Raw genomic sequence first — 108,602 nt, 5'->3', positions numbered from 1 at the left:
TACATGCATGCTCTATCTTATATTCATCATGTGAATTCATCGTTTTTAGTACATTATTTGCATGGGCATGGCAACCCTGATATAAATACTTAAACCACATCAGTGTTTTTGATGTATCCATTTTGTTTAAATGTGTCAAACTCTTGTCTGTTGTAATTTTTGTATGTCCATGTTGTAATATATGTCCCAAAAAATGTTATTAGACATTTATACCTCTGCTCTAATAAAACTTGTTTGAAACAGAAGTTATATGCTAAACTTTCCAAGTTCTCATGGGGATAATTATTATTTGCAGAAGAACCTTGCCTTTTACATTGCCATTTTTCTCTTTGGAACTGAAGCTGGTTTTTAATGATTATACATGGTTGATTCCAGAACCTCTGACAGGCTCAACAACCTCTCCCTCAATGTGAGCAAGACAAAGGACTACAGGACTACCGGAAAAGGCAGGCCGAACAGGCCCCCATTAACACCGACAGGGCTGTAGGGCAGCGGGTCGAGAGTTTAAAGTTCCTTTGTGTCCACATCACCAACAAACTATCATGGTCCAAACAAACCAAGACAGTCGTGAAAAGAGCACGACAACACCCTTTCCCCCTCAGGAGACTGAAAAGATTTGGCATCGGTCCTGTGTAGCTCAGTTGATAGAGCATGGCGCTTGCAACGCCAGGGTTGTGGGTTCGATTCCCACGGGGGGCCAGTATGAAAAATAATAATGTATGCACTCACTAACTGTAAGTCGCTCTGGATAAGAGCGTCTGCTAAATGACTAAAATGTAAAAATGGTCCCCAGGTCCTCAAAAAGTTATACAGCTGCACCATCGAGAGCATCCTGACCGGTTGCATCACCGCCTGGTATGGCAACTGCTTGGCATCTGACCGTAAGGCGCTACAGAAGGTAGTGCATACGGCCCAGTACATCACTGGGGCCAACCTTCCTGCCATCCAGGACCTATAAACTAGGCGTGTCAGAGGAAGGCCCAAAAAGTCACCCAAGTCAAAGACTGTTCTCTCTGCTACCGCACGGCAAGCAGTACCGGAGCACCGAGTCTAGGACCAAAAGGCTCCTTAACAGCTTCTACCCCAAGCCATAAGACTGCTGAACAATTAATGAAATGGCCACCTGGACTATTTACATTGACCCCCCTGCTGCTATTGGCTGTTTATTATCTATGCATAGTCACTTTACCCCTACCTACATGTAGAAATTACCTCGACTAACCTGTACCCCCGCACATTGACTCGGTACCGGTACCCCCGTATATAGCCTCGTTATTGTTATTTTCTTGTGTAACTTTTTTTTTCTATATTATTTTTTGTAACTTTAGTTTATTTAGTAAATATTTTCTTAACTCTATTTCTTGAACTGCATTGTTGGTTAAGGGCTTGTAAGTAAGCATTTCACGGTAAGGTTGTATTCGGCGCCTGTGACAAATAAATGTAATGGAAGGCGAAATCAGCACTAAAGTACTACCAACAAGAATCTCTAGTGAAAATTCAACTGCGCATGCGTAGGAAGTTACCCATCATGCACCTCATATGAAATAATTGTTGATTCTTACTGTAATATTTTATAACAGGAATATATTTATACTATCCTAATATTCTGCAATGCATGCTTATGACTGGACACGTTGAACAGGGCATGAGATCTGGTTATTGGTGCCGAGATTCGTTTTTACCGCTATAGGGAATGTCATGTCCGTGAATCCCTTTCCAATTTTACTTTATACGAATTAGTACACTCTGGTTTCTCTTCAGATCGCATAAATCTTTCGCCTTTTACTAAAGATTTCCGTGGGGAGGAACATTATGAGTATCAACTAATTTTTTGATGCCCTGCTTTACGGCGGGGCTTCCTTTGATTGTGAAAGAGAAATACGACTGAATGCTTCGTTGCTTGTCTGCCTGCTTTGCTCTCACGTCACCCCCCTCCTCCGCACACTCCACTGGCTTCCAGTTGAAGCTCGCATCCGTTACAAGACCATGGTGCTTGCCTATGGAGCAGTGAGGGGAACGGCACCTCTGTACCTTCGGGCTCTGATCAGTCCCTACACCCAAACGAGGGCATTGCGTTCATCCACCTCTGGCCTGCTGGCTCCCCTTCCTCTGCGGAAGCATAGTTCCCGCTCAGCCCAGTCAAAACTGTTCGCTGCTCTGGCACCCCAATGGTGGAACAAGCTCCCTCACGACGCCAGGACAGCGGAGTCACTCACCACCTTCCGGAGACATTTGAAACCCCACCTCTTTAAGGAATACCTGGGATAGGATAAAGTAATCCTTCTACCCCCCCCCCCAAAAAAAAAATTGTCAAGTGGTTATCCCACTGGCTATAGGGTGAATGCACCAATTTGTGAGTCGCTCTGGATAAGAGCGTCTGCTAAATGACGTAAATGTGCCCTTGAGCAAGGCACTTAACCATAATTGCTCCTGTAAGTCGCTCTGGATAAGAGCGTCTGCTAAATGACTAAAATGTAAATGTAAATGTAAATATAGCAAGCCACGGCCCGTTACTCACTGTCTGTAGGAGCGAACCATTTATTTTTAAAGGAACTCAGTCCGGTTTTCAACTTACTCTTGAAAGTTGTAATAGTAGAATGCATTTAGATGCAATTTCTAAATGTGGTAGTGCATCATTGGTTTTCCTCTTGTCATGTCAATCATTGCATACTTTAGAGAGCTATTTATAACTTGTCAGAAATGTCCAGATCAACTAGCCCATGTCAGCTAACACGCGCACGTGACTTTGTTCCCCCTTACTAACTCTGACTTTGCTGATAGCTAACGTTACTTTATTAAGGAAAATGTACTTACTATGACTGTGATATGTGGTTGTCCCACCTAGCTATCTTAAGATGAATGCACTAACTGTAAGTCGCCCTGGATAAGAGCATCTAATAAATGACTAAAATATCATATGTGTGAACAGGAACGATTTACGCTAATAAAAATACAAAAATGGAAAATGCGCCAACTAAACTGTCCCTTAGTGGTAGAGCATGCTCACCCCCTGGACATTGTGTCCTGGAGGTTGTACTTGTTCTCACAACTTTTCTAATCACAACTAACTTTCCTTTCCTGGATGCCGGTACCTGCAGGAAGAGGCGATGGATTTGGTGGTCGGAACAAATGTCTTGGCTGCCTGGGCATGGGGTTTGCCGTGGCTGCCTGCGCCCAACCCGACTCCCGTGCGCGTTGTTTGCCGGTTACGGGAGGCTACTCGAAGAGAGAGGGCGGCCAGGTTCGGTGGGTATCCCCCGCCGCCTGTGTCTGCCTCCGTGAAGCACTGCTTGCCTCTCTTCCCAGACTTGTTGATGAAGGGTATTGTCCCACCTTGGTAATCGGGTCCTACATGGACTTTCGAGACCAGGCTAGCTAAACGAGCGCTAACATGCTTAACTTCTGGTGAGTGAAACGTATTAACTTTCCCCGGCGTTATGGCAACCCCATTCCTATTTTGAGTTCCTGGAGTTGGAGGGAGTGAAGGAAACGGTGTTTGCACATCCGATGAAGAAGCAGCACCCCGAGCACTTGGCTGGGGCAACCCCCGGAGCTAGGGGTCTTGGCAAGGGTCTGAGTGACCAGTACGCCCCTCCACAAAAACATTACTGTGACAACAGTGCCCCCATGTTTGGCAAAAGGGGTACTACGTCAGCCATTTCCAGAGCCCCCTGTGCCCGTAAAGGGGCCGGGCTTCATGCAGGCTATACAGTCTCACGGAAGCACAACGTATGTTGGAAGCTTGTCCATGTTTAATGCTGTTCCCTCTCTTACCCCGTGTTCCACGGTGTTCACAGGGTTCAAAGGTTATAGCAATCTCCCCAGGGTGAGAGTGACAGGTTGGGTCACTGTCCACAAGGCGGCGCCCATCCCCCACAGGTGGCTCATGACTGGGATTCATTGCTGATTCCTGCCTGTAGCTCACTTGTCCCTATACAGGGATTCCCAAAATTGGTCCTTGGGACCCCAAGGAGTGCACGTTTTTGCCCTAGCACTACACAGCTGATTCAAATCATCATCAAGCTTTGAATCAGCTGTGTAGTGATAGGGCAAAAAACAAAACGTGCACCCCTTGGGTCACTGATCACCAGAGCCTGTGTACCCAGAGTGGGCCGGGCTTTAGGCAAACCTAGGCATATAAACATTTTCCAACCGAGTTCCACAGTGTTGACGGGTGTTAAAAGTGTTGTCTCCTGTATGCGAGTTCGATGAAAAGTGTTCCTTCTCCATGTTCAGACACACAACTCAGACACATGGGCTGAGTTATATCCTGCAAGGTGATCACGACAGATCAAATCAAATCAAATCCAATTTTATTTGTCACATACACATGTTTAGCAGATGTTATTGCGGGTGTAGCAAAATGCTTGTGCTTCTAGCTCCACCAGTGCAGTAATATCTAACAAGTAATATCTAACAATTTCACAACATATACCCAATACACACAAATCTAAGTAAGGAATGGAATTTAAGAATATATACATATATGGACAGGCAATGACAGAGCGGCATGGACTAAGATACAGTAGAATATTATAGAGTATATACATATGAGATGGGTAATACAAGATATGTAAACATTATTAGAGACTAGTGTTCCATTTCTTAAAGTGGCCAGTGATTTCAATAGGCAGCAGCAGCCTCTAATGTGCTAGTGATGGCTATTTAACAGTCTGATGGCCTTGAGATAGAAGCTGTTTTTCATTCTCTCGGTCCCAGCTTTGATGCACTTGTTCTGACCTCGCCTTCTGGATGATAGCGGGGTGAACAGGCAGTGGCTCGGGTGGTTGATATCCTTGATGATCTTTTTGGCCTTCCTGTGACATGCTGTAGGTGTCCAGGAGGGCAGGTAGTTCGTTCGGCAGACTGCACAACCCTCTGGAGAGCCCTGCGGTTGCGGGGGGTGCAGTTGCCGTACCAGGCGGTGATACAGCCCGACGAGGGTGGGATGTGCTGTACAAAGGCAACTCGATTCGGGGGGTATGGACACTGCATGTCAATTACCCGGAGTATCTGGTGCTCAGGCTCTTCCCCCTGTTTTTGTCGGGTCAGCTTGTGCTGGTCAGAACCGACAATATGTCAGTGGTGGCGTGCATCAAAAGATGGGGAGAGACTCTGTCTCTCTCCCTCCTAACCTTGGCTCGCTCCCTATTGCTGGGGAGAAGTGGACACATGCTTTCGCTTTGGGTAACCAACTGGGGTACAGACCTTTTATCCAGGTGGGACCCTCTCTCTCAGGAGTGGAGGCGCTTCTAGGTATGGGAAATGTTTGGCAGGGCCAATGTAGATCTTTACGCGTCACAAGAAAACGAGCAGCGTCGTCTATTTTTCTCGATGAGGGACCCGAGTGCCCCCTTTGGGTACGGACGCTCTGGCGCACCAGTGGCCTCGGAACTGCCTTTGCGCATTTCCGCCAGTGGTGCTGATTCATCCCATGTTAGAGTGGGTGCGCCGGGCGAGCTTACCATTGATTCTTGTAGCTCCCCGTTGGCCCAGGCAGCCTTGGTTCGCCGAGATCATTGGCCTTTTATGCGGGGACCCGTGGAAACTCCCGTTGCGCACGGACCTGTTGTCCCAGGCAAACGGGTAGGTTTGGCAAGCAAGGCCAGAGATTTGGTTCCTATAGGCCTGGCCCATAAGAGGGCCAATCTGATGGCTAGAGGTTTACCTCCGAATGTTATTGCTACCATTCAGTCTGCAAGGGCGCCCTCCACGAGAGGGCTGTATGCGAATAAGTGGCAAGCGTTTGAGGTCTGGTGCCAAGATAAAGGACTTGCTCCTTTTCAGTGCTCTGTGAGGGACAACATTATGTTCCTACAGCAGCTTTTGAAGCATTCTCCTCTTTAAAAGTGTACATGGCCGCTGTCTCAGCGTGTCATGTGGGAATTGACAGAACCTCACCGGGGCCTCATGCCCTGATGATGCGGTTCCTGAAAGGTGTACGTCGTCTCAGTCCGGTCTCTGAACCTATTGCACCCACATGGGACTTGGTGCTGGTTTTGGAGGCACTGTGTGAGGCCCCCTTTAAGCCTCTGGAGTCAGTGGATCTGAAGATCCTCTCCTACAAAACCTCCCTGCTCATAGCTTAGGCCTCGGCTAAACGTGTTGGGGACCTCCACGCGTTATCCGTGCACCCTTCCTGTACTCAGTTTGCCCCGGGCAATTCTAAGGTGGCGCTGCGTCCAAATGTGGCCTTCGCCCTGAAAGTCATGGCTATGTCCTACAGGTCCTTAGCTTTTGAGCTATTTCCCTTTTCACCTCTTCCTTTTGCTTCTGAAGCACAACAGAGGTTACATGTCCTGTGTCCGGTCAAGCTTTACCACGTACATTGAATGGACCCGGGATAGATCCGGTTAAGTGACCAACTCTTTGTCTGTTTTGCTAATTCAGCTCGTTCAGGGTGCTCTCTCAGCAGCGTCTCTCCCACTGGATTGTGGAGGTAGCTCCATGGTATATAGCAGCAAGGGGCAAGGGTTACCTAACAGTGTACACGCCCACTCCACCAGGGGTCTGGCAGCGTCTTGGGCATTGTTTAAAGAGTTGACTATAAGAGATATTTGTGCTGCGGCGAGTTGGGCATCACCATACACTTTTGTATCAAGCAGGTCAGTCCGTATTCGTTTGAGGACATTGGAAGATGAAGGCGTTGTGGACAGGGATGGCAGATGGGCGTAAGCATCTGCCTCTGGTTCCCGCGGGCCAGTTGTGTATAGCCGTAGCACAATTTCGGTGACCCTATTTGACCTTTTCTGCCATTTTTTGAGACATGGTTCGATCCCACCCAGGGACACATGATTATTTACAATAGTTGTTACACATTACTTAAAGCATGAATCATACACTATATATACAAAGATATGTGGACAACCCTTCAATTTAGTGGATTCGGCTATTTCAGCCACACCCGTTGCTGACAGGTGTATAAAATCGAGCACACAGCCATGCAATCTCCATAGACAAACATTGGCAGTAGAATGGCCTTACTGAAGAGCTCAGTGACTTTCAACAAGTCAGTTCGTCCAATTTCTGCCCTGGTCAACTGTAAGTGCTGTTTTTGTAAAGTGGAACTGTCTAGGAGCAACAACGGCTCAGCCTCGAAGTGGTAGGCCACACAAGCTCACAGAACGGGACCGCCAAGTGCTGAAGTGCATAGTGCATACAAATCGCCTGTCCTCGGTTGCAACATTCACTACCAAGTTCTAAACTGCCTCTGGAAGCAATGTCAGCACAATAACAGTTTGTCAGGAGCTTCATGAAATGGGTTTCCATGGCCTAGCAGCCCACACACAAGCCTAAGATCACTGTGCGCAATGAAGCGTCGGCTGGAGTGGTGTAAAGCTCGCCGCCATTGGACTCTGGAGCAGTGGAAATGCGTTCTCTGGAGTGATGAATCACGCTTCACAATCTGGCAGTCCGACAGACAAATTTGGGTTTGGCGGATGCCAGGAGAACACTTCCTGCCCCAATGCATAGTGCCAACTGTAAAGTTTTTCATGGTTCCGGCAAGGCCCCTTAGTTCCAGTGAAGGGAAATCTTAACGCTACAGCATACAATGACATTCTAGACGATTCTGTGCTTCCAACTTTGTGTCAACAGTTTGGGGAAGGCCCTTTACACAAAGCGAGGTCCATACAGAAATGGTTTGTCGAGATCGGTGTGGAAGAACTTGCACAGAGCCCTGACCTCAACCCGCATCGAACACCTTTGGGATGAATTGGAACGCCGACTGCGAGCCAGGCCTACTCGCCCAACATCAGTGCCCGACCTCACTAATGCTCTTGTGGCTGAATGGAAGCAAGTCCTTGCAGCAATGTTCCAACATCTAGTGGGAAGCCTTCCCAGAAGAGTGGAGGCTGTTATAGCAGCAAGGGGGGGACCAACTCCACAATAATGCCCATGATTTTGGAATGAGATGTTTGACGAGCAGGTGTCCACATACTTTTGGTCATGTAGTGTATGATAAATGATGTATGTTTATTAAAACATCATAAGAGTTTATTCCCTCAGAAGTTGGTACACTGTACTTAAAACAATAATTGGTGCTTTATTTCTGTGTGTGTGTCTGTAGAGTCACTCCCCCTTCTCCACCATCTATCTCTACTTTTCAGTATCATAAAAGGCAGACTGTTGGAGCTCCTGCCAATGCCCTGTGCCAGGTACATGGAAAACACTTTGGCTAGGCAGTAAATATTTTCTTGCCACACAGTTTGCTCCTTCCTCACTGCCTCCCTCTGCTTCGATGACTCCAGCTCCCATTGAAAGAAGGCAGCGGCAGCAAAATCCTCAAATGGCATCCTTGAATTGGTGAGGCTTTCTTCTGTGTAAGTGCAGGTGGCAAGGGACGTGACTGGGACACTGACCGTTTCACTCTCTGCAGTAACATAATGCCACAACTGTGTGTCTCTAGGAGCTTCTCTGGGCTGGTGTTAAGAGCAAAGCAGATCCACCCACTTCAGGATATCTTCCTCCCCCTGGTGCTTGGCCAGTAGGACATCACTGGCAGCTCTAATGGGCTCTGTCTATTGGCCGTTGTCCAAGATGAAGAGGCAACCTCATCTCTTGATGGGCCCAGTGGAGAAGCTGTCAAGGGCAGTGGTGGTGTGGCTGGCATAGGTGTGCCTAGCAGATCTGAAAGAGAGGCACAATATTATTTTAATGACAAAGCCTTTACTATACACTAACCTAAATCAAGTGTGTGCTTGTGTGTGTGTGTGTGACAGAATTAGTTAGTGCCAGCACACGTAAGTATGTGTGTGATATCATTTGAATTACCTGTATCCAGCAGGAACTCTTCAGAGCAATCCTATTTTCTTGTGGCAGGAGCTGGTGCCAAAGGGGAGTGGAGCAGGATAGCTGGGCCTTCACTGCTGGGGCCAGATCGGTCTCAGCATAGAGGAGAGTGTCACGCCCTGGCTCTGGGGACTCTGTTATGTTGAGCCAGGGTGTGTAGAGTCTATGTTTTGTGTTTCTATGTTCAGGATCTAGTTCATTGTGTTTCTATGTTGGCCGGGGTGGTTCTCAATCAGAGGCAACGAGAATCAGCTGTTGCTTGTTTTCTCTGATTGAGAACCATACTTAGGCAGCCGTTTGGGCATTTGTGTTTGTGGGATCTTGTTCCGTGTATGGTTTGTGTATGTACCCTAGGACTTTACGTATTGTTTTGTTGTTTTTGTTTGTGTGGTGTATATTAAATAAAGATGTTCGCATTCCACGCTGCGCATTGGTCCACTCCTTTTGACGATCGTGACAGAGAGCCAGAAGGTCATGCATGTTGTTCCTCTCCTGAAAGAGACGCCCAGTTACCTTAAATGAGAGTAATCATAAAGCTAAACTATGTGAGTAAGTGAGTGAGCGAGTATGTGATTGAGAGGCGTAAAGTGAACTGTGTGATCATGTCGCTGTGCTGTTTCTTTTTTGTTGCATTCAGTCACTAAAATGCACAATATGAGCTTTTCCCGACTGCTCAGTGTACACGCCCTGGCAATCCCTGGTGTGTGTGTTCATATGACACAGAAGTTTGTCAAGCTGACCGAGTCCTTGTAGTAGGACATTCAACGATTAGCTTTGGCATCAACTACTATCAACAGTGTAGAGTAAAAACAATATCAAACAAACATTCAGATCTGTATTGACATAGGCTTAATCATGTAAAGTTACAAAACCTCTAGGTCTTAGTCATAACTCGAGTTTAACAACGGATATAGGTTACATTGCAAGTGTGTACAGACACATCTTGACCGCTGTGATATGCATTATTTGGCACAACTGTTGTTGACAAACGCATTACATATCCGTTGGTCCATCTGAGTGTAGACTAAGCCTGTTCATGCTCCAATTCATGTCAGTCACTGAATCTAAATATGAACTTGAGTGATCTTAATTTTACTCAATACGAAGTCATACCTTAAGCCAACACTTTTCTCTGGTCCTTCCTGCTAGGGTAAGGCGGCTTCACGTTCGGGAATGGAGGATCTAGGGTAACATCCCCACAGCATGATACTGCCACCACCATGCTTCACCGTAGGGATGGTGCCAGGATTCCTCCAGAGGTGACGCTTGGCATTCAGGCCAAAGAGTTCAATCTTGGTTTCATCCGACCAGAGAATCTTGTTTCCTTTAGGTGCCTTTTGGCAAACCCCAAGCGGGCTGTCATGTTCCTGTTAATGAGGAGTGGCTTCCGTCTGGCCACTCAACCATAAGGCCTGATTGGTGGAGTGCTGCAGAGATGGTTGTCCTTCTGGAAGGTTCTCCCATCTCTACAGAGGAACGCTGGAGCCCTGTCAACGTGACCATCGGGTTCTTGGTCACCTCCCTGACCAAGGCCCTTCTCCCCCCCGATTGCTCAGTTTGGCCGGACAGCCAGCTCTAGAAAGAGTCTTGGTGATTCCAAACTTCTTCCATTTAAGAATGATGGAGGCCACTGTGTTCTTGGGGACCTTAAATTCTGCAGACATTTTTTGGTACCCTTCCCCAGATCTGTGCCTCAACACAATCCTGTCTCGGAGCTCTACGGACAATTCCTTCGATCTCATGGTTTGGTTTTTGCTCTGACATGCACTGTCAACTGTGGGACCTTATATAGACAGGTCTGTGCCTTTCCAAATCATGTCCAATCAATTGAATTTACCACAGGTGGACTCCAATCAAGTTGTAGAAACATCTCAAGGATGATCAATGGAAACAGGATGCACCTGAGATCAATTTTGAGTCTCATAGCAAAGGGTCTGAATACTTATGTAAATAAGGTATTTTTTTAATTAATTTTTTCCATTTGCAAACATTTCTAAAAAATCTGTTTTCACTTTGTCATTATGGGGTATTGTGTGTATATTAATGAGGAGAAAATAATAAGGCTGTAACGTAACAAAATGTGGAAAAAGTGAAAGTGTCTGATTATTTTCCGAATGCACTGTAAATAACTTCTAAAATACAGAATTTCTGTACCAATATGCAAACAATCCAGAAAAATATTTCAGCAGATTTTGTGCGTTTTTGTGAGGTTTTTGTGTGGCTTAATTCGTGTGAAAAGATACACATTTTTGTGCGGCTTAATTCATAGGAAAATACATTTTTTGGGGTTAAACTTCGGAACAACCTTTTGAAAGTTATTAGAGCAATGTATGACGGGAAATTATGTTATACACTGTCTTTTTTGTGTGTCCCATATTTATTTACATAAAAAAACAAACGTGTTAACAACCCAATATTGTTAATCAACCAGGTTGTCACTGAAATAATTATAATATAATAGCTAGTAGCCTTACGTTGTTTTTTTATTTGTTTATTAATGCCAAAACTGTTTTCTATGCTTGTTTTCATTTAATACTTTTAGATACTGGTGCACTTGTAGTCAGAAAGGCCCCTTTTTCCGTGTAGGCAACAGTAGACTACACACGATTTTCTTCATAACACATGTCATATTTCATGGAGCCTACATTACACAATTTTCTTCCTAATGCATTTAATACAAGGCTCCACTTTTTCATGTACATTACACCATTTCTTTCATAATGCATTTTATACAAAGCTACATTTTATGAGGGTTGCCAGATTGGAGAAAAAATACCAGATTTTTGTTTTTGTTTTTGTGGTATCGATAAAGTATTTGATTGGGGAATGGGGATACATTTTTATGATGGGAAATTATAATACACACCATAATACACACACACACACACACACAAACACCTACACACACTCACTTTGTTTGTACTCATGTTATAGCCAATTTTTCACTTTTGTATGAATTGTTTTTAATAAAATACTTGTATCTAGTTGTCATGTATTAATTATCTTTAGCTGGTTAAATGTTTGTAGTTTGCATGTTTCAGTAATGATTAACAATGTTAAATAGCCGCAAATCTCTGCTTGATTTAGCTTTTGGTATATTTGGCATTTTGATACATATTCTGTATTTCCACTGAAGAAAGCAATAATGAATCAACACACTACTGTAAATAAATGGACACTACCTGTTATAAAACAGAAATTGCGCTCTGTAAATAAATGTTGAGAATTGCTCAGTCTGAAGCCATTCGGCTATGGGTTTCACAGCCCTATAATAATAATACAAGTTATATCACCTTAAAAAGGCTTTATTTACAACCTCTGGGGATAACATATTGAGCAAAATGGTATAGGAGAGTCTGACATATAACCCCTAACTTGAGTTCAGTCTTCGCCAATGAGAACCAAGAGAACCCTAGCTTCGTCCTTCATAAGTAGGAAAGGCCTCATTTCTAGGCCGTAGGAAATCCTACATCCATCTCATTAGATCAGAACAGGATGGAGCAACAGTGATTCATTTTACTGGTTCGCATCCTAAAAAAATGATGCATAATACATATGATGTTGATCAATGACAGGTTATTTGATATATAAGCTTCAGTAATAAAATAACACCATGGTTGTATTACAGTGGCTTGCGAAAGTATTCACCCCCCTTGGCATTTTTCCTATTTTGTTGCCTTACAACCTAGAATTAAAATGGATTTTGGGGGGGGGTTGTATAACATGCTTACCACTTTGAAGATGCAAAATATTTTCTATTGTGAAACAAACAAGAAATAAGACAAAACAACAGAAAACTTGAGCGTGCATAACTATTCACCCCCCCCCCATGCTGCCACCACCATGCTTCACTGTGGGGATGGTGTTTTCGGGGTGATGAGAGCTGTTGGGTTTGCGCCAGACATAGTGTTTCCCTTGATGGCCTAAAAGCTCAATTTTAGTCACATCTGACCAGAGTACCTTCTTCCATATGTTTGGGGAGTCTCCCACATGCCTTTTGACGAAAACCAAACGTGTTTGCTTATTTTTTTCTTTAAGCAATGGCTTTTTTCTGGCCACTCTTTTGTAAAGCCCAGCTCTGGGGAGTGTACGGTTTAAAGTGGTCCTATGGACAGATACTCCAATATCCGCTGTGGAGCTTTGCAGCTCCTTCAGGGTTATCTTTGGTCTCTTTGTTGCCTCTCTGATTAATGCCCTCCTTGCCTGGTCCGTGAGTTTTGGTGGGCAGCCCTCTCTTGGCAGGTTTGTTGTGGTGCCATATTCTTTTCCATTTTTTAATAATGGATTCAAATGGTGTTCCGTGGGATGTTCAAAGTTTTGGATATTTTTTTATAACCCAAACCCGATCTGTACTTCTCCACAACTTTGTCCCTGACCTGTTTGGAGAGCTCCTTGGTCTTCATGATGCCGCTTGCTTGGTGGTGCCCCTTGCTTAGTGGTGTTGCAGACTCTTGGACCTTTCAGAACAGGTGTATATATACTGAGATCATGTGACAGATCATGTGACACTTAGATTGCACAAAGGTGGACTTTATTTAACAAATTATGTGACTTCTGAATGTAATTGGTTGCACCAGATCTTATTTAGGGGCTTCATAGCAAAGGGGGTGAAGACATATGCACGCACATCTTTTCCGTTATTATTATTTTTTGAATTTTTTGAAACAAGTTATTTTTTTCATTTCCTTTCACCAATTTGGACTATTTTGTGTATGTCCTTTACATGAAATCCAAATTCAAATCCATTTAAATTACAGGTTGTAATGCAACAAAATAGGAAAAACTCCAAGGGGGATGAATATTTTGCAAGGCACTGTAATTTGGCAACTCTCATAAAATCCGACATAGCTCCAGTATCCCAATGTATTAAGCAAAAACAGCATTGGCATTAATAAAACATTGAAAAAACTTAAGGCTACTATTATATTATAAGTATTTCGGTGATAACCTGATTGATTAACAATAATGGGTTGTTAAGACGTTTTTTTAAAATATATAAATAAATGTGGGACACAAAAAAAAAGGCAGTGTAGAACACCATTGCACAAAATGCATTGCTCCAATAACTTTCAAAAGATTGTTCTGAAATTTGCCTCCAAAAAATGTATTTTCCTATGAATTAAGTTGCACAAAAATGTGTGTATTTTCACACGAATTAAGCCACACAAATAAAAACTCCCAAATACGCACGAAATCTACTGAAATACATTTTGTACATATTTGCACTAATTGAGTGTGAGATTGTGTTGGCTAGTGCCATGTCAGGCTTGGATTCCCCATGCCAAACGGTTTTTCCCCAGGTGCATGAACAATAAGGTTATTTACTGCGATTTTGATGAGAACCCATTGCCAAATGCTCAAGATAGGCTTGATGCAAACTAATGCCTGCTAAACATTATGTTTCTTTCATTTATTTCATTACATCGGGAAGGATGTCTTCAATGATCACACCTTCGATCACACATGGGTATCTTACTTTTTTTGCTATTGAAGTAACTGGATGTTAAAAGATCTAAATTGAGAAGATATATTGTTGTGTTTTGGTGATTAAAGCAATGCACTCATTATATTTCACAGTAAACTTATATTTAGGATCAATGGATGTGTGGTGAAAGATGTCTACAAACAAAACGAATGCACATTGTAAGGTATTGAGTGTAACACTGGCTGCATTACAAGTGTTACCAGTTTGGAGTTTTGTACTGAGTTTAAAAAAATCACAACATACCAAAGTGATTTAAAAACTGTAACATGGCATAAGTCTTTGCAAAATGTATAGAATTGCAGGAAATTAGCTTTAAAACTGCTAAATGTATCCCCACCCAATGGCAAAATGTGTGAAATTGCTGTGTGAAGGAAAACATTAGGTACTCAAAAACTGGTGTATGTGCACATGAGTATAAAATCTAAATCCTGATTTGCATGGAACTTGCTCTTAAAATTACAATTAGTGTTGTGACCATCACCATGCTATTCCCTATCTTTATAAAGTACTTGTAATTCTGATCTGCATGTTAAGCATTTTAAAATGTAAAGCAAACATTTTTCTATTTGTTTTACTGAGACCAGATAGACTACCTTTACTAAAATAACTGGCATCTCCAATATTCAACTCTCATGTGTTTTCTCACGCATTGTTATGACATTTTAAGCTGATACGTGAAATTGCAGTTTCAGCACCATGTGATGTGAGTTGCTTAGCCAGAATGGAAAGCAGAGGTTTGATCTTATAAAACAGCCTTCCAGTATACAGCAGAGATGCCTGTATTTGCCAGTTTTGTTACGGAATACTGTACAATGTTTCTGTCTGGTTGTACCCCTGCTCCCTGTAACATCTTGCATTTTCCGACCATCTTTGTGACTTATTAAACTGATCTCACTACTTGAGAGCTTGTGGAATGTGTCTTGTTGCACACTTTCACAGATGTGTTTTATGCTCCGTTAGGACTCGCAGCCTCACACCAAACCCAGGAGCTCATGTCTGTGTCCGTTCTACCTTCACTTCCTAGACTAGGACAGGTGAAGTGTCTCACTTCAGGCCTCTTAAACCTAATTGAAGACTTGACTAAATTCCAAATAACTCTCATTTTAATTATTTAAGGTCCAATGCAGCCATTTTTATCTCATTATCAAATTACTTCTGGGTAACAATTAAGTACCTTACTGTGATTGTTCCAAATTAAAATGGTCAAAAAGCTTCTTGGCAAAGAGCAATTTCTCAAGCAAGAATTTAGCTAGAACTGTCTGGGAGTGGTCTGAGTAGGGAGGGGAAACTGAAAACTAGCTGTTATTGGCAGAGAGGTTTGGAACTCTTTCTTATTGGTCTATTAACTAATTCACCAGCCAGTCCAAAACTCCATGCCACCAAACAGCACTATCATCATTTTCACAATATTATGCCAACCTCAATGGTGTGGAAATATATAGAAAACACAGGAAAAATCACATTTTTAACTGCATTGGGCCTTTAAATACAGAATGGGACTACATTACATAATACCATTTTTTAACCAGGCAAGAACAGCAGGTTCGATGGGAAGAAGCGGGGTGGGGAGGGGTGGCTTTCAGGGTACCACACTGGGGGTGAGGGGTAACCAGGATTTTTTTTGTTTTGTCACTGTCTCAGATCTGGGGGGTTTCTTTTACTTCTCATACAGTTTTTGGTGTAGGCCATCAACTCTGTAATTTGTGCATGGCCATGTTGTAATTTTAGTTCTCATGGAAATAATTGTTCTTTGCATGAGATTAGAAGAACCTGTTGTTGTTTATTTCTTCTAATTTTTACATTGCCATTTTTCACTTTGGAACTGAAGCTGTTTTTTAATGATTTTTTATTTAACCTTTATTTAACTAGGCAAGTCAGATAAGAACACATTCTTATTTACAATGACGGCCTACACCGGCCAAACCCGGACGACGCTGGGCCAATTGTGCGCCGCCCTATGGGACTCCCAATCACGGCCGGTTGTGATACAGCCTGGAATCGAACCAGGGTGCCTTAGAGTGCTGCGCCACTCAGGATGCATGGTTGATTCCAGAACCTCTGACAGGCTCTAATGTAATGCATGGCGAAATCAGCATAAGAGTGCCACCTGCCGACAAGATTCGCTAGTGCAAATTATTCTGCACATGCGTAAGATGTTACCCATCATGCACCTCACGTGAAATAATGTTATTTCTTTACTGTCACAATTTAAAACAGGAATATATTTATACTATCCTAATATTCTGCAATGTATGGTTATGACCGGACACGTTGAACAGGGCATGAGATTTGGTTCTGGGTGCCGAGATTCGTATTACCGCTATAGGGAATGTCATGTCAGTGAATCCCTCACCAATTTTACTTTTCCACGGTAATACACTCTGGTTTCTCTTCAGATCGCATAAATCTTTCGCCTTTTACTAAAGATTTCCGTGGAGAGGAACATTATGAGTATCAAATAATTTTTTGATGCCCTGCTTTACGGCGGGGCTACCTTTGATTGTGAAAGAAAATTATAATGTTATATTCAATCTAGGTGGTGCCAAAATGTCTGGATGACTTTCATGTAATCCAGTTGTTCTTAACTCGCGGCTGAGACAACCTGCATCAATTTGGGTCCAGTTGAGATTCAGGGCTGGCTCTAGGCCTTTTGGGGGCCCTAAACGACATATTTTTAGTGGCCCCACTCTTGACAGCAAGAAAAATGTTCATTTTGAATTAAATTTAATGCAATTCTACTCAATTTGCCATAAGACAGATAATTGTTTGCAGTTTTAAAGCAAGTTTTCTGCAGTCCTACACACTCCCGAGTGGCGCAGTGGTCTAAGGCACTGCATCGCAATGCTAGCTGTGCCACTAGAGATCCTGGTTTGAATCCAGGCAACGCCAGGGTTGTGGGTTCGATTCCCACAGGGGGTATAAGAAAGAAAAAAAGGATAATAATAAAGTGACTAAACTGTAAGTCGCTCTGGATAAGAGTGTCTGCTAAATGACTTAAATGTAAATTTTGCCATGATGGCGGTTTTGGAGCAGTGGCTTCTTCCTTGCTGAGCAGCCTTTCAGGTTATGTCGATATAGGACTTGTTTTACTGTGGATATAGATACTTTTGTACCTGTTTCCTCCAGCATCTTCACAAGGTCCTTTGCTGTTGTTCTGGGATTGATTTGCACTTTTCGCACAAAAGTACGTTCATCTCTAGAAGACAGAACGCTTCTCCTTCCTGAGCGGTATGACGGCTGCGTGGTCCCATGGTGTTTATATTTGTGTACTATTGTTTGTGCAGATGAACGTGGTACCTGCGTTTGGAAATTGCTCCCAAGGATGAACCAGACTTGTGGAGGTCTACATAGTTTTTTCTGAGGTCTTGGCTGATTTATTTTGATTTTCCCATGATGTCAAGCAAAGACACACTGAGTTTGAAGGTAGGCCTTGAAATACATCCACAGGTACACTCAAATGATGTTAATTAGCCTATCAGAAGCTTCAAAAGCCATGACATCATTTTATGGAATTTTCCAAGCTGTTTAAAGGCACAGTCAATTTAGTGTATGTAAACTTCTGACCCACTGGAATTGTGATACAGTGAATTGTAAGTAAAATGATCTGTCTGTAAACAATTGTTGGAAAAATTACTTGTGTCATGCACAAACTAGATGTCCTAACCGACTTGCCAAAACTATAGTTTGTTAACAAGAAATTGGTGGAGTGGTTGAAAATCGACTTTTAATGACTCCAACCTAAGTGTATGTAAACTTCCGACTTCAACTGTTTGTATGTATGTATGTATGTATGTATGTATGTATGTATATATATATATATAAATAAATAAACACACATATATATATACACATACATACATATATATATGTAGGTACAGTGGGGAAAAAAAGTATTTAGTCAGCCACCAATTGTGCAAGTTCTCCCACTTAAAAAGATGAGAGAGGCCTGTAATTTTCATCATAGGTACACGTCAACTATGACAGACAAAATGAGAAATACAATTCCAGAAAATCACATAGTAGGATTTTTAATGAATTTATTTGCAAATTATGGTGGAAAATAAGTATTTGGTCAATAACAAAAGTTTCTCAATACTTTGTTATATACCCTTTGTTGGCAATGACACAGGTCAAACGTTTTCTGTAAGTCTTCACAAGGTTTTCACACACTGTTGCTGGTATTTTGGCCCATTCCTCCATGCAGATCTCCTCTAGAGCAGTGATGTTTTGGGGCTGTCGCTGGGCAACACGGACTTTCAACTCCCTCCAAAGATTTTCTATGGGGTTGAGATCTGGAGACTGGCTAGGCCACTCCAGGACCTTGAAATGCTTCTTACGAAGCCACTCCTTCGTTGCCCGGGCGGTGTGTTTGGGATCATTGTCATGCTGAAAGTCCCAGCCACGTTTCATCTTCAATGCCCTTGCTGATGGAAGGAGGTTTTCACTCCAAATCTCACGATACATGGCCCCATTCATTCTTTCCTTTACACGGATCAGTCGTCCTGGTCCCTTTGCAGAAAAACAGCCCCAAAGCATGATGTTTCCACCCCCATGCTTCACAGTAGGTATGGTGCAACTCAGCATTCTTTGTCCTCCAAACACGACGAGTTGAGTTTTTACCTAAAAGTTCTATTTTGGTTTCATCTGACCATATGACATTCTCCCAATCCTCTTCTGGATCATCCAAATGCACTCTAGCAAACTTCAGACGGGCCTGGACATGTACTGGCTTAAGCAGGGGGACACGTCTTGCACTGCAGGATTTGAGTCCCTGGCGGCGTAGTGTGTTACTGATGGTAGGCTTTGTTACTTTGGTCCCAGCTCTCTGCAGGTCATTCACTAGGTCCCCCCGTGTGGTTCTGGGATTTTTGCTCACCATTCTTGTGATCATTTTGACCCCACGGGGTGAGAACTTGCGTGGAGCCCCAGATCGAGGGAGATTATCAGTGGTCTTGTATGTCTTCCATTTCCTAATAATTGCTCCCACAGTTGATTTCTTCAAACAAAGCTGCTTACCTATTGCAGATTCAGTCTTCCCAGCCTGGTGCAGGTCTACAATTTTGTTTCTGGTGTCCTTTGACAGCTCTTTGGTCTTGGCCATAGTGGAGTTTGGAGTGTGACTGTTTGAGGTTGTGGACAGGTGTCTTTTATACTGATAACAAGTTCAAACAGGTGCCATTAATACAGGTAACGAGTGGAGGACAGAGGAGCCTCTTAAAGAAGAAGTTACAGGTCTGTGAGAGCCAGAAATCTTGCTTGTTTGTAGGTGACCAAATACTTATTTTCCACCATCATTTGCAAATAAATTCATTAAAAATCCTACAATGTGATTTTCTGGATTTTTTTTTCTCAATTTGTCTGTCATAGTTGACGTGTACCTATGATGAAAATTACAGGCCTCTCTCATCTTTTTAAGTGGGAGAACTTGCACAATTGGTGGCTGACTAAATACTTTTTTTCCCCACTGTATGTATGTGTATATACAGTGGGGGGAAAAAGTATTTAGTCAGCCACCAATTGTGCAAGTTCTCCCACTTAAAAAGATGAGAGAGGCCTGTAATTTTCATCATAGGTACACGTCAACTATGACAGACAAATTGAGAGAGAAAAAATCCAGAAAATCACATTGTAGGATTTTTAATGAATTTATTTGCAAATTATGGTGGAAAATAAGTATTTGGTCACCTACAAACAAGCAAGATTTCTGGCTCTCACAGACCTGTAACTTCTTCTTTAAGAGGCTCCTCTGTCCTCCACTCGTTACCTGTATTAATGGCACCTGTTTGAACTTGTTATCAGTATAAAAGACACCTGTCCACAACCTCAAACAGTCACACTCCAAACTCCACTATGGCCAAGACCAAAGAGCTGTCAAAGGACACCAGAAACTAAATTGTAGACCTGCACCATGCTGGGAAGACTGACTCTGCAATAGGTAGGCAGCTTGGTTTGATCAACTGTGGGAGCAATTATTAGGAAATGGAAGACATACAAGACCACTGATAATCTCCCTCGATCTGGGGCTCCAAGCAAAATCTCACCCTGTGGGGTCAAAATGATCACAAGAACGGTGAGCAAAAATCCCAGAACCACACGGGGGGACCTAGTGAATGACCTGCAGAGAGCTGGGACCAAAGTAACAAAGCCTACCATCAGTAACACACTATGCCGCCAGGGACTCAAATCCTGCAGTGCCAGACGTGTCCCCCTGCTTAAGCCAGTACATGTCCAGGCCCGTCTGAAGTTTGCTAGAGTGCATTTGGATGATCCAGAAGAGGATTGGGAGAATGTCATATGGTCAGATGAAACCAAAATATAACTTTTTGGTAAAAACTCAACTCGTCGTGTTTGGAGGACAAAGAATGCTGAGTTGCATCCAAAGAACACCATACCTACTGTGAAGCATGGGGGTGAAAAAAATCATGCTTTGGGGCTGTTTTTCTGCAAAGGGACCAGGACGACTGATCCGTGTAAAGGAAAGAATGAATGGGGCCATGTATCGTGAGATTTTGAGTGAAAACCTCCTTCATCAGCAAGGGCATTGAAGATGAAACGTGGCTGGGTCTTTCAGCATGACAATGATCCCAAACACACCGCCCGGGCAACGAAGGAGTGGCTTCGTAAGAAGCATTTCAAGGTCCTGGAGTGGCCTAACCAGTCTCCAGATCTCAACCCCATAGAAAATCTTTGGAGGGGGTTGAAAGTCTGTGTTGCCCAGCAACAGCCCCAAAACATCACTGCTCTAGAGGAGATCTGCATGGAGGAATGGGCCAAAATACCAGCAACAGTGTGTGAAAACCTTGTGAAGACTTACAGAAAACGTTTGACCTGTGTCATTGCCAACAAAGGGTATATAACAAAGTATTGAGAAACTTTTGTTATTGATCAAATACTTATTTTCCACCATAATTTGCTAATAAATTCATTAAAAATCCTACAATGTGATTTTCTGGAATTTTTTTCTCTCATTTTGTCTGTCATAGTTGACGTGTAACTATGATGAAAATTACAGGCCTCTCTCATCTTTTTAAGTGGGAGAACTTGCACAATTGGTGGCTGACTAAATAAATTTTTTCCCCACTGTATTATATCTTGGACAGAATAATGCTGCTTTATGTGGTCAGAACTTATCAGATGGTGATAACAGCAATACATTTATTAAGAAACTCTTCTTGTGAATGAATGGACTTGTATCAAGATCCAAGTAGTCACAAATGTTGACATTTGGCAAATAACACTCAATAATGACAATCTACGCTTTGACACTACAGTATTTAAAATCACAGTTTCTTCATTTACTTTTTGTGGTACGATTTCAGTGATGTTGCATGCTACACAATAATACAATCAATGGAACATGATGTTTGAGTGTAAAAGTTAAATACAAATGAAGGCACGATGTGTGAGAGTTTGCAAGTGCAGTCTTTTTGCAGGCCTATATATTTATCCCCTCTTGTGAAACTGGAAACAAGTGAATATTCCTTTTATGCGAGACAAGTGACTTCCTTCTTTGAGCTTCCCAGAATGTACAGAAATATACAGCGAGTGTTTACAGGAAACATGAAATAACTGGTTGAAAAAACACCACAAGCCCCCAACCAATGACAACATTAATGTATAAAAGTTAAATTTTTTGTTGTTGTATAAAGTAGATTCTTTGCATGATCCTTCACATTTGATTCCTTGGCTTGGACACTCAAGACGTAGAGCGAGTTAAGAGAGGTAAGAACATATCAGTGTGCTTCACCTTGTCAATCATGTCAATTCAATAGCAGAAACCTTTCTATATTAGTGCAAGTTGAGTAGCTCCTGGCTCTCACACTATCCAGTTCTGTTGGTCATGTTTGGTCTGTGGTCGGTACATACAGTCACACTTCCTAATTGCACTTGAGGTTAGTTCATGTAGAAAAAAAGAAACTAGAAGCAGGACATCAATGTCTGTTCTTGTCATTTGTCATTTCATAGGTCTCTGCAGCTACAGGAAGCCCACTGGGTCACACAAAGCAGTCCTGCAGGACAGCCGGTTAATCCTGCAGATCTCTCTCGAGGTACTGCTGAAGACGCAGGCATCGTGGACAGGAGGGCGACTGGGCCTTGCAGGTTGCGTGAAACATTGCCTTACACTCTTTACACCTGAGTGGGAGACAGAGAGAGAGTGTGTGGAGAGAAAGAGCGGGGGCGCTGATCACCTGAGTGATCACATCCCAATGTATTGAAGTGATAAGGGAACAGGGCCCTACCTGGCGGTGGTGTCAAACTGGAAGGGGAAGATGATGTCACTGGCGTGACAATTCTGGCAGATGTAGCCCTTCTGGGTGCAATGGTCACATTGTTGAATGTGGTTGGAGGCAAACCCGATCAACATATTAAAGTAGGCCTCATATGTTCCCTCCGCTATCTAAACACACACATGGAAAAATAGACAATTTAAGCTTATTAACTACATCTACTTGGTTTCTGGTGGTGTAGTTTTGCAGGTTAAGAATGTGTATTATTTCATTTAAAAGTGAAATGACTAACAGGTACGTAATGACTGTATATAGTAGATACCTGTTGTAAGTCCATGACACTGTAGAGATGGCTTGATTCTAACAGGTATGTCCTTAGGCCCAGTCTAGAGAAAAATAACACAATAGTTAGACAAAGTCAATAAAGGCTTATGTGGAAATAATCAATGCATTGCCTTTTGGCCCGAGTCTAGATCACATAAACAAAAGAATGACCTGGGATGACCGGAGTTCTCAGAAAGCAGGATCAATATGATCCAGCTCACTTTGATAAACTTGCATTTGACCCAGTTCTGCAATACAAAAATGACACACATACAAAAGTGGATCACACACACCTGGCCTGAATATTCTTGCATGCCCCACTGCGGCAGGTGAGCAGGTAGTTTCCTAGAAGCTGCAGCCTCTGTCTGAGGCTGTGTGCCTGGGCCATGGCCTCAACATGCTCCAACAGGTCAGGGTTCAAAAGGTGAAGGTTGAACAGGGGCTCATGTTCAATCTGAGACAGCAGCTTAAGGGCCTGTCTGGAGACCTACATGTACACAACCAGGGCAGATCAACAACAAGCACAAATAATATTGATCAAAGGAGAACTGGTTTAGTTCAATGTCAAAACAATAAAATAAAAAAAGAGACAAAACAATTACTAAACCAAAAAAAAGAAGTTATTTTTCCATAGATACGTGTGCAAATAAGAACAGAGTTCATACACATTTTGACAGATGGAATTCCAAGACTTCTCCATGAGTTTTAACCAAATGTCCATGACCAACAGTTGGCGGTGTCTCTATGTACGTATAAAAAAGTATGCGTAATGTGGTATCGACACTGGGAGGCTGCTCTCTGATCCCATGTACCATCTCCTGTCGTTGTGCAAGGCACTTAACCCCCCACAAAGTAGAATCCCTGTTAGGCAACTGTATAAAACACGTGGTCAACCCTCAGTCTGGAGAGCTACTGGGTGTGCAGGCTTTTGATCAAACCCTGCTCAAATCAGAGCCAGTTTATCAAGGTCCGGTTGAGCAGCTCATTTCTAAAATGTGGTTTGTTAGTGGGGGTAAGTGCTGTTATTGTAAAGTGGAATTGTCCAGGAGCAACAACGGCTCAGCCGCGAAGTGGTAGGCTCACACAAGCTCACAGAACGGGACCGCCAAGTGCTGAAGCGCGTAAAAATTGTCTGTCCTCGGTTGCAACACTCACTACCGAGTTCCAAACTGCCTCTGGTAGCAAAGTCAGCACAATAACTGTTTGTCGGGAGCTTCATGAAATGGGTTTCCATGGCAGAGCAGCCGCACACAAGCCTAAGAACACCATGCGCAATGCCAAGCGTCGGCTGGAGTGGTGTAAAGCTCGCCGCCATTGGACTCCGGAGCAGTGGAAACGCGTTCTCTGGAGTGATGAATCACACTTCACCATCTGGCAGTCCGACGGACAAATCTGGGTTTAGCGGATGCCAGAACGCTACCTGCCCCAATGCATAGTGCCAACTGTAATGTTTGGTGGAGGAGGAACAATGGTCTGGGGCTGTTTTTCACAATTCGGGCTAGCCCCCTTAGTTCCAGTGAAGGGAAATCTTAACGCTACAGCATACAATTACATTCTAGACGATTCTATGCTTCCAACTTTGTGGCAACAGTTTGGGGAAGGCCCTTTCCTGTTTCAGCATGACAATGCCCCCGTGCACAAAGCGAGGTCCATACAGAAATGGTTTCTCAAGATCAGTGTGGAAGAACTTGACTGGCCTGCACAGAGCCCTGACCTCAACCCCATCTAACACCTTTGGGATGAATTGGAACGGCGACTGGATTTTCATGACTATACGAACCCTGAAGAATAAAAAGCTTTAACAAGGATGTGCTTTGACACAAATGTTAGGTGTGTGTATGGTCCATAGACCCGTGAGACACTCACCTCTCGAGGCGTGAGGTCCCAGTTGTGCACCATGCGGGAGGGTATGGCGATGGCGTCACCCTGGTGACAAGAGTCGCAGTAGTACTTCCCTGAGAACTCGCACAGTCTGGCTTTTCCCCGGGAGACCCCCACCGGCTTTGGACAACCTGCAGAGAAGAATGGTGTTAATACATACTCTGTCTCTCCCAGTAACGGCATGGTAAGGGCAACTTAATAGAAACAAAAGTGTTGCCTGTTATTAGGTTGATGAGGTTCAGAGCTACCTGCACACTTGAAGCCCTGAAGGTCCAGCCCCTTCTCTGTGGGCACTGTACATAGATGGGCCAGCAGCACCCCGTCCCCCTTTAGTCTATGCTGCATCAGTCTGTGGATGTTCCCCCCTGCCCCAGGGGCTAACCCGGGGCTATCAGGCTCCCCGTCCTCTCGACTCTCCAGGAAGGAGTCCAGGGCTCCCCTGATGAGGCCCCTCCAGGCACGCGCCTCCTCAGGGCTCTTGGCCCTCAGCTTGAGCGTATCCCTGGTCGTTACAACCCTAAAGAAGGCTGGTCCCCCCAGAGAAACGTCTGGGACAACGTCCCGTATCCCCTCGATGGGGTGGGAACATTGCAGCACCTTCCGCCCATCCTGCACCCGGAAGCCATTGAGAGTCTCTAAGGAGAGGGAGAAGACCAGCGGAGTCCAGTTGCGAGCCTCTGCTTCCTGGGATAGGTACAGCACCGCCTCCTTAATGGCGTCTGACTCAGGGTCTGTGGGACGCGTCCAGTCTAGCTCAAGTGGCGGCTGCTGCTCCTGCTGCTCAACCGCAGTACCCCCTCGCTCGGGACTGGTGGGTACGGAGGGGGACGAAGGGGAAGATTTTGGGGGCTCTTCCAGGATGACACTGCTGTCAGTGGGCTGCAGCACCTCTGAATGGTTGTCAAGGCAGTGCAGCGGGCGGCACTTGTTGACGGCCTCGGCGATGCGGTCCACCCAGTCCTCTGCCTCGTCGTGGTTGGCTGCCCGCAGGTAGAGCCTCTTCCCGGGGAAGGCCAGGTCGAAGCGGCCCTCGGCCGAGGTGATGCGGGCGTCTTCGCAACGCAGCAGGGAGCAGTTGTCACAGCAGGTGCGCTCCTCTGCATTCAGGTAGAGGCGGAACTCGAAGGGCGAGAGCTCGCAGTAGTAGTCGCGCCACATGCCCACTGCGCCCCGCCGCTCCAGATGGCCCAGCTTCAGCAGCCCACGGAAAGGGTTGGACAGGCCTGAAGGATGGAGAGGAAGAGTGAAAGAGAAAAGGGAGGGAATGAAAGAGCGAGTGAAGTCAAGGACGCTATTGAAAAACTGCACAACAGATCTCTAAAGTGTGTGGGCCTTATTTCTGTCCAGATAAAACTTTGCTAATGACACTCAACCGGTATAACAGGTTTTATTGTAACACGAAAACGCAGTGCAAGAATGATATTCAACACAGAAGTTTAACCCCTTAAACTTGTGGTAATTGGCCTATATGGATAGGGCTGAATTGAAATGTTTCTTACAAAATAAATATGGACAGCATATGCATTACCATAGTAGCAATTAAAAGGGAACAGTTTGGAGAATATGGGAAAATTATTAGGCTAAAAGGTGAGGACACAACAGTTCACCTGACACAAGACTGAATCCAAACATTACACTGTTGATTTTATGTGGATTTAACATTTACTGTACTTTTCGGATACATTCAAAATACCCTGGATACATTCAGTAACATGATAAGAATATTTTAGGAACATTTGGGGTAGGTGCAACATAAGACAAAAAAAGGGATTGAGTAAGAGGTCTAACTGGTGTTCCCAAGTGGCTGCACACCTCTCCAAAGTCATTTCAATGCACTTTTATGACTCAAAGAAGAGTCTTCAACTAGAAGCTGCTTTTATGAGTTCTTCTAGCTGTGTCATGGAAGAACTAGCGCAAGCACACTTGTAGTTGTTTTGAACACAGCCCTGCATACCCACCTTAACACAATTTCTGTTGTTGTTTACGCAATCCAAAAACCATCTGGGTCAGGTGGGCAATTTGAAAGCTTGTTCTATTGCCAACATGACTAGCTGATTCTAAAATACAATCTTACAGTGTTAGGCTTTCACAATGCAATTCCGAGAAGCAATACAACAAAGATAGGCTCATTCTATAAACGTTGATATTGTATATTACATGAGATTTATGATATAGAAATGTGAAATGCACATTTGAACTCACAGGTGTTTGGCTGGCTTGTATGACATCAAAGCGGTATTTATTATAATCCTCAACGTCTCATCTTTAAAAATACATCGAGTTCTCATATTAATTTACAGCATTTCCCTCACTCAGACAACAACAAATGTGCCAAAGTTGCCCAACTAGCAGGAGGGAGGGGGGCAACTTCTTGTCACTCACGCTGCTCAAGTTCAGAATGGCTGTCAGTCAAAACCCATGCAGATCTGTGAAGCGGAGAACCTGAGCTCTGACATTGTGTATAGCATGCCACTGCGTTCCACTTTAGGCGCTTCTCAAATCAAATCTGATTTGTCACATGCGCCGAATACAACAGGTGTAGACCTTACTGTGAAATGCTTACTTACAAGCCCTTAACCAACAATGCAGTTTTAAGAAAAATAAGAGTTAAGAAAATATATACTAAATAAACGAAAGTTTAAAAAAAATGAAGAGTAACAATAAGAGACGGTGGCAGAAACATTATGTACAAAATAAGCTACAAACCACGCGAAAGATAGCCCGTAAAACGGCAGCTATCTCCTCTGGCGCGATTGAAATCAGAGTCAAAATCTGCCATTTTCAACCCGTATATGGGTTCGAGTGTAAAGGGCTACACATACTGTATCAAAAGGAGGAAGTACCAACAAGATAATTATAAATAGGTTATCTGAAGTTGTAAGCAAAAATGAGGAAGCACATACCAAGAAGGTAAGACAGAATTCATGTACATTACTGATAGAGGCATTCAAAAGTTCTCACTGACAGGGCTTGAGCCTTGATATTTGTTTCACATTAATGGAAGTTGTGGACTGTCCAATGACTCACAAACATTGTCATTGAACAAACAAATCTTTGTTTCATCTTGCTTCTCTTAAACTGAAGTGTGACAAAAACCAGAACAATGGATGAAAACTCCTTTGGCATACTGTCACCTCAGGACCAAGGCCACTCTTATGGTTGTGGTTGAGCACTGGTTACAACAGACTGCATCACAAGGTGTGTGTTCAAGAAGTGGTAGAAGTTGTGGTGTCCCTGCTTTTGGGAGCTCACCTATCTGCCTGCGGTGAACCACGCTGGGGGGAGACTGGGGGGTCTCGGGCTCTGGGGGGGGAGAGGTCAATCCGTTCACACAAGCTGGGCCAGACCGTAGCAAAGACTCATCGGGGTCAACCAGTTTCTCAAGGTGTGGCTTATAGATGTCATCCTCAGAGATCCAGGAGTGGGAATGCTGAGAAAGGGAAGATAGGTCTTACTTAGTGATGATTGGTGGCTAATTGAGCAAATCTTGAAATATAATTGTTGTTTCAGCTTGTAACCATATAAATCCACAGATGCTTTATAATTTAGCAAAACTTTGCACAATATGACTGCAAAGGTCAAGGAGAACTCAAAGAACTTAAGGTCGGGTCAATCACATATGAGGAGTGAGTCAGACTGAGTCTGATGAAGAGAATGAGAGAGAGACAGAGAGAAAAAAAGAGATTCAACTTACTGTGATTGAGTCTGTAGACACCCTCCTGCTAAGCACGCTGGTAGTGCGGGGTAGGTTCGTGTGGGCTGAAGGCTCCGAGGTGCTCTTAGCAGAATCTTCTGTCTTTTTCTCCCGTGGCGTCTCTGTGACAGGCAGGTGAGGAGTTGTCGCTGTTCTCTCCACACAGTCACTGTGACTGGAGGGCACTTCATTGTGCGAGTACACTTCGGCGGGGACATCAAAGTGCACTTCGGAAGGGACATGGGTCTCAGTGGAAGGTTCCTCCTGGTCTGACCCCACTGAAGCAGGGTTAGAAGAGCCAGTGAGAGGTGTGAATGGCCCCTGGGTCTCGCTATCAGAGCCGCTGAAGGCCGTGTTCTCTGAGAGGTGGTCTGCGCCCGGAGTGGAAACGTACGAATCCTCGCGCATGGAGTCCTGACTGGAGTTGGCACTCTCCCTGAAGTCTGCCAGAACACTGCAGAGTTACAGAAAGTAGGAGATGTCAGAGGTCGACAGAAATCACCAAATGAAACGAGGGACAACGTGTTAGAAAGTTCCTTTATCTAAGTACTTAACTCATTTCTGTACACATTGTTAGTTGAAGCATGTTGCTTACATCACCACAGTTGCGGTGGATTTCATTCTTGCGTGGGTACGCCTACAGGCATTGACTGCAATTTGCTTTGGATAAAAGCATCTGCTAAATGTCTTAAGGGTTTGGAGATTAACCATGGCTGTGATTCAAAGGGCCTCAATTCTTCGGGCAGGCACACTGACCCACACTCACACACACAACTTACTCTTTAAGAGGCCTCTTGGCATTGCCATTGTTCTCCAGTTTGGCGGAGCTCTCCAGGTCACATGGCCAGGGCTCCTTGTCTGGGCTCTTGGGGTCGTGACCCTGCAGCAGACTGTCTGAGCTTAGGCTGGAGGAGAGCTGAGATGACCCTGTGGTGTCCAGGCTCAAATTAGAAGAATTCAGAGGGGTCCTACCCCCTGAGACACCCCCAATCCCCCTCCCCAGCACCCCTAACCCCTCTTGCTGCACTTCGACCATATCTGACCCGCCGGATGACTGCGACACCGTATCCCAGGATTCCTTGCTTTTGGTGAGACCGGGGAGGTCGAGACCGTCAGCCTGGGTGGCGGGGCAGAGGCCGGCCAGAGCCAGAGGGGTGGTGGTCCACTCGTTGAGCACGGCCGACTTGTACGAAAGGTTGAAGATCAGGGAGGCCAGGCCCTGGATATAACTGAGCAGCACCTCACGCTCCTCAGGGTCCAGGAGCAGGGCGGTGGGCTGGTAGTGGGCCTGCAGTTTGGAGCCCTCACGGAACAGGGAGGCCAGGTAGCACTCCATCAGGCCGTGGTTGAGGGCCAGCCGCAGCCAGGCCCGGCAGCGACCCACGTCCGTACCCACGAAGCTCAGCTTCTCCAACTCCGTGATCACGTCACTGAGGGCACCAGGAGGAGACATTACATAATTTGTCATTACAGATAATCGTTTCATGTACAGTATACAGTACACATATTGCAACAATACACATCTACAGCAAGCTACACCATCTGATCTTAAACCTTTATTATTGTCATTCTGCTTAACCACTGTAAACAGGGTATCTGCAGGGTCCAAGAACTTTAATTTAAGACCTTTTTAATGCCACTTGGAATGCAATTTAATACCAATTTTGAGGTCTACCTAAGCCACACCTGCTAATATTCCTCTCCAGAAATGAGCCCCAAAATTTGTTTTTTTTTAGGGCTGGCTCTTTCACCACAGGCTATAGCCTTCATGGCTCATATTATCAAGAAGGTGTACCATTTTAGCAATGTACATTCTCCTGTAGCCTAACGGATGTAGTAGCATAGTGGTTGGCTATAGATGGCTGAACAGCACTTTTCAATCAGATGTGGCAGCGCTACACCACTTGATATAGTTTAGCCTAATAACATACACTGCTCAAAAAAATAAAGGGAACACTTAAACAACACAATGTAACTCCAAGTCAATCACACTTCTGTGAAATCAAACTGTCCACTTAGGAAGCAACACTGATTGACAATACATTTCACATGCTGTTGTGCAAATGGAATAGACAACAGGTGGAAATTATAGGCAATTAGCAAGACACCCCCAATAAAGGAGTGGTTTTGCAGGTGGTGACCACAGACCACTTCTCAGTTCCTATGCTTCCTGGCTGATGTTTTGGTCACTTTTGAATGCTGGCGGTGCTTTCACTTTAGTGGTAGCATGAGACGGAGTCTACAACCCACACAAGTGGCTCAGGTAGTGCAGCTCATCCAGGATGGCACATCAATGCGAGCTGTGGCAAGAAGGTTTGCTGTGTCTGTCAGCGTAGTGTCCAGAGCATGGAGGCGCTACTAGGAGACAGGCCAGTACATCAGGAGACGTGGAGGAGGCCGTAGGAGGGCAACAACCCAGCAGCAGGACCGCTACCTCCGCCTTTGTGCAAGGAGGAGCAGGAGGAGCACTGCCAGAGCCCTGCAAAATGACCTCCAGCAGGCCACAAATGTGCATGTGTCTGCTCAAACGGTCAGAAACAGACTCCATGAGGGTGGTATGAGGGCCCGACGTCCACAGGTGGGGGTTGTGCTTACAGCCCAACACCGTGCAGGACGTTTGGCATTTGCCAGAGAACACCAAGATTGGCAAATTCGCCACTGGCGCCCTGTGCTCTTCACAGATGAAAGCAGGTTCACACTGAGCACATGTGACAGACGTGACAGAGTCTGGAGACGCCGTGGAGAACGTTCTGCTGCCTGCAACATCCTCCAGCATGACCGGTTTGGCGGTGGGTCAGTCATGGTGTGGGGTGGCATTTCTTTGGGGGGGCCACACAGCCCTCCATGTGCTCGCCAGAGGTAGCCTGACTGCCATTAGGTACCGAGATGAGATCCTCAGACCCCTTGTGAGACCATATGCTGGTGCGGTTGGCCCTGGGTTCCTCCTAATGCAAGACAATGCTAGACCTCATGTGGCTGGAGTGTGTCAGCAGTTCCTGCAAGAGGAAGGCATTGATGCTATGGACTGGCCCGCCCGTTCCCAGACCTGAATCCAATTGAGCACATCTGGGACATCATGTCTCGCTCCATCCACCAACGCCACGTTGCACCACAGACTGTCCAGGAGTTGGCGGATGCTTTAGTCCAGGTCTGGGAGGAGATCCCTCAGGAGACCATCCGCCACCTCATCAGGAGCATGCCCAGGCGTTGTAGGGAGGTCATACAGGCACGTGGAGGCCACACACACTACTGAGCCTCATTTTGACTTGTTTTTTTGACATTACATCAAAGTTGGATCATCCTGTAGTGTGGTTTTCCACTTTAATTTTGAGGGTGACTCCAAATCCAGACCTCCATGGGTTGATAAATTTGATTTCCATTGATAATTTTTGTGTGATTTTGTTGTCAGCACATTCAACTATGTAAAGAAAAAAGTATTTAATAAGATTATTTCATTCATTCAGATCTAGGATGTGTTATTTTAGTGTTCCCTTTATTTTTTTGAGCAGTGTATATCAACGGAAAGCGTTAAAAAGAGGTGCTGTTTTTTTGGACCGATTTGCCTAACGATTTGTCAACTCGCGCACAATTTCTCCGTCCTTGACATCGGAGTGCTGCTGCTGGCTCTTTGCGTGTCTTGACCAATCAGTCACGGAAACTGCAGGTTGTGCAGGTCGTGCACAACACACAAAGCTCAAGGCTCCATACCACTTTCCTCCGGTATTTATTTCGCAAGCGTGATAACACAACACTCCAGACACAAGCAAAAACTTGGACATAAATGTAGCAGCCTATACACCTAAACATTAGCGACCTGACATGCTGTATAAGTAAGCATTTCACTGTAATGTCTGCACCTGTTGTATTCGGCGCATGTGACCAATAAAATTTGATTTGATTTGAAACGATACTATTTTTCAGCCTGATCAACTGTAGGCTACTAACAGCAGCAGCTGCATAGTCTAGCCTACTATGCACCCTGTCCCTCTGGCAAGGGTAAACAAAGCCGTAAGTTACCGCTGGTAACGTTGTGTACGCTATTTAAAGGCCATTTGTTTGTGAGGAAATGTGAATAATAATAATTGAATTTGTAAAGCGCTTTTCTCACACCTAAGGTGCTGAAGAAAAAATGTAATAATAAAAACAATCCAAAACACAGAACATTGTAAGCAGACAACAACAAAGCCATATAGTGGTGTGGTCAGATCCAGTGGACAGGAGAACAGAATTAACATGGGTCCTTGAAAGCTTTTCTGAACAGCTCCATCTTTAGCTGTGCCTTAAACGAGGCCAGAGACTCTGCAGCCCTGACATAATTGGATCAAATTTGGTTTATATTCAAATTTGGGCTGACTAGGCTACCTAGACTTTTTCGATCCAAAATGATTAAGTGGAATGAATTAATAAATACAATAGCTGACATGGACTGTGAGTTCATTTTTTATTAGGCCTGCAGTTGCATAGGCATAAGGCAGGACTACACGATGCAAACCTGCATAAAGCAAGCTCTGCCCTATGAGTTTATTGTCCAATCATGTTGCTTTCTCTGTGCCTGTGTACAGGAAACACCCCTAGTCCTTCTTTAAAATATAATTAATATGAACAAGTACAAGGTTGCTGCAGTTCGACAGGGGTTTCATCCTCCACAAGGCCAGGAGTAAAAAAACCTTGTGACCTGATTAGAAAAACTCAGGTCTCATCATGGCCCACATTAAACCTTTTTAAAACAGATCATGTCATACCGTATAAGGCCCGGAGTTTTACCTGGTTAGGTAACCAGATCAGGAAAAACTACGGGCCCCAGAATTTTTTCTCGCTACACCATTCTGGGACCTGTGGTGCCACCTCTGGCATGGGATTACCCATAAAATAAAATGTTATTGGTCGCATACACATATTTAGAAGATGTTATTGCGGGTGTAGCGAAATGCTTGTGTTCCTAGCTCCAACAGTGCAGTAATATCTAACAATTCACAGGAATCTAAGAGTAAAAGAATGGAATTAAGAAATATTAGGACGAGCAATGTCGGAGTCCGGACTATAAATAAATATATATACACAGTGCATTCAGAAAGTATTCAGACCCGTTGACTTTTTCCACATTGTTACATTACCGCCTTATTCTAAAATTAAAAAAGAATCCTCATCAATCTACGCACAATACCCCATAATGACTAAGCGAAAACAGATTTTTTGAAATGTTTGCAAATATATAAAAAATAAAACGGAAATATCTTATTTATATAAGTATTCAGACCCTTTGCTATGAGACTCGAAAATTGAGCTCAGGTGCAGCCTGTTTCCATTGACCATCCTTGAGATGTTTCTACAACTTGATTAAGTCCACCTGTGGTAAATTCAATTGATTGGACATGATTTGGAAAGGCACACACCTGTCTATATAAGGCCCCACAGTTGACATTGCATGTCAGAGCAAAAACCAAGCCATAAGATCGAAGGAATTGTCCGTAGAGCTCCGAGACAGGATTGTGTCGAGGCACAGATCTGGGGAAGGGTACCAAAACATTTCTGCAGCATTGAAGGTCCCCAAGAACACAGTGGCCTCCATCATTCTTAAATGGAAAAGGTTTGGAACCACTAAGACTCTTCCTAAAACTAGTCGCCCTGCCAAACTGAGCAATCGGGGGAGAAGGGCCTTGGTCAGGGAGGTGACCAAGAACCTGATGGTCACTCTGACAGAGCTCCAGAGTTCCTCTGTGGTGATGGGAGAACCTTCCAGAAGGACAACCATCTCTGAAGCACTCCACCAATCAGGCCTTTATGGTAGAGTGGCCAGACGGAAGCCACTCCTCAGTAAAAGGCACGACAGCCCGCTTGGAGTTTGCATAAAGGCACCAAAAAGGACTCTCAGACCATGAGAAACAAGAATCTCTGGTCTGATGAAACCAAGATTGAACTCTTTGGCCTGAATGCCAAGCGTCACATCTGGAGGAAACGTGGCACCATCCCTACGGTGAAGCATGGTGGTGGTGGCAGCATCATACTGTGAGGATGTTTTTCAGCGGCAGGGACTGGGATACTAGTCAGGATCGAGGGAAAGATGAACGGAGCAAAGTACAGAGAGAGCCTTGATAAAAAACCTGCTCCAGAGCGCTCAGGACCTCAGATTGGGCCGAAGGTTCACCTTCCAACAGGACAATGATCCAACAAGACAACGCAGGAGTCGCTTCGGGACAAGTCTCTAAATGTCCTTGAGTGGCCCAGCCAGAGCCCGGACTTGAACCCGATCGAACATCTCTGGAGAGACCTGGAAATAGCTGTGCAGTGACGCTCCCCATCCAACCTGAGAGCGCTTGAGAGGATCTGCAGAGAAGAATGGTAAAAACTCCCCAAATACAGGTGTGCCAAGCTTGTAGCGTCATACCCAAGAAGACTCAAGGCTGTAATATCTGCCAAAGGTGCTTCAACAAAGTACTTAGTAAAGAGTCTGAATACTTATGTAAATGTAGTATTTCTAAAAACCTGTTTTTGCTTTGTCATTATGAAGTATTGTGTGTAGATTGATGAGGGGGAAAAACAATTTTATCCATTTTAGAATAAGGCTGTAACGTAACAAAATGTGGAAAAAGTCGTCAAAGTCTGTTTATTTTTATCATAAAAAAAACTCTCCTAGTCCTTGCCGATGACAAGCATACCCGTAACATGATGCAGCCTCCACCATGCTTGAGAATATGAAGAGTGGTACTCAGTGATGTGTTGTGTTGGATTTGCCCAAACATAACACTTTGTATTCAGGACATAAAGTTCATTTCTTTGCCACATTCTTTGCAGTTTTACTTTAGTGCCTTATTACACCATGATGCATGTTTATTCTGTACTGGCTTCCTTTTCACTCTGTCATTTAGGTTAATATTATGGAGTAACTATACTGAACAAAAATATGAATGCAACATGTAAAATGTTGGTCACATGTTTCATGAGCTGAAATGAAAGATCCCAGAAATGTTCCATGTGCACAAAAAGTGTATTTCTCTCAAATTTTGTGCGCAAATTTGTTTACATCCCCATTAGTGAGCATTTCTCCTTTGCCAAGATAATCCATCCATCTGACAGGTGTGGCATATCAAGAAGCTGATTAAACAGCATGATCATTACACAGGGGCTGGGGACAATAAAAGGCCAATCTAAAATGTGCAGTTGTGTCACACAACACAATGCCACAGATGTCTGAAGTTTTGAGGGAGCGTGCAATTGGCATGCTGACTGCAGGAACGTCCACCAGAGCTGTTGTCAGAGAATTTAATGTTCATTTCTCTACCATAAGCCACCTCCAATGTCATTTTAGAGAATTTGGCAGTATGTCCAACTGGCCTCACAACCGCAGACCACGTGTAACCACACCAGCCCAGGACCTCTGCTTATTCACCTGCAGGATCATCTGAGACCAGCCACCCGGACAGCTGATGAAACTGAGGAGTATTTCTGTCTGTAATAAAGCCCTTTTGTGGGGAAAAACTAATTCTGATTAGCTGGGCCTGGCTCGCCAGTGGGTGAGCCTGGCTCCCAAGTGGGTGGGCCTATGCCCTCCTAGGCCAACCCATGGCTGCGCCCCTGCCCAATCATGTGAAATCTATAGATTAGGGCCTAATGTATTTATTTAAGTTGACTGATTTCCTTATATGAATTGTAACTCAGTAAAATCGTTAATTGTTGCGTTTATATTTTTGTTTAGTATACAATGTTGCTGATCCATCCTGAGTTCTCCTAACACAGCGATTCAACTTTGTAACTGTTTTAAAGTCACCATTGGCCTCATGGTGAAATCCGGGAGTGGTTTCCTTCCTCTCCGGCAACTGAATTAGGAAGGACGCCTGTATCTTTGTAGTGACTGGGTGTATTGATACACCATCCAAAGGGTAATTAATAACTTCACCATGCTCAAAGGGATATTCAATGTCTGCTTTTTTCATTTTTACCCATCTACCAATAGGTGCCCGTCTTTGCGAGGCATTGGAAAACTTCCCTGGCCTTTGTGGTTGAATCTGTGTTTGATATTCACTGCTCGACTAAGTGGCCTTAGAGATAATTGTATGTGTGGGATACAGAGATGAGGTATTCCTAACAAAAAAAATGGTAAACACTATTATTGCACACAGAGTTAGTCCATGCAACTTATTAAGTGACTTGTTAAGCACATTTTTACTCCTGAAATTAGTCTTGCCATAACAAAGGAGTTGAATACTTATTGACTCAAGACAATTAATTTGACTCAACTTTCTAAAAACATAATTCCACTGTAACATTTTGGGTTATTGTGTGTAGGCCAGTGACCCAAAAAATCTAAACGTAATCCATTTAAAATTCAGGCTGTAACCCAACACAATGTGGAAAAAGTCAAGGGGTTGAATAGTTTCTGAAGGCACTGTACTTTCATTGCAGGAAGCAGGTTAATGAACATTACTGTTGACCAAATAATAGTTTTAGAACAAAAATGTACAGGACGTTGTGTAGCCTAATCACTGACGTAAGCAAAATTGCTTCGGTAAGAGGAGGGCAATGTTAGGGTCGTAAATGTTCGGTTTTTTGTTCCAGCTCTAGTTAGTGTTGTTGTCTATCAAATTGTATAGGCTACCGTGCGCTCTCCTCTGTCCAATCAGTTCTTTAAACGGCCTGTCCAATCAGTTCTTTCACGGGACCTCCTATGTGTATAAAGCATTTTTTTAATGGGTGTTATATTAAAGACCAAAGGCGGCGCGTGAATTTCAAGTTTGGGAAAGCTTCTAATTTATCCTACCATTTCTACCGATCTGTGTGACAGTTAGGATTTTTATATGGGCATTTTAGTGGAACAGTTGCATTTAAATAATAACGTTTTATTTTCTCAAAATCATTGTCACATGGTTAATCATAAAAATCTGAATGAAAATGATAAAAATCTTTCAAATTCAACTAATGAGAGAGCACCAGCCTCTGCCATACGGACACATTGATACACCGTGATCCATTGGTGGCTAAAGAAATGAGCGCATGGAACTCAAAGATATCCTATAGGCCAATGCAGAAGTAGGCCTATAACTTCCATCATCAACTAAGTAAAATACATAGGCCTAAAGCTGACAAATAAAAACAGTAGAAAATATCCTGATGAAAGTTCAGGTTCTTTCAATCGCATACTCCGCCTGTCTGCCTCCCTTTCTATCTGTCTTGACTTTAGCTATTGCTAGTGAAGTGCAACATTGTATCAAATCAATCAACTTGGTCCGGCCCCGAAGCTGTCGCTAGCAAACATTCTACACTGTATCAACTTGCCTATTCCGGGACCTCAGAGTTTTCCGCGAAAGTGAGCTTGGGACAAATAGATGTTTTTGTGCATGGGAAAAATATTCAGGTATTTTATGACGTTTCCACTGGATATATGGGATCATCAGATCATGTTATTTTGCTCTTTTCAAACTCGTAAATGATGGTTATGAAATAAACCAAAACTTGTTTCACACAAGTGTAGCAGGTTGTGAACTCTGCAAACAACGTTTCCACTCCGAGAATGAGAACAGTAAATTACAAATTAATACATGCATTAACAGAAAACAATGTAACCAAATGACAGGGATTAACGGTACATTTACTAGGCCTACTTGTGACATACTTAATGGGGAGTTTATTAAAATAAACAATCAAAGGGCAAACAATTCACACAATGAAACAATTAAATGTGCAAGAATTGGCGGGAGACAACTGAGTGCATTCTGGAGAGCTGAGTGTATGTATTCTGGAGAGACGCGCCATATCTTAGCCACACAACCCTCCCCTTCTTTTTGTCTCAACATTTTCAAATATTATACTCAAGATACATTATCTTAACACATATTTTAGATGTTTTCACTGACAGCCACAACTCAATAATCAGCTAGGCTTATTGCTACACGCTTCCCAAATTGCGGATTTGGAAAAATCCACAGCTATTAATTTTTTTGGCTAATGATCCTCTGTGGCTAACTCATGCTCTCTGGTGAAGTATTTTGAATTATTTTGTTTAGACAGGAGTAATTATACAATTTACTTTAGGGGAAGCCAGCATCCGACCAGTGCACTGTGCACCTGCCAACTTTTCTTTACAATTCGCAAGTGGCTGTTACCAGAGATCTGTATATAATGACGAGAGGCTCATGTCTACGCCCTAACAATGGGAGTCGTTGTCCCAAAGGCGGGAAGGCAGGCGACAAGTTTAGGTCTGCATATTAAGCCCATAGAAACGCATTGGCCTTATTCTTGACAGATTTTGGCGAGATTGAGCCCTCTCGCTTCGCCTCTTCCCCTCTGCTGAAACTATCTCACCGGAAAAAGCATCCGAGCGAGCGAAACAGCGCCCCTCTGTCTTACTATATGTAGCCCATGTATCTGATGCTGTCTGGACAAAAAGAGTATGACATGCCATACACTTTTTGTCCAGACTAGAGGTCTTCACGGATCCACCTGTACCCGAATACCTGAGACCCGATCGGGCCCGGATCCAGAATTCTAAATAATGTCACGGGTCTGGGTCGGTTCTGATATGATTGTCGTGGGTCTTGGGTATGTGTAATTTTAACTGACTTGTCTGGAAGGACCCGTACAGATCAGAACGCGACTGATGCAGTAGAGCGAGATAAATTGTATAATGTATGCTGCTGGTCTTTTCACGAGAGTGGTGTGTGGCGCGTGTAGCTTGTTATTGTTGGCCAACTAGAAGTCTTCAAAGCGGCAATAGGCCACAGTCATAGAGCCTCCGTGTGTGGCAAAAGTTAGGAGATTACGGAATTAAAAGTTTAAAGGAGAAGGATAGGCTACAATGACCAAGAGCCAACAAGTAGGCTACTATACTTAATATTCTGAATGGAGTTGTTATTTGTAACTGTAGGACGAGAAAGCGCATGCAGACTCAATTAGCCTAGCTAGTTAGCTATCTTAAACAGCTTCTCCCGGTTTAATGCAGTCAAGACAGGTACTACGTAATCATATTGGATGATAAATAACGGTTTGTGCTATCTGGGATTCTGGGGACGTCCCTTCCCATTGAAGTAGAAATGTAAAATGGTTAAGGTAAGGGTTAAGGTTAGGTAAGGCATATGGTTAGGGTTTAGGGTAGAGACGTCCCAAGGACCCAAGATAGCACTGACCGATAGATAACCTGGCTATGGCAGCTATAAGTCTACTATAGTGCGATTTGGCTTGGTTGGTTGCCGTCTCTCCCTCCCTCCTCCCAGTGTCACTCGCTCACAGTAGAGGGCCCCTTCCCCACCTCTTAGAGCGGCACCTCTCTCTCCCTTGCGCTTTATCAGCTACGATTAATAAAGTGGCTTTAAAAATATATTTTCTGTTGCTTCCCTCAATTAAAGATCGAATTGGACCGGATCTGGATCCGACCAGGTCTATACGGAACAGATCTAGTTGTCCTCGGCTCCGGGTCTCTATATTCAAAAAATGTATTTATGCATATCGGGTCCGGGTGGGAAAGCCCCAGGTCCATTTTAGAACGTGAAGACCTCTAGTCCAGACAGCATCAGATACATGGTCTACACCAGGGTTCTTCAATTCCGGTCCTGGAGGGCCGAAACACTTCTGTTTTTTATTTCTACCTGGTAGTTAATTGCACTCTCCTGGTGTCCCAGGTCTGAATTAGCCCCTGATTAGAAGGAGAGGATGAAAAACAGAGGTGTTTCGGCCCTCCAGGACCGGAATTGAAGAACCCTGGTCTACACATAGTGATAGAGGGGCGCTGTTTTGCTCGCTCAGATGCTTTATCTGAGATTGATGCGTCTTTCTGTCGTCAGAGCCCGTCTTGGTCAAATTAACAATATTTTTATATTTGATTTGGACGGGCAAGGAGGTACGGTAGGGCGGGACCCATAACGCCGGCCCTCTCTAACATCTTGCAAGTGCGCCTCGAGTATTATTTGATATTTTTCATTTTTTCCCCCATGATGGTAACAATTAAGCAGCGGTACAATATAACGGAAAAACTGTAGTCATGTCCGTCACATTTTTTAAGACCTTTGAAAACATTTCTTAAATTTAGTTAAGACTCATCAAGGCCTTTAAATCAGATCAATGAATTTATGACTTTTTAAGGACGCGCTGGCACCCTGTGTAAATACATTTGATTTGTTATACACACTTATTGCAACATAATAGAGGATATAAATGTCCCATTATTTGAACTTCAACTTGTCATGCTTACAGCAACTGTCACAGACAGACTGATTCACCGACATAAAGACTTTCATACTCAAATGCCATCTCTAGCACACTAAAGTGATTGAGGGTGGAGACACTGCCCTAGAGGGGTCTGTAGGCCTATCTGTAGGGGAAGTGTAATATTTAATGTACAGCTTCAGGCTTCCACCCACCCGTGAGTGACCGTCTTGAGAAGGCTCCAGAACACAGGTTGGGGTAGGGATCCCCGGGACCCCCCTTTCCTGTCACATCCTCCGGACTTGGAGCGGACATATTTGCTCTTGATGCCGTGGACAAAGACAGCCTCCAGGGCGCAGCACAGCAGGTTGGCATCACCATCCTCGCTGGTTACCACGGCATCGGTCATCACGTAGCGCTTCTGAAGAGCCTTGAGTGACCACGCCAACTTCTCTTTGATCCACTAAAGAAATGGTGACATGGGTTAAATCAAAATGGATATATAGTATTCCGTTTTCTACCTCTCTGCTTCCCTTTCACTTGGGCAACTACAATCACTCTCATTTTAAATGACAACCTGAAATGTAGGCCTATTAATGTGGAAATCAACATTACATACAGTAACTGAGTGAAAACCTCTCTGCATAAAGAACCAAAGGTGAATGGCAGTGGGACATTATATTGCTTCCATTTTGGCATCAATCAGATCAAACATTTTGTCATGATGACTAGGATCAGCCATCAGCCTCGGGTCAAAATATTGTGCAATAAAGGTTGCAGGGAGCAATATAGTTTGTGGGCCTTTAATGATAAACACAGCATCATATGATGCAAAATGCATCATACCGGCTGTATTTCTGTATTTTGAAAGTTATATATCTTGAAAACTTGATTGTTGACATGCAAAACATTTGGGGACTACATCAACAATGGACTAATAAAACAAATACCAAAAGATAGTTTTTGGGTGGAGATTTCCTTTAACATACAGGTGCGAACATTTTACTCGCATATGTGCCTAATTATTTTGTTGTGTGACCTGGAATTTTTATTTAGGAGAACCAGATGATAATTGTTGCATTGATTACTGTACCGCAGCCCGAGTGCCATGGAAAATACACTGAGCGCAGATTCATGACAGTCATGATTGCAACATTATTACAAAGAAAACTGCTTGTTACCTCAAATATTTTTCATTGTGCTCCTAACTTTTTCCACTGGTGCTATCAACTTTTTCAGTTGGTTGCACCCAATTGTTTGTTTATCAATTGTTTTATTATTATTTATTTTTTAATGACCTGGCCTGTGTCCCATAATGTACCTGCATTCCATACAGAACCAGGCTAATAATGACTAGCCATCTTTTAAATTAGCATGCCCTTGCGTTATTACATTGATTTGGATAGATTTACTGTAATAGCAAAGAAAAAAGTGTTAAAATAAAGTGCACAATATTTTTATTGCAGATTTCAAAGTGCAATGTGTTATTTTCTGTGAAATCGTCTAGATCGCAGAATTTGAAAAAACGATTCTTGATGCTGAAAGAATACTGCGGCAAAAACATTTATAAAGCAGGGAGAAAGGCTGATTTCCTCAAGAAGGAAAAGCAGCCAACAAGTGCTCAGCATATGTGGGAACTCCTTCAAGACTGTTAGAAAAGCATTCCAGGTGACTACCTCATGAAACTGGTTGAGAGAATGCCAAGAGTGTGCAAAGCTGTCATCAAGGCAAAGGGTGGCTAATTTAAAATGATAAACTTGGATTAGCAAACACAACGTGCCATTGGAACACAGGACTGATGGCTGCTGATAATGGGCCTCTGTACGCCTACGTAGATATTCCATAAAAAATCAGCCGTTTCCAGCTACAATAGCCATTTACAACATTAACAATGTCTACACTGTATTTCTGATCAATTTGATGTATTTTAATGGTTAAAAAATTAGCTTTTCTTTAGAAAACAAGGACATTTCTAAGTGACCCCAAACTTTTGAACGGTAGTATATATTGTTGTGACGTGACTTACTTTAATGTATGACTGTTATTTATCGAATCACCTAACTATGTTTAATTGTCACTCGATTAAATTAATCATGTAACAATTAACTCATTAGGAATTTGGGGCACCACGGAAGAAGTTGTTTAACAAGTTACCATCTCCTGAATTAAACTCTTAGAAGATATATACAGTGGGGAGAACAAGTATTTGATACACTGCCGATTTTGCAGGTTTTCCTACTTACAAAGCATGTAGAGGTCTGTAATTTTTATCATAGGTACACTTCAACTGTGAGAGACGGAATCTAAAACAAAAAGTATTTGATACATCAGAAAAGCAGAACTTTATATTTGGTACAGAAACCTTTGTTTGCAATTACAGAGATCATATGTTTCCTGTAGGTCTTGACCAGGTTTGCACACACTGCAGCAGGGATTTTGGCCCACTCCTCCATACAGACCTTCTCCAGATTCTTCAGGTTTCGTGGCTGTCGCTGGGCAATACGGACTATCAGCTGCCTCCAAAGATTTTCTATTGGGTTCAGGTCTGGAGACTGGCTAGGCCACTCCAGGACCTTGAGATGCTTCTTACGGAGCCACTCCTTAGTTGCCCTGGCTGTGTGTTTCGGGTCGTTGTCATGCTGGAAGACCCAGCCACGACCCATCTTCAATGCTCTTTCTGAGGGAAGGAGGTTGTTGGCCAATATCTCGCGATACATGGCCCCATCCATCCTCCCCTCAATACGGTGCAGTCGTCCTGTCCCCTTTGCAGAAAAGCATCCCCAAAGAATGATGTTTCCACCTCCATGCTTCATGGTAGGCATGGTGTCCTTGGGGTTGTACTCATCCTTCTTCTTCCTCCAAACACGGCGAGTGGAGTTTAGACCAAAAAGCTCTATTTTTGTCTCATCAGACCACATGACCTTCTCCCATTCCTCCTCTGGATCATCCAGATGGTCATTGGCAAACTTCAGATGGGCCTGGACATGCGCTGGCTTGAGCAGGGGGACCTTGCGTGCGCTGCAGGATTTTAATCCATGACGGCGTAGTGTGTTACTAATGGTGTTCTTTGAGACTGTGGTCCCAGCTCTCTTCAGGTCATTGACCAGGTCCTGCCGTCTAGTTCAGGGCTGATCCCTCACCTTCCTCATGATCATTGATGCCCCACGAGGTGAGATCTTGCATGGAGCCCCAGACCGAGGGTGATTGACCGTCATCTTGAACTTCTTCCATTTTCTAATTTACATTTACATTACATTTTAGTCATTTAGCAGACGCTCTTATCCAGAGCGACTTACAGTTACTCCAACAGTTGTTGCCTTCTCACCAAGCTGCTTGCCTATTGTCCTGTAGCCCATCCCAGCCTTGTGCAGGTCTACAATTTTTTCCCTGATGTCCTTGCACAGCTCTCTGGTCTTGGCCATTGTGGAGAGGTTGGAGTCTGTTTGATTGAGTGTGTGGACAGGTGTCTTTTATACAGGTAACGAGTTCAAACACGTGCAGTTAATACAGGTAGTGAGTGGAGAAAAGGAGGGCTTCTTAAAGAAAAACTAACAGGTCTGTGAGAGCCGGAATTCTTACTGGTTGGTAGGTGATCAAATACTTATGTCATGCAATAAAATGCAAATGAATTACTTAAAAATCATACAATGTGATTTTCTGGATTTTTGTTTTAGATTCCGTCTCTCACAGTTGAAGTGTACCTATGATAAAAATTACAGACCTCTACATGCTTTGTAAGTAGGAAAACCTGTAAAATCGGCAGTGTATCAAATACTTGTTCTCCCCACTGTATGTTATATATATATCGATAACAGTCACTTATTAAATAATTACCTTTTATCAGTCTCATTCTGAACGTTGCATAATCCTTGAACCTGCAAGAACCCTAACCTTATTGATGAATCAGCAATACACAAATTGGCTTAATTATTTATTTACTAACTAACTAAATAATAACACAATACAAACACACATAAATTATTGATTACTAACGTAATACAATGAAAACGGGTCCCTAGTGGACTGGACTAACATTCGCATGACTGCTTGGGTAGAAGGAGGGTCAGAATGGAAGGGAGAGAGAGATTCAAACTATCGTGGTTACTTTGGAGACTAGGCTCACAGTAATCGTAATACTTATGCACCCTAATAACGCTCATTCGGATTAGAAATGCAACATGTATTTAGGTGTTGCTGTCCTCGATAGTTGAGTTGATGATGTAGGACTCTGGTTTACCCACCAGAGATCTCAATGTCCTTGGTAGAGTTTCTGGTCGTAGTTGTGGTTAGAATGGATACTTCAGATGTACCAGCGGTTGTCTGAGAGGGATTGTCCTTCCCACTTTGTGTCTTTAGTGAAAGTTCTCTAGACGACTATACATGCCAGCTGCAGACTGAAATGATAAGGTCTAGTGCATTGTCTTCTTCTTCACCTCGTGTAGAGGTTAAGAGTTTCAGAGTTTCTCCATTTCAAACGTGTGGACTAACGTCTCACGTTTTCTGGTCTTTCTAGTCTAACCATTTTGTAATGTGTAGATACAGCTTCACGCTTGTTGGTCTTGTAGAGTGTCAACCATTTTAAGCCATGGGGCTTACTGGTCTGGTAGAAATTCAACCATTTGCAACTTTTGGCTCATGCTTCACGTATGCTGGTCTAAAGGTTGATTTGTTTTTCAAGGCTTTTTATGCACTCGGGGTAAAAGGGGTGTTCCATCATGTTTATACGATCTCTGATGTCACTAGGGGCGTGGCTAGTCACTGCATAGTTTATATGAAAAACTATTATCTAATTTAGAAGACAAAAATCACATTCCTATCTTCAACAAAATACTCTCATACTTAATCATATATTTTATACAACATTTAGATGTAAACTTGATAGATAGAATATGTACACTTTCCGAGTTACAGTTATTACTTGATACCATCCTTAAATGACATCACAAAATAATAAACAATATGACATTATTATTCTTTAGATCCCCACTGACCATTTCCCACATTGTTTTAAGTAGGAATATTGTTTCATTATCCACTTTTGGATGTTGGAGTCTTGGCGGGAAGACTTCCTTTGTCTCACAGGGATATTCTTTCTTCCGATACTAGAGACCAAAAGGAGTCCTTTTCTGCAAACTATTTATGACCGGCTGTTAAGTCATAAAACTGGCCCCCAGGAAAGGGGGTGTTCAAACCTTTGCCTAACAGGACTGTTTGATCCTCAACCCATGAGGGCAAGTCATGACTATATACATAGTCATACACACACACACACACACACACACACACACACATATATATATATATGACAGAAAGACAACGCAGCAGTGGCTTCGGGACAAGTCTCTGAATGTCCTTGCGTGGCCCAGTCAGAGCCCGGACTTGAACCCGATCTAACATCTCTGGAGAGACCTGAAAATAGCTGTGCAGTGACGCTCCCCATCCAACCTGACAGAGCTGGAGAGGATCTGCAGAGAATAATGGGAGAAACTCCCCAAAGACAGGTGTGCCAAGCTTATAGCGTCATACCCAAGAAGACTCAAGGCTGTAATCGCTGCCAAAGGTGCTTCAACAAAGTACGCCGTAAAGGGTCTGAATACTAATGTAAATGTGATATTTCAGTATTGTATTTTTAATCAACCCAGATTCGGCTGTCGGAATGACAGATGGTGAAGTGTGACTCATCACTCCAGAGAAGGCGTTTCCACTGCACCAGAGTCCAATGGCAGCGAGCTTTACACCACTCCCAGCCGACGCTTGGCATTGTGCATGGTGGTGAGCTTGGCCATGGAAACCCATTTCATGAAGCTCCCGACGAACAGTTCTTGTGCTGACGTTGCTTCCAGAGGCAGTTTGGAACTCGGTAGTGAGTGTTGCAACCGAGGACAGACTATTACAGGGCGGCAGGTAGCTTAGTGGTTAAGAGCGTACTGCCAGTAACCGAAAGGTCGCTGGTTCTAATCCCTGAGCCGACTAGGCGAAAAATCTGTCGATGTGCCCTTCAGCAAGGCACTTAACCCTAATTGCTCCTGTAAGTCGCTCTGGATTAGAGCGTCTGCTAAATGACTAAAATGTAAATGTACTTTTACGCGCTACGTGCTTCAGCGGTCCCGTTCTGTGAGCTTGTGTGGCCTACCACTTCGTGGCTGAGCCGTTGTTGCTTCTAGACGTTTCCACTTCACAATAACAGCACTTACAGTTGACCGGGGCAGCTCTAGCAGGGCAGAAATTTGACGAACTGACTTGTTGGAAAGGTGGCATTCTATGACGGTGCCACATTGAAAGTCACTGAGCTCTTCAGTACGGTCCATTCTACTGCCAATGTTTGTCTATGGAGATTACATGGCTGTGTGCTCGATTTTATACAAAATATCCAAATCCACTAATTTGAAGGGTGTCCACTTATTTTACCTCAAATCAACAGCTGCTCTCTATATCCCCTCTCAATCTCGCATTCTTCAGTCTCTTCCGTATCAGGTATAAAAGAAACACAGACCGGACAAGTAGATGCGCAATGGATTATGGTAATTGTAGTTAACGACCTGTTGGAAACTACAACTCCTTACAACATTGCACAGATCAGGCTGGGTCTGATTCATCGCTAGAGAAACTGTGAAATGCATTTGAGCTCACTGAAAAAAACAGACCGAAATGGAATTCAAATAACTGAGCTGACATCGGTCAGAAAAATAACAGACATTTCAGTTAAATCGCTCAGCACTACTACAATGGGAAATCATAGTAGTCACAAACCACAGTTGGGTCACCTGCTACTGTCCTCCCTTCCACTGGCATACTGTTATGTTCAGCTCATAACTGTTTTTTTTCTCTTTCTGTCATATTGTGGTCAAAGAAAGACTGTGAAAACAGTCTGGACAACCCCCTTCCTCCCACTCTGCCACTCTCTCTCTCTCTCCAGTTAATGTCACCTCTGCCGGCTCTTACTGACACCTACCTATCCTCTTTCCATTTACTGTAATAAGTATCCTCACCCACAGAGCACCGACCGACACCGGAAATCCGTGGACATTGAAAAGTTGTTTAAATTTGGTCAGTCTGCCCTTGGAAGAATCGGACAACCCCATAGTAGAATAGTTTATCTAGTTACCTAGTCGGCTTGTTGTGTGTTCTATGCGAGATAAATATTCCTCTCGAGGCGCATTTAGTTACGAGTGTCATAGAGATGGAAACCTGCATTCTGACAAGCAGTCAATGCACAACAATTCTTGCAATCGTGAAAACATCAGTTGTAATGGCCTTTATTGAAAAGAGGGGGCTCCCAGCTTTCCATTCCTAATTTAATTATTTATCAACTCCTAAATATGCGCTAACTGCACCATTTTAAATCTTGAGGTTTTTTTTTAGCAGTGGCATGGTTAAGCACATTACAGCTGAGCAAAAGTAGTGGCAAACAGGGAAGTGTTGGGCGTAAAATGGTGACCAAGTGGTTTCTGTGAGAAGTACAGGCAGGGGGCGTGTTACCCCAAGTTACCCTAACGGGTATATTCACTGTGTTTATGCACGTTTTTGGGACATGAAGTTCATCAAAAGGATGCTAACTAGTTTACCTTTTAAAATCAGGGTCACACAGTGTTTTTTGGTAGTCTTAAACAAATCTACTTTGAAATGAAATTATACACCTCACACACATGGTTACAAGCTTAAAAAAGAAGACACCTGTACCATGTAAGATAGAGTTAAAATGTATTACATTTTTTGTTTGCATCCCAATATTAAACTTCATATACATCACAGAAGACTGAAATATAACAAAACCATTTGACAATGAAACACCAGATTTTGGGCCGTAAAAAAAACAAAAAACAATGTTTATTAATTAGGAAATTATGAAAAATATTAATAACATTACACCCATGAAGCCACTAGAGGGCGATTTGGTCATTTGACAGCAGGAAAGGGCTACAGGATCACATTTGAGATATGGCTAACGATTAGCCCAATAGGGTAAATGCAGAGGCAAATCCATGCTTCAGACAATTTATTTATAACCACTATGCTGCATCAGTTGGGATACAGATTATGTTTATTGTTAATAGCATACCTGATACACTGAACAAAAATATAAACGCAACATGTGAAGTGTTGGTCCCATGTTTCATGAGCTGAAATAAAAGATCCCAGAAAATGTCCACACTCACAAAAAACGTATTTCTCCTTTGCCAAGATAATCCATCCACCTGACAGGTGTGGCATATCAAGTAGCTGATTAAACAGCATGATCATAACACAGTAAATAATAGGCCAATCTAAAATGTGCAGTTTTGTTACACAACACAATGCCACACATGTCTCAAGTTTGAGGGAGCGTGCAATTGGCATGCTGACTGCAGGAATGTCCATCAGATGAGTTGCCAGAGAACTGAATGTTCATTTCCCTACCATAAGCCACCTCCTACGTCATTTTAGAGAATCTTTCAGTACGTCCAACCTGCCTCACAACCGCAGACCATATGTATGGTGTCGTGTGGGCGAGCTGTTTGCTGATGTCAACGTTGTGAACAGAGTGCACCATGGTGGCGGTGGGTTATGGTATGGGCAGGCATAAGCTAAGAAAAAACAAACACAATTTTATCTATGGCAATTTGAATGCACAGAGATACCGTGACGAGATCCTGAGGCCCATTGTCGTGCCATTCATCCACCACCATCACCTCATGTTTCAGCATAATAATGCACGGCCCCATGTAGCAAGGATCTGAACACAATTCCTTGAAGCTGAAAATGTCCCAGTTCTTCCATAGCCAAAATACTGTCACCCATTGAGCATGTTTGGGATGCTCTGGATCGACGTGTACCGACAGCGTGTTCCAGTTCCAGCCAATATCCAGCAACTTCGCACAGCCATTGAAGAGGAGTGGGATTAAAGCTGTTACGGTGACCTTATTACCACCACACCGATGGTCACGAGTCAAGATGGCAGTCAAATTCCACGTGACTGTTCAGTCACGATAACTAGGCTTCTCCAAGCTCTGATGCTGCTGATGGTCATTAGTAGCCTACAAAACTTGCTATCTGCCTGGTACTATTGTCCCTCAAATCACTGATATCAATGCAAATGTAATCGAAAATCAAATCAAATCCTTCTTGAAAGCCAATAAGCTCATGTTGCGCAACATTTCTATAGGTTATGCAATTGCCTGAGAAAACAGAGTTGATGGTCTCTATTAAAAGAGGAGGATCCCATCAGCTTTCTATAGGCTAGGCCTACTATATTTATTTCTGAACTTTCCTATATTAAGCGCATTGCTTCGCTTTACAAGAGGAGTATAGCCTACCAGGCTGGCATGAAAATGAACCACGGGAAAAGCGTCCTCCATTCGCTATTTAAGTGCATAGATTACATGTATTTTTTCCCCCTGCCCCGAGACAGGTGCATGATAATTTATGGAATATCTACATAGGCGTACAGAGGCCCATTATCAGCAACCATCAGTCCTGTGTTCCAATGGCACGTTGTGTTTGCTAATCCAAGTTTATCATTTTAAAAGGCTAATTGATCATTAGAAAACCCTTTTGCAATTATGTCAGCACAGCTGAAAACTGTTGTGCTGATTAAAGAGGCAATAAAACTGGCCTTCTTGAGACTAGTTGAGTATCTGGAGCATCAGCAATTGTGTGTTCGATTACAGACTCAAAATGGCCAGAAACAAATAACTTTCTTCTGAAACTTGTCAGTCTATTCTTGTTCTGAGAAATGAAGGCTATTCCATGCGAGAAATTGCCAAGAAACGGAAGATCTCGTACAACGCTGTGTACTACTCCCTTCACAGAACAGCACAAACTGGCTCTAACCAGAATAGAAAGAGGAGTGGGAGGCCCCGGTGCACAACTGAGCAAGAGGACAAATACATTAAAGTGTCTAGTTTGAGAAACAGGTGCCTCACAGGTTCTCAACTGGCAGCTTCATTAAATAGTACTCGCAAAACACCAGTCTCAACGTCAACAGTGAAGAGGCGACTCCGGGATGCTGACCTTCTAGGCAGAGTTGCAAAGAGAAAGCCATATCTCAGACTGCCCATCTTAATCTTTTATTTTTATTGGCCAGTCTGAGATATGGCTTTTTCTTTGCATCTCTGTCTAGAAGGTCAGCATCCCGTAGTCGCCTCTTCACTGTTGACGTTGAGACTGGTGTTTTGCAATAAGGTTTGTATAACAACTAATGTGGCCAAATAACTTCTTAAAATTAAGCACATTATTCCACTTTACAACCGGTGTAGAATTTCAAGTTTGGGGAAGATCATTTTCACCATAAAAATGCACCTTTATAATAAAGCATTACATGCATAATTGCATTTGCAGTCACTTTTGAGAACAGTGTTTTCACGCTAATTGATTGCGTTTTGGAGCATTCGCGCTTATAGCCTACTGCCGTGTGCGCATTGCTGCGCTTACAATGTGAAGAAATAGCCTAATAGTTTATCAACATTTGAAGCTAAACGTTCTGATCTGTTGCATCAGCCTCATTGCTTTTTAAACGTTTTTTTTTATGCCAGTGGTTGTATTAATTTGGGATCTATTGCATCCAACAACAGTGCCAGAGTGTAACCGCTCAACACAGCCGCATGTGCGCACTCCCTCTGAAATCATTTGGAGAAAATATGATTTATATTTTATTCAGTTATGTTCAATTGTATTCTTCATACTATAAAATAATATAAAATAATGCCACGGAATTCTAAGCAAATCTTGTCTGCTAAATGAACTAGTGTAGCCAGATCAGGGCCTAACATAAGGACAACTCAGAGTATGCTATTCTGTTCTTCTGAAATAGACTACATTTTCTTCATATCAGGTTTCTTTAGACCTGTCTAAAATAAATAATGGATTTATTGTGATGGTGTAGGCTATATTAAATGGATTTATTAGACTTTTAAAAATGTAGATGTTCCAAAGATCTGCATCAGTGGCTTGTAGGCTATGCGTGGAAGCCAGGAGATGCTAAATGTGCTTATATTAATTAACGGTCAATTACTGTGAAACAGGCAGTTATTTGCTTGACAATCACCTGCTGACAAAATGTCATGACCGCCACAGCCTTAAGTGGGACAACATTCCACATGCCACAATCAACAGCCTGATCAAAGGAGATGTAAAATCTTTGAAATTGTGGCATGTTGCGTTTACATTTTATAATAATTTGGACCATGCATAGGCTATATGCATGGTCAAATATGTTATAATAATTGTAACAAATAATTTTACCAATATGTTATTGGGCTCGTTTCTGGAAGTGGAAATTATATTTGAGATGGTTTCGACATAATTCTATTTTCATTCATTTTGGAGTAGAATGTCCTTTTAAAAGTCACCAGAACTGAGCTTCTCAGTCCTTCACCCCCCCCCCCCCCCACCAATTTCTCCCCACTGTTAGACATTTTGCAAGAGAAAACACTGCAGTACAGTACTGTACAGTAGAGTATAGTACATTACAGTAGAGCACACTAGATTACAGTATAGCGGACTGTACTGCACTGAACATATCTACTTTACTGCACTGTTCTGTACTGTAATGAACTCTACTTTATTATGCTGTCCAAACTTGTGAAATGTAGGCTATTTCAGATTTGGTTTGGTCCGGACCAACCAAATGTGTTCGTTTGGGGGCGGAGCTCATTACAATTATAGCCAGTGTGTAGAATAATACCCAACTTTGCAAAAGGACAGGCCTGTTCCATATTTTTACCTTTGTGTGCCTATTCAGGGTTACATAACCATGAAGAGAATTATATTAAAATCCATAATTATGCATTTCTGTATAGCACAGATCAGGGACCTATGATGTAATTCTGTTACCATAATTCCATTACCGGATGTAAATCCACTTCACCTACTGTAGTTCAATAACCTAAATATATTTTTTTCAAGCTCAAGGTGTCATGTCATAGCTGACACCCCATTCTTTCTACAGATATCTTTTAATCTTAATTCAGAGCAGATATTTAAGAGTTTTGGGGAAAACGTGGTCGCATAAAAAACTGAGGGAGATTTTACTGTAACTCTGTTACCAAACTTTGCATCTGCACAGTTCTTCCAGTAAATGTGTTTTTGTAAAATGTTGTGTAAATTCTTCAAAGTAGTCCTTGTGCATAGAGTTGTATGGTTTGTTAAACTTTGCAATCAATGGGTTTTGTTTGGAATACATTTTAAAGTGACAAATCTGAATCAAAGCGCAATCCCGTTTGCCGTGGAATTGCCCATGTGTCACTCAAACCCTAACAGAGTAGGTCCTATCTGTGAGAGATATCTGATCCATTTTTCAGTGTTAAGTGGATGTGGTTTATGGGGTTATGCAGGCCATTTACAGTAAAAGAGGTTTAGCCTACCTGCTTGACGTCTTTTGCCTCTGGCCACGTATCTGGGGTCTGTGTGGCTAACATCGCACCTCCAGGGATGTGTTACTCTCACATGAAATGCTGTGACATACACACAAGATATCCCCTGTGGTTATACTGGCAAAAACAAGCTGAACTAAGAATAACTAACTGAAAAACACAGTCAGTCAGTTCTGCAATTGCCAGCATTGTCAGCCCCCTTTCTTCTCAATGTAGGTGACATTTGACATACAGTGCTTTCGGAAAGTATTCAGACCCCTTGACTTTTTCCACATTTTGTTACGTTACAGCCTTATTCTAAAATGGATTAAATTGTTTTTTTCCCCCTCCATCAATCTACACACAATAACCCATAATGACAAAGCAAAAACAGGTTTAGAAATTGTTGCAAATGTATAAAAAAGAAAAACTGAAATATGACATTTACATAAGTATCCAGACCCCGGTAAGTATACCAGAGCGCCAAGTCTAGGTCCAAAAGGCTCCTTAACAGCTTCTACCCCCAAGCCATAAGACTGCTGAACAATTAATCAAATGGCCACCCAGACTATTTGCATTGACACCCCACTCCCCCCTTCACTTCTGCTACTCACTGTTTATTATCTATGCATAGTCACTTTACCCCTACCTACATGTACAAATTACCTCGACTAACCTGTACCCCCACACATTGACTCGGTACCGGAACCCCCTGTATATAGCATTGTTATATTATTTAGTAAATACAGGTGGACTCCAATCAAGTTGTAGAAACATCCCAAATATGATCACTGGAAACAGGATGCACTGGAGCTCAATTTCAAGTCTCATAGCAAGGGGTCTGAATACTTATATAAATAAGGTATTTCAGTTGTTTTATTTTTAATAAATTTACAAAATTTTATTTAATCAATTTTAAAATAAGGCTGTAACGTAACAAAATGTGGAAAAGATGAAGGGGTCTGAATACTTTCTGAATGCACTGTATTTAAAGTAAGCAAACACAGACTAAAAGGGCTGTGACATTCATTGACATTAAAGAGAATCTGATTAAACGACTATTTCCACATTCTGCTGGCTCACTTCTACCACCACAATTTAGAGATCACAAGGCTGTTTTATCTTACATCTGCATTTTCGGTTTGAACTGAACTAGCCTATCAGTGGGTGCCCTAGACATTAATCAGACGGTCTGTTGAAGTCTTTGTTGATAGTAAGAGATGTTGCCACAGAGCAAAAATTACACCGGTTCACTTCCTGGAAGAACTAGAAAAATGGAATGTGCAGTAGTACTCGTGCTAATCAGAACATTACCGTGTGTGTGTCAAAAGCTATGGCTTGATCATTGGAGACCATCCCTTGCTGTGTCTATCTAGATAGCTACAGTAGTGCACAAAAACATTACTTTTTTTTATCATTCCTAAAACTCAATGCTCAATGTTTACGTCTGCAAATCAGCTTATTGAGAACCCTCAGTATTATCGTCTTAAATAGATGTCAATAAAAAGCAAAATGTACAATATACATACAAAACGGTATGTATATTTTACAAGAAATAGAGAGAAAAACAAGGAACATCGCGTAACTAGCTAGTTAGCTACCTACCGTGTTATTGAGTTGGGCTACCGTCGTTCGCAAGCTAGCTAGCTGTGTAAAAAAAAAAACTATACAATATTTTTTTCCGCCGCTTTGTTGTTCTTGTTTGATTCCTACATGGACAGCAACATTGTATCATATGATGTCATTTCTTTCCCATATAGATTACTGAATCGTAGACAGAAAGAAAAGTCGACTCGAATGTGTCTGCAATCTTCAGCTAACTCAGATTCAGGTTCAGCTCAGTGAGAGGACAAATGCATCATGGGATATGTCTGGATCTACTGTACTTGTAGATCTTGCAGGCTTGTTGTAGCAAAGTGATCTGTGCTTGCAGGCAACAAGATGTGACTGACCACCTATTGGACCAATAGCGCCCTACAAAATGCTTCTCATTCCTGTTCAGTGAGGTTTTGTTGGATAAATAGTCTATTTGCAGAAGTCTTCCAGAACCACACATATTCTTTGGTATTTTCACTTGGCAATATAGGACAACATTCCGCTCGAGCATACCCTTACCCCCAGTGGTGTAACGTACCTTAAGTAAAACACTTCGAAGTACTAGTAGTAGTTTTTTGGGGTATCTGAACATTCCTAAAGAAAATATACATTTTCCCTTACACCCAAAAGTACTTGTTACATTTTGAATGCACAGGCAGGAGAGCAATATGGTCCAATTCACACACCTATCAATGAATGCGTTGTCATCCCTACTACCTCGGATCTGGAGGTCTCACTAAATATAAATACTGTGTTTGTAAATGATGTCTGAGTGTTGGAGTGTGCCCCCTGGCTGTCCGTAAATAAAACAATAAAAATAAAAAAAATCATGCCATCTGGTTTGCTTAATATAAGGAATTTGATATATAGTATTTACTTTTACTTTTTTTTTTACTTTGACTCAAGTATGACACTGACTCAATTCCACTCCCTGTACTCCATATAATTTGGCAATGACAAGGAGTGGAATGATAGCTAAAGAGACTGGTATTTTCTAAGGTATCTTTCCTTTTACTCAAGTATGACTATTTAGTAATTTTTCCACCACTGCTTACCACTTCATATTTTTGATAGGCTATGTACTCTACCGTTCAAAAGTTTGGGGTCACTTATAAATGTCCTTGTTTTTGAAAGAAAAGCATTTTTTTTGTCCATTAAATAAAATAAAATAATATCAAATTGATCAGAAATACAGTGTAGACATTGTTAATGTTGTAAATGGCTATTGTAGCTGGAAACGGCTGATTTTTTATGGAATATCTACATAGTCGTACAGAGACCCATTATCAGCAACCATCAGTCCTGTGTTCCAATGGCACGTTGTGTTTGCTAATCCAAGTTTATCATTTTAAAAGGCTAATTGATCATTAGAAAACCCTTTTGCAATTATGTTAGCACAGCTGAAAACTGTTGTGCTGATTAAAGAAGCAATAAAACTGGCCATCTTGAGACTAGTTGAGTATCTGGAGCATCAGCAATTGCTAATCCAAGTTTATCATTTTAAAAGGCTAATTGATCATTAGAAAACCCTTTTGCAATTATGTTAGCACAGCTGAAAACTGTTGTGCTGATTAAAGAAGCAATAAAACTGGCCATCTTGAGACTAGTTGAGTATCTGGAGCATCAGCAATTGTGGGTTTGATAACAGGCTCAAAATGGCCAGAAACAAAGAACTTTCTTCTGAAACTCGTCAGTCTATTCTTGTTCTGAGAAATGAAAGCTATTCCATGCGAGAAATTGCCAAGAAACTGAAGATCTCGTACAACGCTGTGTACTACTCCCTTCACAGAACTGCGCAAAGAAAAAGCCATATCTCAGACTGCCCATCTTAATGATAGTTTCTTCACATTCTTTGGAGGTTTGCCCAATGCGTTGGCATTGTTTATGCTATCAGCAGCATCCAGGCCTACTGCTTTTTTGGTTTTAGGTACAGTGTTGTCCTACTTATTTTCCTGTGTGTTTTCCTATTTTTTTATGTTTTAATAAAGGATGTGTGTGCCCTGTTCAGCAATAGAAAAAGAGAAAAGTAAGAACGCATGAGAGATAAATTAGGAGTGAATTCAAGCGATTACTTTAACATACTATTGTTCTTTATCTGTTCATAATCAGTACTCTAGGAAATGTGGCACAGCACTAGGATATTTTCTCTCTCGCTTTACCAAGGTTGCTGCTGAATATGAATGATTGAGCCTAGTGCCATGGTATACTGTTTGGTTGAATTACACAAACAGTATCTTTTAAGATGATAAAGGCAGTTTCGCAGTGATACTAACTACTTTCTTACCACAAACAATGGTCCAGAGACCAATATCAATTAGATGCAAAGCTAGGCCTTTATGGTGTAGCAGCTAATTTATGTATTTACCTTTTGATGAGCAGTGACCTTGTGAAGAACAAATAGGCTTGTTACCATATAGACTGTATTGTTACATAGTGTAACTGAACTTTTCACAATAAAATGTGAGGTCAAATGTCCAATCAGTGGGATAACATTAAAGATGTATCAATATACTGACATCCATCTCATCACCACTGATTGTTCTGCTTTGGTTTTAAAATCAGACAACACATAGTTCTCCCATAGTACAGATAGCTTTACAACTCGTATGTAAGCTAGTAGAACTGTAAAAGAGTCATACAAATTAGAAAGAAAGACACATAATTGTACTGTATTTTTCAAAGGTTTTGGGCTTCGACCAGTGATTTTGGGTTTATATACATCATCGCTTGTGCCATGTACCTTGCCACCCAGTGGAGACAGTCCCACATTACACAGAAACACAAGAGGGGTTCCAAACGGAAGTGTGTTGTAAAGAAAATGTGTCGCGAGACATAGCTAGCTAATATTGTGTGTACATACAAACGTTTTAAGTAAAAAACGAATCTAAACGAGTTCCATCAACTGCAGTTATTATACATTTGGGGAACTACGTTCCTCAAGGCAAAAATGCCCCGTAGAAGACAGGTAAGAAAAATATAGGTCGGAAGCTAGCTAGATAAGCTAACCAAGTCAAATACCGGTAACTAGCTAGAACAGTTAGCTATGCTAGCATAACGTTGCTGAAATGTGCATTTCTATTGTGTGGATTGTAACGTATTTTACGTTGTTAGTTAGCTTGTATATAAACAAAATACATAACCGTTTAGCTAGCTAGCCAAGATGGCCTCTTTTGACGCTTATAAGCTAGCTATGTCGACAGCTGAGGCTAATATTGTGTTGTACTAACGTTGCCAGCTACCTAGGCTGTGTTTACGTTCATATTTATAGTGAGTAACTACTAGTTAACTGTATATCAAAATTATTAGAAATTGATACATTAACGTTAGATTATTTAACTAACGTTAGCGAACGTTTAGTAAATTGTTTATTAGCTACTGATGAAGTAGCAACAATTCTACTTCTAGCTAGTTAATGCCAGAAAAATACCGACCCTACCGTTACGCTTGTTTACGCTGAACTGCACTGAGGTCGGAACGCAATCTTGGTTACATTAAAAGCCAATTTATACTTGATCCGAAAATGTGGTGGAGGTTCTGTATGGAGTGTGTGACTCAATTGTGCAGCCTCCATAGGCATGCAGAGGCCAAATTGAGCTCCATACCACATTTCTGTGTGCCTCCAAAAAAAAATTACAATGTGGAGGGCTCCTCATTGACATGATTGGTTGACAGTAGGTGGGGGCTGGAGGTCCTGTATAAACACAAACTCACTTCCTTGACAACTTCCCTCACAACAGCTCTGCGCTGCTCCGCGAAGCACAAGAAGTATGAATGCCCTGACTTCTGCAGAGGCCGTATCACTTTAAATGCTGCATGGCCAATGCAGACGTTGGATTGACCAGGCAGCGCCTTTTCGACACCATGGAGTTGGAGCGAGATATGGGTTGGAAAATGTACCTCAATGCAGGGTTGGGATATGCCACTGTACCCCACATTTAACTTTTCCACACTGCTCCATCGAGAAGATTGAAATACTTATAGTTTTTGCCCTCATGCTTGCTACTGGTAGTAGGGTGTTAGTAGCCCTTGATTATGACTCTCAGTTCCATTACATTACACATAAAAGTAATTGGCGGAAGGCGTCTTCTGTTGGGGGGAGTTTTGTTAAGTGGCGCAACGCTCGGTCTGAACATTAGCACGCGTGGCTAGTTTTGGAGCAATAAGGACCTTATCTTTCATATTGACAAGAAATAGTTTTCAAAAAACTAAATATTAAATTGATACACACCTTTTTATAGGGTTAGGATTCCCACACAGCTATATTTCCATGTTACAGCGCTTGTTTGTGGAAAACAGAAGGAAGACAGAGTGGACTACCTGTGCTAATTAGCTATCTGCGTTTTCGAACACCTGTATGTAAACGGAAGACAGACGCCACAAATGTGTTGAAAAATACTGTCGGCTGCAACTGTGTTAAAACAGTAAGTGTGTATTTTTCATTTGTGAAATTATTTAGATGTGATATGAAAGTAGAGGGATTTATGTTTCTAGGACCGTACCGCAATTCACGTTTAGATGGAGTATTTGCCTGTTTTGACTTTGAGCCAATTCGCCCTTTAAACAGAACATGTAAGGTCCTTGGACTAAGGATTAACGTTAGGCTCCTCTAGTCCAATATTTGGCTAAGGTGAAGTGACAAACAATGGACGCTATACGAGAATTCTACAAAAAAAACGCAGTAAACAAATCTGTTTTCACTAAGGGTGCGTTCGTAAATTCACTTTGGAGTGCCTGAGAGCGCTCAGTGTGCTCTGGGCGTTCGTAAATTCAGAGCGTTGTCAGATTGTCCGTTCGTAAATTCAGAGCGTTTCGCTCTTGGAGCGTTCAGAGTGCACACTGGCCGAAGAGTAGGGTTGTTCTGACCTCACAACGGCAGATAAGCACCCAAGCTAACTGGCTAAAGTTAGCTAGCTTGCTAGCTACTTCCAGACTTAAATGAGAGAACAGCTCACTCTGACCATTTTTCTCACCCTAGCAGAGCTGGTTAGGCTGTTTTCATGTTATCCAGAGCGTTGATAACTGTGCTGCTGGCAACAATTTAATTACGCTTTTTTGTGGATGTTTACTGACACTAGCCATATTCAACAGGTGTTGAGCGTTCGTAAATTCATCCGTAATTCTGCGCTCTGGCACACTCAGACGAGAGTGCTCTAAAATCGGAGTAGATCGCCAGAGTGAATTTACGAACGCACCCAAAATGTCTAATGTGGTCGTCAAAATACAAAATAAATCATTTGAAAACAATGTGGCAGTTGTTACCCATATCAAAAAATCCCAATACTGTACTTTATGACATTTACACGACATGAGCCTAAATGTAAAGCAAGTGCCGTGCTAAGAACGTTCAAATCTGTGGGACAGCCTTTTTTGTGAAACCTGCGAAATCGGTGTGTTCATATTTGCTCTTTGCGATGGGTATTCCTCAACCTATCAGAGTAAGATCGATGTGATATTGTATCGCCAAGAAGTATGGGAAAGTCCTGAGGGTGTTTCAGGGTCATCGGACGTCTTTTGACTGAAATAAGGTAAAACATTTTTCTTTCGCTTCTGTCTTTGAGATGTTTTCAGAGACACCAAAAACACATAGCAGGTTGCAAAGTAGAGCTTCATAGCTATGTTTGATGTGTGTGTTGTCATGGTTTGGTCCAAATTCACTAGTGCTGAGCGATTAACCGAAATGTCACTTATTTTTCGTTTTTTAAAACAACTAATTGACGTCGGTTCAATTATTTGAATTCCATTGAGTTCGTTTTTTTTCTGTGAGTTCGATGTGCAGTTTCTCTAGAGATAAACCAGATCAAGCTCGAACTGTGCGATGAAGTAGGGAGTTGTAGTTTCCAGCAGGCCAATATTCTACATAGTTTAGCTCAGAAAACGTGGTAATTAACTACAATGACCATAACCCATTGCGCTCCCCCCTACTTGCCCGGTCTCTGTGAAGCAGACAAGGAGACAGAGAGAAGAGAGAAAGTTGCTTCGCAAGGTATCTCTACCTGAAAAACATGATCTACAGTGCACCCCCCTTGGCGTTTTTCCTATTTTGTTGCATTACAACCTGTAATTTAAATGGATTTTTATTTGGATTTCATGTAATGGACATACACAAAATAATCCAAATTGGTGAAGTGAAATGAAAAAAATAACTTATTTAAAAGAATTCTAAAAAATAAATAATGGAAAAGTGGTGCGTGCATTTGTATTCACCCCCTTTGCTATGAAGCCCCTAAATAAGATCTGGTGCAACCAATTACCGTCAGAAGTCACATAATTAGTTAGGTTGCACACAGGTGGACTTTATTTAAGTGTCACATGATCTGTCACATGATCTCAGTATATATACACCTATTCTGAAAGGCCCCAGAGTCTGCAACACCACCAAGCAAGCGGCACCATGAAGACCAAGGAGCTCTCTAAACAGGTCAGGGACAAAGTTGTGGAGAAGTACAGATCAGGGTTGGGTTATAAAAAAAGATCAGAAACTTTGAACATCACACGGAGCACCATTAAATCCATTATTAAAAAATTGAAAGAATATGGCACCACAGCAAACCTGCCAAGAGAGGGCCGCCCACCAAAACTCACGGACCAGGCAAGGAGGGCATTGATCAGAGAGGCAACAAAGAGACCAAAGATAACCCTAAAGGAGCTGCAAAGCTCCACAGCGGAGATTGGCACATTTGTCCATAGGACCACTTTGAGCCGTACACTCCACAGAGCTGGGCTTTACGGAAGAGTGGACAGAAAAAAGCCATTGCTTAAAGAAAAAAATAAGCAAACACGTTTGGTGTTCGCCAAAAGGCATGTGGGAGACTCCCCAAACATATGGAAGAAGGTACTCTGGTGAGATGAGACTAAAATTGAGCTTTTTGGCCATCAAGGAAAACGCTATGTCTGGCGCAAATCCAACACCTCTCATCACCCCGAGAACACCATGTTTTTCAAAGGCAGGGACTGGGAAACTGGTCAGAATTGAAGGAATGAATACAGGGAAATTCTTGAGGGAAACCTGTTTCAGTCTTCCAGAGATTTGAGACTGGGACGGAGGTTCACCTTCCAGCAGGACAATGACCCTAAGCATACTGCTAAACCAACGCTCGAGTGGTTTAAGGGGAAACATTTAAATGTCTTGGAATGGCCTAGTCAAAGCCCAGACCTCAATCCAATTGAGAATCTGTGGTATGACTTAAAGATTGCTGTACACAAGCGGAACCCATCCAACTTGAAGGAGCTGGAGCAGTTTTGCCTTGAAGAATGGGCAACAATCCCAGTGGCTAGATGTGCCAAGCTTATAGAGACATACCCAAAGAGACTTGCAGCTGTAATTTCTGCAAAAGGTGGCTCTACAAAGTATTGACTTTGGGGGGGTGAATAGTTATGCACGCTCAAGTTTTCTGTTTTTTTGTCTTATTTGTTGTATGTTTCACCCCAAAAAATATTTTGCATCTTCAAAGTGGTAGACATGTTGTGTAAATCAAATGATACAAACCCACAAAAAAATCAATTTTAATTCCAGGTTGTAAGGCAACAAAATAGGAAAAATGCCAAATGGGGGGTGAATACTTTCGCAAGCCACTGTAAGTGATTAATAGTTGGTATTCAACAGTCATAAAAGTATGCCTAATTTACTAAAATAGTGATTTTTGTCAGACAGCGTAGGCAGCAGCTTTATAGAGATGATGACTTGGAATGAAATAATAGTCATCAAATGAAACAAATGTAATATACACAACTGAAATATTTTATTAAAGTAATGTGAATAAATGATGGTTAATAAGTGATAAGCAGTAATGGGCAGTCACTACCATCATGGGATTTGTATTAATTGTTTCAACCCAAATAATACATGAAATCGAAAACCGACCTCAAAAAGCACTAATCGCTCAGCACAAGAATTCAGTTTCGCCACCCTCATTTCCATGACGAGTGCTAGTTTGCTAGCTGTGTGGGAGTGCCTGACGCTGTTTGCTGAGGCACCGAGCCGGGTGCGGCATCAGCACCGAGCCGGGTGCCAGCGGCGAATTTTGTGATTGATTATTTTCTTATTCTTTCAAGTAAACTACCAGAATTGAGTTGCTACAGCCCTACATTCGATAAAAACAAAGCTAAATACCAGTGAATAAAACATTTGTCCCATCTATCTTTCTGGGCAGCTCACTCTGTGGCTAAGGCTAGGCTAATTCTTTCCTCTAGTTTATCCTCCCATCACCAGAGTAACTAACTCAAAAACACCAAAAAATGTAATTACAATGTAACCCAACACAGTTCTAGGCCTACCAGAAGTAAGCTAAGTTATAGACTAGTAGCCTTCTGTGTTACAGTTCAGACTTAGTGAGAAGTGTGCGTCTGTGTTAGGCTGTGTTGGTGGGGATGCTGCTGTGTGAGTGTGTGGGCTTGCTGATAAGTGTGTGTCTGTGTAAGGCTGTGTCTGTGTTGGTGGGGTGTGCTGTGTGTGGGGATAGTGTGTGTAAGTGTCTAATTTGCATAAAGTAGTATAAAAAGTAGTATTTTAATTTCATAAAATGTTACAAATTGTTACAAACTCAGTTTTGCATAAATAATGACAATGTGTTAATAATATGACCAGCCTACCTTAAATCCGACGCGAAGGATATACTGCTTCTCCGAGACCAGGCCCAAATCCTCGTAATTCGTGTGAAGAAAATACGGAAATACAGGGAGCGGAAATCGGGGTGCCTTGTCAGAATTCGTCGGCGAGTGGGTAACCCGCCTCTACCATCCGTTCTATTGGCCAACGTGCAATCACTGGAAAATAAACGGGATGATCTCCGCTCGAGACTATCTACCAACGGGACATTCAAAACTGTAATAACTTATGTTTCACGGAGTCGTGGCTGAACGATGACATGGATAATATTCAACTGGCTGGGTTTTCCGTGTATCGGCTGGACAGAACAGCTACGTCTGGTAAGATGAGGGTTGGGGGGTGTCTATTTGTCAATAACAGCTGGTGCGCGATGTCTAATATTAAGGAGGTCTCGAGGTATTGCTCGTCTGAGGTAGAGTACCTCATGATAAACTGTAGACCACACTATTTACCAAGAGTTTTCATCTATATTTTTCGTAGCTGTCTATTTACCACCACAAACCGATGCTGGCACTAAGATTGCACTCAATGAACTGTATAAGGCCATAAGAAAACAGGAAAACGCTCATCCAGAGGCAGCACTCCTAGTTGCCGGGGACTTTAATGCAGGGAAACTTAAATCCATTCTACCTCATTTCTAACAGCATGTCACATGTGCAACCAGAGGAAAATAAACTCTAGACCACCTTTACTCCACGCACAGAGACGCATACAAAGCTCTCCCTCGCCCTCTATTTGGCAAATCTGACCATAATTCTATCCTCCTGATTCCTACTTACGAGCAAAAACTTAAGAAGGAAGTACCAGTGACTCGCTCAATACGGAAGTGGTCAGATGACGTGGATGCTACGCTACAGGACTGTTTTGCTAGCACAGACTGGAATATGTTCCAAGATTCATCCAATGGCATTGAGGAGTATACCACCTCAGTCACCGGCTTCATCAATAAGTGCATTGACGATGTCGTCCCCACAGTGACCATACGTACATACTCCAACCAGAAGCCATGGATTGCAGGCAACATCCTCACCGAGCTTTGAGGCAAGTAACATGCACAGCTGTTCCGGACGACTGTGTGATCACGCTCTCCATAGCCGATGTGAGCAAGACCTTTAAACAGGTCAACATTCACAAGACCGCGGGGCCAGACAAATTACCGGGAGGTGTACTTAGAGCATGCGTGGACCAACTGGCAATTGTCTTCACTGACATTTTCAACCTCTCCCTGACCGAGTCTGTAATACCTACATGTTTCTAGCAGACCACCACAGTCCCTGTGCCCAAGAAAGCGAAGGTAACCTGCCTAAATGACTACCGCCCGTAGCACTCACGTCGGTAGCCATGAAGTGCTTTGAAAGGCTGGTCATGGCTCACATCAACACCTTCATCCCGGAAACCCTAGACCCACTCCAATTCGCATACCGCCCCAACAGATCCACAGATGACGCAATCTCAATCGCACTCCACACTGCCCTTTCCCACCTGGACAAAAGGAACACCTGTGTGAGAATGCTGTTCATTGACTACAGCTCAGCGTTCAACACCATAGTGCCCACAAAGCTCATCACTAAGCTAAGGACCCTGGGACTAAACACCTCCCTCTGCAACTGCATCCTGGACTTCCTGACGGGCCGCCCCCAGGTGGTAAGGGTAGGCAACAACACATCTGCCACGCTGATCCTCAACACAGGTGCCCTTCAGGGGTGCGTGCTTAGTCCCCTCCTGTACTCCCTGTTCACCCACAACTGCGTGGCCAAGCACGACTTCAACACCATCATTAAGTTTGCTGACAACACAACAGTGGTAGGCCTGATTACCGACAACGATGAGACAGCCTATAGGGAGCCTAGTTATTGTTATTTTATTGTAACTTTTTATTTTAGTTTATTTAGTAAATATTTTCTTAACTCTATTTATTGAACTGCATTGTTGGTTAAGGGCGTGTAAGTAAGCATTTCACTGTAAGGGCTACACCTGTTGTATTTGGCGCATGTGACAAATAACATTTGATTTGATTATTGGTCTTAAATGACTGTAATTATATATTCCGTACTGCCTAATTTGCAGAATATAGCATTTTTATTTAATAATTTGTAAACAATATGACCACCCTGTCTTGAGATATTGGACAAAATGTGTAGAACTTAAGAATCCAGACAGGTCATTTGGTGCCATTTGGGCCATTGACTAGGGATTAACATTAATCTGTCTGCGATCTTTTTGACCTTTTCCGATCACTTGATAATTAGTTATCTCAGCAATGGTAAGTCCTATCCTCATGAAATAAAGTATTCTGTGTTTTTCTAATAAGCTTCTCTATAACATGAAATACAAAATATAACACCAGAACCCCAGTTTCATTTTGTCCCTTAACACCCTACCAGTAGCCACAGAAAACATTACGGAATGGCACGTCGTGTTGAGCAACAAAGGAACTGATTGGTTGACACTGCCATTCCAAAATGGCTGTGGTGGCTACTGCTAGCTAGCATGAGGACAGAAAGGGTAGTTTTCCAGGAAAACTAGCAGTATTTCAATCTTCTCGATGTATCAGTGTGGATAAAGGTACAATTTGCATATCCCATCCCTGCATTGAGGTACGTTTTTCGACCTATGTCTCGCACCGGCTCCATGTCTTAATGTAACCATGATTGCGACCTCGGTGCAGCTCAGTGTAAACAAGCTTAACGGCAGGGTCAGTATCTTCTGGCAAGCTAACTTATAGCTAACGTTAGAGCCATGATGGCGCACAATTGGCACGGCGTCGTCCGGGTTTGGCCAGTGTAGGCCGTCATTGTAAATAAGAATTTGTTCTTAACTGACTTGCCTAGTTAAATAAAGGTAAAATAAATAAATAAATAAAATAGCTAGCTATCTTCTGTTCTAGCTACCTAGCATTACCCTTACTAATCCTGCTTTATTTCATTCTCTCACAGAGTGTGCATATGGGGAGCGGCTCTGATGGGACTGAAGATTCAGACTCTTCTGCTGAGCGGGAACAGACGAACAGCTCAGAGAGTGATGGAAACATACCCAAGAGAACACGCCTCACAAGAGCATCACTGCGCCTCAGCCAAAGCTCACAAGGTAAAGCCATGGGATGGATGCTTTAGGTGTGAATCAAAACCTACATTTCAACTGAAATATATAGGCTAGCTAACAATGAGACAGTCACCTGTCTAGGAGACCGTGTGAGGGCTAAGAATTGCTAAAAGATTCCATTATTGTATCCTACATTGTAGGGTGTCCACCCACCAGGGTTTCTGTTAGGAAAATGTGGCGCCGGACATTAGACCGGCAAATTTTTTATTTACCGGACATTTAAGATGTACCGGACCCATATGCATTGGGTGGGTAACCTGATTAGGGCATCCACCCACGGTGCTCAGAATGACAGAAATCACATTTAGAATATGGTAATTCATATTAATAGAACATGTAAGTCGAGGATGCAACAATGTGCGGTCCTTCTTACTGAATTTTGATGTGCACTTTCAACATGTTAGAATAACTGTCCACATGTGCTTTTCCTCAGCCAACAAGACAAGTAACAAACAGCTAAATCACTAGCCAATGTCAATCTACCATAGTGTACACTTTTAGGCTACCTATTCTATTGGTCAGCTTGTTGAGAAATAAATAGCCTATTCCAAACAGACTCTGGGACAGTTGTGGGACGATTGAGGAAAATTCATACAACCAGTAGGCTTAGGCTACATAAAAAAACCCTGTTTAAAACCAATGAGTCTGATGCAACAGATCAGAACCTTTATCTTAAAATGTTGATAAACTATTATTTCCTCACATTATAAATGCAGCAATGCCTACAAGGCAGTAGGCTATGTGTGAATGTTCTTTCCATAATGCAATTAGCGGGAAAACAGTGTTGTCAAAAGGGCACTGCACATGCGAGTTGTTTCATGTAACAGAGAAGAAAATATCCGTTAGAAATTTAGAAAGAGTGGAGATCTAATAGGCTACTTTGAAGCAAGGTATGACATGCCTCATAATATGTATTAAAACATTAAGGTTTCAAACAATGAAGTATATGTTTTCAAAATACATACTGCCTCCAGCTCATTGCAAAGTGGTGTGTGACGCGCTGATGAAGCCTGCCTTCCGTTGCAGTTTGATGCCACGTTCAAAACAACTGGGAACTCGGAAATCTCAGACTTCTGACTTCATTGCGTTCAAGACAACTGGGGAAAAGACTAGCTCCAACTGGGGGGAAAATAGTTTTGAACGGTCATCCAACTCAGAATTCCAACTCGAACTCTGGCCTCTTTCTAGACGTCATAATTTGACCCCGTATTTTTCAGAGTTCCCAGTTGTCTTGAAAGCACCAAAAGATACTGCTGCAGCAGCTCTTGCGCTGTCTGACAGATTTACCAATCAAAGGCTCTATATCTGTATGCAGTACGCATCTAATAAATAAGATAGGCTACATATCGAATATACTGTACACACGTGCCAATTTAATTCCACTAAATTATGCAAATTAACCTAGACCGATAAGCATGACCAGTCAAATTACATCGACTGGTATTTCCATCAATGACTAGGCTAAAAAGTATTATTTCGAAGTAGAGATTTTTTTTCTTCTTCTCCCGGACAATTGGCCGGCACCAATTTTATTTATCAGATTATCAATATTTTTAATGGACAAAAGCCGGTTGTTACCGGCTAACGGAAACTCTGCCACCCACTCTGCCCAAAATGCACTTTGGTGATGAAATGTTACTTCCTTGTGTTATAAAATACATTTTACCAAGACAAATATGATTCTTCATGTTCTGAATCGTTCAGTGGGGTCTTTCTCTAACATATCATTAATGTTATATCCAAAATGTCAGATTTCGTAACCTAACACATCCGATAATAAGCACCGAGCTCTGTTGACAGAGCTCTGCCGCATTCTCGCATCGACTTTTGAGGATTTTACATGTTGTGGTGGTCGTCTGCAAAGTTGTTTCCACGGGTCGCAAAATTAACATGACATGAGCCTAATTAAATGTAAAAGGCTTTGAAAATATAAAGATTACGGTACGCTCAGTGCTCCATTGACATTTCACAAAGATACGCTTGTTTTTGTGACAGGAATTTCGCATGAATATGAAAAGCGTATACTAAAATATGAAAATACTACATGTCATGTCACAAAATCGATATCTATCTTACCTCTATATTGTTTTATGTTCTCCGGATTCGAGAAGAAAGATGACGAGTTCAACGGTGAGCCTGTCAGTTAGCCTTAATTCTCGCACAGAATCCAGCCTAGCTGACGCAATGCTATTTTCCAGATTTTTGACCACTTCTTTTCTCTGGCCTCTATTGAATTATTCTCCCTAATTTTGGCCATCCTACAAGGGTAAAAACTCCAATAACGTTTGAACATGATAGACATGGAGCATTGTTTTTCTTAGAGGAGTATCTACACAATTAACATATTGTTTTATCCATTGGTCCCCATTTTTATTTTATTTTATTGGACACCCTATACATTGGCCTTGTAGCTAAATGTTGTGGTGTTTCTCCCACCTGTCCATGTAGGCACACCAGATGTGAAGCAAGATGAGTCTCCACCGTTGACGCCTACAGGCAACGCCCCATCGTCTGAGTCTGAGCTGGACATCTCCAGCCCCAATGCCTCCCACGATGAGAGCCTGGCCAAAGACCCTGCCCTCAGAGACTCCGACAAGGACCTCTCCCACCGGCCCAAGCGCCGACGCTGCCATGAGACCTACAATTTTAACATGAAGTGTCCCACGCCGGGATGCAACTCACTGGGTAAGATAAGTGATAATTTGGTTAGTGGCACCACTGCTAGTTTAGTGGATGCTCAACAATCTTGTTATGATTTTATTTTTTTATTTTTTTATTGTTATTATTATTTGTATTTTTTATTTTCTCCCTTATTTCGTGATGTCCAATTGCGATCCAATTACGAACTTGTCTCATCGCTGCAACTCCCCAATGGGCTCAGTAGAGGCGAAGGTCGAGTCATGCGTCTTCCGAAACATGACCCGCCAAACCGTGCTTCTTATCACCCACCCGCTTAACCCGGAAGCCAGCTGCACCAATGTGTCGGAGGAAACACTGTTCAACTGACGACCGAAGTCAGCCTGCAGTCACTCGGCCCGCCACAAGGAGTCGCTAGAGCACGATGAGCCAAGTAAAGCCCCCCCGGCCAAACTCTTCCCGGCCAAACCCACCCCTAAACCGGACATCGCTGGGCCATTTGTGCGCCGCCCTATGGGACTCCCGGTCACGGCCGGTTGTGACACAGCCTTGGATTCAACCCGGGTCTGTAGTGACACCTCAAGCACTGCGATGCAGTGCCTTAGACCGCTGCGCCACTCGGGAGGCCCTATGATTATTTTTATGAAATATCTCTGGTCAATCAAATGTGTTCTCTGTAAACTCAATGCTTTTCTGTCTCTTGTTTCTCACAGGACATCTAACAGGGAAACATGAACGGCATTTTGCGGTATCAGGATGCCCACTTTACCACAACCTCTCTGCTGATGAATGCAAGGTACATGTCAGAACAATATTTGCCATTGGTTATGTGTTTTTTGAGGTACATTAACTTCATTGTCTCGTACTATGAGAGCTACAGAGAATCAAACCCCCAATAAATGTATTCATCCTTTTTATTGACAGGTGAAAGCAACCACTCGCGAGAAACACGAAGAAGAGACAAAGGTGCAGGAGGACAGCAACAGACACGCCACACGACACCAGGTCAAATTAATCTTGATACTTTTTAAGGTGATACATTTTATCATGTTGGAAGGGGGGAAAAAAGCTAAAATCACAATGAAATCCTGTTGTGTCCACCAGACGCCCACGTCAAGACAGACAAGATACAAAGAGCAGGTGACGGAAATGAGGAAGGGCAGGAACTCTGGGCAGTCTAAGGAGCAGAAGGAGAAATACATGGTGAGACATATTCAAATGACTAGAGGGACAATTATGTTTGCTATGGAGATCTTACATTTTGGTATCTTAGAATTTTAAACGTATTTCAAAAGAAGTTTTTTCATAAGTATTTACTTAGACTTTTGAAGCCCTTTAAAGTCATTGGTATTTTGTGATGTTGTCATGTAGACTTTGTTTATTGACACAATCAGCACTCCATCACCCAACCGTTTTATTTCTCCATCTCGTCCACAGGAGCATCGACAGAGCCACGGCAACACCAGAGAACCTCTTCTGGAGAACATCACTAGTGAATATGACCTGGAGCTCTTCAGAAAAGCCCAGGCACGTGCATCTGAAGATCTGGTAAGAGAAAAACCTCAGTGCACCTACTTCCTTCATTCATAATAAACCAATAGTGATATAGATTGTATTGTAGATAAGGTAATCTTGGTTGTTTAGAAGAATTTCATATTTCACCTCTCTTGTTTCGCACTTATTGAAAACACCACAGGAGAAGCTGCGGATCCAGGGCCAGATCACGGAGGGCAGCAACATGATCAAGACCATCCTGTTCGGCCGCTACGAGCTGGACACCTGGTACCACTCGCCCTACCCTGAGGAGTACGCCCGCCTGGGACGCCTCTACGTCTGCGAGTTCTGCCTCAAGTACATGAAGAGCCAGACCATTCTGAGACGACACATGGTAAGATAATGAAGACCAGGCTTATCACCTCTTAGGCTGGGGTTACACAAAGCAACTTTCACGTAATTTTAGTTGCAGTTGCAGGTTACGAGTGACATCCTCTCAAGCCACTTTGCTGATACACAAAACAACTCAAATGCGTTATTATTATTATTTTTTATTTTTTTGTCACCTTTATTTAACCAGGTAAGCCAGTTGAGAACAAGTTCTCATTTACAACTGCGACCTGGCCAAGATAAAGCAAAGCAGTGCGATTAAAAACAACAACACAGAGTTACATATGGGGTAAACAAAACATAAAGTCAAAAATACAACAGAAAATCTATATACAGTGTGTGCGAATGTAGTAAGGCAATAAATAGGCCATAGTGCAAAATAGTTACAATTTCGTATTAACACTGGAATGATAGATGTGCAAAAGATGATGTGCAAATAGAGATACTGGGGTGCAAATGAGCTAAATAAATAACAATATGGGGATGAGGTAGTTGGGTGGGCTAATTTCAGAATGGCTGTGTACAGGTGCAGTGATCGGTAAGTTGCTCTGACAACTGATGCTTAAAGTTAGTGAGGGAGATAAGAGTCTCCAGCTTCAGAGATTTTTGCAGTTCGTTGGCAGCAGAGAACTGGAAGGAATGGCGGCCAAAGGAGGTGTTGGCTTTGGGGATGACCAGTGAGATATACCTGCTGGAGCGCAGACTACGGGTGGGTGTCGCTATGGTGACCAGTGAGCTAAGATAAGACAGGGATTTGCCTTGCAGTGATTTATAGATGACCTGGAGCCAGTGGGTTTGGCGACGAATATGTAGTGAGGGCCAGCCAACAAGAGCGTACAGGTCACAATGGTGGGTAGTATATGGGGCTTTGGTGACAAAACGGATGGCACTGTGATAGATTACATCCAATTTGCTGAGTAGTGTTGGAGGCTATTTTGTAAATGACATCGCCGAAGTCAAGGATCGGTAGGATAGTCAGTTTTACGAGGGCATGTTTGGCAGCATGAGTGAAGGAGGCTTTGTTGCGAAATAGGAAGCCGATTCTAGATCTAACTTTTGATTGGAGATGCTTAATGAGATGCTTAATGATTGAAATAGCATGCAACAGCCAATCAAATTGAAGCTACTTTTGTCATATATTTGGGAATTCTAAACTCACCCAATGTCATCTGCTGTGTTACATTGTGATTTCACAAATTATTTGTTCATCCAACGGGTTGGTTATTGTATAAGGATCGAGTTAGATAAAAAGCTGGCTGTACAATTTAGCTAGCTAGCCAAAATAAAATTGCCAGCACTGTTTCATCAAGCTAGCTAGCTAGCAACGAGCTAACCAAGCTAGCAACGAGCTAAGCCAACTAATGCAGTTCATGTTGGACAATGTCAGTTGAAACTGGTCAGAGAGAGGTCTGGGTTAACCTAAGAAATTACATTTATTGACTGCCAAACCATGTACATAAACCTTTACTAACCATGGTGCCAATATTTATTTATACAGCTCCCGTTTGGCTAATGTCTCTTCTGTCAACCTTGATAGTGGTTCTCGCAGCATTGGTAGCTGTGTTGACATGACAACATAGGGTTCCGAACCTTGGAATGGATCATGTGACAAAATATTTTGTTTTGATTGGCTGTTTCTTTCAACTAGTTGCACAAAGTTGAAATGTTTGCAACTGGATGCAACCAAGTCGCAGATTAATTGCTTATCAGTGGCAGGGGGTGTTACACAAATAAATCAAAATACAACATAGTTGCAAGCAACTAAAGCTGCTTCCAATTTGCTACGTGTAACTACACCCTTAAGGTTTGAACAGACCACCAAGACTGTCGGCTGCAGTACACCTCTGCCCAGAATGTCAGTCAATGCTTTTTTTTGTGTACACATTAGTGATGCGTGGGTTGACTCATAACCCACAGTCCCTGCGGTTATATCTGTGTTGTGGGCGGGTTTGGGGTCATTAAATATTGTGTGTATGAAAGGTGGGTGGCTGGCGGGTTAAATAAAGAGAAAAAAATTCATTAAAAATTCAAAATGTATAATTCTTGTGCAGTTCATATTTTTAGGCTACATTTAGGTTTTTCTTTCATCATTTTTATCTGTAGTTGGTGCGTAGGCCCTAAAGCTTAGGCTTAACTGTACGCGCACCAAATACACACCATTTGCTAAATGCTTTTGGGAACTTGGGCAGAAAAAGTTAGTCGATCCAATTATTATTATTATGTTATGTGTGATGATTGTGAGGCGCTATACAGATTGGACAGTCACAAGACGGGGATTTCAAATATGGCAGGCCAAGGGAACTGTACTGTTCAGATGGGTTAAATGGAATAGTAACTGAAATCTGGACATTGACTGTAGGTCTATAACCGCTCACATAGCCTAGTATAACATTAACTCCTGCAGAATTAAGCAGTTCTTGCAGCAAAATGTTACACCAAATGTACATTTTGACTCGGGAACAGGAGTGGAGAAATATAATGTATTTATTTCAGAATCTTGAGAGAATGAATGCGCGGTTAGGGAACGTATCTAAAGGTTCTATCTTTATCAGCATCATAAAAGCTGATAGTATTTCAACCACATAAAATATGCATCCAAGCCGAACTAAAATCTTATCAGAAATACGTTGTAGTGTTTTCACAGCTTTTAATTCCCTTAAAACTGGTCAAACTAATGCAGACCTGCCAACCTGCACGCATTTTGCGTACCATGCATCGCAGTGCTAGCTGTGCCACTAGAGATCCTGGTTTGAATCCAGGCTCTGTCGTAGCCGGCCGCGACAGGGAGACCCATGGGGCGACGCACAATTGGCCCAGCGTCGTCCAGGGTAGGGGAGGGAATGGCCGGCAGGGATGTAGCTCAGTTGGTAGAGCATGGCGCTTGCAACGCCAGGGTTGTGGGTTCGTTTCCCACGGGGGGCCAGTATGAAAATGTATGCACTCACTAACTGTAAATCGCTCTGGATAAGAGCGTCTGCTAAATGACTAAAATGTAAAATGTAATTAAATATTAAACTGATTATGGCAGTAGGCAGATTATGCAATAATCATATAATCACCTTACTCTGCTTATCTTAATCGGCATAAGGTCAAAATCGAAGTAAGAATACGCCGATTAAAACACCTGGTTTTCTGAGCAATCTTTCAAATTATTAGGACATGTAAACACCTTAATCGGCGTCCAGCAGTGTATTTGATCTGAGCATGTGCTAGCACCAGCCCAGCGAGCCTCCCTGTTTAGCGCGGATGAAGTGTGTTTGGAACAACTGAATGTATGCGTCTTAGAAGTAGTTTTCGTATACAAACTTTATGTCCGAAATCTGAATAAAAAATAACATGTTCACTGTGGTAGAATGTTTATTTTGATTGGCGATTTTCTGCATTTTCAGAGTGCCATCAGGTAGCCTGATTTCAGATGTGTCCATGTAAACGGATTATTAGGGAAATCGTTCTTCTTGCAAAGCATGTAAACGTTTTAATCGAACTATTATATTAATCTGACTATCCACAATAATCGTATTATTGTGTGCATGTAACTGCACTCTTTGCGTGTCTTGACCAATCAGATTCACAGAAATCGCAGGTCGCGCGGGCGTGGCAAAACACACAAAGTGCGCTCTCCACTTTCCTCTGGTATTTATTTAGCAAGCGGATAACACATAATTCCCGACAGACACAAGCAAAAACTCGTACATAAATGTAGACGCCTATACACCTAAACATTAGCGATCTGACATGCTGTATTGCATGGAAACGAGACGATTTTTCAGTCTGATCAATTGTAGGCTACTAACAACAGCTGCTGCATAGTCTAGCCAAGGGTTCCCCAAACTCGGTCCTGGGCACCATCCTCCTCAAGGCCAGGAGTAAAAAACAACAACATATGACCTGATTAGGAAAAACTCTAGTCCCATCATAGCCCATATTAAACCTTTTTACAACAGATTAATCACATCATACCGTATAAGGTCCGGGGTTTTACCTGGGTAGGTTATCAGATCAGGAAAAACTACGCGCCCCAGAATATTTGTTTTGCCACATCACTCTTGGATTTGTGGTGCCATCTCTGACTATTTTCCTCCCTCGAGCTGGATGGCAGCCCTCCACTTCGTCCATTGATATCACTGATGTGTGAGAAAAAAGGGTAGGGAAATGGAGAACGAACTGTTTGCGAAATACATTTTCTGAAATTGTATGTGTTAGTCAAGCACAACCACTATTTCAGAGTTAGCTCCTAAGCCAAGGTGTCATTACGAAGAAGGTAGTTAGCTACAGCGTTTAGTCAACGAAGCGAAAGCACTTTCTTGCCCGCACATGCTTCAATCTCCGCAACCGTAGGAGGCGCGAGCGCATGACAAGCAAGAAAACGTGCAGTGTTGTGGTAGTTCAGTGTGCATCGCTGCCTGGATGGAAACAGACTGTTCCGCTAATACGACCTTCACAGTAAGTTATGTTAGACTGTGAAAGATTAGTAGGCCTATGTTAATTAATCAGTTGATCTGTCCTCTTGATATAGCTGTATGTCAACAGTAGATTGCTAATGATGTGATAATAGCCAGTTCACCAATGACGAGGCATGTTGAATGAATGGTAGCCTAGTAGTCAGACCTAACTTGATGGATTAGGTCAGGGATGGAAATCTGGAACAAGGGATAGGGATGGAAATCTGGAACATATAGGCGTAGTTCAGTTGTTTCATAATATTCTAAATAGCCTACAGTAAACTAGACTACTACATTGCATCCAGTAATTGAATTATTCATAAAAAAATGTTTTATGTCAGTTTACATTTTCACTAGACTATCTACATATTGACACCTATTAATTAGAATAATCATTACCCCTAAATTTTACCTAGAAAAATGTGTAATTGAGACCACCTCAATTTAATTTAGGATAAAAAATATAAAAAAAGCTTCTGTGTTGGCTAAATTATTTGATAGAATTTAAGAAATGGCAGTTACAGGCTTTAAAAAAATGAAAAATGCTCCAATTTCCTGAGGGGGAAGTTGACTGACCCCTCCTGCCCTCCCCCTACCCAACCTTAAGCCTACATCAGCACCACCTTGTCAGAAAATCCTAGGGAGAGCCCTGATTGTACATCTAAACATATTTATTGTTTGCTGCTGAAGAACAGCTAATTACCAAGTACCCATAACAGTCTGTAGCCTACCATTCCTACTGAGAGTCTTCTGCCAACATCATTATTAGGCTAAAAAAGGTGCATTGCCTATGCTTTGAGCAGTGTGGGTGTCGCAAGTGCGCCGTCGTGGGGTCCTGTGGTGCCGCCACTGCACTGAAGTGGTACTCATCAAAAATATTCAAGGTTGGCAGGTCTGCTGATGTCATTTGAAAATGTCGCATGGAGAATCTTTCCACTTCTTTTTGTTGTTATTGCATTTTCTCCTTGGTCTCTAAACCTATTTGCTGCGTGAGAGAAGCAGCGATAAAAGAGAACTTTACCGATGTCAACTAGATTGAATAATTCATTTTATTGATGCAGGGCAACAAGTAATGACAGAAGGGAAGCTGCATGTATCTAATTATAGACAAGTTTATCAAATAGCCTACCAAAATGTTGAAAATTATAAGCAGAAACATAGGCCTATCTAAATAAATAATCATAAAAATCCCGCACCCCCTGTCAAAAAATAGCTCCAGCATCTCTGACTGTACAGCGCATTTTCTCTATTTACGGGTTAGGGTCGGGTGCGGGCCTGAGCTTTTCACTTTATCACATATAGTCGGGCGGTTGCTAGGCAAATTAATAAAAAATTAAAAGCTGAAATGTCTTGTGTCAATAAGTATTCAACCCCTTTGTTATGGCAAGCCTAAATAAGTTCAGGAGTAAAAATGTGCTTAATAAGTTACACAATAAGTTGCGTGGACTCACTCTGTGTGCAATAAATCTGTAACGTCCCTCAGTCGAGCATTGAATTTCAAACACAGATTCAACCACAAAGACCAGGGAGGTTTTTTCCAATGCCTCGCAAAGAAGGGCACCTATAAAATAAAAAAAAGCAGACGTTGAATACCCTTTGAGCATGGTGAAGTTATTATTTACACTTTGGATGGTGTATCAATACACCCAGTCACTACAAGGATACAGGTGTCCTTCCTAACTCAGTTACTGGAGAGGAAGGAAACCGCTCAGGGATTTTAACAATGGTGACAGAGTTTAATGGTTGTGATATGAGAAAACTGAGAATGTCTCAACAACATTGTAGTTACTCCACAATACTAACCTAATTGACAGCGTGAAAAGAAGGAAGCCTGTACAGAATACAAATATTCCAAAACATGCTTCCTGTTTGTAACAAAGCACTAAAGTAATACTGCAAAAATTTGGCAAAGCAATTAACTTTTTGTCCTGAAAACAAAGTGTTATGTTAGAGGCAAATGCAATACAACACATTACTGAGTACCACTCTCCATATTTTCAAGCAATAGTGGTGGCTGCATCATGTTATGGGTAAGCTTGTAATCGTTAAGGACTGGGGAGTTTTTCACGATAAAAAGGAAATGGAATGGAGCTAAACACAGGCAAAATCCTAGAGGAAAACCTGGTTCAGTCTGCTTTCCACCAGACACTGGGAGATTAATTCACCTTTCAGCAGGACAATAACCTAAAACACAAGGCCAAATCTACACTGGAGTTGCTTAACAAGAAGATAGTGAATGTTCCTGAGTGGCAGAGTTACAATTTTGACTTAAATCTGCTTCAAAATCTATGCCAAGACCAGAAAATAGTTGTTTAGCAATTATCAACAACCAATTTGACAGAGCTTGAAGAATTTTGAAAAGAATAATGGGCAAATGATGCACAATCCAGAGGAGGAAAGCTCTTAGACTTACCCAGAAAGACTCAAAGCTGTAATTGCTGCCAAAGATGATTCTAACATGTATTGACTACTTATCTAATCAAGATATATTAGTGTTTTATTTATTATAGATTTTTTACAAATGTAAGAATTTGACTTCCACTTTGATATTACAGAGTATTTTGTGTAGATCGTTGACAAAAAAGGACATGCATTTTAATCCCACTTTGTAACACAACAAAATCTGGAAAAAGTAAAGGGGTGTGAATACTTTCTGAAGGCACTGTAGCGCTGTACATCGGCGGTCAGGCTGGTTAAAATACTCCAGGCCAGAAGGTGGCAGTAGCGTTGCTTTCGCGGTGTTTCCATCGGCATATCAAAGATAATTTTCCCCCATCATTTTCCTACATATACTGAACAAAAATAAAAAACGATTTTACTGAGTTACAGTTCATATAAAGAAATCAGTCAATTTAAATAAATGTATTAGGCCCTAATCTATGGATTTCACATTACTGGGCAGGGGCGCCGCCATAGGTGGGCCTTGGAGGGCATAGGCCCACCCACTGGGGAGCAAGGCCCAGCCAATCAGAATGAGTTTTTCCCAACAAAAGGGTTTTATTACAGACAGAAATACTCCTCAGTTTCTTCAGCTGTCCGGGTGGCTGGTCTCAGACGATCCCGCAGTTGAAGAAGCCGGATGTGGAGGTCCTGGGCTGGCGTGGTTACACGTGATCTGCGGTTATGAGGCCGGTTGGACCTACTTATGGTAGAGAAATGAACATTGAATTATCTGGCAACAGCTCTGGTGGACATTCCTGCAGTCAGCATGCCAATTGCACGCACCCTCAAAACTTGAGACATCTGTGACATTGTGTTGTGTGACAAAACTGCCTTTTATTGGTATTTTATTGACCCTAGCACAAGGTGCAACTGTGTAATGATCATTCTGTTTAATCGGGGATGCAAACAAATTTGTGCACAACATTTTAGAGAAGCTTTGTGCGTATGGAACATTTCTGGGAACTGTTATTTCAGCTCATGAAACATGGGACCAACACTTTATTTACATGTTGCATTTATATTTTTGTTCAGTATACATCACTCCTGTGTGTCATTGATTTAAATTATTATAAGGTTGTAAATATCAGACTGGGTGAGGGGGCCTTTAATTGGGTTTGAATGAGCAAATCAATAGTGTTGTCTCCCTGTGTGTTTGTTAGGCCAAGTGTGTGTGGAAGCATCCACCCGGAGATGAGGTCTACAGGAAGGGAGCCATCTCTGTCTTTGAGGTGGACGGCAAGAAGAACAAGGTGAGGGGCCTATTCATTTTCTCTAACCCTGGACTCATACTTTACTTTCTGTCAGTTTTTTTCTCAAAATATGTATATTGGTCTAAAGAGCAAATACATAATCATGGTTAAAAAATGTTTTGTCATGTCTCACATTTCAGCCTATGGTACCTAACCACAGGGATGCCTGGCACTCCTATAAAACAAGCTGCATTATCTCTGGCGAGGCCTTTGGGGAATTTAAATGGTGTGGTTTCCTTTTCCAGATCTACTGCCAGAACCTGTGTCTACTCGCCAAGCTCTTCCTGGATCACAAGACGCTGTACTACGACGTGGAACCCTTTCTGTTCTACGTCATGACTGAGGCAGACAACACAGGCTGCCATCTGGTGGGATACTTCTCTAAGGTAAAAAAAGAAAAAAAGACCAAGGGACCCACCCACTGTACTCCTTCCACATTGGTAGTGGTTGCCTGTATATATTCAGAGCTGTATCCCTGTAATGCTTAGAGAAGATGTCATTTCAAGTGTTATTGAAGTGTTGTGGTTGCAGGTTCACCTGCCTCATCTAAAGCCTATTATTTTGGGGTGTTGCTATAGGCCAACAAGTGCTAACAGTCAGTTTCTAAATAATGTGTGTGAAATGCGTGATAGTGTATGTGATGTAAACAGAGAGGTCTACTTTCTTGGGGACCTGAATATTGACTGGTTTTCATCATGCTAACTGCTCAAGAGGAAGCTTCTCACTGTAACCAGTGCCTGTAATCTGGTTCAGGTTATTAATCAACCTACCAGGGTGTTTACAAACACTACAGGAACAAGATCATTCACATGTATTGATCACATTTTTACTAATACTGTAGAACTTTGTTCTAAAGCGGTATCCATACCCATTGGATGCAGTGATCACAATATAGTGGCTATATCCAGGAAAGCCACATTTCCAAAAGCTGGGCCTAAAATAGTGTATAAGAGATCATACAAAATATTTTGCTGTGACTCATGTGGATGATGTAAAAAATATTTTATGAAATTGCTTCTTCCAATTATTGATGAACATGCACCTGTTTAGAAATGGACTGTTAGAACTGTTAAGGCTCCATGGATTGATGAGGAATTGAAAAACTGTATGGTTGAAAGAGATGGGGCAAAAGGAGTGGCTAATGAGTCTGGCTGCACATCTGACTTACTGCAAATTGAGAAATGATGTGACTAAACTCAACAAAATAAGAAGAGACTGTATTATGAAGCCAAGATCAATGATATAAAGAATGATGGAAAAAAAGTACTTTAAATTAAATTATGGGCAGAAAGACTAATTCAAATTATTGTTATCGATCAATAATGACAAACCTCCTGGCATTGACAACTTAGATGGAAAGCTACTGAGGATGGTGGCTGACTCTATAGCCACTCCTATCTGTCATGTCTTTAATATGAGCCGAGAGGAAAGTGTTTGTCCTCAGGCCTGGAGGGAAGCCAAAGGCATTCCGCTACCCAAGAGTGATAAAGCGGCCTTTACTGGTTCTAATAGACCTATCAGCTTGCTGCCAGCTCTTAGCAAACTGTGGGAGCTGTACTGTTAGATTTCAGTGCAGCCTTTGATATTATTGACCATAACCTGTTGTTGAGAACGTATGTTTTATGGCCATTCAACCTCTGCCATATTGTGGATTCGGAGCTATCTATCTAATAGAACTCAGAGTTTTTTTTTTATGGAAGCTTCACTAATGTCAAACATGTAAAGTGTGGTGTACCACAGGGCAGCTCTCTAGGCCCTCTACTCTTTTCTATTTTTTACCAATGACCTGCCACTGGCATTAAACGAAGCATGTGTGTCCATGTATGCTGATGATTCAACCAAATACGCATCAGCAACCACAGCTAATGAAGTCACTGAAACCCTTAGCAAAGAGTGCAGTCAGTTTTGGAATGGGTGACCAGTAACATCTCTAAAACTAAGAGCAGTGTATTTGGTACAAATCAGTCCCTAAGTTCTAGACCTCAGCTGAATCTGGTAATGGATGGTGTGGCTGTTGAACAAGTTGAGGAGACTAAATTACTTGGTGTTTCCTTGGATTGTAAACTGTCATGTTCAAAACATACAGATTCAATGGTTGTAAAGATGGGGAGAGGTCCGTAATAAAGAGATGCTCTGCTTTTTTGAAACCACACTCTACAAAGCAAGTCCTGCAGGCTCTAGTTTTATCTTATCCTGATTACTGTCCAGTCATATGGTCAAGTGCTGCAAAGAAAGACCTAGTTAAGCTGCAGCTGGCCCAGAACAGAGCGGCATGTCTTGCTCTTCATTGTAATCAGAGGGCTAATATGAATACTATGCATGCCAGTCTCTTGGCTAAGAGTTGAGAAAATACTGACTGCATCACTTCTTGTTTTTTATAAGAAACATTAATGTGTTGGAAATTCCAAATTGTTTTCATAGTCAACTTACATACAGCACTGACACACACTTACCCCACCAGGCATGCTACCAGGGTTCTTTTCACACTCACCAGGTCCAGAACAAGTTGAAGTAAACATACAGTACTATACAGAGCCATGAGTGCATGGAACTCCCTTCCATCTCATATAGAGCATGTGAACAGCAAACCTGGTTTAAAAAAACAAATAAAGCTACAGCTCACGGCACAATGCCTCTCCCACATGTGACCTACTTGTTGTGTAAATGTACTGACATGTATGTGTAACTGAATAGATGCACATACGCACGCTACATTTAAATGTTTTTAAATGTATGTCAATTGTAAAGTATTTTGTCTGTAATGTTTTTTATGTTATGTGTCGGACCCCAGTAAGACTAGCTGTTGCCATTGGCGTCGGCTTATGGGGATCCTAATAAATCAAATCTGTCTCCCATAACGTTTTGATACGGTTTATGATAGCGCTTTGTTTTTTATTACGGAATTCTCTGTCATTACTTTAGCTTTAAAGATGAGACTCATACACATATTCTGTGTTCTTACAGGAAAAGAACTCTTTCCTCAACTACAACGTCTCTTGCATCCTGACAATGCCCCAGTACATGAGACAGGGCTATGGGAAGATGCTGATCGACTTCAGTAAGTCGCTATAGGCAATTTTTTACCCCTGTTCTCTCTTATTAGTGCAAGGTTGTTCATTGCAACTACAGCCAGGTGGAAGTTCCAGATGCAGATTATTTTATTAAACCCCCAGGAATGAAAACACAGGGTATTGGTGATTAAATACACAGTCAACACTGAAAGGGCTGACACAGAATTCTGCCGCTTTAATATGCCCTGAAAGCAAGTTCTTTGTGTTTACATTATGTGGCTATTAGGGCTGGGTGATATGGCCTAAAAGTCAGATTTGTAATTTTTATTTTATTATTATTATTATTATTATTATTTATTATTACTTATGGGCGATTCACGATATATATACACAAATTATTTTTAAAATCCTAAAATAAGCTTTGTTTTACAATTTAAAGGTAAAATACACTGCTTTTCAAACAGTCAGCAATAATCTAAAATTAAACCTAGGCTCAATATAAGCTTTCCACAACCATAAGACCCACTAATTGTTTAATTATTTTATCAAAATAGTTGAACCTGCTTTTTTGCAATAATTACTGATCTGGCTTTCAAGTATGTCTATGAAAATGCCAGTTTTCTTACAAATGTACATCCCCAAATTCCCCACTAATAATGACCAACTTCTTGTAGCAGGCATTATAGAAAATCTTGAAGACGGACAGGGTGTGTCATAACTGTCTACCTTGTTAGCTAGCTAATAGACCCAAGTTGGCTAGATTTTATATATAAAGATTAGCGGGCATTACAGGTCTCACAAACAATCTCTCAAGCACGAGCCCACGTGCTAGTGAGTAGTCAGCTAATCTTTATATTTCAAGTCTAGCCAACTTGGATCTATTAGCTAGCTAACAAGGTAGAACAGTTGAACTGCTATGAACACACCCTGTCCGTCTCCAACTGTTTGAACAGCATGCTAGCCTGTCCACTTTGATTAGATATTGAAATCAAGTGGCCTACCTGGATAAGAAGATGCTCATTTCTCAGAATGAGAATGAGTTGCCAATTCCTTATATAAATGCGTCTTTTTATGCTTGGTGTATGATTGGGAAGGTGCATTTTCAATTTCGCGCTTAAACATCAATTCGATTTCATCAAATGAATTTGGTATAACGCCCAGCCCTAGTGGCTATTGCAGTAGAACAAAACTACAGTTAATTTTGAGGTTTTGCTTTTCTCCACCAGGTCTCATTGCTATTTTAGTGCAGTCCATCTCATTGTTTATTAGAACTGCTATTGACCACCCTGCCTGCCCTATCCCCTTTCTGTAGGTTACCTGCTGTCCAAGGTGGAGGAGAAGGTGGGCTCCCCGGAGCGGCCCCTCTCGGACCTGGGCCTCATCAGCTACCGCAGCTACTGGAAGGAAGTGCTGCTGCGCTACATGTACAACTTCCAGGGCAAGGAGATCTCCATCAAAGGTGACAGAGAGGACTTTACATAGAACTTAATTTTTGCACAAAAAAATGGTGTCCTTAATGCCACACTTTACTGTGCTGAGAGGATTTGGAAAGAATCTACAATTAGTTTAGGGTCAAAGGTGAGGGTTGAAAATGACGCTGTCAAATTATGTAGCTTGTTCAGGTTACACACACTCACGCACATACGTAATCTCCAAAGTGTTCCCTTTCAATTGCTACTATGGTTATGCATATCCTTCTCATATTTATTCTGTTACAAACATTATAATTTGGGCCTGTCCATATAGGCCAATTCTCCTCATAACTAATTTGTCTCTAGGCGCATCCAACTGCTTAACATGCAATAAGCACTTTAAACCTGGGAAGACTACCCTTTATTTTGCCCAGTTTTTAGCAAGTATTTGCTGTAACTTGTGTGTATGTAGCCTTATCTGTTTTATGTGGTTGATGTCATGTTGTCTGTAAATGTTGATGATTTAATGTTGTTAATTATGTGGCTTCAAGTTAGCCTAAATTTCATTTGAAAACATTAGCAGATTTTCTACCAAGCATTTGAATGGTTAGGAATAGCATATGAAATGGAACACTCTTGGCAGGATTCTCTTTTTTGAATGTGTGTTATGTTTGTGTTTGTTCAGAGATCAGCCAGGAGACAGCCGTGAACCCAGTGGACATTGTCAGCACCCTGCAGTCCCTGCAGATGCTCAAGTACTGGAAGGGAAAGCACCTCGTCTTGAAGAGACAGGTACTGTATGTGACCCCTTCACGAAGAAGGTGTGTGTGTCATGACAATATCAACATTGGTTAATCCTTTGCACACTGATCCCATATATGGGATCCAAATGGGTGATTTGGTCACTGATAAGTGTTTAAATTGGAACGCTGTGGCTACAGCAACATACTATAAATTACATATGCGTCTCCGCTTCACAGCGATGTATAGCTTTCAAATTACAGATGTTTTAAACGGGACCACCACCCGTTACAAATGTGCTTGCTTCAGTTCCTCCAAAGGCACAACCAGGAGATCAAAAAAATTGAAATCAAAAATATTTGAGACATAAAAGTGTATTGATATTACTGCACACACGTTGGAGAGGTGTGTGTGGCCATTTGGAGACACCAGTTAGACATTTCTCTCAAACCCTTGTATTTTTTGTCTTGTCATGTTGTATCTCCCACAAATTTTGGCATGAATATTCTTGTTATATTATTTAACTATTTCCAGATTTCGTTATCGACAAATGATTGCAAAAAGTACAGTAAAGGTAAAATGCATATAAAATCAACAGTGTAATGTTTGAACTGTCCTCACCTTTGTTCCCTTTCAATTGCTACCATGGTTATACATATTTTTTTGAGCATTTCAATTTGTTCGTGCGTGCGTGCGACATGACAACATCCCATTCGGCTCAGTTTGTCAGTTAAGACCCTACGATTCTCTTCTCTTAAGTAAGTTGTCCCTAGGTGCATCAAACTGCTCAACATGCACTAGACTAGGCACTTTAAACCTGGGAAGGAGAAGTCCTGTGGACATTTGAGCTATCCTTTGCACTGTATTTATCATGTGTTTGCTGTAGTTTGTGCGTATGTAACCCTTTCTATCTGTTTTATGTGGTTGTCATCTATGTTATGTGGGTCTGTAAATGTTGATGATTTAATGTCGTCTTTGACTCAGTGCTCTTGAATCTGAGGCCAATTCCTGTAAAAGGCCAATAAATGATTTGAACTCCCCCTTACAGGACCTGATCGATGAGTGGAAAGCCAAGGAGACGAAAAGAGGCAGCAACAACAAAACCATTGACCCCAGTTCGTTAAAATGGACCCCGCCCAAAGGGACATAGGCTAAAGGCTCACAAGTGAGCCACCTAATAAACTCTTCTTTCTTCTATCACTCCTGCCAGGATAGGGGTCCTATCAGCTATCAATACCACAGTCTTCTTTCTTCTATCACTCCTGCCAGGATAGGAGTCCTATCAGCTATCAATACCACAGTCTTCTTTCTTCTATCACTCCTGCCAGGATAGGAGTCCTATCAGCTATCAATACCACAGTCTTCTTTCTTCTATCACTCCATCCACCCTGTATAGCTGCCCTTTGCTAGGTTTTTCTTGTGTCTGGAGGAACTCTCTTCCCCTGTTTTACATTTCGACTCGTATTTATATTTTAGTAATTCGTCACCATTCAATCAATTCTTGGCTTAAATATTGTTAAACAATGAAAGTTAGAGAATTTCAGTTGATGACTTTTGTTTTAAACAATCCACCTAAATAAAGATAAGCTACGAATGTATTTACACCACCGTCGGAGCTTTGTACCGAAAGCTCCGACTCTAGTGGACCGCATAATGAATGTTTTGCTTTGTCCACAAAAAAAATACATACTTCTGACCTGCTGCAGCATTCCTGGCTTTTTCTTTTATTTCATTCAACACAGTGGCAGTTGTTTGCAGAGACAAGTGCATTTTTTGGGATAGAATATACCATAATCATCGGCATGAACTTTGATACCTTAAAGACATAGCTTTTTTTCTTACAAGTATGAGATACTGTTGTTTCTTTTTTTTTTATGCGTTGATATCAAAATTGTATAGATCATGTAAACATTCAAATCTGAATATTTTTTTCTAGCTTTAGTAATACGGGATTTGGTCCCATGCCTCTTGTCAATCTGCCAAATGAAGAAATACAAATAGCACATAATACACGTTAAAATGTTTGGTTTGCATTTAGTCAACATAAAGACAAGTTTTACATATATATTTTACATTTAAAAATGTAAAATGTAATACAAGTTTTACTGTGCAAACCACATTACAATGTTACAAAGTGCTCTCAGGTTTTAACCATAACATCAATATATAAGAAATACCTGGTTGTGTGTGTGATCCCTCGGCAATATCGATCGCAGTGCTTGTAGCATCTGGAATAATTTTCGTGAACGATTCTGCAGCAACAAAAGAGCATTTGTTCATGACGCACGACTGGAATTGTCGGTACCTGTTTTGTTTAAACCTTAGGTGTTACTTCTCTGTGCTGTGTTTTTGTCATTCTTTTTTGTATTTTTAATAAAAATACCTTGATTTTATTTGAAGTGTAATTATTCTTACCCCCACTTGATGCTCTTCTTCCCATAAGTCCAACAAACATCTCCCCTTTATTTCCTGTTGAAGACAAAATCAGGAAAGATTCATTTAAAAGGAGATGCATTGTTTTTTCATGTTAAATGTAAAACAGGTTTTAAAAGTAATGCAGAAAAATTGCTCATACTGTTGGTTTGCTGATTAGGATTTAGATACTGAATAATCTAAAATATAGTGTGTGGATGGTGGACCACAGTGTTCTGTACAGGCTACCACTATATAAAAAAAAAAGGTGTTTTTATTGCTCCAGTGTGCTATACTTATGTCTTCTATTCACTCTAATAGGCTGTGGCTGATTATCTGTAGTAAAAGGTACCTGATAAGCACTCAAATGTATTTGAGTTTAAAAAGACAAGCGATTTGCTTTGAATATTTGCTTTGCTTTGAATATTTGCTTTGCTTGTTAATTAGATATAATACATACTGAACATAGATACAGTACACACCATACAATTTGTATTCTACTCTACCTTAATCCTGTAATAAGAACCCTTTCAAGTCTTGGGACAGAAAGAACGCTATAGTGCTTACCTGAGCGTTTGCCCATGAGCCCGTAGAACTGATGGGCTTTAGATCTCTTAATCAGACTAGCAATTTGACTGGCCAACGTCTTCTCCAGTGGCTTATCCTGGGGAAAGGATAAGTTAATTTTTTCTCTCCAATTGTGACGTTTATTGCTACGTAATAACGTTTTTGGTTCAAATTATTAATAGATAAATTATATGAACGCATATGTAAGTTTTTGTAATTTAGCAGACGCTCTTATCCAGAGCAACTTACAGTTAGTGAGTGCATACTTATTTTTTATTTTATACTGGCCCCCCGTGGGAATCGAACCCACAACCCTGGCGTTGCAAGCGCCATGCTCTACCAAAGATAATGGATATTTTTTAAATGTCACTTACCTGCCAGTCTTTGGATACCCAGTGTTCCTTGTCAGCACTAAAAGACAATCCCTGGCATGTATACACCAGGACATACAGGGTAACTATTACCAGCTGGAATTTCCAAATATCCATTGAGTGTAATGATACCAGACAAACCTATATTCAAATAAGCCTATTTTTACTTCAGAAATATATATTTAAAATAGATAATAGATCTATCTGCTCAGCTGGATAGAGAGCTGTGTCTATTCTCTGTCTGTCTGATCCTCCACTGACTGAATATAATATCCATTTTATACTACAGTACCCCATACAGCCTCATGTCTCCTCCCCTCGACACCATCAAATCATCAAGCTCATACTATTATTATGCAGTATTTAAGAAATATGGCACATTTTTTACGTCATGCAAAGAGTTGCATGAAATAGATTTTTGCAAACCTATAGGTACATAATTGAGTGTAAAAAAATAGGGGAGGTGAATGCAACAAGCTGTTTTCCAGTTTGATCGCTTGGGCTGATGATATGCATAATGCACTATCTAATTTACAGAAATGTAGTTGTACTACTTTATTATCCATTGTTTGCTTTAAAGGTTTTACCTGGTGCTCAACTTGTTTTCCATGGGTTTGATTGTATTGGGAACTGAGTTTAAATTGTGTAATTGATTTGCCTCATATTTCCTATAATGTGCTGTCTTGAAAGGGCTCTTATCTGATCTGTATGTATGCGATTCACAGTTAAATATTTGCATTTTTAATTGGATTCTGTTAGTTCTATGTTTATCAAACCTACAACCGGATCTCTATATTTGCCAGAAAATAGTCAGCAGCCTCAATTGTGACCTTTTGATATTTCTCTTTGATGCGAGGGGGCATGAAAAGAGGCGCCTGACGTATTTGAACAATGCCTTGTAAATAATGCCTTCTGTTCCGCAGTCAGGGTTTACCTATTCACCAATTGACTTAGTGAATCATGCCTGTCCTTACAGGAGGACAGCCCAATATAGACCTCATAAAGTCAAAAAACAACATAAACCAAACTAAGTTGATTGCTATATGGCTTGTTCATTCATGTGTCCTATGTCTTGAGAAAGCAGTGTGCACCATGGTATACTATCCTGAGTGATAGGGTTGGAAACAGCTCTGTGACATTGCCTCATGTTGGCTGAAGTCGGCACCAGAAAATCACCCGAAAATCTGACACCCTCATATGGGTTCTACACTTCCATAATAAGCCACATTTTAGTGACCTACAGTACAGGCTTTTCTTGAGAGATATGGCTATAGCAAGCAGATGGTATTTCCTAACAGCACTGAGGGTAGTGTGATACCCAGCTGAGAGAGATGCTCTCGAACCACAAGGTCATGTTGTGCTGCAACAGCTAAAATGTTTTTTTTTAAATATACACTACATGACCAAAAGTATGTGGACACCTGCTCATCGAACATCTAATTCCAAAATCATGGGCATTAATATAAAGTTGGTCCCCCCTTTCCTGCCATAACAGCCTCCACTCTTATGGGAAGGCTTTCCACTAGATGTTGGAACATTGCTGCGGGGACTGGCTTCCATTCAGCCACAAGAGCATTTGTGAAGTCGGGCACTGATGTTGGGCGATTAGGCCTGGCTCGCAGTTGGCGTTCCAATTCATCCCAAAGATGTTCGATGGGGTTGAGGTCAGGGCTCTGTGCAGGCCAGTCAAGTTCTTCCACACTGATTTCGACAAACCATTTCTGTATGGACCTCACTTTGTGCACTCGGGCATTGTTATGCGGAAATAGGAAAGGGCCTTCTCTAAACTGTTGCCACAAAGTTGGAAGCACAGAATCGTCTATAATATCATTGTATGCTGTAGCGTTAAGATTTCCCTTCACTGAAACTAAGGGGCCTAGCCCAAACCATTATTCCTCCTACACCTTTTGCACATTTGGCACTATGCATTGGGACAGGTGTAATTTTTCCTGGCATCTGCCAAACCCAGATTCGTCCGTCAGACTGCCAGATGGTGAAGCTTGATTCATCACTCCAGAGAACGCGTTTCCACTCCTCCAGAGTCCAATGGCGGCGAGCTTTACACCACTCCAGCCGACGCTTGGCATTGCACATGGTGCGGCTTCTCGGCCATGGAAACCCATTTCATGAAACTCTGAATGAACAGTTCTTGTGCTGAGGTTGCTTCCAGAGGCAGTTTGGAACTCGGTAGCGAGTGTTGCAACCGAGGAGAGACTATTATTATGTGCTATGCGCTTCAGCACTCGGCGGTCCCGTTCTGTGAGCTAATGTGGCCTACCACTTCGCGGCTGAGCCATTGTTGCTCCTAGACATTTCCACTTCACAATAACAGCACTTACAGTTGAACGGGGCAGCTCTAGCAGGGAAGAAATTTGATGAACTGACTTGTTGGAAAGGTGGCATTAGATGACAGTGCCACGTTGAAAATCACTGAGCTCTTCAGTAAGGCCATTCTACTGCCAATGTTTGTCTATGGAGATTGCATGGCTGTGTGCTCGATTTTATACATCTGTCAGCAACGGGTGTGGCTGAAATAGCCGAATCCACTAATTTGAAGGGGTGTCCATTTTGTATATATACAGTGGGGGAAAAAAGTATTTAGTCAGCCACCAATTGTGCAAGTTCTCCCACTTAAAAAGATGAGAGAGGCCTGTAATTTTCATCATAGGTACACGTCAACGTGAGAAAAATAAATCCAGAAAATCACATTGTAGTATTTTTTATGAATTTATTTGCAAATTATGGTGGAAAATAAGTATTTGGTCAATAACAAAAGTTTCTCAATACTTTGTTATATACCCTTTGTTGGCAATGACACAGGTCAAACGTTTTCTGTAAGTCTTCACAAGGTTTTCACACACTGTTGCTGGTATTTTGGCCCATTCCTTCATGCAGATCTCCTCTAGAGCAGTGATGTTTTGGGGCTGTCGCTGGGCAACACAGACTTTCAACTCCCTCCAAAGATTTTCTATGGGGTTGAGATCTGGAGACTGGCTAGGCCACTCCAGGACCTTGAAATGCTTCTTACGAAGCCACTCCTTTGTTGCCCGGGCGGTGTGTTTGGGATCATTGTCATGCTGAAAGACCCAGCCACGTTTCATCTTCAATGCCCTTGCTGATGGAAGGAGGTTTTCACTCAAAATCTCACGATACATGGCCCCATTCATTCTTTCCTTTACACGGATCAGTCGTCCTGGTCCCTTTGCAGAAAAACAGCCCCAAAGCATGATGTTTCCACCCCCATGCTTCACAGTAGGTATGGTGTTCTTTGGATGCAACTCAGCATTCTTTGTCCTCCAAACACGACGAGTTGAGTTTTTACCAGAAAGTTATTATTTTGGTTTCATCTGACCATATGACATTCTCCCAATCCTCTTCTGGATCATCCAAATGCACTCTAACAAACTTCAGACGGGCCTGGACATGTACTGGCTTAAGCAGGGGGACACGTCTGGCACTGCAGGATTTGAGTCCCTGGTGGCGTAGTGTGTTGGTAGGCTTTGTTACTTTGGTCCCAGCTCTCTGCAGGTCATTCACTAGGTCCCCCCGTGTGGTTCTGGGATTTTTGCTCACCGTTCTTGTGATCATTTTGACCCCACGGGGTGAGATCTTGCGTGGAGCCCCAGATCGAGGGAGATTATCAGTGGTCTTGTATGTCTTCCATTTCCTAATAATTGCTCCCACAGTTGATTTCTTCAAACCAAGATGCTTACCTATTGCAGATTCAGTCTTCCCAGCCTGGTGCAGGTCTACAATTTTGTTTCTGGTGTCCTTTGACAGCTATTTGGTCTTGGCCATAGTGGAGTTTGGAGTGTGACTGTTTGAGGTTGTGGACAGGTGTCTTTTATACTGATAACAAGTTCAAACAGGTGCCATTAAGACAGGTAACAAGTGGAGGACAGAGGAGCCTCTTAAAGAAGAAGTTACAGGTCTGTGAGAGCCAGAAATCTTGCTTGTTTGTAGGTGACCAAATACTTATTTTCCACCATAATTTGCAAAAAAATTCATAAAAAATCCTACAATGTGATTTTCTGGATTTTTGTTTTAGATTCCGTCTCTCACAGTTGAAGTGTACCTATGATAACAATTACAGACCTCTACATGCTTTGTAAGTAGGACAACCTGCAAAATCGGCAGTGTATCAAATACTTGTAAAAAGAACTTGCTCAATTGGTGGCTGACTAAATACTTTTTACAAGTATTTGATACACTGCCGATTTTGCAGGTTGTCCTACTTACAAAGCATGTAGAGGTCTGTAATTGTTATCATAGGTACACTTCAACTGTGAGAGACGGAATCTAAAACAAAAATCCAGAAAATCACATTGTAGGATTTTTAAGTAATGAATTTGCATTTTATTGCATGACATAAGTATTTGATCACCTACCAACCAGTAAGAATTCCGGCTCTCACAGAACTGTTAGTTTTTCTTTAAGAAGCCCTCCTGTTCTCCACTCATTACCTGTATTAACTGCACCTGTTTGAACTCGTTACCTGTATAAAAGACACACTCAATCAAACAGACTCCAACCTCTCCACAATGACCAAGACCAGAGAGCTGTGTAAGGACATCAGGGATAAAATTGTAGACAATAATAATATACCATTTAGCAGACGCTTTTATCCAGAGCGACTTACAGTTAGTGAATACATTATTTATTTTTTTAGTCATTTAGCAGACGCTCTTATCCAGAGCGACTTACAGTTAGTGAATACATTTCATTTTTTTTTTTATACTGGCCCCCCCGTGGGAATCGAACCCACAACCCTGGCGTTGCAAACGCCATGCTCTATCAACTGAGCTACATCCCTGCCGGCCATTCCCTCCCCTACCCTGGACGACGCTGGGCCAATTGTGCGCCGCCCATGAGTCTCCCGGTCGCGGCCGGCTGCGACAGAGCCTGGATTCGAACCAGGATCTCTAGTGGCACAGTTAGCACTGCGATGCAGTGCCTTAGACCACTGCGCCACTCAGGAGACTTACAGTCATGCGTGCATAATTTTTTTTGTGTATGGGTGGTCCTGGGGATCGAACCCACTACCTTGGCGTTACAAGCGTCGTGCTCTACCAGCTGAGCTACAGAGGACCACACAAGGCTGGGATGGGCTACAGGACAATAGGCAAGCAGCTTGGTGAGAAGGCAACAACTGTTGGCGCAATTATTAGAAAATGGAAGAAGTTCAAGATGACAGTCAATCACCCTCGGTCTGGGGCTCCATGCAAGATCTCACCTCGTGGGGCATCAATGATCATGAGGAAGGTGAGGGATCAGCCCAGAACTACACGGCAGGACCTGGTCAATGACCTGAAGAGAGCTGGGACCACAGTCTCAAAGAACACCATTAGTAACACAATACGCCGTCATGGATTAAAATCCTGCAGCGCACGCAAGGTCCCCCTGCTCAAGCCAGTGCATGTCCAGGCCCATCTGAAGTTTGCCAATGACCATCTGGATGATCCAGAGGAGGAATGGGAGAAGGTCAAAAATAGAGCTTTTTGGTCTAAACTCCACTCGCCGTGTTTGGAGGAAGAAGAAGGATGAGTACAACCCCAAGAAGCATGGAGGTGGAAACATCATTCTTTGGGGATGCTTTTCTGCAAAAGGGACAGGACGACTGCACCGTATTGAGGGGAGGATGGATGGGGCCATGTATCACGAGATCTTGGCCAACAACCTCCTTCCCTCAGTAAGAGCATTGAAGATGGGTCGTGGCTGGGTCTTCCAGCATGACAACGACCCGAAACACACAGCCAGGGCAACTAAGGAGTGGCTCCGTAAGAAGCATCTCAAGGTCCTGGAGTGGCCTAGCCAGTCTCCAGACCTGAACCCAATAGAAAATATTTGGAGGGAGCTGAAAGGTGCGACATCCCCGAAACCTGAAGGATCTGGAGAAGGTCTTAATGGAGGAGTGGGCCAAAATCCCTGCTGCAGTGTGTGCAAACCTGGTCAAGACCTACAGGAAACGTATGATCTCTGTAATTGCAAACAAAGGTTTCTGTACCAAATATTAAGTTCTGCTTTTCTGATGTATCAAATACTTATGTCATGCAATAAAATGCAAATTAATTACTTAAAAATCATACAATGTGATTTTCTAGATTTTGTTTTAGATTCCGTCTCTCACAGTTGAAGTGTACCTATGATAAAAATTACAGACCTCTACATGCTTTGTAAGTAGGAAAACCTGCAAAATCGGCAGTGTATCAAATACTTGTTCTCCCCACTGTATATATATAGTGTACATACAGCTGAAGTTGGAAGTTTATATACACTTTATGTCATGGCTTTAGAAGTTTCTGATAGGCTAATTGACATAATTTGAGTCAATCCATTTGAGTGGATGTGTTTCAAGGCCTACCTTCAAACTCAGTGCCTCTTTGCTTGACATCATGGGAAAATCAAAAGAAATCAGCCAAGACCTCAGAAAACAATTGGTATACCTCCACAAGTCTGGTTCATCCTTGGGAGCAATTTCCAAAGGCCTGAAGGTACCACGTTCATCTGTACAAACAATAGTACGCAAGTATAAACACCATAGGACCACGCAGCCATCATACCGCTCAGGAAGGAGACGTGTTCTGTCTCCTAGAGATGAATGTACTTTGTTGCGAAAAGTGCAAATCAATCCCAAAACAACAGCAAAGGACCTTGTGAAGATGCTGGAGGAAACAGTTACAAAAGTATCTATATCCACAGTAAAACGAGTCCTATATCGACATAACCTGAAAGGCCGCTCAGCAAGGAAGAAGCCACTGCTCCAAAACTGCCATAAAAAACCCAGACTACGGTTTGCAACTGCACATGGGGATAAAGATCGTACTTTTTGGAGAAATGTTCTCTGGTCTGATGAAACAAAAATAGAACTGTTTGGCCATAATGACCATCGTTATGTTTGGAGGAAAAAGGGGGTCGCTTGCAAGCCGAAGAACACCATCCCAACCGTGAAGCACGGGGGTGGCAGCATCATGCTGTGGGGGTGCTTTGCTGCAGGAGGGACTGGTGCACTTCACAAAATAGATGGCATCATGAGGAAGGAAAATGATGTGGATATATTGAAGCAACATCTCAAGACATCAGTCAGGAAGTTAAAGCTTGGTCGCAAATGGGTCTTCCAAATGGACAATGACCCCAAGCATACTTCCAAAGTTGTGGCAAAATGGCTTAAGGACAACAAAGTCAAGGTATTGGAGTGGCCATCACAAAGCCCTGACCTCAATCCTATAGAACATTTGTGGGCAGAACTGAAAAAGCATGTGCGAGCAAGGAGGCCTACAAACCTGACTCAGTTACACCAACTCTGTCAGGAGGAATGGGCCAAAATTCACCCAACTTATTGTGGGAAGCTTGTGGAAGGCTACCCGAAATGTTTGACCCAAGTTAAACAATTTAAAGGCAATGCTACTAAATACTAATTGAGTGTATGTAAACTTCTGACCCACTGGGAATGTGATGAAAGAAATAAAAGCTGAAAGAAATCATTCTCTCTACTATTATTCTGACATTTCACATTCTTAAAATAAAGTGGTGATCCTAACTGACCTAAAACAGGGAATTTGTACTTGGATTAAATGTCAGGAATTGTGAAAAACGGAGTTTAAATATATTTGGATAAGGTGTATGTAAACTTCCGACTTCAACTGTATACACTACCAGTCAAAAGTTTGGACACACCTACTCATTCAAGGGTTTTTCTTTATTTTTACAATTTATTTACATTGTAGAATAATAGTGAAGACATCAAAACTACGAAATAACACATATGTAATCATGTAATAACCTAAAAAGTGTTAAACAAATCTAAATATATTTTCTTCAAATATCCACCCTTTGCCTTGATGACAACGTTGGCTTAGAGGGACTAGCATTTGTTTTTCAACAGGACAATGACCCAACACACCTCCAGGCTGTGTAAGGGCTATTTGACCAAGAAGGAGAGTGATGGAGTGTTGCATCAGATGACCTGGCCTACACAATCCCCCGACCTCAACCCAATTGAGATGGTTTGGGATGAGTCGGACGGCAGAGAGAAGGAAAAGCAGCCAACAAGTGCTCAGCATATGTGGGAATTCCTTCAATACTGTTGGAAAAGCATTCCAGGTGAAGCTGGTTGAGAGAATGTCAAGAGTGTGCAAAGCTGTCATCAAGGCAAAGGGTGGCTATTTGAAGTATCTCAAATATAAAATATATTTTGATATGTTTAACACTTTTTTGGTTACTACACGATTCCATTTGTGTTATTTCATAGTTTTGTTGTCTTCACTATTATTCTACAATGTAGAAAATAGTAAAAAATAAAGAAAAACCCTTGAATGAGTAGGTTTGTCCAAACTTTTGACTGGTACTGTATACAGTGGCTTGCGAAAGTATTCATCTCCCTTGGCATTTTTACTATTTTGTTGCCTTACAACCTGGAATTAAAATGGATTTTTGGGGGGGTTTGTATGATTAGATTTACACAACATGCCTACTACTTTGAAGATGCAAATAATTTTTTTTGTGAAACAAATAAGAAATAAGACAAAAAAACAGAAAACTTGAGCGTGCATAACTATTCACCCCCCCCCAAAGTCAATGCTTTGTAGAGACACCTTTTGCAGCAATTACAACTGCAAGTCTCTTGGGGTATGTCTCTATAAGCTTGGCACATCTAGCCACTGGGATTTGTGCCCATTCTTCAAGGTAAAACTGCTCCAGCTCCTTCAAGTTGGATGGGTTCCGCTGGTGTACAGCAATCTTTAAGTCTTTAAGGCTTTGACTAGGCCATTCCAAGACATTTAAATGTTTCCCCTTAAACCACTTGAGTGTTGCTTTAGCAGTATGCTTAGGGTCATTGTCCTGCTGGAAGGTGAACCTCTGTCCCAGTCTCAAATCTCTGGAAGACTGAAACAGGTTTCCCTCAAGAATTTCCCTTTATTTAGCACCGTCAATCATTCCTTCAATTTTGACCAGTTTCCCAGTCCCTGCCTTTGAAAAACATCCCCACAGCATGATGCTGCCACCACCATGCTTCACTGTGGGGATGGTGTTCTCGGGGTGATGAGAGGTGTTGGGTTTGTGCCAGACATAGCGTTTTCCTTGATGGCCAAAAAGCTCAATTTTTGTCTCATCTGACCAGAGTACCTTCTTCCATATGTTTGGGGAGTCTCCCACATGCCTTTAGGCGAACACCAAACGTGTTTGCTTATTTTTTTCTTTAAGCAATGGCTTTTTTCTGGCCACTCTTCCATAATGCCCAGCTCTGTGGAGTGTACGGCTCAAAGTGGTCCTATGGATAGATACTCCAATCTCTGCTGTGGAGCTTTGCAGCTCCTTCAGGGTTATCTTTGGTCTCTTTGTTGCCTCTCTGAGTAATGCCCTCCTTGCCTGGTCTGTGAGTTTTGGTGGGTGGCCCTCTCTTGGCAGGTTTGTTGTGGTGCCATATTCTTTCAATTTTTTAATAATGGATTTAATGGTGCTCCGTGGGATGTTCAAAGTTTCGGATATTTTTTTATATCCCAACCCTGATCTGTACTTCTCCACAACTTTGTCCCTGACCTGTTTGGACAGCTTCTTGGTCTTCATGGTGCCACTTGCTTGGTGGTGCCCCTTGCTTAGTGGTGTTTCAGATTCTGGGGCCTTTCAGAACAGGTGTGTATATATACTGAGATCATGTGACAGATCATGTGACACTTAGATTGCACACAGGTGGACTTTATTTAACTAATTATGTGACTTCTGAAGGTAATTGGTTGCACCAGATCTTATTTAGGGGCTTCATAGCAAAGGGGGTGAATACATATGCACGCAACACTTTTCCGTTATTTATTTGTTCGAATTTTTTGAAACAAGTTATTTTTTTTCATTTCACTTCACCAATTTGGACTATTTTGTGTATGTCCATTACATGAAATTCAAATAAAAATCCATTTAAATTACAGGTCGTAATGCAACAAAATAGGAAAAACACCAAATGGGATGAATTATTTTGCAAGGCACTGTATATATATGTGTGTTTTTATATTTATATTTAATTGACACAAAGTGACAAAATGTTTTGCAAAAGCCTTCCATATGGTTGGTCCATATGAAATGCATGTGTTTTTACTTCAATCATACAACCTTTTGTTATGAGCAATACATTTTTTCCAGCATAATCAGGCCATAAAAAGTATTTGATGAGCAATTACTTGTCAATTGGGTGTTCTAAGGACCTCCTCTTGAAATGTGGGTGACACACACATCAAATGCTTTGAACTCTGCACAGGTGCTCCACAAAGCAAGAAAAACATAGGAACATGTGAGCTGAAAGGCAATTACACCAGAACAGCCCTTGTGTCGTGTGTCCACAGACTAACAGACGGCTAACGTTGAGTGGCGAATCAAAAGGAATCAGAGGTCCTTCATTTGCATGTGAAATGGCTTCCTACAATGGGCTCCTATAATGACTACGCCAATATATTTCCATGTTACAAAGCATAAACCAGTGGCAGTTGAACAACCCAAGCCCAAGAGGACAGCCTTCCACTGGGGTTGATTTTGACTTGACATGGATCACTGCATCACTTCTATCCATGCTTTTGAAGAAATTGTATCATTACAATTTCTAAAACTCAATGAAATGTCAACATGGTAATTTGGCCATTTACTGCGTTGTCTCTATGTCATAGTATTTGCATGTCATCTCATCAAACAGTAGGGGTGAAATTTTCAGACAGGCACACCACTGTGCAGTACTCTACGTGCATGGCCACAGCATGTCCAAAGTCCAATCATGTCCCTACAAGAAACATGTTCAAAATGTCCTGAATACAGAACTATCCAACAGAAATTCAATGGGAGGCTTCCATCCTCACTCTATTCATAGCTGCCGAACATGTCAATGAAAAGGAATGGATTCAGGGCTATTGAGGATTGCTCCATAGAGAAACTACCTGATTTCAAGTATAATGTATTTCCTTGGAACCCCTTGAACCCAGTTACCTAGCTGCAATAATGTTATTTTTGCCTTTCTTGGTAGTCTGCGACTCACCCGATACTAGAAAAAATCTTGATATGCTTGAAATATGGCTGTATTCTACAGTACCTGCTTTGAAATGAGGTATCTGCACTGACCAAGTACAGGAGGAAAAGTCTGTGCTCTCATGGAATTGGTTCTCCTTCCAATAAGATTGGTTTTGTACCTGATGTCATTCACGGGACATTTATTTTTATCCAGTAATGGCCTCCAGTGTCCTCTGGAGGTAGGCTAATATCAAATTTGAGCCCTATTTGCAATAATGTGACTTGTGCGTTCCTGACTTTAATTTAACTCTTTGCTTTCTTTTAATGATGTGGGGATTGTACACTCAATGATTACTTTGAGGATTTAATTTTAACCAACCAATGGAATAGTCCCAGAAGGGCAAACTCTTCCCACCCTGCACGCTGGTCGATCAAGGTTGATTGACTAAAACTGTACTTACATCTAGATAACACTAGAAGGCGCACTATACATTCACCAAAGCATAGGCCTCAGCCCTCAACCAACCAACCAACCAACCAACCTGTGAGATACGACACCCAATGTTTGAGTTGTGGCCTGTAATCTGGTATTGACAGATGCTGTGTGTTATCAGATGGGCAGGTGGCCACAGATAGTAAAATATGGCGAGTTTAGTCAGGAGGCCGCCTATCGTCACCTTCCATTTGTCTGATAGAGTTGCTTTAATCTCCCCTTAGGCACACTGCCTTTATTCCTCAATCTAGGATTCATTTTAACAGGGACAAATTAGTCCATTCATTGAACTAAGTGGGGATGGCTTAGTGGAATATGAGGTGACCAGAGGAGATTTCTCTTTGAGAAATGTGTCTGTAGAATATTTGAACACAGTATGATATAGCTAGGCTATGTAATGACTGACCATCATTACTGCTTTTGTGTATTTCAAGAGTAGGCTACAACTTTTATTCTGTTTAATGCTAGGTTAACAGATACAAATCTAAACATTATTCAACTAGGAAACACGCTTGCATGTTTCGTTTTAAAATGCCACACAGGATTCAAACTTGTCAAGCTGGCTGTTGTGGAATGTAGCCTTCTGTTCAGTAGGCCTGATATTATTCAAGAGGTCTTGGATAAAGTTCCTGTTCTAGCAGGGCTAAATTAGTCCTGAGCTGTAGACAGAAGCTCTGAGGGAATTCCAGTCTGACTCAAAACTAAGAGGATCCTTAACCAATACATATTTGTATTCCAGACTGCATTGGGACTGTACATTTGCCCTAAGCGCAGATCTATGATTAGTTTATTCCCCCTAAATCCTAACCTTAACAGTTAGAGCTGAGAAGGCCAAACTGATCTTGGATCACAATAGCATCAGTTGAATCTGCACTATAGATATACACTCAGTATACAAACATTAAGAACACCTGCTCTTTCCATGACATAGACTGACCAAGTGAATCCAGGTGAAAGCTATGATCCCTTGTTAAATCCACTTCAATCAGTGTAGATGAAGGGGAGGAGACAGGTTAAAGAAGGATTTTTAAGCCTTGAAACAATTGAGACATGGATTGTGTATGTGTGCCATTCAGAGGGTGAATGGGCAAGACAAAATATTTAAGTGCCTTTGAATGGGGTATGGTAGTAGGTGCCAGGCGCAGCAGTTTGTGTCAAGAACTGCAATGCTGCTGGGTTTTTCACGCTCAACAGTTTTCAATGTGTATCAAGAATGGTCCACCACCCAAAGGACATCCAGCCAACTTGACACAACTGTGGGAAGCATTGGAGTCAACATGGGCCAGCATCCCTGTGGAATGGTTTCGACACCTTGTAGAGTTCTGAGGGGGGTGCAACTCAATATTAGGAATGTGTTCTTAATATTTTATACACTCAGTGTATGCTCCCTACCACCTTTATTGCGCAACATTTTGACCCGAGGCCGATCTTAGTCATCATGACAAACGTTTTATCTGATTGATGCAATAAAGGAAACAATATAATGTCCCACTGCCTTTCACCTTTTGATTCTTTATGCAGAGAGGTTTTCACTCAGTTATGTTTTGTATACTCAGTGTATATGTATGTGAATGGTGTGTATAGACAGTATGGACAGTATATGATTAGAAAAGGTGTGTACAGCAGTAGTTATGTAGGATGAGCCTTGACTAGAATACAGTATATACATATAAAGTGGATACAACAGTATGTAAACATTATTAGTGCAGCTGTTTCTAAGGGGCAGGGTAGATAGCCGGCTAGTGATGACTGTTTAACAGTCTGATGGCCTAGAGATAGAAGCTGTTTATCAGTCTCTCGGCCCTAGTTTGATACACCTGTACTATCTCCGCCTTCTAGATGGTACCGGGATGAACAGGCCGTGGCTCGGGTGGCTGAGGTCCTTGATGATATTCTTGGCCTTCCTGTGACACCAGGTGCTGTAGATGTCCTGGAGGGCAGGCAGTGTGCCCTTGATGATGCGTTGGGCTGACCGCACCACCCTCTGGAGAGCCCTGCGGTTGCGGGCGGTGCAGTTGCCGTACCAGGCGGTAATACAGCCCAACAGAATGCTCTAGATGGTGCATCTGTAGAAGTTCATGAGGGTCTTAGGGGCCAAGTCGAATTTCTTCAGCCTCCCTAGGTCGAAGAGGCGCTGTTGCACCAGTGGAGGCTGGTGGGAGGAGCTCTAGGAGGACGGGCTCATTGTAATGGCTGGAATGGAATAAATGGAATGGTATCAAGCACATTTCACATTCAATGTATTCCATTCCAGCCATTACAATGAGCCTGTCCTCCTATAGCTCCTCCCACCAGCCTCCACTGTGTTGCACCCTCTTTACCACACTGTCGGTGTAAAGGGACCATTTCAGTTTTTGGTTTGGATAAGTTCGAATTGTCACAGTGGGAACAACATCCTCTAAGCACTTCCTGATGAGCCCAGTCACAGAGTCAGTGTATACAGTTGAAGTCGGATGTTTACATAAACTTAGGTTGGAGTCATTAAAACTCGTTTTTCAACCACTCCACAAATGTCTTGTTAACAAACTATAGTTTTGGCAAGTCAGTTAGGACAGTAATTTTTCCAACAATTGTTTACAGACAGATTATTTCACTTATAATTCACTGTATCACAATTCCAGTGGATCAGAAGTTTACATACACTAAGTTGACGGTGCCTTTAAACAGCTTGGAAAATTCCAGAAAATGATGTCATGGCTTTAGAAGCTTCTGGTAGGCTAATTGACATCATTTGAGTCAATTGGAGGTGTACCTGTGGATGTATTTCAAGGCCTACCTTCAAACTCAGTGCCTCTTTGCTTGACATCATGGGAAAATCAAAATAAATCAGCCAAGATCTCAGAAAAAAAATGGTAGACCTCAACAAGTCTGGTTCATCCTTGGGAGCAATTTCCAAACGCCTGAAGGTACCACGTTCATCTGTACAAACAATAGTACGCAAGTATAAACACCATGGGACCACGCAGCCGTCATTCCGCTCAGGAAGGAGACGCGTTCTGTCTCCTAGAGATTAACGTACTTTGGTGCAAAAAGTGCAAATCAATCCCAGAACAACAGCAAAAGACCTTGTGAAGATGCTGGAGGAAACGGGTACAAAAGTATCTATATCCACAGTAAAACAAGTCCTATATCAACGTAACCTGAAAGGCCGCTCAGCAAGGAAGAAGCCACTGCTCCAAAACCGCCATAAAAAAGCCAGATTATGGTTTGCAACTGCACATGGTGACAAAGAATGTACTTTTTTGGAGAAATATCCTCAGGTCTGATGAAACAAAAATAGAACTGTTTGGCCATAATGACCATCATTATGTTTGGAGGAAAAAGGGGGGACTTGCAAGCCGAAGAACACCATCCCAACCGTGAAGCACGGGGATGGCAGCATCATGCTGTGGGGGTGCTTTGCTGCAGGAGGGACTGGTGCACTTCACAAAATAGATGGCATCATGAGGAAGGAAAATGATGTGGATATATTGAAGCAACATCTCAAGACATCAGTCAGGAAGTTAAAGCTTGGTCGCAAATGGGTCTTCCAAATGGACAATGACCCCAAGCATACTTCCAAAGTTGTGGCAAAATGGCTTAAGGACAACAAAGTCAAGGTATTGGAGTGGCCATCACAAAGCCCTGACCTCAATCCTATAGAACATTTGTGGGCAGAACTGAAAAAGCGTGTGCGAGCAAGGAGGCCTACAAACCTGACTCAGTTACACCAGCTCTGTCAAAAGGAATGGGCCAGAATTCACCCAACTTATTGTGGGAAGCTTGTGGAAGGCTACCCGAAACATTTGACCCAAGTTAAACAATTGAAAGGCAATGCTACCAAATACTAATTGAGTGTATGTAAACTTCTGACCTACTGGGAATGTGATGAAAGAAATAAAAGCTGAAAGAAATCATTCTCTCTACTATTATTCTGACATTTCACGTTCTTAAAATAAAGTGGTGATCCTAACTGACCTAAGACAGGGAATTTATACTAGGATTAAATGTCAGGAATTGTGAAAAACTGAGTTTAAATGTATTTGGCTAAGGTGTATGTAAACTTCCGACTTCAACTGAATGTCGATGCTATTCACAGAGGTGACCCAGAACATTTCCTAGTCCATTTATGAACGGTCAGCACTCTGACCGTTCATAAATTCAGAGCTTTGTCAGAATGGTAATTGTTTTTATAAATAAACTTTATTTAGCCTAACTTTAGTGCATGTTTGATTATTTGAAGTTATTGCTCAAGCTATCAATTACTAAAATCTTGCAACATCTATGATACTATCTTAAAATACTTTATATCAGCGAAATAGGCCACAATGATAAAAAACAGTCTCATGTCTTTGGTTATAATGCTATAGCCTGACTTTCTGTCTCAACCTCCTACACATAGCTGTGATTTCATAATCCAAAGACAAGGCGTTTTACCAATTTCAATTCTTTGGAATGCCTTTAAAATTTGTAAAAAGCATTAGTCTTTGAAGTTATGTAATCATAGCTTGGCATGATGAATGCATTGCAAATACCCAATTCTCAACATAGGAAAAACTGTGAGCTAAGAGGCTTTAGCTAACTCTATAGCACACATACACTGAGTGTACAAAACATCAGGAACACCTTCCTAATATTGAGTTGCACCCCCTTTTGCCCTCAGAACAGGCTCAGTTCATCAGGGCATGGACTCTACAAGGTGTCGAAAGCGTTCCACATGGATGCTGGCCCATGTTGACTCCAATGCTGCACACAGTTGTGTCAAGTTCACTGGATGTTCTTTGGGTGGTGGACCATTGTTGATAAACACAGGAAACTGTTAAGTGTGAAAAACCCAGCAGGGTTGCAGTTCTTGACACACTCAAACCGGTGCACTTGGCACCTACTACCATACCCCATTCAAAGGCACTTCAATATTTTGTCTTGCCCATTCACCCTCTGAATGGCACACATACACAATCCATGTCTCAATTGAATCAAGGCTTAAAATCCTTCTTTAACCTGTCTCCTCCCCTTCATCTACACTGATTTGAAGTGGGTTTAACAAGTGACATCAATAAGTGATCATAGCTTTCACCTGGATTCACCTGGTCAGTTTATGTCATGGAAAGAGCAGGTGTTCTTAACGTTTTGTATACTGAGTGTATATTTATTTACAGTATGTTCCTGACTCTGACATTGCTCATTCAGATATAGCTAGTTCTGATATGTCTTAGTTTTTGGTTCTTTTTTTTTGTTGCTGCACCTGCGATAACATCTGCAAAACTGTGTATGTGACAAGTGTGTATGTGACCAATTTGATTTGATTCCGGTAATGCGAAATGGAATGAATGATAACAACAACGTAAATAAATTAATTCCATGGAGATGGAATGTTCAAAAACATAAAAAATTGTATCAAAATCCTTTAATGGATTTTAGCAATAAAATCATGGTTGCCTTTTCTACATCTGCACAGGATAATATGCTCTATTTTATTTTAGTTTTAATCGTTTATGTCCTTGGTAGAAAGTCTACTGTTGTTCTCTTCTCAAGATGTTCAGTCTAAGTGCTGAATGCCTTCAAACCCACTGGGCAGAAACTAGTTAAATCAATGTTGTTTCAATGCCATTTGTCAACGTATTGTGCCGTGGAATCTATGTGGAAAATACATTGGATTTGGAAAAAGTAATCAACGTTGTTGCTTTGAGGGTAAAATGTCAATCGCAGGATTATGTCATCATGTTAACCAATTTTCAACATAGACAAACCTTGTATAAAATATGTTGAATTTGTAACTTTTTAACAACATCAGATCTTCAAAGTAATATCCAATATAAGAAACAAACTATAAGCTGGGCAGCACCTCCTACTGGAGGCTATCGCTTCGGTCTCCCATCCAGGGTATTAACCAAGCTTTGATATTTGTCACTGACTGTAACCAATGTGCTATCGTGAGAATGATTGTTGAGAAATCTCTGCTTAATAGATTCAGTGTTGCTATTGAAGTCATTCCAAAGAATAGGTTCAACAGAGCAAATGAAAAGTAACCATACTCATAAATCATACATCATCATTAAGGCAGCTCCCCGCACCTCTCTGATTCAGAGGTGTGGGTTAAATGCGGAAGACACATTTCAGTTGAATGCATTCAGTTGTACAACTGACTTGGTATCTCCCTTTCCAATGATACTATTTAGGTATAGCATTTGGGAAGTCATCAACAGCTATTGTTTAATTCAACCCAGGATTCAACAAAAAATAGGAATAGGGTTTCAAGCTTTGGTTGATTTAAAATGTAATATGCAAGTTAATAATAAATATGTTTGATACACGGCTCCATCTCAACCAACAATCTAATTTAAAGACTAGGATGTATTTAAAGTGCATTTAAAGTTTGATTTGATTTAGTCCTTTATCTTAGATGTTTGGTTGAAATGGAAATGTGAATCCAACATATCAGTTATTAATTTGTAGACAAACTGGAATTAAAACCAGACTCAGTGGCATAGCTGGAGCTATCCAATCAGAAGAAACATCTCCTTCAAATGCACAATTCAATATCACTTTTGCAATACGGTAAATAGCCTATTAACTTGTCGACAAGTTAACAAATTATATGTTGGATTCACGTCTCCATCTCAACCAAAAATAAAAGTTCAAGAAATAATATAATAGGATTAAGCCAGTGGCTCAGATCTAACTATCCAAGCAGTAGATACATCTACTTTAAATGTTAATATCTGGTTGCGCTGTCAACCGAACACAATTCAATATTACTTTTGTAAGACAGAAAATAGCTGAATGTTAGTATTTATTCAACCTTAAAATGAGTAACAATAAATTTATTCTTATGTAATCGTAGAAAGTGTGCATGTTCAGGGTTGCAAGTCTATGGAAATCTTCACAATTGCCATAATAATCTGTATAGAATCTCAAACCGCATTGATCACATGCACCATGTACTTTAATGATATCTTGCAGTGTTTTTATTCATTTCTTTTTAAATGCAGTATTGATAAATGTATTATGTAATCGTTGCAAATGTACGTGATGGACAATTAATGTACCAACAACGCTAGTTTGAATGTGTTTATATTGGGTTTGTTGGCCAGTCTTACCATGAATTTGATCTATAACTGCATTTATTCAATTCTCCAGGAGAGGGCAGTCTTGTCTAAAATGTAAACCTATAAAATACCATGACCTGACATTTGAATTCACATTTCTGAAACAAGCCTGTTTTGTCTTGACAATAGCTGTTTGAATAGGTCGTAGTCTATGTGGCTTTCTTTCATTCATTGTCATACATTGTAAAGAATTGAACACAACATTATTCAAAAGCAGGCTACAAAACAATCACGTCTTCTGTATGTGATTAAACTTTGAGTAGGACGACGGATGAGTAAGAATGAGGCATGTATTTAAATATAACTCCTTTGTTTGTTTGTGGTTGTGACTGTTTTTGGTGATCTCCGACTCCGAGACATCATACTGTCAGCATATTTCCAGCTCCTCTTATTACAAAACAGACATTTCACACTGTGTGAAACAGCCAGGTTTCAACTTCAAACAAATATGTATACTATAATGATTTAACTTCATGAAGACAAATAACCTGTTATCTTGCTTTTACGATCACTTAATGACTGTTGCATTATCATGACACAAATCACTCTCTAGTTTAAACCACTACATATATTTTATTTCTATCCTAGACCTCCGGATACAGTTACTGTTCCATCAATTAAAGTTGTGCATTACCTCCGATTTTATCACCACACATTCATCGCTTTCTTGTTATATAACAATCCGACACAGACAGACATTTTCAAGAGAAAGTAACATCCTTCACAATGGTAGGCGTGGGACTAAGTCTGCTTTCTGACTATAAATTATCATCTGAGTTTTCACTGTTGGAGTTGGCCTTAATGCCTCACTCGGCTCTCTTGTTCCTCAAGTTGTTTTTCTCGTTTAGTGCCCTGTGGTACTTTTGTGTGGTTACTCTAGAGAGCCATAAATGTGGCCATTGAGGCTCTCTGTGTCAGGGTGAAGCCCCACTGTCTGACACTGCAGGCTGGGCCAAGCTGGGGCTTTGTGTGGCTCCCGCTCCCATGTGGCATTGGGGATATGAACCACGCTGGGAATCTGTGGCTCTAGGTACAGAACTAGGATCAGTTTACCCATCCCAAAGCCATTAGGAGAGAAAGTGCCAAACTGGCCTGAGATCATTGTCTGTAGGGGGCAACTACATCCTACTATTTACCAGTAGACATTTGGCTGCTGCAGGCCTTACAGAAATGACCACAGAACCATTGGTAGAATATTCTGGAATGGCTGTGGTATGTGCTAGAGAGAGTGTAATTTTCATAAGCTTACCTTACATGCTTTCGTAGGCCTTACTATGCTCCCTTGACATTATCTTGAGGAGATACAGGTGTTTCGTTATGCTTGACGGTCCTATTTGACACAACTAACACAATGATCAGCTTCCAAACCAATCTGTAAACAGCGGCCGTCATCACCATGCAGTAGGTTGTGAAGGTAACCCCTGGCAACACTCTCAGACAGGAGCTGGTCTTGTGGACGCCGTATTTTATACGCTGTATGGTAGTGATGTCAGGTGCTTGCAGCCTCATTGGAGCGACACAATCACAACAAACATAACAGTATCCTCAGTGACTGATTTTAAGCTCTCTGTCGGAGCCAGTGAAGTATCCACTCTTTAGAAAAAAGGGTTCCAAAAGGGTTCTTCGGCTGTCCCTATAGGAGAACCCTTTTTGGTTCCAGGTAGAATTATTTTGGGTTCCATGTAGAACCCTCTGTGGAAAGGGTTCTACATGGAACTCAAAAGGGTTCTACCTGGAACCAAAAGTGTTCTACCTGGAACCAAAAAGAGTTCTTCAAAGGGTTCTCCTATGGGGACAGCCGAAGAACCCTTTTAGGTTCTAGATAGCATATTTTTTCTAAGAGTGTAGGCCCATAGGCTTTGAAGGTGTCCAAATATTTGGAGACGCTTTTGGCCTACTTGTAGGTCTCGCTGTATGCCTATAGGCCTACATAACACTATAATGTGTGTGAGAGTTTTCAAGAGGCATTTGGATAGCCCACAAACAATTGCTTGGAAATGGCTTGTATTTATTTGAGCTGATATCAATGTGGAGTGCTTCAGTGTATGAAACAGTTCTACTCATAAGCTTGAACCTAGATTGAGAATAGTTCAATATTATAATAGCAGCTGTAACCTAGTTATCTCATCTCATCTAATCTCCTCTCATCTCTTTGTTTGAGTCATCTGTGTACACATCTTTTGGCCTGATTAAGTGGTATGTCTCTTGGTTTAATAGCTTGGTAAGACCACTTGGTCTCCAGGGCCCATAATTGGACCTCTCAGAGATGCGCTTATTGCCAGATCTTGTGGCTTCTTCCTCTCACAGGCAGCCGATGGCTCAGCTTCATTTGGTCAAAATGTGCTTACTTTGTCTCTGAGCCAATCACATTCATTTATTCAGAAACCCTCAGGAGTTCAAAAGCCAAGTGCATAATTACGCCTTCAATCAATCTGCAAATTTAGTGGTCTTTGAGCAGCAAACTGTTGGCCCAGAGTCATCCACTCACCAGGAATGGCCATCTAGGCTTTTAGAGTCACAACAAGTTCTGTGTCTTGGAGAAAATTGCTGTCGAATTGGAGCAGATATGGAACGTGAAAGCGATTCAAGTCACATGCATTTTACATTAGAGGATCAGTGTGATCCATTTCCTCAACCTCAATGGGTATCATCCTTGTGTCTCTGTGGTTGTGATGGGGTCTAGAGCCACACAGGCAGTGTCCC

At 42.0% G+C, this 108,602-nt stretch overlaps 2 protein-coding genes across 3 annotated transcripts; one reads left to right on the top strand and one right to left on the bottom strand.

Moving 5' to 3' along the window:
* Positions 1-21,416: 21,416 nt before the first annotated feature.
* On the bottom strand, positions 21,417-54,698 carry LOC311101015 (pleckstrin homology domain-containing family M member 1-like). Its single transcript, XM_084142022.1, has 12 exons — positions 54,469-54,698; positions 52,876-52,965; positions 40,750-40,997; positions 29,182-29,832; positions 28,403-28,856; positions 27,961-28,138; positions 24,957-25,931; positions 24,694-24,839; positions 23,121-23,314; positions 22,826-22,889; positions 22,516-22,673; positions 21,417-22,408 (listed from the first exon to the last, which is right to left on the bottom strand). Exons 2-12 carry the CDS (start codon positions 52,927-52,929, stop codon positions 22,300-22,302), a joined length of 3,231 nt encoding a protein of 1,076 aa, XP_083998148.1. The 5' UTR covers positions 52,930-52,965; positions 54,469-54,698; the 3' UTR covers positions 21,417-22,299.
* Positions 54,699-57,254: 2,556 nt separating this feature from the next.
* On the top strand, positions 57,255-86,378 carry LOC311101017 (histone acetyltransferase KAT7-like). 2 transcript variants are annotated; one of them, XM_084142024.1, is made up of 14 exons: positions 57,255-57,424; positions 66,001-66,151; positions 68,615-68,851; positions 69,517-69,599; positions 69,728-69,808; positions 69,908-70,006; positions 70,241-70,351; positions 70,500-70,691; positions 78,732-78,821; positions 79,067-79,207; positions 81,786-81,879; positions 83,145-83,291; positions 83,930-84,036; positions 85,034-86,378. In XM_084142024.1, exons 1-14 carry the CDS (start codon positions 57,407-57,409, stop codon positions 85,133-85,135), a joined length of 1,653 nt encoding a protein of 550 aa, XP_083998150.1. In that variant the 5' UTR covers positions 57,255-57,406; the 3' UTR covers positions 85,136-86,378. The 2 variants fall into 2 exon arrangements, with proteins under 2 accessions (XP_083998150.1, XP_083998151.1); XM_084142025.1 differs by lacking the exon at positions 57,255-57,424 and adding an exon at positions 58,802-58,880.
* The last annotated feature ends 22,224 nt before the right edge of the window (positions 86,379-108,602 follow it).

Source organism: Coregonus lavaretus (assembly GCF_964263955.1).
Source record: "Coregonus lavaretus genome assembly, chromosome: 25".
In the NCBI taxonomy this organism is placed as follows: domain Eukaryota; kingdom Metazoa; phylum Chordata; class Actinopteri; order Salmoniformes; family Salmonidae; genus Coregonus; species Coregonus lavaretus.
The sequence above is the reverse complement of the archived record's forward strand: the minus strand, read 5'-3'. Positions and strand labels throughout refer to the sequence as shown.

Coding starts and splice junctions, on each gene's coding strand:
- LOC311101015 (XM_084142022.1), bottom strand. CDS start 52,929: ATGTTAGCCACACAGACCCCAGATACGTGGCCAGAGGCAAAAGACGTC. Junction 23,315..24,693: donor GGGACCTCACGCCTCGAGAG/GTGAGTGTCTCA, acceptor GTGTACATGTAG/GTCTCCAGACAGGCCCTTAA. Junction 22,674..22,825: donor GTGTCATGGACTTACAACAG/GTATCTACTATA, acceptor GTGTGTGTTTAG/ATAGCGGAGGGAACATATGA.
- LOC311101017 (XM_084142024.1), top strand. Junction 68,852..69,516: donor GCCGGGATGCAACTCACTGG/GTAAGATAAGTG, acceptor TGTTTCTCACAG/GACATCTAACAGGGAAACAT. Junction 83,292..83,929: donor CAAGGAGATCTCCATCAAAG/GTGACAGAGAGG, acceptor GTGTTTGTTCAG/AGATCAGCCAGGAGACAGCC.